The following is a 144,179-nucleotide window of genomic DNA, read 5'->3' on the forward strand; positions in this document are numbered from 1 at the left end:
AATAGTGCAACAATATATGGGTTTTCCAATGGGACATGGGTAACCTGGCCAAATTCCTAAAGAAAAGTAGCACCCCATCTGCTAGCAGCCAGCAACTGTAATAGCTGCTCAGCTAGGGATGGAGCTTTGGGAGCCTCCCCCAACTCCTGTTGGGCTGGCTTCTTAACTGGCTTGATCTTGTGCGGGTCTTGTACAGGTGCCCACAGCCGCTGCGAGTGCCTGGGTGCTGGGCTCCTGCCAGGGGTCAGCTCCACTGCTTTGTTCCATGCTCAGGCCCTCAGGAGAGGAGAGCCGTGCTCTCATTACACATGGGCTAACACCTCAGGTCCCCAGTTTTGAGGAATGTGCTTTCTTCTCACTTCATTGAAGTCCTTTTGGGGAATTGAGCCCAGGGTGTGATCCCCAAGAACAGGAAGTTCTGACGCAGCCTGGCTGAGCATGGCAAAGATCACTGCACAGAACATTCATGCACACAGGATGTACCCAAAGTTTACCGTCAGCCAGCGAGAGCAAGCGTTCCACTTTGCCGCCCCAGCAAGGGTGGCCACTGTCAGAGCCAACAGCACTACAAGGCTCCAACAATTCCCCGTCTAATTGGTTGGGAACCCCTAACAGAGCATTCCCATTCAATTCGCAGTGATGGGCAGTCACTTCCCAAGACTATGTACCATGCCCATTCAAAGCATTCATATGATCAGTGACCTCCAGGATCCCAGGACACTCCTAAGCCTTTCTCAGGAGCAGGTTACTGGAGGCAGGCCTATCTGTGGTCCGTGGCATGCCAGAAGCAGAAGTATTATGGGTCACTACTGTAGTCCCCAAGGAGGTCCTTCCCCTTGCCTCTCCTGCAATTCTCTATGCCTAACTCGTGGTGAGCAATGTGTCACTCAATCCAGCTTCTTCTGTTAGGTGGTACCTCACACTAATTGAATATATACTGCTTTCTATGGGAGACTTTCTGAACATCCAGGCTTCTGTCAATAAATCTTTATTAGAAGTTAATGTTCATCTATTTGTGAATCATCTGTGACTGATCTCAAACCATTGTTGCAGAGGTGAATGGTTGTGAAAGAGACCCTAAAATCTTCAGCATTCATTATCTGATTCTGCACAGAAAGTCTGTGTCTCGTAGGGGGTTTACAAACAATTTTAGTTAATCTGCATAATGTCTTTGCATGCTCAACCCTGATTTTCATTTAAAGGGCTCTACTAAGACCTAACAGAGTCATGCATTGCTCCAGGCTCTCGGGAGAGAAGGTGCAATTCAAGTCCTTGTCTCTCTTTCTGAAGTCGCCTTTGTCATGTCAGCACAAGCTGGGGCTAACGTTGCCAAGGCCACTGGAACTTTACCCTCTCCTAAACCCGAAAGACCCTGACTTTGTCCTCCAAAACCTTAGTTAAAATCAGAAGACAAAAAACAGTCACCTGGTTGTCTCCCCAAAGCCTGGACCCGAGAGGGAGATGCCAGGCACTAGGCATCAATGGACAAGCTGAGTGGCTGAGGAGCATCCTGACGACGCTGTGGTTCTTTCTAGAGAGCCAATGGGCAGTGAAATGACGAGGTTTCCACGTATGTTCCTCACCATGTTCCTCTTCTAACAATTCATCTTTACACACGTGATCACCCACCCATTGACCTGATTATTTAAGGTACTCTAAAATGGGCCATCTGAATCAAGAGCTGCATCCCTGATGGCCTTAGTCAAAGTGAAGACTCATGGCCACAGTTACCCTCCCTGTGACTCACGAAAGTCACCTCGGCTGGACCAGAGACTGTCTCCTGAGCTCAGGGTGCGTGTGTGTCACTTTCAAAACCTCAGACGGGGAGCTACAGGTGGACAGCCCAACTGTGTTGTGGCTTTAAGCACAAAGACACAGATTAGTCTTCGACGCAAATGGCCATGATCCTGCGTCCATTTCCTTATCTATGACACAGAAGACCCCGAGGATCCTGACCTTAGATTTGCGGAACATACAACGCACAAGAAAAATTAGGTCATGTGATTGGCACAGGACCTGTCCGCGGCAGGTGCTCTCAAAATGGCAGGACTCATTAGCATCAAGATCCACAGCTGCCACCTCAGCTCAGGGTCACTGTCACCAGCATCAGCGTCGTCATTCACCTCCCCGCTTCCTCCATTTTACAGCCTCCTGCGCTGTCAGTACCTGCTTGCCAGGGGTTCCTGAAGGCCTGGGACAATGATTAAGAAGAACAGTAATGAATACAAATAGTTCCCTGGGCACCGCAGAGGCTGTCATGGGCAGTGTGGCCTCTCAGCACTAGCCATGCCTGCTCCCTCTGGATGGCTCTGTCATTCCGCTGAGGCTGGCTTGATGAAGACAGATGACGGCCCGCGCCTGGGGTGACGCCGCTCTACAGCCGAGTGGAGCATTTAATCAGAATGTTGCTCTCTGCCAGAGTCGAGTAATTGGAGGCAGGTGCTAAGAGCAATTTAAATAAAATGTTGAGTTAATAAGGACGGCTGACAAGGATGTTACAAGTCCCCATCCAAGTTTTCAACAGGAATTTGTAGGCAGCTTGGAGGTCTGAGAAATGGTGACTTAATTTTCTACATGTCTCCTAAAAAAGACAAGTACAACAAACTGCAATTTTTAAAAAAGCTTATTTATTTTCACTTTGGGGATTTAAAAATGGTCAGAGAAGCAGCTAGCGTAGCTTAGACACTCAGGACAGAGCTTATGGAACCTTCCAGTAGTTTCTGCTACGCTGCCTCCCTGGCCATCTACTCTTCCTTTCCCAATTCATGTCCTGGCCTGGGGGCTCACCAGTCTCTCACCATGTGATGTCTTCTGGAGGCACATGACACCACCCTCCTGCAGAAAGATGTGGAAGAGCTCTTGACCCCTCCCAAGCAGAGCTGTGCCCCTTAGGATACTGTGCTAGGTCTCCCCAGCTCATGCTCGGCCCTGGGGCTTTCTCTCATCAGTCCTTGCTCTCCATAGCTGTTCCAGAATGGTACAAACCCCTAAAACCTTCCTAAACCTGTCCAAAGGGCCCACCATCTCCATGTCTTAACACCCTCAACATCCTCCTTCGTCTGCTGGCGCCCGGCGTCTGGAGCATCTCAGCTCCTGTAGTCACAGCAGGGGACCACCACAGTCTCTAAATGTTCTGCAGATGCGCGGCTGGCTCTCCTCACCAGAGAGCTGAGGTGACAGTGGACTCTGTCAGGCACTGTGAAGCCTGTATAGCAGCGTGCTAACTGTACCTCATGGGCTTCCGTAGACATGGCTGCCTCTCCCTGTGCCACCACTTGTCAACCAGAATAGCCCCTCAGTGCTTTTCGAATGACCCCAACAGTGTCTGCAGACACTCTTCTCAGTCCCAGTTCATGATTACATATCAACGCTGCCTTCTGGAAGCATGCAGGTCATGGGGGAGGAAAGGAGGAGAGAGAGAGAGCATGCGTCTTATCAAAATGACAGACAAGTGAAAGAAAAGGCCCTCCCATGAGCTGTCCAGGGAAGGATGTCTCTGAGTGCCCTCTCAGGCTCTGTCTTTAGTCAAGTAAAGTCTCGTGGAGGCAGGCTGTGAATTGTCCACTCCAGAGGCTACTCCCCAGAGTCCAGAAGAACCCCATCTCAGCCCCGAGGGAACCGCCAAAGATCCACAGGACCCAGATCCTCTAGAGAGGATCCTTCCGTGGTTTGAATGAGCCTTGATCACTTTAAAACTCATGTATTTTTGAAGCTAGGGAGCTACTGTGTGGTTGTCAAGTTGTTAAAGGGGTAGTACTTTCCTGAGGGATGGGGTTAAATCTCACAGCGCGGAGTGAGTCCTTGTCTTTCAAGATTGGATGAGTTACCATGGGAACGCGTGGTTCTAGTATCAGGTCTATTTTGCAGATACCTACCCACCTGCTTGTCGCTGTGGGGATGTCATTAGATGCCAGGCAGATGCTGGCAATGTGTTCCTGGTGTCCTAGTCACCAGAACCATGGACTACAGTGCACATTGGTTCTCTTTTAGGGGAGGCACCCCCAAATCACATAAGATCAAAAATGGGCATTTCTGCATTATCTCTAAAGTTGTAACCTGACTTTAAAAGACCCCTCAAGAGGACTGCTGTAAAAACAGCAGCTCTGAGGTGAGAAAGACCCTGGGGCATCTTCGTAGTCACAGTCCCCGCAGTCTTTCTAGTGGAGCAGCTGGGGCCAACTGAGAGGGAGCTGCCCTTCCCATATACAGTGCGTGTGCTCCATCAATCTCTTGGAGGAACAGTCCCTCACGGTCCCAGCCTGCTCTTTCCTGCTTAGGCATAATTCATTCCTCTCCAGGAGACCTTGTGGAATCCAAGTCACACACAGGAGGTCTCGTACCCCATCTAGACAGCTCTGTTCTCACCGGTGAAAGTGGCCCTGGGAACACACTTTTGGCAGCTATGACCACACTAACTTACCCTGAGCTTGAAGCCTGACTCACTGGTCACGTGAGAAGCTCTGCACATAATGTCCCAATTCCTTTCCATCTATTCAAGCCAGAGTCACTCAGTGGAATGCGTGATGTAAGGGCTGTCTCATGAGAGGCTGGGCCGGAGCTGCACCCAGCTTATCCTTGGGACACTCTCTGGGAGCCTTTCCACTTCCCGCTGTGCCTGCAGCCTGGCCTCCACAGTCCCATCCCTTCAGATCCTTCCAGAAGCTCTACAGAAGTTCACAGTCAACGTGTCCCAAACTGAACTCTACAGATTCCTCCAGACTCTATCTTGTGCTCCGAAGAATGACACGAACACCAGTCAGACCCCACAGCAGAAACCTGGAAATCAGAGCCAGCCAGATGGCTCAGCAGATAAAGGTGCTGGCTGTAAAGTGTGATGACCTGGGTTCAATTCTCAGGAGAAGCATGGTAGAAAGAGAGAACCAAATTCCTGGGATGTACGCCCATACCCACATATACAAACTTAAAAGTAAATACATGTAACTTAGAAATTAGGAGCTTGGAAACCATTTGAGTACCCATCAACATTATCTATGCCCAATGATTAGTTAGCACAGTGGGTTGTTTTTGATTAAATCCTATCTATCCCCCACCCCATCCTCTATAATTTCCCCAAACAAGGTCTTCAGTTTCATTTGTCTGGACTACTTAACTACAACAGCCTCTGAATGTCATTTTGTTGTATTATTGAGGTAAGAGTTTGTGTAGACAGAGAGGATGACTTTGAACTTCTCATCCTCTTGCCTCTGGCTTCTGAGTACCAAGATCACAGAGCGAGTCACCACGCCCAGATTATGTGGTACTGAAGATCCAACCTGGGGTCTTGAGTGTGCTAAGCAAGCAATTACCAACCCAGCTTTATCTCTGGTCTTGACCAGCCTTTCTGCTTCTGGGCTGGACCATTTCCAGTCCACCTCCAACCCCATCTTCAGGATGATCTTCCTGGAGGGTCAACTTTATTGTACCATGAACTTGAAGGAACACTCCACATTGGTGCTGTAGAGTTTGAAAACTTGACCCTCTGGCTCAGGCCTGTGCCCTCAGCCGACTGCCCTTCCCTATTGCCCTCTGGCCACTCTTTTCATTTTTCTACGACCCTCATAATCTAATGCATGCTTCTCCCTTCCCCGGCCTGGGCACACTCTAGAACAATGACTCTCAAGCTGGGACCCTTCGGGTACTGATGTGGCCAGGAGCTTTCATTGACTCATCTTTTTAAATTTGTTTTTGTTTTTTGTTTTGTTTTAAAAGACTTAGTCTTACTACATAGCCCAGTCTGGCCTTGAAATCAAGCTCCCTCTGTCTCGCCCTCTTGAGCACTGGAATTGCAGGCATGCACCTCCCATGCCCAGCTCTAGGATCACTTGCAAAGATGCTGATGCTACTGCTGCTGGCCTTGGCTTCTATCATGAGTCTCCATTACAGATGCACTCAGAAATGACTCTGCAAGTGCCAGGTGAATGACTGAGTGCAGAGATAGCACATACTCTGGCCCGACGGAAGTTTGAAGCTAATCCTTAAGAGTCTGTTGATCAAGTTTCATGCGTGTGAGCAGTCTTGGGTGGAATTTCTGAGGAAGTCAAAAGAGTCAAGTGACATCCAGCTTAGCAATGGTCCTACGGACCTTTCTTAGGCTGTGTCTGTGGTTAGGGCCCAGCTGTATGTCTTGAGGGATCAGCATCTTTCCCAGGCACAGAGGTGGGAACTAGAAGCCTTAGGCCTGGACCCCTGTCTGGATTCTCGTTACATCATTTGGATTTCTTTATAGACTAGAGCATTTACAACATCGTCAAAACACATGTTTTTGTGATTTTTCCAATAGCCTTGATTCCTGCTACCATGTCCTGTTCCCAAGCCACTGCCAAGCACTACCGACACATGCCAACACACATCTGAGCTCTCAAATGCATACAACATGTCCCGTCTCATATGGGTGGGGCTTGGAAAATGAAAACCAGCCAGAGTATGAGGGATCTTGAAAATGCCAGTTCCACAAGGCTACCTAGAAGTGGGCAGAACAGCCAGAGACTTCATGAGTTTACAGGGTCATGGTGGGTATAACAAAGATCCCAGTGCTATCCAGGTATAGGAAGCAAATACTAGAAGATGGTCAAGAGTTCTAGACCAGCCAGAGTGAGATCCTGTTTCCAAAGCAAAACAGAACTGGCCATCTGGGAGGAGGGAGATGTCAGGAGAAACCATCCCTATTGGCATCTTCCTCTTGAATTTCCAACCCACAAAACTTAAGGGCTGCTCATGGAAGCTGCATAGGCCATGGCTGATTACTTAAGGCAGCCTGGGCAAACTTCACAGATGCCCAGAGATGCAGCCAGTGTAACCCTGCCTGAGGGGTAGACGGCCAAACAGAATGAGCCTTAAGAACAGTCGGATGCACCCTCCTGTTTGGGAGTACCCTTCAGCTCCAGCTTCAAAGATTTCAGGCATCGTCAAAGATTTCTCTTGAGTACCTCAGGCACCCACACGTCACCATGAGTGTTTTGTTTTTAATGCAGATACGCGCCTTAGATCCTAGGACTGAGTTTGTCTTCTCAATGACAAAACCCAGCCCCAGATAACAATGCTGTAGTTTGGTCCCTTGGGGGCTGATCTCCAAGGAAGATGTGATGCATATCCCCATGCTGGTTCCCAAGAATGTGAGAGACCTTTCGTCAGTCTCCTCAGTTTTCTCCCGCTTGGAGCTGTGCCACACAGTCCCAAAGGGATTCTTTCCAGGAGGCCACCTCTGACTCTCTTCTTGCTTCTGCCATGGGGGCTCTGGAATTCACCTGCCTCAAGGTGAGCACCAGGACCTTCCGCCAGTGAGCCTGGGGAGTGCCCTGGAAGTAGAATGCAGGAGGAAAGTTTAGATAAAGATGCTGACCACACTTCTGCCTGCCTGCCTACATGTCTCGGTCTCGACACAGACCACCATCTTTGGAGTTCATGATTTGCTAAATTGCCTCAAAATACTCAGCAAATGGATCTTCTCACTACCAGTCTGTTGTAAATCCAGGAAGGAAGGAGGCACAGTACAGGCACTAAGCCAGGGGAAAAAAGCTCTTGCCCTGCGTGTACCACCAGGAATCTGTCAAGCTGCCTGGCTTCCAGAATTTTATTTAGTTTTCATAATATAGCCATGGTTGAGTAGATCACTGGTCACACAGTGGGATGCCCTGTTGATCTCTGCCATCCTCCCTGAAGGTCAGAGATGAGAAAAGGTGAAGTTCAGTCCCCCAAGAAAGAGCCGGGCTTTCCTTAATGGCCACTTGCTTTAGTCCATTCAGACTATGTGACCAAAAGCATCACAGTTGGGTGTTTCTCACAGCTTTGGTGGCTAAAAGGACAACACCACAGTTTCTTTTTTTTTTTAACACCACAGTTTCTATGAGGACTTCTTTTTGGGTTATAGCAGACAGCTTCTCCTTGTATCTTTGGATGGTAAAATGAGGGCAGGAGAGCTCTCTGGGTCCACTTCCTAAAGGCTCCGATGCCATTCATGAGAACTCTACCCCCACCCTGACCTAAATAATCTCTCAAAGACCTCACCTCATGATTTTATCGCCTTAGGTAAGATTCAATACATGCATTGGGGATAACACAAATGTGGCAAACAGTATGTTCCTCTCTGTCAGGACAACTGATAGGCACATATGCTCTGGCCTGCAGACTCTCATCTTGATCCCACTGCCCAGAGAGTCGTGACCCTGGGGCGCCTCCACAGATTGCTCCTGGAATGCCAGGGCAGAGCCTCAGAGGCAAGAGGCCCACTGAAGGGTATGGCGGTGCCCTGCTCTGTCTTCCAAGCTGAACAGTCAATAGCGAGGGAGGAGGTATGGTAGAACTTCTGGGCAGGAAGAACAAGTAGGAAGAGGAATTTAGGCTCAGAAAAGAAAGAGAAAAGATGCCAAGGAGACATGGAGGAAGCAGGAAAGCAGGACATACAGAATGAAAGAAAGGTAAAAAGCCCGTGGCAAAGCATAAATGAATACAAACAGGTTAAATTAAGTTAAAAGAGCTAGTTGAAAAAGCCTAAGCTAAGGTCAAGCATTCATAATTAATATTAAGTCTCTGCATCTTTGTTTGGGAGCCAGTTGGCAGCCCAAAGAAAATTCCAACTACAGAGGTCTAGCCTGGCACCAAGGAACACTTTGTACATGAGTTTCCCCTTCTCTCTGTCTCCCCTTTCCAAGCTGAGGTGACCTCCTCACACAGCAAAGAGGCAGGAGTAAGCCCCTGATTGCAGCACACAGTCCTCAGGAACTGGCCCCTTGGAGTTTTTGTGAGGCCTGATGTCCAGTAGGAGCTAGGCCAGACTCTGACTTCTGCTAGTCTTGCCAAGAATGCTTGGGAAGTAGAGCCTGAGAAGGCTCAGCGGAGGATGAAGAGGGCTCATGCCCTCTTCACATAGCTCAGGGCATAGACAGCAGGACCCTGGTGGGGGGGATGTCTGAGGGGCTAGTTATGGGTGAAAGGAGACCGGAGCCATTGTAGAGGGCACGCTTGGCAGATTCAATCACAGTTATTTTTCAAAGAACAAAAACTTTAAAATCAAAATTTAATTACTGATTTCCCCCTCTCCTGCCCTGTGGAACACTGTGCAAATAGACATGGTGACCAGACCGGCCTTGGTGATTGGCAGAGAGCTGGCAGGGAGCAATCTAGCTCTTATCACAGGGGATTCTCTGTGTTAACCTCTCCCACTGGGCGTTCCAGAATCTCCTCAGGCAGGATTCCAGCCTTGGTCTGTGAAGCCTGGCTCTCTTTACCTCCTGGCTCGGAAACTCCAGTTACTTAGCCTCTCTGAGCCTCAGTTTCCATACTCAACAAGTGGTTGAAAAGACCCAAAGCAGTAACATGTGAAAAATACATTGGCTGGAACAGAGGAAGGCCCTTACGTTGGATAGTTTTATGTCAAGTTGACACAAACTAAAGCCGTTTGAAAGGAGGGCTCTCTTGAGAAAATGCTTTCATAAGATCAGGCTGTGGGAAAGCCTGTAGGAAATTTTCTTAACTGGTGATTGATGGGGGAGGACCAAGCCCACTGTGGGCGGTGCCATCCCTGCCGGTAGTCCAGGGTTCTATAAGCAATCAGGTTGAGCAAGTCATAATGGACAAGCCTCTACATCAGTGCCTTTCTCCGGGTCCCTGCCCCGTTTGAGTTCCTGCCCTGACTTCCTCTGATGAACGATGCCAGTGTGAAAGTGTAGGTCAAATGAACTCTTTCCTCCCCAATTCGCTCTTAGCCGTGGTGTTTCACCGCAGCAAGAGGTGCGCCCTCTTCCTCCATGAAATTAACACCAAGTGCTGCTCTAGGAAATCAAAGCCTGGCGTGATTTAAGTTTGTGTTCAAATATTACTCAGGCTTAATGACAGTTGTTCTCAGCAAGACTTATCTTCTAGACATGAACTCGTGCCCCAGAACACAATGGAGAATTCACCAGGACCCATGGTGTTTAGAAGGAGATTCTGAAAGACCTGCTTTGCCAAGATCAGTCTCTCTGGTTCTGCCGTGGCAGGCTCACATGCAGAGAGTGCCACCTAGTGGATATTCTTGCTACCATGCCTTCCAGGCTAGCCCAAATAAACACAGCCCACCCTGGCTCCCCCCACCCAACCCCTCCCCCTGACACTGGACACACACACTGGTCCCCACACCTGCCTGCACACTGGAGCCTAACAGGGTCCTACCATCCTTTGCACCTGCACCCAACACAGCTGCCTCCCAGCCCCTGTTTTATGACTCATTCAGGCCCTGGCATCAGAAACCCTAAAGCCGTGCTTCCTTCTCCTTCCAACGGCTCATTTCAGTGACTGTGTGAGGACGGCCAGATGATCCGCAACAGAAAAGAGGTGAGCTCACACTGACTAAGGGGGCAGCAGTGTTTGCCAAGCTTCAGCCATGAGGTAGGTGTCACCATCACACAGCAAGGTAAAGGCACTTGCCCAAGCCCACCCAGTAGCAGGAGGCTCTGCCAACCTCAGTCTTCACAGCAGTGTGTCTTGGTCTTTACAAGTTTCATAAATGCCTATCTATGAGGACTATTTGTCTGGATTCTTAAACTCCTTTCTTGAGTTGAAATTCTACTTGGAATGGAATTACACTGGTCTGTAATTCAAGCTGTGGCCCCAAAGAAATTGCGTGACATCTGAACCCCAACTCCCAATAGCTTTTATCAAACCTGCCCTGGCCTCCTCCTACTGGCAATGCTCTGTGTGTGTGTGTGTGTGTGTGTGTGTGTGTGTGTGTACATTTGTATATGTATGTATGTGTGAGTGTCTTATGTTTATTTGTATGTATGTAAATGCATGTTTGTAAGAATATGTGTTACCTGGAATGCATTCTCTATTATGGGGTGTGTTTACACAGTGTGCTGTGTGTAGCTATCTACATTGTGTGGTATGCGTTTGTGGTGTGGACAATGTAGTGTGTTGTGGTTGCTGTATAAGTACCTGTATGGCATATACCTATCTGTCTGCGGTGTTGAGAGTGTGTGGTGTGTACAATGTGTATGGTACGGTGTTGAGAGTGTATGGTGTGCGGAATGATGTGTGGTGTAGTGTGTGTGGTATGTGTTTGCTGCATTCAATGAGAGATGAGATCAAATCCTAGTTCCTCCTCTGGCCTCAGGGTGGGTCACACCCTGGTATCTCACTTTGAATCTGGGCCTCTCGTAATGATGAGTTCTAATGAACAGAATAGAGCGAGGATGCCACTTCCAATGAGATCATGGTAGGGTCTTGGCTTCAATCTGGTGTCCAACCTGCTTTCTCCCTCACAGGCTCCAATGCACCTTGGCTGTTTCCCTATGGTGGGAAAGAACCAAAACATGCATTATGGGGAGCCAGAACAACCAAAGACTTCCTCAGAGATCCTGATGAAAGGACAAAGGGAACTTAAGTTCCGTGTCCTTGTCTAGGAGTAGACTTGGCAAGACCTAACTAACACTGGAACCAGTGTCTCAAAGGAGTCAAGGTCCAAGGTTACTGCAGGTTTGGGGGACCCAACTCTTCCTCGTGGGCTGTGGTTATCAGTCCTTAGTCAGCTGTCTGGGGTATCCTGTATTCTCTTTGCTGACATTGTTGGTATTAGTTCGGCTGACCTTAGCCACTCCAACCCCGCACCCCTGTAAGTAGTCTATATGATGCTCTACTGCTTTATACATTTGCTTGGCATCAGCATCAGCTTATGCAAGCCCTCCTGCTCCTAGCAATGGCTTTTGGCTTCTTTACTTATCATCTCTGGTCATTCCACTCAACATCTTATTCCTGTGGATTTGGGACTGGGTCTTGTTGTCAGAGGCTGCTTGTTTGTTCCTGGCCACCCAGACCTGAAATAATCACATAGAAACTGTATTAATTAAAACATTGCTTGGCCAATCACTTACACATATTGCTAGCTAACTCTTATATCTTAAATTAATCCATCTCTATTAATCTGTGCATCACTACCAACTGACAAGATTCCGGTGGAATCATACAGGTATCTTTTTCCTTCAGCAGCTACACAGTGTCCCCCTGATTCCACCATTTTTCCTCCTTCATCTGCTTGGAATTCCTGCCTTGCTTTATTCTGCGAAGCCACTGACTGAAACAGCTTTATTCATTAACCAATAAAAGCAACACATATACAGAAATTCCCACACAATTTCCCCTTTTCTATTTAAATAAAAAGAAAGGTTTTAACTTTAACACAGTAAAATTACATATAACAAAACAGGCATCAGGCAAGAATTACAGTTACAATATTTATATCTACTTTATCTTTTATCATAACTAAGGAAAACTATAATTATAACTATCTATTCTTCAACTCCATCAAAGACTCCAAAAGGATATAATTTTACCTAAGTAAAGAAGAAGTGCATTGTAAGCAACTTCCAAAACTCTAGAATTGACAGAGACATCTCGCTGCCTGGACAGTCACCCTAAGTTCTCCTGTAATGTTGAGACATCCATCTTCAGCCTACAGGCCCACAGTATCTGACAGACTTCTCCGCGAAGCAGGAAATTTCAAAGACAGTTCCACCTATATTGGCAGGAATTTTTTGGTTTTTTTCCAGATATCCATACATTTATTATGGTCTCATTATCTCAAATTTCAGGTGCATAACGATTTTCACATTCCCAAGACAATCTCTGATGCTTTAAATTCAAACTTCAGGTGGGCTTTTTAAGTCTTGTTTTCTCTATTTGTTATACCACTGGATATAATAATAGAAGCAGCAATAAGATACACATAACAAAGGTATAGCCATGAAGTCAGATTATCTGAACTACATTGTTTTTATAGGCATAAATATAATTACCATGTTATATTAACGTTGAGTATTTACATAAAGTTTAGTTCTTATACGTTAGCTCTTTAGTTCACTAAATGCTACAGAAATAGCAGGTATTTATGACATCCAGTCACTTTTCAAGTAACCCTCTTTTCAGGCCTCTCAGCAATTACTTAGTGTTTTTTTTTCTTAATTCACCTATAACTTTAAAACATGGTTCCTGAGTGAGGTAAGCCAGACCCAAAAAGAGGAACATGGGATGTACTCACTCATATTTGGTTTCTAGCCATAAATAAAGGACATTGAGCTTATAATGCATGTTCCTAGAGAAGCTAAATAAGAAGGTGAACCCAAAGACAAACACATAGGCATCCTCATGAATATTAACCTTCATCAGGTGATGAAAGGAGACAGACAGAGGAGCACGGGACAGAAATCTCAAGGTCCAAATCAGGAGCAGAAGGAGACGGAGCACGAGCAAGGAACTCAGGACTGCGAGGGGTGCACCCACACACTGAGACAATGGGGATGTTCTATCGGGAACTCACCAAGGCCAGCTGGCCTGGGTCTGAAAAAGCATGGGATAAATCCGGAGTAGCTGAACATAGCGGACAATGAGGACTACTGAGAACTCAAGAACAATCGCAGTGGGTTTTTGATCCTACTGCACGTACTGGCTTTGGGGGAGCCTAGGCAGTTTGGATGCTCACCTTAGGAGACCTGGATAGAGGTGGGCGGTCCTTGGGCTTCCCACAGGTCAGGGATCCCTGATTGCTCTTCGAGCAGATGAGGGAGGGGGACTTGATCGGGGGAGGGGGAGGGAAATGGGAGGCGGTTGTGGGGAGGAGGCAGAAATCCTTAATAAATAAATAAATTAAATAAAAAAAATAAAGATCTGGAAAAAAACAAAAAAAACCAACATGGTTTTCTTTTCTTTTTTGTTTGTTTGTTTTTTGTTTATTTTTTTAGTTGTTAAAAAATTTCTGCCTCCTCCCCGTTTCCCATTTCCCTCCCCCTCCTTCCACATATCCCCCCTACCCCCTACTCCCCTCCCCCTCTCCCCACTCCTCTCCCCCTTCCCCCACTCCATTTCCCCTCCCTCTTAAGACTGAAGAGCAGTCCAGATTCCCTGTCCTGTGGGAAGTCCAAGGTCCTCCCACTTCTATCCAGGTCCAGGAAGGTGAGCATCCAAACAAGCTAGGCTCCCACAAAGCCAGTTCATGTATTAGGATCGAAACCTAGTGCCATTGTCCTTGGCTTCTCATCAGCCTTCATTGTCCACCATGTTCAGAGAGTCTGGTTTCATCCAATGCTTATTCAGTCCCAGTCCCGCTGGCCTTGGTGAGCTCCCATTAGATCAGTTCCATTGTCACAGTGGATGGGTGCACCCCTTATGGTCCTGACTTCCTTGCTCATGTTCTCCCTCCTTCTGCTCCTCATTTGGACCTTAAGAGCTCAGTCCGGTGCTCCAATTTGGGTCTCTGTCTCTATCTCTATCCACCGCCAGATGAAGGTTCTAAGGTGATATGCAAGATATTCATCAGTATGGCTATAGGATAGGGTCATTTCAGGTTCCCTCTCCTCAGTTGCCCAAGGTACTAGCTGGGGACATCTCCCTGGATACCTGCGAGCCCTTCTAGAGTCAAGTCTCTTGCCAACCCTAAGATGGCTCCCTTAATTAGGATATATATTTCTCTGCTTCCGTATCCACCCTTCCTTTATCCCAACCATCCCATTCCCCCAAGCTCCCCCCATCCTCCTCTTCTTGTGTTCTCACCCCATTTCCCCTTAGCCCCATGCCACCTCACCCCCAAGTTCCCAGTTTTTGCCTGGCAATCTTGTCTACTTCCCATATCCAGGCGGATGACTATATGTTTTTCTTTGGGTTCACCTTCTTATTTAGCTTCTCTAGGATCACAAATTATATGCTCAATGTCCTTTATTTATGGTTAGAAACCAATTATGAGTGAGTACATCCCATGTTCATCTTTTTGGGTCTGGGATACCTCATTCAGGACTATATTGGCAGTTTGTCAGTCACTTTCTTCTGAGTCCTGCAGAATGTCTGGTAGACTCTTTGATGAAGCAGGAACCTGAAGGACTATCTCTTCTTCTTTAGGCAACTTCAGCAATCATTTCTCTACAGATTCTGCATGTCCAGTTCATACAACATACCATCAAGCAGTCCAGGCAAGAGCAGTATCTTGCTCAAATGGCTAACCAATGTCATAAGGAGCCTCTTCAATGTTCATCATCCTCTTGAAGTAGATTGGTGCTGCCAGGAGCAAATGTGTCTCATGGTCATGAAAAGTACTAAGTTTTTAAAATATTTTAAATGACATATTCTGTATGTCTTTGAAAGGTTTGGAGAATAACTTTCTATCTGAAATATATCTCTGTACATCTAGAAAACCTAACTAACATGACTACAAGCTTGACTCTCTATTAACCAGTATTTCTTAATTATTCTTACATTTTTAAATGATCTGTGCAAACACAATACCTTAACCAAGACAGAAATATACATATACCAAAATTGACCTCAAATTTATATCAATAAACCAAGATCCATACCAATGCAAAATATTCATCTCTATAGCATATTTCCCTTTCAATGTAAACAAACATTTATTAAACAGTCATTTAGGGAATTTGGGTGTAGTTCTCTCCAAACTGCTTTCTACTTTTCTGGGGGGGACAAAGTAATTTTGGACTGCTTGTTCATTCCTGGCTGCCCAGACCCAAAATAATCACACAGAAACAGTATTAAAACACTGCTTGACCAATAACTTAGGCATATTGCTAGCTAACTCTTATACCTTAAATTAACCCATCTCTATTAATCTGTGCATCACTATGAGGTAGTGGCCTACTGGCAAGGTTCTGGTGGGCTCCCGTGGGCATCTTTCTCCTTCAGTGGTTACATGGCATCCCCCTGACTCTGCCTTCTTTCCTCCTCTGCCTGGAACTCCCACCTTGCTCTATTCTGCTAAGCCATTGGCCAAAACAGTTTTTTTTCATTAACCAATAAAAGCAACACATATACAGAAGGACTTCCCACGCTAGAATCTTGAATTTCACCAGAAACCCTAAGGGAGTATGGAGAGGAGCTGCCCCCATGGAGCTTTGAGATAGCATAGTCCTAACCAATACATATGATACAGTCAGCCTCTCAGAGCCAGGCTGGAATCCTGAACTGGAATCAAGTGTTACATGGTAGCAATACCTAATACACTGGGTTATGTGATGCCCCAAACCAAAGCTGGTCCTTGTAGCTCCACATCCCACACCAAGTGGAGCTTGGAAAGACCTTCTCTTTAGGCTAACTCCCACTGTAGTTCCATGAGCTAAAGAAATGATTTTTAAGGCATTAGTTTGGGAGCATATTTTAAAGTGATGACCAGAGTTTATGTGATGAGCTGAGATCAGAGTTCATGGTTGTGTTCAGTCACAGCTTCCATCCTGATTCTCCTTTAATGCACCCGGGGAACTTGTTGAGATTGATAACAATTTTCCAGTTTTGAGAACACTCTGGAGTTGGGCTACTCATCCCACCACACACAATCTCCACTCGGGTGCCCTTTCAGGCGCATCTTTACTACATTTCAGTTTGTGCCAGTGACAAGAGTGCAACTCAAGGTGACCACTAATGACCCTTCAATTAGTCTGTTTTCCATTACTATCACAAAATACCCGAGTCTGGGTATTCCCAAAGGTGACTATTTAGCTTGCAGTTTGAGAGGCTAGAAGTCTAGAGTTGGATGGCCCCATCCCTTTGTTCCCCATTGCTCTTGGCTGTATCTTGACATGGCAGATACCATCATAGCAAAGGGTGTGTTTGGTAGGGACAAGTCACACAGTGAGACACAAAGCCAAAGGGACTCAGCAGCCAGCTCCCCTCTTTAATGATGATCTGTTCTGATATGAACTAACACATTCTTCAAAACCACATTATTCCCACAATGACTTAATCACCTCTCATTAGACTCCACCTTTTAAAGGTAAATACCACCACACTGGGGACAAAGCCTCCAACACATGAACTCTTGGGGAAAACCACATCAAAACTGCTGCACCTTGTGCCCTTGTGCAGCATTCTTCCCTTGAAAGTCGGTAAAACCTGCATTAATTATGAACCATGACTATGTTACTTACTTGGCAACAGCACTTGGCAAAAGCTGTTAATGGTCCTAACCAGTTATTCGGAGATGATATTTTCCAGGCAGAACCAGAGCCCTTTCATGGCAGAACATTTTTCCTAATAATGAGAGATCGAGTAATTGTATTTCAAGTCTGAGGGACTCAGGAAACTTGGAGAGAGTTCTCTCTTCCTAAAATACAAGGAACAATGAGGCCAGGACCTGAAAGACACCTCTAGGAGCCAGGACAGTCAGCCAGTATGAAAGCATGGTCCTCAACCATAGGATCAAGAATTTTCCAAACTCCTGAGTAAAAAAGGCACAGATTTTGTCCAGCATTCCTGGATAGGATCCTGACCCAGCTTACCTTGATTTCAGTCTCATGTGAGCCAAAGTAGGTATGTCAGTCAAGCCTAGCAAGACATCTGACCTCAGAACCCTAGCTTATAAATAGATACTGTCTTAAGTTGCTCAAATGTAATTGGTTGTATAGGAAAAAAATCACTAGAAGAGAATTCTTGTTTGTAGATGTCCTTCCTATGATATCCTTCCTGTTTTTATAAGAAATTTCATGACTAATAACTAAGATAGGAGTCCACAGCCTTGGATAAAGACCCAGAGCCAGGATAAGGACGAAGAGTTGTACCCACTGGCAAGGACTTAATGTCTGCAGTCTGAGCCTCCACAGTCTGGCGGAGTCTTTGTGGGAAGGATGAAATCCACGTCTGAGGGATGGTAGCATGAAGCCCACAGACCCCCAGTTATCAGACTCCAGAGGTCCTGTGTCAGTGACCAAGCCAGAACTTAACATCTTGACTCTTACACTCGGACACCGCTGATCCATCAATTCCAGACAGTAGTAGACTCACTCTCTGTTAAAGGAGTCAGCCCCAAACTTCTGCCCACAGGATATAACCTTCTCCCTGTCTGCTTCCAGTCTGGGTTCATCTCTCAACTCCTCTGAACCTAGCTATACTCAAACAGTAATCCCCTGTAAGACTGTATGCCTTGTTAGATGTAAGGATGGAACCCAATGTACCAAAGACACTTGCCCACTCTGCTCCCAGTCTCCCAGCACATACCTAAGGCAGATAGTGCAGGAGCTCCCATACCTATTTATAGTATGAGTATTCTGAGACTCTTTGGCATAGAACAGAACACTTAGTAATAAAGGTAAGGCATTTTTTAGTCTCCACACATCAGAAACTTCTGTTTAAGTCATCCTCGTTACCTTAGTTATCTTCAGCTGTCAACTTGACACAGCCTAGAGTCTTGTGCAAGAGCCTCAGTTAAAGAATTCCCAGACCATGTCAGTCACATCTGTAAAGGATGGTCTTGACTGAGGATTCACATAGGAGTGTACAGCCCATTGTGGGCAGCAACATCCCTAGGCAGATTTGCTTGGGCTACATAAGAAAGCTTGAGCCATTAAGCCAATAAAAAGGCTTGGTCCAGTCTCTACCTACAAGTGTCTGCCTTGAATTCCTGGCCTGACTTCCTTCAGTGATGGAGCATAAGCCAGATAAACCTTCCCATCTCAAGTTGCTCTTGGCTAAGAGTGTTTTATCACAACAATGCAACAGAAAAGCAAACTAGACACATGTCCACTGGTAATAACTTCCTCAGAGGAAACAAGAGCCAGGCACATCTCGCATTATAAGGAAAATTATTTACTAGGTATGAGGTTATATATTTATCATCAAATCAAGCAGAAAGATATGGTTTGATTCCCTGGTTCTTATTAATTGTCTTATCAGCATGGATTCTCCATTTATTTAACAGTAAATAGAAACCTCCCATGGCAATTGGTATTGCAAGCTTGTTTTAGGACTGGTGATCTGTTCTTTATACAAATTATGTTAATATTTTTTTTACATTCCAGAGCCATATTATTAAATCTATACACTTCATAATTGGAGCTTGCTTCCGCTATGACAAATGTGTTGCTCCTCACTGCCTTTAAACGCTATCTGCCTTCAATTTATTTCATCTGCTAGTAAAATCACTCTGCTATTTGGGACTGTGTATCTGATGCAGTTCTTCTGTCCCTTGAGGCTTTCCGTGCCTTATTTTAATTGTGTCACTTATAAGCAATGAATGATTAGTTTCTGATTTTATAGTTTTTGTTTCTTATGATTCTCTCCTCCCCTTTCTTTTTTCTCCACTCCTCCCCTCTCTTTCCCTCCCCCTCTTTCCTCTCAATTTAAGCAGCCCCTGTTTCTTCTCTGCTTTTGAAATCATCTATTTTTTTTTCCTCTTCTGGTAATTGGTACCTAACTTCCAATCCACAGAGTGAACTTTCTCCTTTCTCTCAGGGAACTTCAATGATTTGTTATTTCCTCTCTTCTTCGAAGTGCAGCATGGACTTTGCCAAACTTTAACCACTTCTTCATCCCTTTGCAGTGTGCTGTTTCTGTGTGGTTAGTCACACACGCACGCACACACACACACAGCTTTTAATTTTTATAATCAAAAACAAATTATACACATGGTCTACATTAAGATCCGATGTCCACTTTAGCTTCCTTCCCCTTTGGGAAGGCAGGCAGCCTGTGTGCGCAGCTCTGACAGGTCTCATTTCTGTTCCTGACCCCATCAACCGTTGCCAGTCTCCCAACAGCACCAGTCTGCCTGCAGGTACCAGGACACAGTTTCGGGAAGTGATTACAGAAAGTACAAGTTGTGACTGGGGACCTATCACCTCTTCGGAAACCCTTCAGGAATTGGCCACTGAGCATGTTATTTGCGTCACACATAGACACACGGCACAGGTGCACAGCTGCACTGTCTCCTTGACTCATGCTGACATTTTACAGGACTGTTTTAAAGAAGAGGTGTAAAGAAGTGGAAAGTGTTCAGTCAGGCAAGCTCAAGCTACTCTTTCCAAGTCTCTTAAATGAGCCTTCTGTTTTCCGCATTTACATTACAGTATAATACATATATTAAGTTTTCCTCTGCTGGTTATTTTCCTCCATACTGGGTAAAACCAACCGCGGAAGACTTTGATGTCTTGAAAACAAGTTTGAGAGGTTTTACTAAATAGATGCAACCTCACAGATTAAGATTGCTTTCTATTCTTATCGTTATCTTTCAGTTTTGTCTGATGCGAGAGTCAAGCAATCACTGCTTTTGAAGAGTATTCTGTTGTTGCCAGTCCATATTCTCCTGGAGTATCTGGGCAAGGGACAGAATCTGCTGTTACACTGACCTAAAGGTTGTATGCATGTAATGTATGTATGTATGCATGGTATGTATGAATGTATTGTGTAAATAATTATTTATTCATTCATTTACTTAGCAAATTTGGTCATATCTAATTTAGGAATTCTGCATACAAAGCTCCTAGGAACATGTATTTTGTGTATGGGCAAGAATTGCTATTCACCTAGAATAGATACCCAGGAATGTTATCTGGGTCACGTGGCTACAGTATGTTCAGTTATATAATAAGCCAGCAAACTATTCTCCAAGTGGCTGAACAATTAAGTTTGTCCCAGCAAGGCTTGAGATGCACAGCACCTCCATCCTTGCCAGTATTTCTCACAAATTTTCTCATAACCACCATTTGCATTCTCCCGAATGAGTATCTTTCCAGTGTTTCTCACGGATTTTTTCATAACCACCATTTGCATTCTTCCCGATGCGTATCTTTCCAGTGTTTATTCGCCAACAATGTGACCTCTTCAGGGAAATGTCTCTTTTAAGGTTGTTATAATTTTCTAATTAGTTTTTTATAAATTAAATCATTTTTGACAACACCATACATGTGTATAATGAATTCTCCAATGTATGTTTTTGTTTTTGACAAAGGATTTGCGAAGTCTTTGTCTATTCCAGGTATGAGTACTGGGTCAGCGCATGACTTTCCCCTTTACATCTGAAATATGTTTTGACCAAATCTAGAATCTGAAGCTGAAACTCATCTTTCAACACCTAAAACATGTTAAGCTAATTCCCTCTAACTCAATAGCTTCGGATGATAAGACCACAGGCATCTGTACAGGCAACATGCCATTCCTCTCTGTCTGCTTTTAAGACATTGTCTTTAGTTTTCAAGGGTTGGCTCTCATGCCTCTTCTTGGGAATTCGTTTGCTCTGTGTTTGTATTTTGGAGATCATCTAACTTAGGAGTCTGTGTGTTTATGTCTTTTTCTGTATTTTGGAAGTTTTCAATCATTGTTCTTTGGAGTACTTTGTAAGCCCTGTCTCCACCCCCACCACCACTGCCCCACCCTGGAGCTCTGTTGACGCTAACATTAGACCTTTCCCAAGACTTCCCATTTTCTATTCCCAGTGCCCATTCCTCTTTTCTCCAAACATATCAGGCACTACTGTTTGCTCCTCTCCCCTGGACATTCCTCTGACACCACCTTTTGGGGTTCCAGCTGCTTTATGAGCATCTCTGTTCAGCTGTGTCCGCTGGGACTTTCTTATATTCTCCCACTGCTAAGTTCTAAATTCTTGATTTTTTTAATTGAGACAGAGTCTCACTGTGTAGCCCTGGCTTGACATGGAACTCACTAACTAGACTCACAGATATATGCCTTAACTCAGAGATCTGCCTGCCTCTGCCTCCCAAATGTTGAGATTAAAGGTGTGTGCCACCATGCCTGGCATTAGTCTTTGCTTTTTAACTGTTTGTAAGCACACTGTCCCTGTAAATTTTTGTTAGTCTTATAGCTTCTCTCTCTCTCTCTCTCTCTCTCTCTCTCTCTCTCTCTCTCTCTCTCTCTCTCTCTCTCTCTTTGGTTTTTTGAAACAGGGTTTCTCTGTAGCTTTGAAGCCTGTCCTGGAACTAGCTCTTGTAGCCCAGGCTGGCCTCAAACTCACAGAGATCCACCTGCCTCTGCCTCTGCCTCCCAAGTGCTGGGATTAAAGGCTTACACCACCACCACCCAGCAGTCTCATAGCTTTGTGACATCTTTGAGATTGGTTAACACTCGGCACTTCTAGCTCTAAACTCGCTCAAAGGTTCACTCTCATAGCTTACTTTTCAACATCTCTTCCAAGGTGACAACTATCTGGTCCTCTGTTTCTTCCTTCACTGGTCCTTTAGTCATGTTCCTAAGTCTCCATTCTCCTTCCCATCTTTGCTCGCCTGGTGACTAACATTCACCTCTGGGGAGATCTCAGTGGTGTCAGCTTGGAGTCTCATCGTACTTTCCCATCATGTTGATGTTAGCATTCTCAAACCATGCCTTCCCATCTCCCCGCACTGGGGATTCCTATTGCTTTGCTAATAATTGACCTGACTTCTCATGTGTACCAGATCCCATCCCATGCCAGTTGATGGCATGGTTCTAACACTGGGAACATTGGTAGGGAAGAGAGTTCACCTCCCTTTCCCTCCATTGCCGCAGCCATCCCATGCTTCACCACACCCCTGAGACTCCCTCATCTCAGAGGATACTATCAGCATCCCTGGCTCTTGGTTTCACTCTGTCACTTGGCTCCCAGGGCAGGGTATGGACAGGACAGCAGCCTCTAGGCTGGCCAGTCATTTAGAACTCTGCTTCCGCTGCCTCTGGACCACGGGTTCCACCCTTTCCAGCCACACAGCGTTGCATTTCCAGCTCATGTTTCTCTGTCCCCCCCAGAGACACTTCAGCTGCAAAGTCATGTCCTCTGCTGTCACGCTGCTAGTCCCCATCTGCCCTTCCATCTTTCTGCAGGTCTCATTCACCCCCCTCTTCAGCCCCATTCAGACCTGCATTTCTTCCTGTAACTTCCTCCAAAACCATTTTTATCCCTGGCCTCACACTCAGCACCAACTCCTGACCCGTCTTTCCTGACATTTTTCTAGTCCACCTTGTCACCCGTCAACCCTGGATCAGCTACCACCTGTCCGTCTTTCTCTCCTGGCTATGCTGCCATGCAACGGCACGGCTTGGCCCCCTGACAAAGCAGTGCTCGCTGGCCTCCAGGGCTCCACCACTGCAGATCCCCCAGCAGCTGTTCCCAATCTTCCTCCTCTTCCGGAGCCCTCAAGCCAGATCCCGCTTCCTGGACTCAGAGCAGATGAATGCGCTTTATAATTTATCGAGAACTTCATTCAATAATGACGTTCTCACTTTCGCTCCCCTTCTCTGAATGTCTCTATCTCCCCCCAGTGTGTCTTTATCGAAGAAATATCCTTCCTCTTTTCAAGACAAACTTTCCCCGCTGGACTCTGGATCCTTCTCCTTCCTGATTCCTTCCTGATCTCCTTCCATTTCTCTGTCTCCTAGCTTCTTCCTGCTAAGTTTAATATTTAGTTTTATTAATAAATTCTTATGAAGTACAACATATTATACACATCTGATGTAGATATCCCCATGAATTTGGATAGATGAGTACACCTGTGATCTGTCACCATAGCCAAGTGAACATATTCATCACCACCATGAATGTTCTTTCGTGGCTCTTTGTTTTTGCAGGAACACAGTGTGAAATCTACCTCATAACATTTCAGAGTGCACACTAGTACATTCACGTGGGTTTCTAGAACTTAACTCATCTTGCATAATAGAAACATTATGCCAGTAAAAAAAAATCTTTTCTATTTTCCCCCATCTTTGAGCCCATGGCAACCCCCATTTCATTCTCTGCTTTCTTGTGGTGGATTGTTGTAGATAACGTCACATAAATGAAATAATGAAGAATTCATGACTTACTTCACTTCCATTATCCATGTCACGGTTACAGCATATTTCCTTTGTCATTGATTGATCGGTGGATAAAGCCATGGAATCGTGTGTGTTGTGGGATCAGGCAAATGTGAGTGATGGAGACAGTTACTAACGAGGGGGTTCCCAAGATACGGAGGTGGAGTGAGGAGGTTTGTGTCAGGGTTTCCTGTCTTACTACTATGACATCCTGAGCATATGGGTGCAGATGCCTCATCAAGATTCTGCCTTCAATTCTTTTGGAGAAATATCTAGAAATAGGATCATACAGCGGCTCTGTTTGCATTTCACACCACCAGAGTGGCTGTTCCACTCTGGGGTCCCGACCACAACAGTTCTGTGTCCTCCATACCCTTAGCAGCTCTTTTTAACCTTTTGTCCTTTCTGTAGTGGTCATCACAAACGGCGTCAAGTTAGGAATCTCTCTGTGGATTTGACCTGCATTTTACTTATGACCATGACAGTGAGCCCTTGCTGGTCATCTGGATATCTTCACTGGAGAAACACCTGTTCAAGTCTCTTGTTCATTTGTAACTAGGCCATTTGGGTTTTGGCTGTTGACTTGTAGATTCAAACATATTTTAGATATTGACTTCTTATCAGATAGATGGTTTTCAAATGTTTTCTCCTATACCACAGACTGCCTCTTCACTCTGTTGGACTTTTTTATTTTCTGTGAAGAAATGGTGCCATTTGGTGTAGTACCACTTAACTAGTAGAGTCTTGTTACCAGTGATTTCTCTTTTTAATCTCAAACCCCAAAAGTCATCCAGAACCAATGTCGCGAGTATTTTTCCTTACGTCTTCTTTGAGGTGCTTCAGATCTAAGCCTTCAGCTTGTTTAGACTTGGGTTTTGCTTATGATGTGCAAGAGGGGCCCAATCTCATTCATCTTTTGTGCATATTCAGGTGTTCCTATATTTGTTAAGAATCCTATATTTTGACAGAACTCTTCCACACAATTCATGGAAACAAAGTTTATTTATGAGATTAAATGATAAATTCAGCACTTATTGCTTCTTGAGTGTCTTCCATTTTCCCTTGGCCCTCGGGTCCGGTGGTTGGGTCCTCAGATCTCCTGAAAGTCATATGTACGGTTCCCTTCCTTGTTCTCATTCACCACAGCCGGTCACACACACAGCTGTCCATCAGTCTCCGAGCAAAAGTGGGTCATGGTTCCAGTTCCACTCTGCCTTCCCTCAGCCCTATCCACCCATCTCCAATCCTGCTGTCCGTGATCCCCTTAACCAGGGTAGCAGGGAAACGGAGATGCTTCCAGACTGCAGGGATCACCCACCCCAGGTAGCCTGTATGTTACTACCCCATCCATCACTCTGCAGCAACATATTTGAGTGTGAAACAGAGAAGGATGCTGTCTTAGCCTGGTGTTGCCATAGGTTACAGGGAGGGCCCTCTCCTTAGGCAGTAGGAAGCAGCATGCAGAATAAGCAAGTTAGACTCTGAGTTAAAGGATATGGTGGTTTGCTGCTCTGCAAACCTTTTTGCTGGTTTACATTTGAAGGACTCTCAGTAAGGATATTCTCCCCAGGGAGGAAAACAAGGTACACAGATTTTGGGGGAGATCATTATTGCTAGTGATTTTGTTTTTGCTTATCTGTTTTTGTAATTTACTTACCTTTTTTTTCAGGCTCATGGGATTAGTGGTTTTGAAACACCTAAGTGCTTTAGGGGGAGCTAAAGCTCTCCTTACGCAGATGGGACTCAACATCCGGCGGGTCCATAACCTATTTCACGGATGTGCAACTACCCCGACCTCAAAATCTGACAGCCATTGCTCTTGGATGCTAATATGTTCCACCTGTTTCTTCTTGTGGGTCACCCCAGAGACATAAGCTAAGTGACCCCTCCTTCCCACCCCCTCCTACCAGTTTCAACTGAGCCAATCAGTTTGAGGTTCTCTGAGTAAAGGCAATTTCTCACACTTCTGTGAATTTGCTTCCCAGTACTGAAACTGCAGACAGGTGGTTTTTGAAACGTGTGTATTTGAATCTTCCCTATAACCTTGAGAATACCACATACATAGAAGACACTATATTGACTTCTGCCTATAAGACTGCTCCAGAAAAGAAGGGAAAACCCAAAGAGAGAATATAGGAGTGGGCAGATGTGTGGATGGATGGATCGATGGATATATGGATGGATAGATGTGGTGCATGGATGGATGAATGGAGGGATGGATGAATAATTTGGAATATCCATATTGGAAACTCTTATCTGATGAGAAGTAAAATATGTGGCATGATGAAGATTCCTTTCTTGACTGACTCCTTAGTCTCTGTGAAACCTGCTCTCCCAGTGAGACCTTGCTGAATTTTCCAGGAGACTAGGAATACTTCCCTCAACCCTTGATATCAACCAAGTTCCTCTGAACAATTCCCTGTCCACTGATCCCTCCTAATGCCCTTTGGCTCTAACTCTCAACTAGCTTTGCTCTATGTGGAGCTGAGCTCCATCTACATTGTTCTCAAGCAGTAGCTTGAATAGAAAGAGCCCCTTTGCCACTTGATTTCTCCTTGATAGGTAAGAAGTGTGCCTTCAAAGGCTCTGGCCTGGGTGTCCTTGGCTACCCCCGGTGAGCCTTAAGTTACATGGTGTTTCTCTTTCCGTGTACTTTCCGATGAAGGGGCCACAGTCTTCAGCAGCAAAGTCTCATTGATCCAAGTTTGTTATCTCAGCTTAGAGATGCCAGAATAAGAATGGGCTTGAGGAGGGCAAGTCACCGGGCACAGGAGTTGAACACTGGTTCAGTTGTCGCAGCACACCCGGATTTGTGCTAAGCCTTCTGACCAGTGAGCTCATCTGGTCTTGACCACCTCCTACTTTAACAACAGACACCCATCCCTGGGGCCTGTTAGCAGGAGCTGATCTAGTCTGAGCTCCATACAGCAGGGCAATGGCTTCCCTGAGAAAGCATAAGTTGCCAGTCCTGAGTGAGGCCTAGCGTCATCGCCTTGTCCACAGCTTGTCCTTAAAGACCCGTCAAAGGTCTAGTCCATATCTCCCAGGCAGGAAAAATTGTACCTCTCAAAATGATACCAGTGTTCATGTATTAAGGAGGAAGTAACTTATGAGGGCCCTCCCCCAAGACCATTTACAGCTCACATCAAATATGGAGTTTCCTCCTCAGCCAATGAGCCTCTGGAAAAGGCTGTACTCACTGAGATGAGAAAGTAGTTGTTGGGCACCTTTGGGGTCACAGACAAGAAGTATGTTGCCCATACACCTGGGCCAGGAATAGGTGCTTACAGATTTAGAAGGGGACAAGAAAGTTCCACATTGAGTTCTGTAACAAACACTTGTCTATGAACGCTCAGACACCACAAACCCAAGCTGATCTGGAGAGGAAACTGTGACTTTCTGTCCCATGCCATGGAGAGTACTATGCTCTAGCAACTGGTCAACCTTCCCGGAGACACCCCAGCAACAAGGGTTATGCCTGGTTCTTGCTGGTGAGGCTGAGTAGGGGTGGATGGCTATAGCAGAGTCAAAACCTCACCTTCCAAGCTTTCCCAAGCAAAGCTCTGGAGGCAAAAACACCTCCTGGTTGTTCTCATTCCCCAAATGGCTATGTTTTATGATGTGTTAAGTTTGGGGGAAAGAGAGAGTTCCTCCAGCTGTGGCGTCCTCCCAGCTGAAGGCATTCCAGGCTTGGAGATTTATGACCTGCTGAGTGCCAACAGCCCACTGGCTCCACCAGAGGACCTGGGAGTACAGTGGATTGCCAGAACTCTGTACCCAGCCCTGCAGGGACTATAACTATGGCTCCCAAGCCAAGGCGTATCCTCTGTGGGCTCCTGATTTATACATGCTTGTAACCTGTTTTGTCCTGTCACTGGTAATCTGTAGGATGTTGTGGTGGTTTGAAAGAAAATGGCCCCCAAAGAGAGTGGTACTATGTGGCCTTATTGGAGTGGGTGTGGTGTTGTTGGAGGAAGGTATGTCACTCTGGGGGCAGGATTTGAGGTCTCTTTTTTAAGGTTTACTCAGTCTGACAGCCGACTTCCTGTTGCCTGCACATTGTGGGACATTTGGCTATGTCTCCAGAACCAAGCTTGCCTCCATGTCACCATGCTCCCCGCCATGATGTTAATGGACCAAACCTCTCAACTGTAAGCAAGTCACCACAATTAAATGTTTCCTTTATAAGACTTACCATGTTCTTTGTGTCTCTTTAGAGTGACAGTAACCCTAACTAAGATAGACACGTCTTAGAAGAAGGCCTGAATTCCTTGATCCCAAGGCACTGATGTTATAAGTTGCCTTTCCCTTCCTCAGGACCATGGGGAGGTGGCAGCCTCTGATGAGCCTTTGATTGTCAGTATCCCACTCCCTAATCTACTCATGAGATTCATACCCCCCCCACTCAAGATTCCTTTCACAGAAGGCAGAATGCCATACTAAGAAATTAGACTTTGCTGTGGCCCAGCCTGAGCTTCCTGAGGTGGGACTCTTGCCAGCTCTTGAGGATGGCTTCTTCCTTAAGAGTGTACCTGAGAAACAGGCCACCCTAGAAGGCATGTACAATGCCTACTGTGTCAGGGTGCATGTATGATGATGCCTGATGCATGTGTGTGAGGCAGGGAGGAAGGAGCGAGGTGGGAGAGTGGTGGCAGGAAGACCCTACAGAGAAGGTTAGAATGGCCCAGCTAAGGTCACATCCAGAGTCCTCCTTCTGGGATGGTGCAGATCCTACCTGCTAAAGTCTCACTTGCATACCCCCTCACCTTGTAGGCTGTCTGTACTTCCTGTAGGTTGGGGAAGGTGAGAACGAAGGCCGTTTCTACCGCCCATAGCAGGGCTGTGGAAGTCATGTGACAATATGGCAGGTAAACAGGAAGTGCACACAGAAAGCGCCTGGCCATGCTTCTGTCAGCAGAAGTCAGTTGTGTCTCCGTTTCTGACTTTACATAGAAAAGGTCTCCTGAGAGGACATTTTGATTGCTATATACACCATATACCAATAGCCATGCCCTGGATTTGCCCGTCTTTAGGGACAGCCTGACCCCATTGAGAGAGGCTGAGCTCTGATCTCCAGGTGGAAAGAAAAAGAGCAGCAGCATCCGGTTCTGGCCAGCTAAGGTAATTGAGCCTGCCAGGCCTCAAGTCCTCCAAAGGCCAGCAAATCTCCCTTGAGGTTTGCCATGTGCTCCCTGGGAGACGCTGGCTAGGAAGGGCTCCTGGGATCCTACAAAACAGTTCTTTGCAGGAAGCACACCCTTAAAGCCCACGAGGACAGCACTGCTCTCCCCAACAGGTCATGCAGGGAACAGGCTAATATTTAGTTAATCTGAGCTCACCCTGCTGCCTGTTTTCATTAACATTTATTCATTCAGTTATATAACAAATGTGTCAGATCCAGAAAATACACTAGGCAGCAAAAATACAGAATCAATGTGCCACAGTTGGAAATTTTCTTGACCCAAGAATTAAGCTTATTATTAATTCAATGATCAACTTGTAAAATTGTGGTCTGTTGTTCTGAGGGCTGGTTGTCAGAGGAATTCCTATCTGAGTAATTCGACAATAAAGGTCCTGGTGGTTGGCTCGCCTGGTCTGAGCCCTAGTGGGTGCTGGTCTCTGCTTGTTCATTAGAAATTATTATAGATGCCCCTTGACTTATGGTGGCGTCATTTCCCTATGTAAGTTATATCATCAGTCTCAAATGCATTGAATAGCTCAACCTCTGACCATCCCAGCTCGGCCTAACCCACCTTAAATATTGTGCATAAGCCTGCTGTTGTTGGACAAGATCATCTCCGGCAAGCTTACTGGATAATGACACATTGAGTGTCTCATGTAATTTATTGAGTGTTGTAACAAACAAGACAAGCAAATGGGCTTTCTGGGTACTTTCACATCATCATACAGCTGGAAATTGTGCCGTACAATCATTGTAATTGTGGGATCATCTGTGCATGACCAAGAGGAAGACAAATGTAAGCGACACAGCAAACCAGCTCCCTTGGCCCTGCACCCTTCCTTCCTAACAGCCAGAAAGAGGCCAAGGCTTTCTCCTAACAAGAGTGGGTTCTAACTTTGGCTAGAACAATATTGGCCAGAGAAAATCATGTCACCGAGCTTGCCATGGCTTGTTACTAATGTCTGTCAGAAAAAAGACAGGCAATTCAACTTGATGAAATCGCAGTCCTACATGGAGGAGCTCCCTTATGAGCCACACCTGCTAAGAAAAGAAGGGATCTGTACAAGGTCAAGGCAAGACCACAATAAGAGCAAGCCAGGCAAGAGTCAAGGTTTCCTCGCCGTAGCAGTGCTGTTAGGCAGACGGCCACATTGTGACCTTTCTGTTAACAGATGGTCCCAGAAAACTCAAGCTGAGCTAGAAAGCTAGTTCTTAGCATTTTTACTGTAGTTTTTCCACACTTAGAAATTGCCATCGGGCTACAGTTGCCTATGGTACTCATACAGTACAATACTGCACAGGTGGGCAACCTAGGAGCCATAGTGGTATCATTCAGCCTGAGTGCACAGCAGGCTGTACCATCTAACTGTGTATGTGACTCTGAGATGCTTGCACAGCCGTGCAGTTCTAAGAGTGAGTCCTGGTTCTTAAGTGACACAGGGCTGTACTGAGGAAGGACCAGACACACTGCATAGCCACTGTCTTGATTAAGGAACCACCTCTTCCCTCGCTCCTCTTTTTGATTTCCTGCTTCTAATGTTCTTGCTGAGTGGGCTGTCCCTGGTACTTTCCAGAGAGAACAGTTCCTTTTCTACAGTTTCATGTGGTACCACCTTTTCCAGATTTCTGAGATGCACCAGGCAGGGAGATGTGATGACTAATTTTCATTGTCAACACATCGAGAAAGAGGAAGTGTCAACTGAAGAATTTCTTCCATCAGATTGGTCCATGGGCATGTGTGGGGGCCTTTTCTTGACTGCTAATTAATGTCGGAGGGCCCAGCCCACTGTGGGTGGTACCATTCCTAAACAAGCAGGTGGGGGCTGTATAAGAAAGGCAGCTGAAGGTGAGCCTGGGAATAAACCAATAAGAAGCATCCCTCCATCCTTCCTGCCTAACTCCCCTTAAAGATGGACTGTGGCCTGGAAGCATAAGACGAAATAAAACCTTTGCTCCCCAAGTTGCTTGTAGTCATGGCACTGAGCAGAGTAACAGAAAGTCAACCAGGAGTGGGGCTTTGTGATATTAAAGCCATCACACACAAAGGGCACCATCCAATGGAAGACGATTTATTTTAACCAGCAAATCTTTTGTCTCTCATCTATCAGCAGAAGGGGCTAAGCAAAACAAGCATTCTAAACTTTAAAGGATTAAATGAACATATTTCTGCAGGGCCTGTATGAATGCCAAGGTGGGTAAAATCTGACCCTGTTACAGTGTATTATGGAGAGCTTTCCTCTAGTAAGAGATGTCTCTGGAAGGCCTGGGTCCCAGACGCTGGCTCATCTGTCAACTGTCTCTTTAACCATCCTGGCTGGCACTGCATAGTGAAAATTCAAATGCGTCTCTTGCCATTCCACATAAAAGGAAAGTCCCTATGGCCTCTTGTGACAACATTGCTCTATTTATTCTTTACTCTGGAGAGGTGCTTGGCTTTTTTAGAGGCAAAGGAGAAACGATGGTGTCTGTAAGAAATTACATGATGAAAATAAGGTCTCTCTGTATTTGTTCTGTGAACTGAAGCTCGGGGGGCGGGAGGGGTAGGTATTCATAAAATTGAAGGACTCATTAGAATTTTTTGACTGTGCTGAGCTGAATGTCACAGGTCCGGAGTCAAATTATCTCATACAATCTTTAGTCTCCTAACAAACACTCATTGCCCTCCTGTGTGCTCAACCTGACATCCTTTCAACTATCAGATTATCTCTTTGGGGTATATTAACAGACCATTAGAGTCTACCAGCCCCAATGCTAATAACATCGTCAGAAAGCAGTACATCCTACAGCTCCCCTTTGCTGTGACCCATTTCACTAATGCCCCCATTTACATATTGGGAATGCCTCGACTTCAGACTTTGGGTTGTGTAACCACTTCTACATTGGAACACATTATTTGGGGCACCCCGAATCCATGCTTCTGGGCCACAATATGTGGCTCCAGAACAATCTTTCTCCTGTTCCCTTTAAAGTGAGAGCTATGTTTTGCACCGACAGTTCTACTCATTTACAATATGAACTACTTGGAACAGGACAGGGACATACAGAGGCCCTTGTTGCTGCGGATATTTAGAGATAACAGCAAAATCCAAGCTGCCCCTTATGACTGGGGATGTGACTCATGCAGGGAGAGCATGTGTCTAGAAAAGTAAAAGAGAAACAAAACAACCCCAAATCGGAGCTGCAGGTGAACGAACTATCCCTGTGCCCAGCCAGAACTAACTGGTAGAGAGAAGGGCTGCTGTTCCCTGGAATAACAGGAAAGCTGCTCAGGAATCCAAACAGAAAGGAAATCAACAGCCCACGGCTGAGCATCTCCACCAGATAGGAACAACACTGAGGCTTCCACAAGACTGAGCAGAGACCGGCCTGCAATGACAGTAATGAGGTAACAAAAGGAGATGCAGCAAGATGGCAGTGCATGGGGCAGGGCTAGGGATATTCTTGTTTATTATCCAACCTTCCTGCTGGCTCACTAAGGAGGAATCAGTGAACTGTGCTCTGTGCATGAAATGTGTATTCAATACTTAACATTCAACGTTAAGAGAAAAGGAAATGACATTTCAAGACCTCCAAGAGAGGAAAGATTTGGCACATGAATTTGACATGGATCTAAAGCAGCACCCACACAAAGACAGCCCACATATGCAACCAAAGAAGACAGAGATTAGCATCCCACTTTGAGAAAGGGACTGAAGGATGAACTCCAGACAAACAAGCCCTGCATCATGCCGACCTCAGCAACAAAGTCAAATATGGGGTGTTTGTCAGCTGCTTGACCTGCTCATCCCTGTTCCTACCGCCGTAATTCCATACTGTTGACCAGGAGACCTGGCACTCTTGATAAGCCCTGTCCTTACAAGTGTTCCAGGTGGGAAGATACTAACACTGGAACACCAAGAGAAATGATGCAGTGTTTCCAAACCCTTGCAATCATGAGGCCATTCTCTTGTGAACAGTTCTGGAGGAATGGGTCTGTTATGCAGGATTAGCTGAAGATGTGTTACATTTGTTTGTGCTGTGGGACATTTGTTTAATGATGCGAAGATGTGTTGTGTTCTTTTATATTGCATTTGTTTAATTCTGTGAAGCTCCATTACTTTACCCATCTAAAACACATGATTGGGCTGATAAAGAGTTGAACAGCCAATAGCAAGGCAGGAGAAAGGATAGGCAGGGCTGGCAGGCAGAGAAAATAAATAGGAGGAGAAATCTTGAGGAGCTAGAAAAGGAAAGGAGAACTCCAGGGACCAGTCACCCCACTACACAGCAAGCCATGGAGTAGAAGGAAAGAAAGGAATACAGAATAGAGAAAGAAGCAAAAGATAGACAGGCTAATTTAAGGAAAGGTGGCTAGAAACAGCCCAAGCTAAGGGCAGTTGTCTATAAGAATCCGCCTTCGTCGATGAAAGGAGACAGAGACAGAGTCCCACATTGGGGCACCAGACTGAAATCCCAAGGTCCAAATTAGGAGCAGAAGGAGAGAGAACACGAGCAAGGAACTCAGGACCACAAGGGGTGCACCCACACACTGAGACAATGGGGATGTTCTATCGGGAACTCACCAAGGCCAGCTGGACTGGGTCTGAAAAAGCATGGGATAAAACCGGACTCGCTGAACATAGCGGACAATGAGGATTCATGAAAAGTCAAGAACAACGGCACTGGGTTTTGAATCTACTGCACATACTGGCTTTGTGAGAGCCTAGGCTGTTTGGATGCTCAAGTTACTAGACCTGGAAAGTAACTAGACCAAGGACTTCCCATAGGGCAGGGAACCCTGACTGCTCTTCGGGCTGATGAGGGAGGAGGAGTTTATTGGGGAAGGGGGAGGGAAATGGGAGGCGGTGGCAATGCAGAAATCTTTAATAAATAAATTAATTAATTAATAAAAAAAAGAATCCGCCTTTGTGTATTTATCTGGGAACTGGGTGGCGGGTCCCCCAAAGAGCAAAGAGTAAAAAAATCCCTTACATGGGTCTGTACAATATGCCTCAGTGTTGGCGTTTGGGGGTCATACACTCACCTCAGAAACAAACTCCAAACTTGGCATAAGACTCCAGGGCCATTCATGTGACACTTCCTGAAGACCCACTATGAGACCATTATGCTGGGCACGTGACTCGAAGCCAAGCGAAGTATGGGTAAATCTTTGCAAAGATCACGGGAAAGACGTAAGTGACAAACTATGTAAGGTGCTTACTGAAGCGAGTGCACGAACAAATCAGTCACAAGACTGTAAGGGGGAAGAGACACAAATCATGATGCTTCGCAAATTCGTCATATTTCCCGATGTCCCTCACCTCTGACAGGACGGGGCTGGTGGCAGGAATGGTGCATGGTACTGCTTACCCTGTGTAGAAGGCAGGTGTTGGGTAAAGTGCATGGAACATGGCCAGAACACCTACTCTGGCATGAAGGCCTGTGCGTGCAGGTGTCAAGGGCTGAGAGTCACCACCCACATGATCCTCAGTGCAGCATGGAGTCACACCCTGGTAAGCCCATCACAGGCTGAAAATGCATTGGATCAACCTAACTTACTGAGCATCCAAGCTTAGTGGCACAGCGCTGTAGGGTACAAAACATTCCTCCCTACTGATCACAGGGCTGACCATGGGTGCTGGCTTCCTCAGCTGCCCAGCATCTTGAGTGACACATAGTGCATCCTATCTAAACTCAAAGTGCAGAGTAAGATTTCTATAGACTGTGCACTGCCTTTGCGGTTAATGTGTAAAATAAAAAAACAATAATAATTATAATAAAATAAAAATAATAATAACAATAATAATAATGCTCAATAGTTATGGCTGGGTGGTGGGTCAACAGAGCATCTGTCCAGCCAAGGTAGAACAAAACCACGAGCTTTTCATCCACATACAAGCCTTTCCTCACGGACACTCCCAGGATTACGGCCATTCTGAAGATCCCTGTCTCCACTCAGAGCACCTTCTCTCTTGTCCAGTGGGTCCTGGTCCTGAGTACCTCTTGGGACACTTTCCAGTCACCTCTGGCCTCTCGTCAATAAGCGACAATCGCCTGTGTCCTCACCCTCAGTGATGAGCCATGCACTCTTTTCTCATTGAGACCCAGAAGCAGCCAAGGAGTTGGAACCCCAGGCGTTCGTGTAGCCGCCCTACTTTGCTTTTACGTTTACCACTGCACCCGCCCTTCCCCGACTTGACATTGTTAGCAGGACCACTGTAAAGCTCCCTGATTTGGGGTCAACTATGACAGTTCTTGAAAATGAAGTAATTTGTTCTCTGGACTTTTGCCCTCCTGGCCCTACTAGTCAGGAGACATGCTTGTCCGTCCCCTCACATGAACTTCCCATTTCTAGCCTACCCCTCAGAACAGCTAACTTCTAGCCCAAACACAACTTCGGTGTCCTTCCCACTCCCATCACTGAAACCTCTAAGAGACCCCTGAACTCTGCCGTGTGGACCCGAACTTTCCTCAGAGCCCCTGCCCTGCTGCTGTCTGCTTGTTTCTGCCATGGATACCTCTTCTAATACGTGTCCTTGCTCAAAGAACGATCTGCCTCCATGTTCCCCTTAAACCCCACATTTGAAACCCTTCAAACCCAGCAGCCAAAGGTTTAGATTCAGATAAACAGAAGCAACCCAGCTTCAGGGTGAACCTGCCTTTAAAAGTCCTTATGTCGAGGCCTTGGTTCTGCCAGGAGCCTTGGCGGTCTCTACCTGCTGGACAAATCTCTCCCACAGGACTTCACTGTGAGGTTAGGGTTCACCACTGTGCTTCTGATACTACAGGAAGTCGATTTCTGTGTAGCTCTGAGAGCAGCCATAAGTGGCAAAGGGCCCAGGTATTGTTCTCCAGAGGCATTGGAAATTGACATGTATGCCAATATTGACAAGTATGCCAGCTTGTCAGAGGCCATGGGAGTTCCAGCAGATGACAGCTAGTGTTCAGATGTCAACCCACCAGAGGAGTGACTTTCTGATAGAGGAGAACCCCATTCAGAAAAGGCCTGTAGGACCACTGACCCTGGAAACTTGCTCCTGTCTGTAATTTCACGTGTGCAAAAGCAGCTATGGGGTCTTCCAGGTACTTGTAAATGAATCCCAAGTTAAAAACTTTACAGATATGCACAAGGTCAGAATTGCAGATGTCTAATCAAGATTAACACAAAGCAACTTAAAAACTCACGCCAATTCTTCACTTGCCAAGTCCGGCTGATAAAAATACCTATGTCTCCCAACTTGTCTCACGGAGTACTGTGCCCCCAGCCTCTGGTCACAGTCTTACACCAGGAACCTTGAAACCTTCCATTGCTATGGTAAATGGCTCTGCTCTTATTGTTTACCTAAGGAATGAGGTATGACCAATGAGATGTAACTCTTGTAGCTTTTTTTCTTATTGCCTCAAGCCTCCTTTAAAATGTGTATTTATGCTAGGTGAACAAGGAAGCAAGGAAGAATTGAAACAGAGAAATAGAGTTGATTAGAGCAAGGGAATTAGAACTGCAGAATAATAAAGTGACCCTCAAATCTTATGTGAAGTTATTGCAGAATTCTTGCTCCTGAAAACTCTTCTCTGAGTTGCTCTGGGTTGTGGCTTGGGAGCTAGACATTCAGTCCACTAATCCAGCCCAGTATTCCTGCAGGCCCCAGCATGGCAATCCTTGGTGGCAGTCACAACAAACTAAAGGGTGCATGTTTGTTGTGTGGACCAGTACTGCTTAGCCTCTCTCATTTGGCCTTGGTCGACTTTCTGCTTCATACCGGCAGAATCCCTGGGAAATGAGTGCTTTGGAAGTACTTACTGGAAGAGTACTTCATTGGAAGAGCATGTGCTTTGCTAAAGATGGATATTTTGCAGAACGAAACACTGCCACTATCTACATTTGAGTTTGGCCTCTGAAGAGCTTTTTGTACATTGAGTTGATAAAGGAAATGCTTCTTCCCTAGCAGAGAGATACAGCAGAGTGTGTCATGGGTACTCTAAGGGGTAGGTTAATCAAATCCACTCATTTATCTATGAAAGAGTCTCAGGCTCATCACCAGCCTGACTGTGCGGCAGAGTTTTCCTACCCTCACCCCATCCATTCTTTAGAAGGCATGAGAGACGGCACCCAAGAGACAAGGCTTCAGTTTTAATAAACACCTGTGGTATATTTGCTTCTGCTTGAAGGTGGCATCTGGCAGATCAATGCAATTTCCTGCTATTCTTAGTTTTCTAAGACTCCTTTTCAACATTAAAGATGGGTAACATGTTGGAGTCAAATATTTCTCTGTGATCTACTGAGTTGTACAGAGGGAGGACTCTCAGGAATGATACTCTCCCAGCACTCTCTGATAGACCACTTGTGCATAAATATCAGTCTTCTAAGATGAAATCCCGGACTCTTGATCTCTCACTGGAAATTATTTTTATATTTCTTTTAGTTGTAAACCTTTACTAGCAAAAAGACTGACAGTAAGCTAAGTTTCCCATCACATTATTTTTGAATAGATAACCAGAGGATTTTTAATTTGTTTCAAACTTCAGTAACTTCACTAGAGAAGCCTTTGTTATTTATTCTTCCTCATGTGATAACCTCAGGGATACATTATAAACCTTCAATACAAAGATTTAAATATTTTATTTCGGGAATATTTGAATGACTATTCAAAACTGTCCTAGCTGGGAGGTGGTGGTGCATGCCTTTAATCCCAGCACTCGGGAGGCAGAGGCAGGTGGATCTCTGTGAGTTTGAGGCCAGCCTGGACTATAAGAGCTAGTTCCAGGACAGCCAGGACTGTTACACAGATAAACCCTATCTCAAAAAACAAAAACAAAGACAAAAAACCAAAAACCTGTTCTTTGGTGGTGCATTTGTCCTGACCCTTGCTTTATGCCTTTAGAACCAATTATCTGTATGCTGGTTGTCTTAGAGAACTTTTGGTCACTGTGACAAAACACTTTGACTACAAGCAAGTTATAAAAGAGTTTTTTTGGGAGGCTTGCAGTTCCAGAAGAATCCACAATGGTGGGGAAAGCTGCAGGATCAGGAAGCTGGCTAAATATATTTTATATGCACACAGAAAGCAGAGAGAGGTCATGAGGTAAGTCTATAAATTCTCAAAGACCTGCCCACAACACCACCCTGTGAATACTTCCTCCAGCAAGACTCCATGTACCAAAAACTGGGGGCCAAGTGTATGGACTGATGCATCTATAGGGGACACTTCTCATTCAAACCACCACACTCAGACTGAGATTTTTTTCAGGAATATTCTTTGAATCACTCTGCAGAGTTGTTCTTGAGTATTAAACCCTCACTTTGGTTATGTCTCTAAGACCTATTTTCTATGGCCTTGTCCTTCTCACCTGTCCTCGGTGATTATTATGATTCATAAATTCTGCTTTCCCGTCCAGTGTTAATGTTTCTTCATTAGGTGACAGTTGCTGAGGTTTTTTCCGTTTTTGTTTGCTTGAACTAAATTTTTCTGTTTAGGCTGCTCTTCAGGTCCTACATGACTTTTCTAATGCGTCTGTGTAAATGTTTTTGGAAATGGGCTACGGTTCGTCTGATTTTTAAAAACTATTTTTATTTTTACCCAACATAATATTTTTGTTAATTACTTGAAAATTTTATAAAACAAACCCACATCACACTTGCACATCCCCCCCCCAGGTTCACCTTTCCACCCTGTTCCCTCCCTAAACAAACAAACTACCCAAAACCAAACCTACCAAGTCCATTTTGTGTTGCCCATCTATCACTGGAGTGTAGTCAAACTCCCAGTGGCCAGCTCCAAAACCGAGTCCTTTGCGGTCCCCACCCCTGCTAGGAGTCATTAACAATGAAGAGCTACATTTCAGCATCTTTATCACAGGTTTAAGGACTCCCTTCAACATCTTCCAGTCTAGACTGGTTCTTTCTTGTTGGGGAGGGGAGAAGAGGTTCTCACAGAAGCCTTCACTATCTCAATTAGGAGTCTACAGTCGTTGATTCCACTGCAAACGAAGCTTTCCTGCTCACAGAAGCCAGTAGGCAGCATGGACTTGTGCATGGCTTCTGGTACAGCACAGATCATGGACAACAACAGTTTCTGGGAGTAGCGTGGATCATGGGCAGCAGCAAGGCTCCTGGGGACAGAAAGGACTACTGAAGTCTTTTGAGGAGATTTAATCCAGAAAATGAGACATTCTTCATCTTGATATCTTGTTGCTTAGTGTTGGGGTCAGGGTGATCAGCCTCTGGGTAGTGTGCCCTCAGCACTGGCAGTGCCATGAGCATCCTGGGCATGGCAGTAGTGTGTGTTCTCCTCCCCCAAGCCAGCAAGCAGCAACGCCAGCAGCAGCAGGTGCTCCGTGCCCTGGGCTGGGTCTTCAAATGCAGCTGCCACATTGACCTAGTGGGCGGTGACTGGACAAGGTGGGCCTGAGCCTCCTGGCAGCCTGAGAACGAGGTCTACTCAGCATGCAACATGCTCCTTTGTCAATTGCCAAGTCTCTGGTTCCCCTTTTCTCCACAGTGGGCACTGACATCTTTTTTCCCAGTCCCATGAAACCACTTTTTAGAAGCATCTTCCCATGAGCTCTGTCATTTTTTGGTTGTTCTACAGATATTGTATGCTTTGCCAGCTCATCCTCCACCATCTCAGTCTGAGAAGCCTCCCTGAGTCTCTCTGGCTCATCAAAGCTGCCCTGTAGCCCCTTGGTTGCTGGCAGCCACCAATACATTCTTTATAATAGAAAAACCCCAAGTTGTGTTCCTTGCCACTGGACAGTGCTCTGGCTCAGGCTCGGGCTCCAGTGCAGCTCCTCCATAGTGGCTGCAAGGCTGAGAGCAAATGCGGGCGAGGCTTTTTATTGTTGTTTTTATTGAATCATACATTTTTATCCACTTCTCTCTCTTCCTCCCCCTCCGCTTCTACCCACTCCCATGACCCCCATGCTCCCAATTTACTCGGAAGTTTTTTTTCTCCTTCCTATGTATATCCTTTTGTGTGTGGGCATGTACATTTAACTTTGGGTAAATCATCAGATCCCGTGGAACTGGAATTACAGACAGGTGTGAGCCACAATGTGGGTCCCGGGGATCAAACCCAGATCTTCTGGAGGAACAACCTGTACTCTTAATCACTGAACCATTTCTCTAGCCAGGCTCCCTCCCAATCTGATTTTGAGCATGATTTTCTGTGCCTTTATTGTCCAAACAGGAGTGATAGAATTTCCTGAATCTTTTGATTTCTTCAACTTCACTTATAGGGTATTTGATGACAACACTTTTGTTCTCTGTAAATTTAGTCTGGGCCTTTGCTGGCTTTCACGTACCTCCTGTAATTGTCAATGAACCTGCTGTCTGAGCTCTGCTCACTCTACTCTCTTCTATTTGGACTTTTCCTTCACCTCTTTTCTCAATGTTCTGTTAAAATTTTGTTTTAAGATTTATCCTCATTGTGGGACTCTGTTAAAGTCCTTAACTGTTAATCTTAAGTACTTTATATACTTGATAAAATGTTTTAAAACATTTTGTTTCACATTTTAGAGACATTAGCCCTTTCCACTGTAGATTATACATTCAGTTTTAGTCACCACCTTCAAATGAGACTACCCCATTTTCTAGTGAGTATCTGTAAGCTGTCAGTGTCCTTTGGCATAGAGCTTAGGAAGCTCAGACAAAGAATAAGATGGGGACAGACACCATTGTGTAGCAATTTCCTCTAAACTGAGGCATTCTACAGGAGGGATGTTCATTACCACCCAGGAAGTGAACAACACACAAGTCTCAGGAAGTCCCTGAAACTTATCAGGTTCACAAGATCCCCCTGTACATAAGATTATAAAAGAAGTAAGGACTACTGAGGAATGAGGACTCTCTGACCTGTCAAGGTGCCTGCTAATTCTGCAGAGTACCAGCTTTTAATGTGTTTCACCCATGCTAGGGTGGGCTTTGGATAATACAGTTGCCTTTGAGTAGACAGTGCTCCTAAAAAGAATCCCATACCCATACTTCTGAAAGAAACCCCCAATAAACCCATTCGTTAGCCAGGTTAGATTTCAGCAGTATCATTATTTTGATTGTCATTGTGGTGGTTTGAATGTAAATTGGCCCCCAAAAGATCACTATTAGGAGATGTGGCTTCATTGGAGTATGTTTGGCCTTGTTGGTGGAGGTGTGTCACTGTGGAGGTCTCAACTATGCTCAAGCCAAGACCAATGTCTCAAATCACTGCCTGTTGCCTGCGGGTCTAGATGAAAAACTCTCAGCTTTTTCTCCAGCACCATGTCTGCCTATATGTTGCCTTGCTTCCCACCATAATGATAATGGACTGAACCTCTGTACTGTTAAGTGAGTCACCCCAATTAAGTGTTTTCCTTTACAGGAGATGCTGTGGCCATCATCACAACAAAATCCCTAGTGAAGAGAGTCATCAATTGCCAAAAAAAGTAAATGTCGGTACACGTTACCAAGGAATGGTGTCACATAGTACATTTTGAGTGAAGAGGTGACTCAGCAGTCAGGCGACCAAAGGTAGTTAAGAACACTAGAGCTTCCCAGGGCTCAATTCTTGGTCTCCATCTTATATTATTTGGGCAGTTCATCCCATGCCTCGGCATAGTGTTCAAGGCAAATGTCCCCTCAGATCTGAGTTTTTAGCTTGGGAATAGTTTTAAAGCAGCTAACATGGAGGTCTCACAGGTATAAAATACAGCAGTGCTCAAACAGTATACACCACTCTCCCTCCTAAGGACATGACCACATCTCACAAGTTTCATTTGCATTTAGTCCAAAATACTCTTTAGTTTCTCTAATAATACGTTTCCTTTTAGACTCCTGGGTTATTTAAAAAGATACAAATATATATTGGGCAGGTCAGATGGCTCTAGAGGCCTCTGCTGCCAAGCCTGACAACCTAAGGTTGATCTCCGAGACACACGTGGTGGGAGGACAGAACCCACTTCCTTTACAAGTTGTCCTCTGACCTCCATCCACATTCAGACTGTGAAACATGTGCCACCCCCCACAAATAAAAAATATTCTGAATATTTTGAAACTTTGAAACTGACTTTAGTTAATCTAAAAACATATTTAATATATCATTATGATTCATTTCAATTTTACTGAGACTTTATTTTACTGAGAATTTATTCTTAGAGAATATCCAGTATGCTTCAAAAGAATGTGTATTCCGCTACAATCTGGTGCAGAGTTCTTTTTTTTACCATGTGGATCTGGTTGACAAGTCAGATCTCAGCAGAATTTCTCACCTTTTCCCACTTGTCCTGATAATTACTAAGACAAATGTTGAACTCTCCAAACATTATTGTATATTTGCCTATCTTTTTAGTATCATCAGATCTGTCAAAATTTGCTTTAATTGTTAAACTCTGGACTTTAAATACTATATATATATATACTTATATATATTTATTTATAACAAATTAAAAAAATAAGTGGACATGGGTTGGTGAGGTGGCTCAGAAGTTAACAGGCACTGGCTACCAAGGCTGATGACCTCAGTTCAGTGCCTGGGCCCCATAGTGGATTCCTGAGAGCTGTCCTCTGACCTCTCCATGCACTGTGGCATGCATCCACCCAAGCACATGTGCACACTTTCACATGCACTGTGGCATGCATCCACCCAAGCACATATGCACACTTTCACATGCACTGTGGCATGCATCCACCCAAACACATGTGCACACTTTCACATGCACTGTGGCATGCATCCACCCAAGCACATGCACACACTGATACAAAATAAATAATAGCTTAAAGATTTTAATGTATGACTCTGTAATTGACAACTCTATTGTGTTCCACTGATTCATATCTCTGCACACTAATTGCTCGCTTTCTTTTTTTATGTGTGCTGTGGATCAAATTCACGGCCTCACACATGCTAGGAAATGCTCTACCACTGAGCTACACTCCTGCCCAGAATCGTAAGTGTTCAAATCCCTTTGACTTTTCCACCATATGTGCTTACTCTCCTTCCATCCCAATTAATTTTCTTTTTCAAAATAACCTTCTCTTTAATGAAATTATTGTCATCTAGAGCATGGTCATTAACTGCTCGATTCTTATCAAGTTTAATCTTACGTTGTTTTGGTTTTTGAAAGAGGGTCTCACTATGTAGCCCTGGCTAGCCTAGAAACTCACTATGTGCACCAGGATAGTCTTGAACTCACAGACATCTACCTGCCTCTGCCTCTTGAGTTTATGAGATTAAAGCATATGCCACCATGCCTACCTACATCTGATTAAAACATTTTGTACAACTTTTTAAAAAATATTTTTATCTCTTTATTGATGACATAGAAGAAGCAGGCAAAACTCCTCTTTAAATGGGCTGGGCAGTAAATACCTTAGAACCACACCATCCCTGATAATATGAATTAACCCAGTAGTTTTTATTACAGTACAAAGCAGCTATAGAATGTAATTTACAAGTGAAAGAGGCTACAATATTACAAATAAAAGCAGGCTATGAGGTAGCTGAAAAATCATAGAGAATTAAATTTTACGAAGGTACCTTGAAGTCTGACTTTGTAATATCTTTTCTAGTATTATTTCCAGTAAACTATTATAATTCTATGGAGGCAAACAAGTAATTTTGTCTTAACTGTCCAATACTATTAGCAATGATCGTACTTTGTATTCTTACACTATCACCAGCTAACTCCTCAGCGATAGTGTTGATGGCTGTTAATGGGCTCTCCTTTTCCACCCTCAAATATAATGTAATTTTTCTAAAAACTGTTCCTTATCATGTTCAGCCTTCAGCGATGACAGCTGCACGGATAGCATTTACAATACCATCAAATGCAGGCTGTTTTGTAATGACACCATTACTCCTACTTTTGGATCACAGCTAGAGACCGAGTGGTCTGAGCCATCCATCTTCCCTCCCCAGTCCACTGACCCATTTTTGCCTAGTGGACACATTCCAACTCTTCTCCTTCAGTTTTCCAAATCTCAAGACAACACAGAGGAAAATTAAGTCTTTCCAGAGTTTAGAAAAAACTAATAGGAAATGGAAATTTCATTTTAGATTTTTCAAGGTGTTTTCCTTTGAGATTTTTCAATAAAACAAATCATTGACATGGCTTGAGTCATAAATGTGAACTTCATTGGAGGTTGAATGATACAGAGAGAATAAAAGTGAAAAGACTAAAGGAAAAATAAATTAGCAGGAGCAGTGTGAGGATAAAATATGTAGTACTTATTTCTGAAAAGCCTTGGTCTAACAGTTAAGTGTCATTAAAATATTTATTTAAAGTTGAAAGTTAACAAATATCTATGCTTATTTATAAATATTTTTAAACTTTCTTTAAATCAGCTTTCACATGCTCACAAAAGTTGCCAATGAGAGTTGCATATTCCCACCCTGGGTGGAAAGTGACTCACTACTAGCAGTGTTCCAGTCAACCCCAAGTTTCTACCTTGAAGTAAACCTTCAAGAACGAAATCAAAACAAATCCAATTACTACTCCCATGTTTATTACTTATATCCAGGAGAACTCAAAATAGTCCAGCTGTAAAGATAATGAAACACATTTTAAAAAAGGTATGCTCATCAAGACATGAAATCACAATATCCTGATAAATAAAAATACTTCAGGTAATATATAGAAAATATTTTTAATAACATACAGTCCATCTTGGGAAGATTGTTCTGTATTATATTATCTTATAGTAACAGAATGAAAATACAGTTACAGATGCAAATATTAAAAACCAATAATCAAAATGATATTTTTTTCTACATAGATTACTATGCATATAAACAGTATAAATAGCTATAATCATCAACTTGAGTAAATGTCAAATATATGGCATATAATTATTTTTAAAATGAGACTTATAAATTCTAATTTAACCAATTCAAGTATTCATTTAACCAAAGCAATAAACCTCTTAAAAGTTCAGGATTTATAATTTTAGGAATTTTCAGTATGATTCACAGCTCTTATCCTACTGAACTGACTGTACAATACCCTTATCAATTGCTTTATGGGTTATAATTAGGAATGACTGACTGATCGCCAAAACCCCTTAACCAAAGAATCACTATAACTGTCTGAGGCACAATCCTGATATAATGAATATAATAATGGCCAGAAGTTTTTAGCAAGAATATAGAAGCTTCACTTTCACAACTACGAATTTAGTTTTCCAAAATCTAGTTCGAATGTCCAGAATCTAAATCTTTCTACAGAGGAAACAAACAACTTAATGGACCTCTGGAGAAAAAGAAAGAGGAGGGGGGAGAAAGGAGGGGGGAGAGAGAAAGAAAATGAAGCTTTTTTTAGATCTTAGTTTGAAAAAAAATTGGTTTAACAAGTAATAAAAAACATAGCAATATCATTACATTAAAGTTTATTTGCTAGCTAAAGATTAAGAGGCAAGTACCATATAATACTTGCTTCTGATAAAGCAGACAGAATGGTGTGTTAACTGTTAGGGCAGGGTAGAAAAGAAGTTTGGGCCTGACAAACATTTCCACTGAATTTACAGATCGACAAGCATTTTTGTTTGGGACTGTTCACTGGTGTGCTCACGTGAGGGCGAAGAGGGACTCTGTTCACCAGTAAGGTGTTTCTCAGGGCAGCAGGACAAGGGCCTGGCTGCTCCAGGAAGGTAGCTGTTTCGTGGAAATCCCTAGGGCACTCTGGGACTATGCAAGTATAGGACACTAAAACCATTTATATTGAAAGTCAATCCATCCTAGTTAGAGTCCTTTTGAGTTATTCAGTTGCCAGTTGAGAGTATGGAACCTAGCTTCTCTAAAGACCATAGACAATACCTGCAAAATGCCCGTGAGAAGTCAACATATGAACCTACCATTTATTAGTCCCATGTTCTCCCAGAGTAAGGCTTGTAAGGCTTGGAAATCTTCTGAGGTTGTTGGCCACCTTTCCAAATAAAAGCTTAATCAATATATTTCAGTCTTTTATTGAACTCTAAAGTCCCTTAACCCAAACAGCTAAGCTGAGGTTATTTTATGTAACCTTTGCTCCACTGAAAAACATGGGTGGGTATTTTGCTATTGTCCAGAAAGATCAAGTGAAAACAGTTCGCTCTGTGCCCAAAGATGCTGCCTTCAGTGAGATTTCAGAGAGAAAATCAGAGGGCAAAGTGCACGGCCAGCAGCGCCTTCAGCATAAGCTTCTTGGTAATCTCAAGTGAGAGGCACAGTCTTTCTTAACTCAAAGCCAGAAGATTCTGAAGAACTTCAAGCACAATTTGATAACAAAAGTGATACTGCTCCTGCGCACACACAAACGACACAGTTAAGCAACCAGAAGCCAAGGTCTCCTTTGGGAGTACACAGCTGTAACATGAGAAAATTCCCCTCAAAGATCAAATGTTGTCTACAAACCCTTGACAGCTTCTTTAAGCAAGTATGTATTTAAATATGAAGAACATAAATAATCAAAATAAATGTCTTGGTGTAGGATTCTTTAGCAGACAAATATCTGAACAGAATGAAATGAAACATCCTTTTCCTTATGTCTTCTCTAGCTAATCTAAGGCTCTCATGTAAGTCTAACATCTCAAATATATACAACGGTTATATAATATATAACCAATTATATCCCTAATTATATATACATTTTATATATAGTATACATATCAGTTCAGAGGCAACTGTTTTTATTATAAATATTCTCTTTATTTCTCCTGGTGGTTACAAACTAATCTGTGATATTAAAAAATATCTTTTTACAATGTGCCAATAACAAAAAGACAGACAGGTGATAGATAGATAGAGGCAAGTACACATTTCAAATTACTGTCTAGAAACCTAGAAATAACATTTGATATACTGCTTATACAGAATGTGGTCAAGGCCTGTGATTTCAGTCTCAGTGCCAAATCCTCCCCTTGTTCTCTAAGTAACCCCATGGAACAGACTCCATTGCTGGAAATCTAATGTACTTCATCAAGGTTATCAGAGCAAAACAACTCCACCAAAGTTAAGAATTAATGCTATCACAAAGGTAAAAAGAGCACTATGAACTATAAAGCGCTGCAGTACACTAATCTGTGTCTTGGCTGTCCTTATTAAGGTTTACGAGAGGAGCACCTACCTTTGTTTGGATCATGCCACAACGCTGTTTTCTCATCTGGGTCACTATGTTCATAATGTTGAACTGAAATGAGATGGTGGTAATTGAGTTATCCAGACAGAGGAAAAACGCCAACTCATATGTAGAGTACAAAAGTGAGCACTCTATACGTCCTTCTAGTGAAAAGGGACGTCAAGATGTAACCAGAAAGGTCTTCTTCCCAGTCACAATGTGTTTGAAAGCACAGTCCGATGACTAGGAAGGATTTGTTTCAGTCGACTTCTCACGGGGAAGAAGGAAGCTATCATTTACAAGAAAGAGTGTTCCCAAAAGGCGACCCCCTTTGTGCTACCAGGGAGAACTGAAAGCAGCACGGGCTCACATATGCTGTGCAGGTGAATGTACATTTAGAACTCAGAGGTCATCTTTAGGTCTTATCCCTTGAAAGTTATCCACCTTATTTTTTGACCTTTTGGGACCAAGATTTTTTTATATACCTAAGTCTACACTCTATGTTGAGCATTTAAGTATAAGGTTTTAATTAAGTATAATATAATTTAAATTATAATATAAATTATAATATAATTTAATAAGTATAAAGTATAAAGTGTTAATTAAGATTTATTTTACCAATTTTTTATTTATTGGGTATGAATAGCCATTTGTTCCAAAACCATTATTGAAAAGGTTATTCTTCCTACACAGAATTGCTGGGACACCTTTATTTAAAATAATTTGGAGAATTCTGGCTCTGCAGTTTGTTCCATTGATCTGTGTGTCTTATTTTGTTGCTAGTATCAACCTTTGTATCTCTTTAACCACATAAAATATTCAATATTAGATAGAGTTATTCTTTACACTTTATTCTTACATTTCAAAATTGTCTTAGCCAGTTCAGAATCTGTGTTTTCCAACATATACTTTTTATTATTAGTTTGTGTCTTAGTTAGGATTTCTATTGCTGTGATAAAAAGCAAGTATCTTGAGGAGAAAGGGTTTATTTCAGCTTACAGTGCCATGTCATACACAGTAAATCACTGGCAGAAATCAGAGCAGGAACTCAAGGCTGGAACTAGGGTTTCCTAGTTTCGTTCCCATCACCAACCTACCCAGAGATGGCACAACTGACAATGAGCTAGGCCTTCCTATGTCCATCACAACTCAAGAAAGATTATTTTCAAGAAAGGCCAATATTATGGAGGCGTTTGCTCAGTTAAGATTTCTTCTTCCAAGATATGTCTCTAACATCTGTCAAGGTGACATAAAACTAGTTAGCACAGCTTGCTTCTGGAATTGTGGTAAAAATTATATTAAAAAATATATATAACATACTATATATTTCTTCATTTATTAATTTTTTTACATTCTTTTCTAGGTATTCTACAATTTTCTGAATTATGTTGTTTTGTTAAATATATTATTTCATTTTCTTTGAGTAAATTGTAAATTTACTTTTTTACTTTCATTTTTCACATACTTATTGCAATAAAAATGAAATATAGAAATGCAAGTGACTTTTTCATATTGATATTGTATCCTGTGATCTTGTCAAGCTTAACAAATTACTTAACAAGTTAGCAAATTAACAAGGTTAGCAGCTAATACAAGATCAAAACAGAAGAAAAGAACAAAGTTTGCTGAGAATATTTGACAAACTCTTAATGCTTCTTCAAGACAAGAACTAGTTTGCTTTCAATGTTTTAAGGGTTTTTATCCTAACTCTAAATAACAATAAAAGACATAAATGGTTACATAGTTTTTGTTTTGTTTTGTTTTTCAGGACAGGGTTTCTCTGTGTAGCTTTGGCTGTTCTGGAACTCTGTAGACCAGGCTGGCCTTGAGCCCAGAGATCCACCTGCCTCTGCCTCCTGAGTGCTAGTATTAAAGGTATGAGCCACCACTGCCCAGCTCAAACTGTCTCTTGCACCCAGTTTAGGAGAAAAGTAAGGGATTGCTAATGTTTGGCTCACACCTGTGTATAATTCTCTCCTCATTTTATGCTAAGAAAACTGACTTTTAGAGCTAAAGAAACAGCTTCATGCTCAAGAGAGCAAACTGCTCTTGCAGAGGACTTGAGTTCAAATCCCAGTACCCATGTTGAACAACTCACAACTACCTGTGAACTCCAGCTTCAGAAAAATCTTAACCCTTTATTCTCTCCTGGCATGTGCACATACACACATATACACATAGTTAGAAATGTTAAATCACAAAACATAAAATAATACAGCTGATATTTGAGAGAGGATGAGTGACCTATATAAAGTCACCCAAATCTAAAGCATATAGTAAAATTGTCAGTTAAGCCTAGGGACCTCTCATTAATCCGAGCTCAACATGTTTTCAGTATACATGCATGTCAGATTTGTTCATGGAAAGCAATCACACTTCATTGAAATTACCTAGAAAAATGGTAATGCCGTAAGTGGCACACAGAGGAAGGAAATGAATGCACACTTACAGAGTGTCCATTCCTTTCCACACTATCCTAGCCATTTACTTGTATAATATGCTTTAATCCTCCCCACTATTCCCAGGAGCCTGCAGCAAGCGCAGTGAGAATGAGGTCTCCTAAGCTACTGCGCATCTGATGTGCTCCACTGGTCCAAGTCAGTCTTGCAGTAACACCAGGCTGTTAAGAACTGTGTTTCGAGACAGCATCAGTCCATCTGCGTCATCACACACTTACTGACAAGTTCTTCTCGATGGCACAGAACACAACATCCACACATATGAACACCCCCGTACGGCCTACACCAGCACTGCAGTGAACAACCAGGGGTCCTGAGATGTGGCTCTTCCTCACATAACGGACGTATTTGATGAAAAAGTCTGCTGAGGCAGGAGTGCCATGGTCTGGCCATTTTGTGAACTGCAAGTGTTTTACACGGTGACTCATTCCTGTCTGTTAAAGAGACACAGAGAGGTTTATTGATTTCTTATATTAGAGGTCTCATTTCAACTTCTAATATACCAACAACAGCAACAACAATGATGATGGAGATAATGCAAACTGGTATACAGAGCATTCAGAGTACTGGAACCTAATTTTGATGTTTACAGAAACTCTGGAAGTTGTCAGAGTTAGCTTTTCTCCATCTAAAAAAGGAGAACAATAATAATAATAATAATAATAATAAATAATAAATAATGAAAACAATAAAAATAAAAATGCTCTCAGGAGGCAGGACGTCAACACTTGATCCACACCAGGTAATGTGGCAGGACTTTCACATCAGTTATCTAATTTAATCCTTATATCATCATTTTTAGAGGCCAGGGTTGGGAGGTAAATGCTAGGTCACAAGGCTTCCACAGTTAGAGCCTGGTTTGTATGTATGCCTTCCAAATCCTAAGCTACCTTTTTTTCTTCTCTATCATGAGGTTTCAGAAAAACCAAGATTTCAAAATATTTAAAAGTAAAAAATAGGCTGACACATTCAGAAGAATCTGTACATTCTGGTACAGTAACCAAACTTAGGCATGGTTGACATGGTTTCAAAACCCTCTTCGTGTGATAAGTCGCAAATCCTAAGCACCTTATTAAGTGTGGCAATTTTATTTAAAACAAAACAAACAACAATCCCACCTGTGAGTGTTTCATCCCAGTTACCACTTATTAAATTTATGTTCTTTTGAAGAAACAGGGTATGTTCCAGCTGGTCCCTGCTTTATGTTTATAGTCACACTTTATTTCTCATTGTTCCTTGATAATGAATGAATTTACGTCCCAGAGCATTTTACTTTTATGTATATGGGACTGTGTGTGTGTGTGTGTGTGTGTGTGATGTGCATGCCTAAGGCAATTTCTTTTTAAACTGTCTGCTTCCTTTCCTTCTCATCTAAGTCCTGCACGTTCCCGGTGTGATGCTGCCTCCAGTCGTCCTTTTCTCCACCTTCAGGTAAAACACTAAGTTTCCCCATCTTAGCCCCAAAGTGCCCCATGTGAATCCAGTCACTGTGGCTGAGCACAGCAGCTCAAGAACGGGAAAATACAGATATCTCCTGGCTCACTGAGTATGGTGGAATCCAGCAGTAGTAAGCACGCTTGTCTGGGCAGAGGCCACCAAAGCACATCACAGGGCCATCTAGTGCCCACTCCCTGACCTATTTTCCCTCTCCATTTTCTTTTCTCTCCAGTTTTACTAAGCAGAAGTGAAAATTTATAGCTTCATTTTTAGAGAAAAAGAGGCTAAAAGTTACTTTTATTTTTCTGTTAGAGACAGGGTCTCTCTAAATAGCACTAGCTGTCCTGGGATGCTCTCTGTAAACCAGGCTGGCCTCGAACTTAAAGAGACTGTCCTACCTCTGCCTCTGGAATGCTGGGATTCAAAGCATGTGCCACCACCACTGATCACAGTTACGTTTTTCCCTTTTATTTACTTTATTTATTTTCTTTATTCCGACCGCAGCCTCATCTCCCTCCACTCCTCCCAACCCTTACCCTATCTCAGATCCATGGCTCCTCCATTTCCCTTCAGAAAAGAACAGACCTCCCAGGGTTATCAAGCAACACAGCATACCCTTAGTGCCTATTCCACTTCTATCATAAAGCATGCATCTACTAGCAGCAGTTTAAGACTTACGGACTTCTTCACAATTTGAAATATTTGAATGATGAAATATTGAGTTATCTGGCAGTTCTCCAGAAGGATGCTCAAGTGTTTCAATTCCAAAGGTTCCTTCAGAGAAATGGGCCAGTACCTCTGACACTTGATAACTCCACCTTCTATCTCTCTGGTTATCATAGCAATAACATTACAATTATTTTCCATAACCATTTGCCAGAAGTCTTCTATAGTCTCTGGCAGTGGTCCTTGAGTAGCAATATAAAAATACTCTTCTTCATCATTTTCTATTCTAATATAACTAGCATTGATGTAGTTTTTGTTTTTTCCAAGAGGAACACGTGTTGAATCATCTATTATAGAAACAGAAACATGTGGTGAAAATATGGAAGAGTGGGTAGACAATCCATCCAGACTTCATAAAGCATCCCACATAGGTAAATCCATGACCCTCCCCTCAAAAACTGGCACACAAGATTCTTTTCAAAGGGGCTAAGTTTAAATTCACTCCTCCATAAAACCTATTTGCAAGACATGAGAAATACACAGCCAGGAGGATACTGAGAGCAAGAGCCATCACCAGTGCCAGCACCTGTGACATACAGCAGTACTAGACCCACGGGTGTCTGGTGACAACTACTCTGCAACTGAGTACAGCAGCTGTCAGGGACAGCAGTGAGTGGCATTCTCCCGAGAATCAGGGAAATCTGTACGTATGTGGCGGCAGAGACCATAGTTTTTACAGAATGGCATGATAATGGTTTAGCAACAAATTCTAGTATTAATGGAATTCCACCAATGCCCTTATTGCAGCCAGGCAGCCATATTTTCCAATCCTTCCTCAGCTTTCACTGGGTGAGGTAATGTGCCAATCAAAACAAGGTGTGGTGGTTTGAATGTAACTGGCCCATATAAGCTCACAAAGAGTGGTTCGGTTAGGAAGTGTGGCTTTGTTGGAAAAGGAATGGCCTTGTTGGAGGAAGTGTGTCACTGCGGGGTGGACTTTGAGGTCTCATATATGCTCAAGCCATGCCTAGTGTCTCAGATCACTGCCTGTTGCCTGCGGGTCAAGATGTAAGACTCTTAGCTCCTCTCCAACACCATGTCTGCCTGCATGCCACCATGTCACACCATGATGATAATGGACTAAGCCTCTGAAAATGTAAGCCATCCCAGTTAATGCTTTTCCTTTATCAGACTTGCTGTGGTCATGCTGTCTCTTCACAGCAATAGAAACCCTGAGACAGACACAAGGTAAGTGGCAAAAAGGTGGTACTGGTACTGAAAGTACTGGCTCCAAATAGCATGGGACTTGTCTCACACTGTTAGAAAATACGAGAGGGAAACTGGCATTTGGCCCATAATAAACTTCACCGTCCAGGAGCTCTTGATTTACTGCACACAGACATCTGGAGCTCTGTTCCATCACTGCTCCCACGTAAAAAGCATCAGTGTGTTCTGCTCAGGGCCTTCCCTGCCACAGTGTTCTTCTCACCAGCTACTTCTCTTACTACTCAGGATGTCATGAGCAGTCATTTAGCAACTACGCTATGCTTAATGGTCACCAAACAAGGTCTGTGGAGTCTGACAGAGTCTGTCTTGAATTCCAACGTAGTATAAGAACTCTCTTATAAAGATGAACAGGAAAATCTGTTGCTAAATATAGAAAAACAAATATTTTCAAATGGAAGTAAAGTCAGTACATGCTGTTAACTGACAGGAATGTACTTTATATAAGCATTTTTAGTATTGAAAAGGGAGATTAGAAGTGTTAAATAATTCAACCAAGTCTGGCTTAGAGATACAAACCAGAAATACTCAATTCAAACTCCTGCCCTACTTGTCCCATTCTATGCAGCCTCTTGTAGGCTTGACAAATCCAAGCAATTATTACATGCTTTGTGATTCTCAAGAAAAGAGTCAGCTTTGCAGAAAGCCACCACTTGACTTGGAATAACATTAAAGAAGAGAGTTGTTAACAGCTTAAGGTCAATGTCTGGAAGTTAACAACTACTTTCTGATTGGATTAAAGATACACTCCATAAGATGAAACCCATACTGGAAACCATTAGTGGCCCAGAACCAATGACTAGACAGTTACTACAGACCCTAGGGTAAAACCTACTACGATGGCTGCTAAAAGGCCAGAGTATTAAATCAACTCCTAATGACCTATCATTATACCCATATATTAAAGTATATCTCAATCCTCATCAGAGGCACTTACATTTATAGTAGATAGTGATCAATGCACAGACCCACAATTGGGCAAAATTCCTAATTGAGAATAACAAACTGCAGAATGAATGTTCAGCCCTAAATGAAACATACACACCCTACTCTTCCCTCCAAAGGCTCGGGCTCCACTGTAGAAGAGGGTACATAGGAATGTAAGAGCCAGAGAGGTGGAGGGCAACAGGAACGTGCTTTGTGGATACAGCAGGCAGTTGCATTTATGAACTCACAGCGGTTGTTGCAGCAGACATAAGACCTCTGAGAGCCCAAGTCAGACCAAATGCCAGCATGGAGAGGAAAGTTGGGTGCAAAGTTCCACCCCTAGCTAAGGTGCTACTGGCAACTGATAGCTGCTGGAAGAAGTTTTCTCTAAGAGTGTGCTGAGACATAGACCATGCTCCAACAAAGGCCCACACATCCCAGAACGTTTGGACAGACCAGGTTGGTCTTTATGGGGAAGGGGAAGACATAAGTCTGGGTGGGAAGGGAAGGGGTGGATTTGGGAAGAGCTGGGAAGAGTGAATGTGATCAAAGCATAAACAAAATCCTCAATGACCTAATGAAAATATCTCACCACCACCACAACAGAGACAATGAGAAGTCACACAGCCAGGAGGCAAACATTGTGCTGATGGCTTATTAGAGTGGTGTTGCTCCTGTGTGTACCCCTTAGTTTCTGAACCCTAGCCAGGTACTGTGTATACACACAGTCTCCTAGAGAATACTGTCCCAAGAAGAGAATGTCACCTATTTAGCACTGTATCCAACCACTGTATCAAGTAAGTCTCCCCAGAATGGTGAGTTCCTTTGTGTGGCACACCCATGATGGTGTAGAAGGCATTCTGTAGGTCTACAGAAGGTATATTTGGAAAAAGCACGGTGTCTAGGTAAGAAAAATCCATATACAGAGCAAATTTATCTTTTGTTTAAAAAAAATCACTATCTCTTCCAGATAGAAGTGGCTCAATTATAACCTGCCATCTCAAGGAAGGGTTTCATGACAGGGACTAGTGCCGGTCCAATGCTTCTGGAAGCCCAGATACTCATCAATGGTTGCTCTTGGTAAGTGGCAGGAAGTCTACAAAACTGAATCCATACATAACCTCCAACAATGCTGAATAGGCTGTTTTTTCATGAGCTACTGAAAACTGGCAGGGTAATCAGGGAAAATGACTGTTGTCCATAGAACAATATTCTATCTTCATGGCTACTGCCCCTGTTGAAGCCACTCTTCATGAGTGCTCACATGAGACATCAGGATCTATGTGCTGTGCTCATTTAGAAAGCTCTAGCTACATACATTTTCCTAGACCTTCTCTTACCAATTTTTCAGTCATATTTTTTCCAAAGCCTTGATCATCCACCCAGTTAAGGCACTGACTTTCACTTAAGCTTACCCTCCAACCATTTCTCTCCAAGAAAAAAATGAACAACCAAGTACACCAACCAAAGTTATTCCCCCACCATTACACTTCAGAAATGTCTCAAAATGGTGGTGCAATTGTTAGGTGACACAGAAGATCTATGGAAACAATACAGGCCATGTGGAACCCTCCCTTTGCTTCCCTTTGGGAACTCTTCATAAGAACATAAGTACAAGCGAGGGAGAGAAAGCAGTATACCAGGAATGAGGATCATAGATACTTAGACAGTTTTTTCATGGAACTTATTTGTGCCTTCAAGGTTGTGAGGGGTTGAGTGAGGATGACCCCCATGAGCTCTTAAGTTTGCATGTCTGTTCTCCAGGTGTGGGACTGTTTTCAGGAGGTTAAAAGGTCCTGTCTTACTGGAGGTGGTGTGTTTCTGGGTAGGCTTTGAGAATTCAAAAGCTCATGCCACTTCCCAGGTCTCTTTCTTTGCCTTGCACTTGTGGATTAGGTGTGAACTCTCAGCTACTGTTCAAGTTTCATGCTGGTCTGACTGTTAACATGATGTTCATGGACTCTAACCCTCTGAAATCATGAACTCCCAAATTAAATGCTCTCTTTTATAAGTTGTCTTGGTCATAATGCTTTGTCACAGCAATAGAAAAGTAACTAAGAGGGTCTACTCGAGAAGAATCTCATGTCTACCATATTTCTCTGCTAATCAAGTGCTGTTGTGTATACCCAGCTTAATATCTTGCTTATTCACATAGAAGCAATCTCTACTTAGTTCTCTTCTATGCAGTCTCTGCTAAGGTGTAATAGTAGGCTAAAGCCTGCCTCTCCAAAGGAAAGCAGTTCACAGAGGGATTGTAGGGCATTCCTTCAAAATCCTAAGACGCTTTGGAGCAATGCAACAGGTTCTAAACATCACAACTGCCACCAACCATTACATCTTCTGAATTTAAGTGGCAGAGCCTTCCACAGTGGTCTACATTTGTGGTAGAGCCCTACACAGTGTCTACTTTTGTGGCAGAGCCTTCCACCGTGGTCTACATTTGTGACAGAGCCTTCCACCATGGTCTATATTTGTGGCAGAGCCTTCCATCGTGGTCTTCATTTGTGGCAGAGCCTACACAGTGTCTACTTTTGTGGCAGAGCCTTCCACCATGGTCTACATTTGTGACAGAGCCTTCCACCGTGGTCTACATTTGTGACAGAGCCTTCCACCGTGGTCTACATTTGTGGCAGAGCCTTCCACCGTGGTCTACATTTGTGGCAGAGCCTTCCACCGTGGTCTACATTTGTGGCAGAGCCTTCCACCGTGGTCTACATTTGTGGCAGAGTCTTCCACCGTGGTCTACATTTGTGGCAGAGTCTTCCACCGTGGTCTACATTTGTGGCAGAGTCTTCCACCGTGGTCTTCATTTGTGGCAGAGCCTTCCACTGTGGTCTACATTTGTGGCAGAGCCCTACACAGTGTCTACTTTTGTGGCAGAGCCTTTTTTAGAATTCCCATCTAAAAGAGGAATATGTTGCTACCCAGAGGCTAGAGAGGCTCAAGAGACATTGTGACATCATTTTTGGCTTGAGAAGCCTTATATAGTAATTTATCTTTCTTCATAGAAGAGAGTATTACAAATTGTCCCACAAATTTGGATCCCTTGAAATTTCAACCACAGAAGTTCCTTTTAAGTGTATTTTCCATTCTCTGATATGAAAATGTTATGAAAAAGTCTAGACTATTTGCTACTGTTTTCTCACCATAATGACCTATAGAAGGAAAAGACATTGAAAGCCCTTTGAACTAAATTATGACAGAACTGAAAAGTTAATCTATCCTGAGTTCAGACAGTGAAGTGAAAGCGAGCTACTTCTAGTCCATTCACCTCCTCAAAAAGTCTCAAATCTTTTGTTCACTTGTTGTTAAATTGTTGTTCGTTGAGTCATAGAAGTTCTTACTATATTATAAATGCATATCCTTTATTAAGTAGATTTTTGTACTTAATTTTTTTCTAGCCTATTTGCCATTTTGTTTTTAACATGGCATAATTAAAAGCACATTTTTTTAAAAAAATGTTTGATGAAGTCTAATTATTTTTCCTTTAGCAGTTTCAGAGTTTTGTGTCCTGCTGAGAAATTTTTTACTTAATCTAATGATGCTAAAAAATTTTCTTTGGTTTTACTCCAAGAAGTTGTATGCGTTTATGTTTTTAATTTAAAATATTTTATATGTATTTGTGTATGTATCTGTGTGTCTATGCCATATGTAATGTGTGTATGCACATGTGTGTATGCATACACATGTGTAGAGAACAAAAGAAGACATCAGACTGCCTGAAACTGGAGTTACAGGCAGTTGTGAGCCATCTGACATGGGTGCTGGGAACTGAACTTGTGTCCTATGGAAGAACAACAAGAATTCTTAACTACTGAGCCATCTCTCCAGACCCAAATATGACTTTTATTATATTTAGTTTTGTGACCTATTTTGAGTCCATTTTTATATAAAAGTATGAAGATTAGAGAATTTTTATATAAATATGCAGCTAACCATATTATTATCTTCCCTGCCCTCCTTGCATTTTTATAAAGAATATCCAGAAATCTGAGACACTATCTTGACCTAGAGACAAGTAACTGAAAAGATATTCCACTTGGAGTTGGATACTTGACATACAATGTGTTTTCACTTCCTTTATAGCCATTAAAATGGTTTGCCAGTTATAAAGTGTTAAATAAATACACTATATTGTGTTTCCACCTGGAAACCCTTGTAATAAAGGCCTTCCTTGCTTTGCATGATGGTACAAGGTCAAAATATGACTATGCAAAATGAAGTTTCAAAAATCTTAATAATCAATAGAAAAATATCATTGTTTCATGGCCCTTACAATTTTTGTCAAAGCTTTAAAATTTTTCCTGTTGACTATAAATACACAGAAAAAAATTAAAGCAAGATTTGTATTTGTTTTGAATACTAATCTAAAACATTAGAAACACTGATAATAAAAGCCCTTCATTTTTAGTTTGAACAGGGTTTTCACTTCCTTTCAATGTATAACTCAGGGCGAGCCTCTTATTCTATCTTGATTGTCATGACCCCGCCTACATTTGCATTTGTTCCTATCATTTTGCCTCTGTGTTTCCATTGTCAAGGAACTAGAGTTCCTGCAATGTAAAACCAGCACACTTTTAGGTGCTCTTCATCCTGGTCATCCCAAACTTCCTGCTTTTATTTTGGTAAGCCACCCTTCAGCAAGTCCCTGGGTGCAGCAAAAGAGACTCCTTTTTTCAATATCAAATGCTCCCAGCCAACTATTTATTCTATAAGGTCAGGTGTTTTAAATTCTAATTGTATCCCCAGAATTATAATTTTTCTTTTCTTAGCTGCCAATGACTGATATCTTTGTAGAATGCCACGTGGGTTCTCACTGGGAGATGAAGGGCACAGCATACAACTGCATGCTTTGCTGTTTGTTCACACAACACAAACAGATTTTGAAGGAAGTCAGGTTAGTCCTTGGTATGCTGCCCATCTTTTACTGACAGTAATTTGCACACTTAGGAGTGAACAGCCATATTTGCTATGTTTGCAACTATTCACAGTTAATACAATGACAACTGAAATCTGATTCATGTTTTAATATTTTAAACAATATATTACATAAATAATATATGTGCATGTTAGACTTTAGAAGGTGAAGACTAACTGAAGTGGAAGAAAATAAATGAATTTTGGCCTTCTTGACATGTCGTTAGAACTTCCTCTGTATATGTGATGAAGAAACCAAAGATGTTTTCCCACCTCCACAGGCTGACACTCAGATAGATTAGATTGTGTAATGGTTGCCACCTACACAGGCTGACACTCAGATCATACTAGATTGTACAATGGTTCTCACCTATACAGGCTGACATTCAGATCACACTAGACCATGTCATGGTACTCACCTACACAGGCTTACATTCAGATCACACTAGACCATGTCACGGTACTCACCTACACAGGATGACATTCAGATCACGCTAGACTAGACCATGTCACGGTACTCACCTACACAGACTGACATTCAGATCACACTAGATTGTGTCATGGCTCTTACCTACACAGGCCGACATTCAAATTACACTAGACTGTCATGTTTCCACCTATTCAGGCTGATAATCAGATCACAGTAGACTGTGTCATGGTTCTCACCTACACAGGATGACATTCAGATCACGCTAGACTAGACCGTGTCATGGTTCTCACCTACACAGGATGACATTCAGAGCACGCTAGACTAGACCGTGTCATGGTTCTCACCTACACAGGATGACATTCAGTTCCTAGACTAGACCGTGTCATCGTTCTCACCTACACAGGATGACATTCAGATCACGCTAGACTAGACCATGTCATGGTTCTCACCTACACAGGATGACATTCAGAGCACGCTAGACTAGACCGTGTCATGGTTCTCACCTACACAGGATGACATTCAGATCACGCTAGACTAGACTGTGCCATGGTTATCACATACACAGGCTGACAATCATCTTAGACTAGACTGTTTTATGAAGTAAGCAAATCTTAAATCAGAACTTAGTTGAATTATAGTTTAAATAAAGCAAAAACTTTAGGATGATTTTCCTATTTTTAACCATTTAAGTGAACTTTTTTTGTGTCTCTGTACCTCCTTGTCAACCTTTGTGCCCAGGATAGAACTCAACCAGGATCAAGTACACATAAACTTTACTCTTAAAATGCACTTATTCCCTCTTAAAATCCTGAGAGGATCATTTTTTAAAATCTTTTTGACTTTCAGTTTCCTTGATGAATAATTGCACATATCGGGATAAAAGTCAATATATGAGACCTTTGACCTTTCAGTGTAGCACCAAATGGTTTGCAACACTAAAATGTTGCATAGTGGATAGTTATGGATCTGATTTTCAGAAGTACTAGTGAATTTCATATTGTCTCACAGAAGATAACAAAGAACATCATTTTAACCATCTTGAGAAGGTACTCATTGATTTATAATCAATGTTATTTAAGCTGGTATGAGCTGACAAAACACAAAGGTGTCTATTTTATCTTGGCAGACAGTGTCCTGCTTTGATTCTCTCTAGAGAAACAGCAAAAATCATTAAAGAATAATTTGGAAAGTGGGAAAAGTACTCACTAACAAGACACTAGGACACGTGGGAAATCAGCACATCTAGCTTTGTGGAAAACAACAGAGGCTGAACTGACAAGCTCTAGATGACAGGGATAACTACAGCAGAGAAAGGAGGCCATTCTTGCATGGGTTGAAGATTTAATCATTTGGAGGGAAGAAAAAGAATAACTTTTAGAAACATAAAGCAGGTACAGAGACAAGCAGACAAACACCACAGAGAAAATCAGCATGACTGTAACAGAGGGTCACAGAAGAGGATGGCTGGGTGTCCTCACTATGAAAATCCCTCAGCAGCTCTTGTGAATGGGTAGGAAAGGGGCAGAATGAAGACGAAAACAGCTGAGAGGTGAGAGACATTCAGTCCAGATTGGCAACACTGTCAACAGAGAAGGGTGGGGGATTCCAGAGGCATTAGAGACGTCAGAGGGAAAGAACTTCCAAGCACATTTTGTGTATAACAAATGACCCAGCCTTCTGGCTTGAACAGTGGATGGTTACAGTAAGACAGTAGTTAATAATGGAAGCTGGTCAAGTTATTTAAAAAAATGGTAAATTTGACTTAGAAAATTCTGATTTTGAAAGAGATGATCATAAAATAAAATTTCCATTAAGTCTGCAGTATCTTATTTTTCTTTCTGTTCTCTGGATGGTTGAGATTGACAAATATGGTGACAAATATACAGAAAAGAGAACACCGTTCTACCTTCTGCCCAATGCATGGAAGCTACAGGTAGAACCCTGTTGATATAATAAAGCTGCTGCCTGTTGGGCAGTAGATTGATGAGTTAGCATGAATGTCTAGGGCAGAAGACATAAATAGCCCCACTGTATTTTAATGTTTAAACAAACTCTAGGGAAGGTAGCCGGGCTTTGGCTACCAGGTGACAGATGGCAGCTTAATAAACAGACTTTGTTTTAGATGGCAATCAGACTAACGGGCTGTATAAAGAACTCATTGACAGTATTCAGAAGAGATGCCACAGGTCCTTGCTACTAGAGTTCTTCATGATAAAGTTCAAAATGTGTCACGCAGAAAGTCAGTTTTTACCTTTTCCCAACTGTTAACAGGAAAATAATTTAAAATGCTCTCAGCTTACATGGAAGAATATCTCGGTATCTGTTTTTGTCTTTGTTGAGTAGTTCATTCCCAGAGTTGAAGTCATCAGGCACAGTCATTTGTTCTAACTCCTGCAGAAAGTAAAACAAACCACATATTTACCATTTAAAAAGAAGAAAACCCTCCATTTGATTAGCACTGATTATCCTTAAATTCTGTGTGATTGTGATATGACCTGCTATTCAATGTTACACAACAAAAAAGAAAAACTTGAATCTCGTCTAATAAGGATAGCTACATAGAATATACTAAGTTAAGAGAATGAATCAATGAGTTGCTTGATTTTTTTAAAAAAATGTAATTCTCAAGATAGTTTTTTCCCTGAACACTATTGTTTACTTTTTCATAAAAAAAATGAAAGAGTATTTAATTATTAGGATCTAATTATAACGCTATCATTTTATAGAAAAAAACCTATAACAGAAACATTTTAAAACCCTATAAGAAGCCTTAAAATTTACTGCTTGAAGAAATTATAGCTGGGATAATGACTAAAGAAAGCTCTTCCTCTCAAAAGATTTTTTTCTTTTTATAAGATTTATTTATTTTGCATATAAGAATGTTGGATCTGATGTGTGACTTTATGCCAGCAGAGGGCATCAGACCCCACTATAAATAGTTGTGGGCCACCATGTGATTGCTGGGAATTAACTCAGGACCTCTGGAAGAGTGGCCAGGGCTTTTAATGGCTGGGCTATCTCTACAGCTCCTCAAAAGAAATTCTTAAACAAGTATGAATTCACCAAAATTTATTAAGCATTTAGTTCTAGATATTGGAATAAAAAGACAAACTAGAAAATTTTCCCATCCTAAAGCAGTGAATAAAGAATACTTATCAAATATGTGACTTATAGAAATAATAGTGTTAATGATAGTGTCTAAAGATACATAAGAAAACACCAAGAGAGTAAGCAGAATTTAGCCTTGGTCTTAGGGAACTATCAAAACAACTATGAGAAAAGTAAAGTGAGTGGAAGGATGCAGGAAGGGTGGATGTAACATAGTAACGAGAGCCTAGAGCATCTCATCTAGCTCAGAGATAGGATAAAACTAGGCATCATTCCCTACGAGATCCATAGAAACCAATACCTGGTGGACATAAGAGGTGAGACAACAGTGGCCCTGGGACTCCGGACCCCCCACTCCCTAAAACCTCCACGTGGGAGAAAGGCCAGGGCTCCCCCCTCCCCAGGTGCCTTCTGCATTCCTAGCACCAGCAGGGAGCTGGTCTGCTAGACAGCCATATACCCCACCCACAAAGCGTCCTTCCCTGCGAGCTCCGTGGAGACCAATACTTGGTGGACATAAGAGCAGCCAGCAGGTAGCTTGTCTGCTAGACAGTCATCTAATCTGCCCCCAACACATTGTTCCCTGCAAGCTCCATGGAGACCAATTCTTCATGGACATAAGAGACATAAGAGCTGAAGGAAGAGATGGGAAGGCACCAATGCAAGAACTCCTCCAACATCCTAAAAAGCAACATATTACCATCAGAACCCAGAGGACACACAACAGGAAGACTTGATCATCCTAACCCGAAGATATAGAATAAAATGACTTTAAACATTACTTAATGAAAATGATGGAGACCTTTAAAGCGAAAGTGGAAAACCTCCCTTAAAGAAATGGAGGAGATAAAAAAAACTGGAAGAAATTAATCCCTCAAAGAAAATCAAGAAAAAGCAATCAAACAGGTGAAGGAAACAGTTCAAGATTTGAAGACTGAAATAGAGTAAATAAAGAAAACATAAACCGAGGGAACTCTGGAAATGGAAAATCTGGGTAAATGAACAGGAACTACAGAGACAAATATAACCAACAGAATACAAGAGATAGAAGAAAGAATCTCATGCACTGAAGATTCTATTGAGGAAATAGACTCGTTGGTCAAAGAAAACACTAAATCCAACAAATTCTTAACACAAAACATTCAGGAAATCTGGAACACCATGAAAAGACCAAACCTGAGAATAAAAGGGGTAGAAGATGGAGAAGAATTCCAGCTCAAAGGCACAGAAAATATATTCAACAAAATTATAGAAACTTTCCCAACTTAAAGGATATACCTATGAAGGTACAAGAAGCTTACAGAACATCAAATAGACTGGATCAAAAAAAGAAAACATTCCCTCGCCATATAATAATCAAAACACAAAGCATACAGAATAAAGAAAAAATATTAAGAGCTGCAAAAGAAAAAGGTAAAGTAACATATAAAGGAAAACCTATCAGAATTACACCTGACTTCTCAGTGGAAACCATGCAAGCCAGAAGGTCCTGGATAGATGTGCTGCAGACACTAAGAGACCATGGATACAAGCCCAGACTACTATACCCAGCAAAGCTTTCATTCACCATTGATGGAGAAAACAAGATATTCAATGACAGAAACAGATTTAAACAATACACATGAATAAACCCAGCCTTACAGAAAGTATTAGAAGGAAAGCCATAACCCAAGGAAGCTAACTATACTCACAACAACACAGGCATCTGATAACCCACCACCAGCATAGCCCATAGAAGGGAAACACACAAACATGACTACCAAAAGATAACCAGAGCCAACAACCACTGGTCATTAATATCACTTAATATCAATGGTCTCAATTAACCTATAAAAAGACACAGGCTAAGAGAATGGATATGTAAACAGGATCCAGCATTCTTCTGTTTACAAGAAACACACCTCAACCTCAAAGACAGACACTACCTTGGAGTAAAGCATTGGGAAAAATTTTTCCAATGAAACTGACCTAAAAAACAAGCAGGTGTGGCTATTCTAATATCTAATAAAATTAATTTCAAACTAAAATCAATTAGAAGAGATGGAAAAGGACATTTTTATACTCATAACAGGAACAATTCATCAAGATGAAGTCTCAATCCTGAATATCTATGCCCCTAATTCAAGAGTACCCACATATGTAAAAGAAACATTACCGAAACTTGAATCGCACATCAAACCCCACACACCAATAATATGAGATTTCAAAACTCCTCTCTCAACAATGGACAGATTAAACAGACAGAAACTTAACAGAGAAATAAGAGAACTAACAGATGTAATGAATCAAATGGACTTAAGAGACATTTATAGAACATTCCACCCCAACAAAAAAGAATATACCTTCTTCTCAGCACCTCATGGGACCTTCTCTAAAATTGATTACATTCTCAGTAACAAAGCAAACACCCACAGATACAAAAAATTAAAGTAATCCACTGTGTCTTATCAGATTGCCATGGAATAAAGTTAGAATTCAACAATACTGCTCCCAGAAAGCCTATAAACTCACGGAAACTGAACAGTCAACTACTGAACCACTCCTGGGTCAAGGAGAAATAAAGAAAGAAATTAAAATCTTCCTTGAATTCAATGAAAATAAAGACACAACATATCCAAGCCTATGGGACACCATGAAAGCAGTGCTAAGAGGATATTTCATAGCATTAAGTGCCCACATAAGGAAAATGGAGAAAGCTCACATCAATGACCTGACAGCATGCCTGAAAGCTCTAGAAAAAAAAAGAAGCAGACTCACCCAAAAGGAGAAGAAAACAGGAAATAATCAAGTTGAGGACTGAAATCAACAAAATAGAAATACAGAAAACAATCCAAAGAATCAATGAAACAAAGAGCAAGTTCTTTGAAAAAATCAACAAGACTGACAAACCCTTATCAAAACTAATCAAAAGGCAGAGAGAGAATATTCAAATTAACAAAATCAGAAATGAAAAGGGGGGGCATAACAACGGACATTGAGGAAATTCAGAGAATCATTAAGTCCTACTACGAAAATCTATACTCCACAAAACTGGAAAATGTAAAAGAAATGGACAATTTTTTTAGATAAATACCCCTACCAAAATTAAATCAAGACCAGGTGAACAATTTAAATAGACCTATAAACTGTGAGGAGATTGAAGCTGCCATCAAAAACCTCCCAACCTTGATCAAGTAGGCTTCATCCCAGAGATGCAGGGCTGGTTCAACATACGAAAATCTATCAATGTAATCCACCATATAAATAAACTGAAAGAAAAAAATCATATGATCATTTCATTAGATGCTGAAAAAGCATTCGACAAAATTCAACACCCCTTTATGATAAAGGTCTTGGAGAGAATAGGGATACAAGGATCCTACCTAAATATAATAAAAGCTATTTACAGCAAGCCAACAGCTAACATTAAATTGAATGGAGAAAAACTCAAAGCCATCCCACTAAAATCAGGAACACGACAAGGATGTCCACTCTCTCCATACCTCTTCAATATAGTGCTTGAAGTTCTAGCAATAGCAATAAGACAACATAAGGAGATCAAGGGGATTTGTATTGGAAAGGAAGAAGTTAAGCTTTCGTTATTTGCAGATGATATGATAGTTTACATAAGTGACCCCAAAAATTCTACCAAAGAACTCCTACAGCTGATAAACACCTTTAGTAATGTGGCAGGATACAAGATCAACTCCAAAAAATCAGTTGCCTTCCTTTACACTAAGGATAAGGAAGCAGAGAGGGAAATCAGAGAAGCATCACCTTTCACGATAGCCACAAATAGCATAAAATATCTAGGGGTAACCCTGACCAAGGAAGTGAAAGACCTATTCGACAAGAACTATAAGTCTTTGAAGAAAGAAATTGAAGAAGACACCAGAAAATGGAAGGACCTCCCTTGCTCTTGGATTGGGAGGATCAACATAGTAAAAATGGCAATTCTACCAAAAGCAATCTATAGATTCAATGCAATCCCCATCAAAATCCCATCAAAATTCTTCACAGATCTGGAGAAGACAATAATCAACTTTATATGGAGGAACAAAAAACCCAGGATAGCCAGAACAATCTTATACAATAAAGGATTGTCTGGAGGCATTACCATCCCTGACTTCAAACTCTATTATAGAGCTACAGTATTGAAAACAGCCTGGTATTGGCATAAAAACAGAGAAGTCGACCAATGGAATCGAATAGAAGACCCTGACTTTAACCCACAAACCTTTGAGCACCTGATTTTCGATAAAGGAGCTAAAAGTATACAATGGAAAAAAGACAGCATTTTCAACAAATTGTGCTGGCAAAACTGGATGTCAATCTGTAAAAGAATGAAAATAGATCCATATCTATCACCATGCACAAAACTCAAGTCCAAATGGATTAAAGACCTCAATATCAGTCCGAACACACTGAGCCTGATAGAAGAGGAAGTGGGAAGTACTCTACAGCACATGGGCACAGGAGACCACTTCCTACATATAACCCCAGCAGCACAGACATTAAGGGCCTCATTGAATAAATGGGACCTCCTGAGGCTGAGAAGCTTCTGTAAAGCAAAGGACACTGTCACTAAGACAAAAAGGCAACCCACTTACTGGGAGAAGATTTTCACCAACCCCGCAACTGACAAAGGTCTGATCTCCAAAATATATAAAGAAATCAAGAAACTAGACCGTAAAAGGCTAATCAATCCAATTATAAAATGGGGCACTGAGCTGAACAGAGAATTCTCAACAGAAGAACTTCAAATGGCCAAAAGACACTTAAGGTCATGCTCAACTTCCCTAGCGATCAGGGAAATGCAAATCAAGACAACTTTAAGATACCATCTTACACCTGTCAGAATGGCTAAAATAAAAAACACCAATGATAGCCTTTGCTGGAGAGGTTGTGGAGAAAGGGGGACACTCACCCATTGCTGGTGGGAATGCAAACTTGTGCAACCACTCTGGAAAGCAGTGTTTCGGTTTCTCAGGAAATTCGGGATCAACCTACCCCTGGATCCAGCAATACCACTCTTGGGAATATACCCAAGAGAGGCCCTATCATACAACAAAAGTATATGCTCAACTATGTTCATGGCAGCATTGTTTGTAATAGCCAGAACCTGGAAACAACCTAGATGCCCTTCAACGGAAGAATGGATGAAGAAAGTATGGAATATATACATATTAGAGTATTACTCAGCAGTAAAAAACAAGGACTTCTTGAATTTTGCATACAAATGGATGGAAATAGAAAACACTATCCTGAGTGAGGTAAGCCAGACCCAAAAAGAGGAACATGGGATGTACTCACTCATATTTGGTTTCTAGCCATAAATAAAGGACATTGGGCTTGTAATGCATGTTCCTAGAGAAGCTAAGTAAGAAGGTGAACCCAAAGACAAACACATAGGCATCCTCATGAATATTAACCTTCATCAGGCGATGAAAGGAGACAGAGGAGCATGGGACAGAAATCTCAAGGTCCAAATCAGGAGCAGAAGGAGACGGAGCACGAGCAAGGAACTCAGGACCACGAGGGGCGCACCCACACACTGAGACAATGGGGATGTTCTATCGGGAACTCACCAAGGCCAGCTGGCCTGGGTCTGAAAAAGCATGGGATAAATCCGGACTAGCTGAACATAGAGGACAATGAGGAATACTGAGAACTCAAGAACAATCGCAGTGGGTTTTTTATCCTACTGCACGTACTGGCTTTGGGGGAGCCTAGGCAGTTTGGATGCTCACCTTAGGAGACCTGGATAGAGGTGGGCGGTCCTTGGGCTTCCCACAGGTCAGGGAACCCTGATTGCTCTTCGAGCAGATGAGGGAGGGTGACTTGATCGGGGGAGGGGGAGGGAAATGGGAGGCGGTTGCGGGGAGGAGGTAGAAATCCTAAATAAATAAATAAATAAATAAATAAATAAATAAATAAATACAAAAAAACCTCCCAACCAAAAAAAGCCCAAGGCTGGATAGTTTTAGTGCTGAATTCTACCAGAACTTTCAAGAAGAGCTAATACCTATACTCCTCAAAGTGTTCCACATAATAAAAACAGAAGGTTCATTTCCAAACTCTTTTTATGAAGCTACAGTTACCCTGATACCAAAACCACACAAATACTCAACAAAGAAAGAGAATTACAGACCAATCTCACTCATGAACATGGGTGCAAAAATTCTCAATAAAATTCTGGCAAATTGAATCCAAGAACACATAAAAAATATCATCCATCATGACCAAGTAGGCTTCATCCCAGAGATGCAGGGCTGGTTCAACATACGAAAATCAATCAATGTAATATACCATATAAATAAACTGAAAAAAAACATATGATCATTTCATTGGATGCAGAAAAAGCATTTGACAAAATTCAACATCCCTTCATGATAAAGATCTTGGAGAGATTAGGGATACAAGGATCATATTTAAATATAATAAAAGCAATATACAGCAAGCCGACAGCTAACATCAAATTAAATGGAGAGAAACTCAGAGATTCCACTAAAAGCAAGAACAAGACAAGGCTGTCCGCTCTCTCCATATCTCTTCAACATAGTTCTTGAAGTTTTAGTAATAACAATAAGACAACATAAGGAGATCAAGGGGATTCAAATTGGAAAGGAAGAAGTTAAACTTTCGCTATTTGCAGATGATATGATAGTGTATATAAGTGGCCCCCCAAACTACCAGAGAACTCCTACAGCTGATAAACACCTTCAGTGAAGTGGCAGGATACAAGATCAACTCAAAAAATTCAGTAGCCCTCCTACACACAAAGGATAAAGAAGATGAGAGGGAAATCAGAGAAACATCACCTTTCACTATAGCCATAAATCACATAAAATATCTTGGGGTAACACTAACAAAGGACATGAAAAACCTATTTGACAAGAAGTTATGTCTTTGAAGAAAAATTGAAGAAGATACAAGAAAATAGAAAGATCTCCCATGCTCTTGGATAGGAAGGATCAACATAGTAAAAACGGCAATCTTACCAAAGGCAATCTATAGATTTAATGAAATCCCCATCAAAATCCTAACACAATTCTTCACAGACCTTGAAAGAACGATACTCAACTTCATATGGAAAAACAAGAAACCCAAAATAGCCAAAACAATCCTATATAATAAAGAAACTGCTGGAGGCATTCCCATCCCTGACTTTAAGCTCTACTAAAGAGCTACAGTAATGAAAACAGTTTGGTATTGGCATAAAAACAGAGACATTGACGAATGGAATCTAATTGAAGACCCAGATATTAATTCGCATACCTATGAACACCTGATTTTTGAAAAAGAAGCAAAAAAGATACAATGAAAAAAAAGCATCTTCAACAAATGGTGCTGGCATAATTGGATGTCAACCTGTAGAAGAATGAAAATAGATCCATATCTGTTGTCATGCACAAAACTCAAGTCCAAATGGATTAAAGACCTCAACATAAATCTGACCACACTGAACCTGATAGAGAAGAGGAAGTAACCTTCAATGCACGGGCACAGGAGACCACTTCCTAAATATAACCCCAGTAGCACAGACAGTAAGAGCATCAATAAATAAATGGGAACTCCTGAAACTGAGAAGCTTCTGTAAAGCAAAGGACACAGTCAATAAGACAAAAAGGCAGCCTACTGAATGGGAAAAAACTCCTCACCAACCCTCCATCAGACAAAGGACTGATCTCCAAAATATATAAAGAACTCAAGAAATTAGAAATTAAAATTCTAAATAACCCAACTAAAAAGTAGTGTACTGAACTAAACAGAATTCTCATCAGAATAATTTCAAATGGCCAAAAGATACTTAAGGACATGTTCTTCGTCCTTAGCTATCAGGGAAATGCAAATCAAAACAACTTTGAGATACCATCTTACACCTGTCAGAATGGCTAAGACCAAAAACATTAATGATAGCTTATGCTGGAGAGGTTGTAGGGCAAGGGGAATACTCATCCATTGCTGGTGGAAATACAAACTTGTGCAACCACTTTGGAAATCAGTGTGGTGGTTTCTCAGAAAACTGGGAATCAACCTACCTCAGGATCCAGCAATTTCACTCTTGGGAATAAACCCAAAAGATGCTCAATCATACTACAAGAGCATTTGTTCAACTATGTTCATAGCAGCATTATATGTAGTAGCCGGAACCTGGAAACAACCTAGATGCCCCTCAACTGAAGAATGGATAAAGAAAGTGTGGTACATCTACACATTAGAGTACTACTCAGTAGTAAAAAATAATGACATCTTGAATTTTGTATGCAAGTGGACAGAATTAGAAAACATTATCCTGAGTGAGGTAACCTAGACCCCCAAAAATGAATATGGTATGTACTCACTCATAAGTGGATACTAGTTATAAACAAAGGGCAATGAGCCTATAGTTCAGGATCCTAGAGAAACTAAGTAATAAGGTAAACCCAAAGAAAAATATATACAGACCAACCTGGAAATTGGAATCAGACAAAAATTTGGGAGCAGGGGGAGCAGGAGGTAGAAGGAAGGGGAGAAGGGGGTTTGAAGAGAATTTGAGGGAATGGGATAGTCGAGATGGAGGAAGGACAGATAGATATGAGAGCAAGGAAAGAGATATCTTGATTGAGGGAGCCATTATGGAGTTAGCAAGAAACCTGGCTCTAGAAAAATGCCCAAGAACCCACAGGGATGAACCCAGCTGAGACCCTAAGCAATAGAGGAGAGGGTGTCTGAACTGACCTTACCCTGTAGTCAGACTGATGATTTTCTTAAATATCAACAGAGAACCTTTGTCCAACAACAGATGGGAACAGAGGCAATGACCCACATCAGAGCACTGAACTGAGCTCCCAAGATCCATTTGAAGAGTGGAAGGAGTGAGAGTATGAGCAAGGAATTCAAGAACATGAGGGGGTCATCCACTGAGACAGTTTGCTTGAGCTAATGGGAGCTCACCAACTCCAACTGGACTGGTGGTGAATGAGCATGGCAACAACCAAGCCCCTCTGAAGGCTGTGTTTTTTAAGTAATAATAAAAAAAGAAAGACCCTATTTCATCATTCCTTGGTATCTGATGTAGGTGGGTCTTCTTTCTATGTGTTGATTTCATTGGTTAATTAATAAAGAAAACTGCTTGACCTGATAGGTCAGAACATAGGTAGGTGGGGAAGACAGAACAGAATGCTGAGAAGAAGGGAAGTGGGTCAGACGCCATAGCTCTCCTCTCCAAGATGGATGCAGGTTAGAATCTTCCTGGTAAGCCACCATCTTGTGGTGCTATACAGATTACTAAATATGGGTTAAAGCAAGATGTGAGGATTAGCCAATAAGAGGCTGGAACTAATGGGCCAGGCAGTGTTTAAATGAATACAATTTGTGTGTTGTTATTTCGGGTAGAAAGCTAATCATGCGGGAGCTGGGCAGAATGAAAAGCAGGCCTGCTCACCTCATCACTACAGGTATCCTCAAGGAACTGGCCCTAGGACTCCCACGGAAATAAAGATCTAGAGCTGTAAGAGTCTTGCATATATAAAATGGGGAACAGTGTTTTCATATGCCCTGTGCATATTCTTTCATGATTACATGATCTTCAGGTCACTTACACTCAATACAATATAAATATATATATACAGTTGTTACACTTTATTGCTTAAGGTATAAAAACAGGTAAGCAGTTCAACACAGATACAATGTGTTGCCATATTTTTTTGATCTACAGTTTATTGAGACCAGTAGTGCAGAAACCACAGACACAGAGGACCAATGGTACAAAAGAAACTGGAAAGTATCAGGTCCTTTTTATTCTAATATATATGAATAAAGCCTGAGACTCTGTATATTTTAAATTTTCTTTGCTAATTTTGTGTATCCACTATTTAGCCACCAGTGCTTAAATGAGTGCCAACAACTGCTGCCGTCATAAGATGGGGCTTACCTAGGTGTCAAGCACTATGATACTATGGCCAGATTGACAATTTTATTCCTTCTGAAAACCAATTCCAAAACTAACCCAGAAAGAAATCCTTAAGAAGAATCAGCAAAAAAGTCATACAACAGTAATTAAGGATAGTCCTAATATATGGTAAAATCCTAGAAATCTTGAATCACTACATGAACAATAAAGTCAATTTTAAAAAAATCTAAGATAAATGACATCAGCAGAACTTTCAATAGAGTCTTAAGACAAATGGACAGATATACAATAGTGGTTCCTTCCAAACACCTTAAGTCAAGTTAAAAATCTAACCGGACACTAGATGAAAGATTCAAATACTAAAAACAATTTTAATAGCACCAAGAAAATATAAAATAATTATTATGTTCTTAGAATAAAATGGATAATACTAAAAATATAAAAACTCAGAAGTTCTTTGGTCAGCAGATTTCACTACAAAAATTAGCTATTCCTTCATGGTAAACAAGTATATATGCATGTGCTCATATCTATGTGTATATACTACACATTTAAACAGAAAAGGAATAGTTTCTTCATTATATGAAGTGCAATTAATATGAGAAATAATAAGAAAAAATTTGGGTAAGAACCACATGTAAATAGGCAATGTTTTAAAATATGGAAAGATAATTCTGTATCTAAAAATACAGAAATGACAAATCATCAACCAAAGTCATGATGGATAAATTTGAAAACGTGATAGCCCAAAATACTGTTTTTTGGGAATTTGTTCTTTAAAAAGACAAATGTATAATATACGTACGAAGGATGTTTGATATTTAAAAAGCAGAAAATAGAACAGACTAAATGTCCTGGAACTATTACAAGAAATGAAGATGCTTGGTATGTGATTAACTCAAAGGTTCAGCTGTAAATACTGGTGATATGAATGAAAACTGTCTGTCATAGGAAAGACTCTTTAAAGAGGTAGACACATGAATACAGCGCACCCCAATACTTCACTCTTACAGGACAAGCCTATAGTAAAAGGGGACTTAGGGGAAAGTTAGGTGAGGAGAAAGGAGCATATCTACATATTTTATACCTTTTTATGCTAAGTTGATTATTTTTACCATGTGCATCTATTATTTTTAAAATATGATATTTAAAAATACAAGCAATGCACCTCGCAAAAAGGAAGAAAAAAGCAAAAGGAACTTTTGGTTGTGGTATAGAAAAGAAAATTATAAACTTTTCTTTAGACCAACATATTTACCAAAAACTCACGGATGATATCATATTCATCTTTTTTCTGGAGCATTTTCAGACAATCCCTCATTGCAGACTGTGAAGAGTTGTTGAATATTAATGGTCGGATCTGTGCCAACTGAGTCAGCTCCTTTTCAAAGACAGTTGTTTTAACGTCTGAGGAACAAAAAGGACCACATTTCTAAGTTCCACGTAGTTACTGAAGAGTTATTCTTTATTTCTCAGATTTTTTTCCTCTATAAATACAAAGCTTTAAACTTCAACAGAAGTTTACCTTTCCAGAAACACCTCTTACTTTTAAATAGAGTACTATTGTTTTCGAGAAAATATGCTACCTACCTTGAGATGATGGAAAACTCATTCAGTGGTATGACACAGTAGACTGAAGCATATTCTGTCTTGTAATATGAATGTGGTATGTAGATTGACAACTACATGAAGGGATATGCATATGACTTCAGACTAAGACAAAAACAAAGCTCCTTACCCTCCGTGGATTTAGTATTTGGAGTATTTAGAAGTATCTGTATGTCCCTAGAGTCTAAAGAAGAGGATGCAGAGAGTCTAACACATGTCTCAATCTACTAAAATAGATCAAACAACACAAAACACATCAAAAGACAGAGTGGGTCTAAGTATTACAAGCCACAAGACAGAATAGCAGACATACATCACATATAACAACAATAGAAGAGTATGTTCTTTATCAAATAACACATATGGAATCCATGATTTTATAATGACCTTTAGGTCACACTGTCAAGTATAAGTGCCAAGTATCTGAAATGGTACAAGCATCATTTGAGGGTCAAAATGCAGTAAGTCTAGAAGTTCATAGTAAAATATAATTTTTAAGTTTCACAATTTTAAGGTAAAATATTGAAGTTCTTAAAAATCTCTTTCCAAAGAAAACAAAAATTGCAAAGAGAATAAAAATTAAGTTACTTCTAATAATACATAAAAATCAATTAAACAAAAGAAGGAGATGACCATTTCCAAGAACCTCAACAGCCTTGGGTAGGTCATCTTGTCTTGTAAGCACACACAATATAACCAGAATCCCTTTAGAGGGGCAGGAGAAAGAGGTTATTATTTAGTTAACAGCAAGAGAAACCCTACAGTTCTTTATAAATGCCTGTAGCAACAGTGAGAGAGGCAGTATAAGCAATCCATAAGGGGAAATGTAATTACCACAACAACAGAGGCTATTTTGATTACCTTTTAACCACAAGAAAGATAAGCAAAAATATTGAAGTCTTGGAGATTCCAGTTGAATGACATATCATATCTTATTAAATCCAAAGACGTATGGTCATCTTGACAGATGAAGATAAAGCATTTAGTAAAATGCAACATCCTATCATGGTAAAACAAAACATTTAAACCCTAGATAAAAATTTAAGAAATGTACCATAGTACAATATAAAGTTACACATTATAATCTGCAGCAAACATCCTGAAATGAAGAGCTAAAAGCTTTTACTGAGAAGTCATGAATGAGATAATGTCCATTTTCATACTATTATTCAACACAGGATCCAGTGAAAAGATAAAATGGCTTTGTAAAACAAGTAATGAGAAAGTCAGAGGTTACTCATTAATAAATGGCATGATTTTATATGTGAAAAACCATGAACTTTTCTCCTAAAACAAAATTTGTTAGAACTGATATATTTACTAAATTTACAGGATACAAAATCAAAAGACAAAAAATGTAATTTTATAAATAAAAAATTTGTTGATCAAGAAATTAATAAACAAGCCTATTCATGGCAGCCAAAATAAAATAATCTAGTGGCATATTTAACCAAGGAAGTTGAGTTGATCTCTACAACAAAAAAACTATAAAATATTAATGAAGAAAATGATCAGGATATTGAAAAGTGAAAAGACCTCCTGTATCCTTGGACTGGATAAGCCAATATTGCTAACCAAAGCAATTTACAGACATAATGTGATATCTAGAAAAATGCTAATGGCATTCTTCATATAGGAATAGAAAAAAATCTAAAATTCACATGGAAGCAAAAAATATGCCTATTGGCTAATCAATCTTGAATAAAACAAGGCCGTAAAAATTTGAATATTTGACCTTTACATATTACAAGACTATATAGTAAACAAAACATGATACTGTCACAAGAAAGGGCACACAGCAATGAAACAGATCACAGAAATTAATCCATAACATCTAAAGACAAATCATCCTCAATAAAGTTTTTGAAGTACACACTGGAAAGTAATAGTTTCTCTAATGCATAATGCTGAGAAAACTAAATGCATACACAGAAGAACGAAGTCATCTTCCACCGTCTGCAAAAATCAACTCCAAATGGACTAAATGCTTAAATGTATGACCTTAAATTACAAAACTATTTACTTCAAGAAAGCTTAGAGAAGTCTTTCAAGAAATTCATATAGACAACAACTTTTTGGATAAAGACCCCTAAATGCTGTGCAAAACTGCTAAATTAGGTCTGTTATTTCTCATGCAGAGAAGTAAGGTGAAACTAGATTAAAAACCTTAATTTAAAACCTGAAAAGCTGAGGCCACTAGATGAAAACATGGGACAGAGAGATAGACAGAACATTGAGAACATAACACCAATAGTACAGAAAATAGACTCAAGAATTCACAAATGGGTTTAAATAAAATAAAAAGGGTCCAAAGTGAGGAGACAACCTAGAGAACAGGCAAAAACTCTTTGCCAGCCACACTTCAGACAAGGTATTAATATCTAGAATATGTAAAGAATGACAAAAAATGAACTCCCTTGAACAAAACTGCCAGGTCAGTGAACTGGCCAGATATTTCTCAAAAGAAAACACAGAAATGTCATAACATAAGTATTTTTGAAGTGTTCAACATCCTTAGACATCAAGGAAACACAAATCCACTTTGAGAATCCACCTTTCCCCAATAAGAATGGCTATTATCAAAACGAAAACAAAACAACAAACAAAAAACACTAGCAAGAATATAGGGAAAGAGGAACCTTATTTATCATTGGCGGGAGTGTAAGCTGGTGCAGCTAGTCAGAAATCTGCAGTTTGTCAAAAAACTAAAAATATTACTATCATATGACCTAGCTAGACCACTTATAAGTGTATACACAAAGGACTCTACACAAGAGATACTTATCCATGTTTATGAATGCTGTCTTCTTAATATTAAGGAAGCAGAGTAAGCATAGATGTCCATCAACAGATGAACAATGTAAATGTGATATAAATACACAAAGGGAAATTATTCATGTATAAATTAAAATAAAATTATTCAATTTAAGGAAACATATACGGAACTGGAAAATGTTATATTACACAAGGTAGCCCAGGTTTAGAAAGACAAATGCCACATTCTCTCAAATATGGATCTCAACTTTTAATTTCTTTTTGGGGGAGCAGGATCTTGCTATGTAGCTCTGGCTGGCCCAGAACTTTCTATATGGACCAGGCTGGTCTCATACTCACAGAGATCCGTCTGCCTCTGCCTCCCATTTGCTGGAATTAAAGGCATAGGCTACCACACCCAGCTTTAATTTATATATAATGCATTGTAGTGAGGGACCATAGATGCCAAGGAACAGAACGGGGACCTGACAGGAAAAAAGAAGCTTTAAGGGGAAGCAATAGGAAAAGTAATAGAACACATGTGATATGATACTAAAAGGAGGACTACTTAGGATGAAGGGATTTGTTTAGATGTAGCAGGGTGAGAAGATGCTGAAGAGGGTAGGGGGAAGAACAATAAAACCTAGGAGGTATATAAGTGTCATAAGGAAATCTGCTACTTTATATGTAAAGAGAGATGATAAATGGACAGATGATAGACAGATATATGACAGGTAACAGATATAAATGATAGATAGACAGACAGACAGACAGATAGAAAATAAAAGCATAAAAGCAAAGGGGTGGGGAAGGGAACAAACAAAAAGCCAAGTGTCAGGAATGTGTCACCTCTTTAGGATGTGTTGGTCAGTGAGGTTACATAGTCCTCAAACATTACCTTCTATTACAGTCTACTGCCAATATTCTTGGTGATGTTTTAGAATACGACAGTTAAGACCTTATTGCTTTAGTTACCGCACAGTTTGGATATGGGTCATGGAGAAATCATGTTGGTCCTCACCTGGAAGCCTCACCTCTACTAGATAGCATTCATAGTGTTGAAAGGTGTGGTGTAGGCTACCAGAAGAGGTCACTTTGGAATACTTAGCTCCAAACAGGACAGATATATTACATTCCTGTTTTGCAAGGCTTGTTTAAGAGGGTATAGAAAGATCATAAAAACAAGAAGCTGTAGATGACTACAAGGAAACTCTGTTTTCCAGACATAGCAGGGTGACTGCATGTATGAACTCACAGTGGTTGTAACACCACACACAAAGTCTGTGCAAGCTCAAGCCAGATAAAGTCCCATCATGGAGCAGGTAGGTAGGCATGAAGTTCTACCCCTAGCTGAGTATCCAGCTGCAAAAGCTGGGCGAGGACAGTAAGTTTTAATACTGTGGCCCCTGGTAGGTCTAAAATCACACATCCAAGAGTATATGGATAGCAGAAAATTGACTTAATTAGTTTGAAAAATGAAGAGGACATGATTTTAAGTGTGTAGGGAAGAAAGGCAGATCTGAGAGAAGCTAGCAGAGGGAGGTGAATATGATCAGAATACATACATAAAATTCTCAGAGAAAAATTGCAAAAACGTTACAAAAAGTGTCCCATTTCAAAATGGAGAAACAGGAGCATAGCAAGGAAAAATGGGACCAAAGCAAAACTCAAGCCCAGCAGGCAAACATCAAACCCATGTCCAGAAATGGGGTCCCTCATGAACTGTCAGATCTAATGACCTGGGGTAGCCTTGCCCTTCTAGTTCTTTTCTTGCTCTCTCTCTCTCTCTCTCTCTCTCTCTCTCTCTCTCTCTCTCTCTCTCTCTCTCTCTCTCTCTGTTTATTCCCGTGGCATTCTTCAAACTTTGCCTGAGTGGACATCCTGATGTTTTCAACCACCTGAGGACTCCAATACAACTTGGGCTTCACCCTGACAGCTTCTTCCGGCAACTGTTTGTCAGAGTCTCCAGTAGAGAATTGAATTCTTTAACACATTTGCTTGCTGTACCAGGCATTTTCTTTTGAGCCAACAACCAGATCCCAAATCATGACATGGAGAGTTAATTTTAGTTATAAATTCTCAGTCTAATTTAGGCTAGTTTCTGACTAGCTCTTTCAACTTAACCTGTTTTTCTTTATCTACCTTTTGCCTCAGGGATTTTTATCTTTCTTTCTACATATATTACTCTGTGTGTGCTGGCTGGCAGCTGCCTGGCTGGCCCCAGGCATCTCCCTCCCTTTCTCCACTGTTCTCTCCTCTTCTTTTCCTCTCATCCTACTTGAGCCTAGATTTCTCCTTATTTTTATTCTCTCTGTCCACTAGCTCCACTTATCCCTCTCCTTCCTAGATAATTCAGCTTTTTATTAGAGTAATATTGGCCATTTAGCTTTTTATTAGACCAATCAGGTGCCTTAGGCAGGCAAGGTGAAATAGCAACACATCTTTACACAATTAAACAAATGTAGCATAAACAAATGTAACACATATTTACATCATTAACAAAGGCAACAGAAACAAATGTAATACACTTTCACAGAGCTAATTAAAGTTTAAATTCTGAAGCATAAACAAATCTTTGCCTAGTTAAAATAACATCCCACATCATCTTGGCCTCGTTGGCTTTCTGAAATGTTGACACAAACACCCATAACTCTATAAGTATTGCATTTTGGATCCTTGTAAAACCAGCACCATGTGATGACACTGCCAAGTTCTGCTACCAACTCAAGGTGTAGTCTGTTCCCTTCCTATCACAGTCATGGGCCTCTGTACACCTTGGTGACTGAACCTGGGAAAGCACTTTATAACCAAGAGACATTTTCAGCCTTTCAGTTAGCCTTGTTTCTTTCAAATTAACTTTCATTTTCATAATTATAAGCCCCTAATGGGTAGAGTTGTATCCTCAGGGCATGCATTTTTCCAGAAGTAATTATGAGTTTTCTTTTTAATGACATCAATCTTTTTCTAAAGATATTATTTACTTATTATGTATAGTGTTCTGCTTGCTCGCCAGGAGAGGGCACCAGTTCTCATCATAAATGGCTGTGAGCCACCATGTGGTTGTTGGGAACTGAACTCAGAACCTCTGGAAGAGTAGCCAGTGCTCTTAACATCTGAGCGGTCTCTCCAGCCCCCCAACAGCAATCTTTTTCAAAAGACTATAGCTGCTCTTTCTATAATCCCTTATCTGAATTCAACTTTAAACTCACTCATGGTCTTTTTTTTTTTTATCAAATTGCACATTTTTCATATCTTTCTGTTCTCTCTCACTGGAGAATTGCCTAAAAGCAGCGAGTAGCAAACCACACCATAGCCTGAATGCAATGTAGTCTTAAAATTTCTTCAACCAAATGACTTAGTCCATTACTTTTGAATTTATTCTCATTCAAATTTGTAGGACATGGGAACAATACAAATAAAGACTTTTTTAGAATGTAATATTAATAGCTTCTAGGTGAGTTTCCAAACAGTCCTTACTGAGGTGAGATGTCCTTCTATATGCTGCGAATATATGTTCTTTTAATTGCCTAATTAAAACTGCTTTAGCCTATGATAAGACAAAATATAGCTAGGCAGGCAGTTCAAACAATATAGGAGAAGAAGAAGAACAAGTTTGAGAACAATGCAAACCAGCTGCCCAAGAAAAGAGATGCCAGCAGTAGCCTAAGGAGAAAGATGCCAGTCTATGTGGTGTTCTGTAAGCATCTTGCCATATAATAATCAAAATGGAAAACAAACAGAATAAAGAAATAATATTAAGAGCTGCAAAGGAAAAAGGTCAAGTAACATATAAAGGCAGACCTATCAGAATTAAACTCGACTTCTCAACAGAAACCATGAAAGTCAGAAGGTCCTGAACAGATGTGCTGAAGACACTAAGAGACCACAGATGCAAGCCCTGACTACTATACCCAGCAAAGCTTTCAATCACCATCGACGGAGAAAACATGATATTCCATGACAAAACCAGATTTAAACAATACTTATCCACAAATCCAGACCTACAGAAAGTACTAGAAGGAAAACTCAACCCAAAGAAGCTAAGTGCACCCACAAAAACACAGGCAACAGATAACCTCACACAAGAAAGTCCCAAGAGGGAAACACACAAACAGTACCACTGAAAAATAACAGGTATTAGCAATAACTGGTAATTATTATCTCTTAATATTAATGGATTCGATTAACCTATAAAAAGACAAAGAGTAACAGAATGGATATGAAAGCAGATCCTTCTTCTGTACACAATAAACACACCTCAACCTCAAAGATCATCATTACCTCAGAGTAAAAGGTTGGGAAAAGACTTTCCAATTAAATGGATCTAAGAAGCAAGCAGGTGTAACTATTTTAATATCTAACAAAATAGACTTCAAACTAAAATCTATCAGAAGAGATGGAGGACACTTTATACTTGTCACAGGAAAAAAAATCCATAAAGATGAAGTCTTAATCCTGAACATCTATTCCCCAAATACAAGAGCAACCACACATGTAAAAAAAAAATTACTACAGCTTAAATCACACACCAAACCCCACAAAGTAATAGTAGGAGATTTAAACATCCCACTCTCACTAATAAACAGGTCAGCCAGACAGAAACTTAACAGAAAAATAAGAGAACTAACAGATGTCATGAGTCAAATGGACTTAACATACATTTCTAGAACATTTCACACAAACACAAAAGAATATACATTCTTCTCTGCACCTCATGGAGCCTTCTCCAAAGTTGACGACATATTCAACTGAAACAAAAAAAAAACTGGAATAACCTCCTGTCTCTTACAGATCACCATGGTTTAAAGTTAGAATTCAACAACACTATTTTCCAAAAGTCTACAAACTCATGGAAATTAACAATGCACAACTGAATCACCCTTGCATCAAGAAAGAAATTAATACTTCTTAGAATTCAACAAAAATGAAAGTACAACATACCCAAACCTATGGGACACTATGAAATCAGTGCTAAGAGGAAAGTTCATAGCACTAAGTGCCTACATAAAGAAAGCAGAAAAATCTCATGCTACCAACTTAACAGCATACTGGAAAACTCTAGAACAAAAAGAAACAGGAGGAGTAGATGACAGAAAATATCAAATTGAGAGCTGAAATCAATAAAATAGGAAAAAGAAAACAATACAAAGAATTAATGAAACAAAGAGCTTGTACTTTGAGAAAAAAACAACAAGATAGACAAACCCTTATCCAAACTAATCAAAAAAAAAAAACAGAGAGAGAACATCCAACTTAACAAAATCAGAAATGAAAAGGGGGACATAACAATAGATACCAAGGAAATCCAGATAATCATTAGGTCATACTACAAAATCCTGTACTCCATAAAATTGGAAAATGTAAGAAATGGACAATTTTCTGGAAAGATACCACATACCAAAATTAAGTCAAGACCAGGTGAACAATTTAAATAGACTTATAACCTGCAAAGAAATAGAAGCAGTTATCAAAAGCCTCCCAACCAAAAAAAGCCCAGGGTTGAATGGTTTCAGTGAAAAATCCTACCAGAACTTCAAATTGTTCCACATTAACAGAAACAAAAGGAACATTGTGAAACTCTTTTTATGAAGCTACAGATACCCTAATAACAAAACCACACAAAAACTCAACCAAGAAAAAAAATTACACAACAATCTCCCTCATGAATATTGATGCAAAAATACTCAATAAAATACTGGCAAAATGAATCCAAGAATACATCAGAAAAATCATCAACCAGAGATGCAGGGATGATTCAACATATGAAAATCTGTCAATGTAATCTACCACATAAGCTGAAAGAAAAAAAATATGATCATCTCATTAGAAAAACCATCTCAGTAGAAAAACCATTCAGCAAAATCTAACACTCCTTCATGATAAAGTTCTTGAAGAGATCAGAAATAAAAGAAACATATCTAAACATAATAAAAGCAATATAAAGTAAGCCGACAGCCAACATCAAATTAAATGGGAAGAAGATCAAAGCGATTCCACTATAAGCAGGAACAAGACAAGGCTGCTCAATCCATATTATTCAACATAGTTCTTAAAGTTCTAGGTAGAGCAATAAGACAACAAAAGGAGATTGGGGGATACAAATAGGAAAGAAGAAGTCAAACCTCCACTATTTGCAGATCATATGATAATAAACATAAGTGACGCCAAATATTCTACCAGGGAACTCCTACAGCTGATAAATACTTTCACTGATGTTGCAGGATACAAGATCAACTAAAAATATCAGTAGCCCTCCTATATGCAAATGATTAAGAAGCTGAGAAAGAAATCAGAAAACATCACCACTCACAATAGCCATAAATAATACAAAAATAATATATAAAGTACCTGTAACAGGAGGAGCGGGCTGCCTGTCATCCTGGCCACCCAGCTATCTTACACCCGAAAAATCACACAGAAACTGTATTCATTTAAACACTGTCTGGCCCATTAGCTCTAACTTCTTACTGGCTAATTTTTACATCTTAAATTAACCCATTTCTATTAATCTGTGTATTGCCACATGACTGTGGCTTACCGGCAAGATTCTAACCAGTGTCTGTCTCAGGCAGGAGATCCATGGCATCTCTCACTCTGCTCTTCTTCCCAGCATTCAGTTCTGTCTTCTCCGCCTATCTAAGTTCTGCGACAATCCTAGGTCAAATATAGGTACTGCAGGCTTGCCCCACCCAGTCCAGCATGGAGGAGCCGCTTGCGCCTCTGAGAGCCAAGCACACTGCCCCACTTCTAGGCACAAAGCTGGTCCACATTTCCATCAAGCAAGCTGTAGCACTTTACTCACAAACTTTACTCACTTTACTCAAAATGCTCTGTCTCCAGCAAGAGACAGAGGTCAAACAGGCAACATAGCCCAGAAAGCTGGCATTTTTAAACTGTGCAGCTTTTATTCCCCGCTATAGCTGAATCAGGAAAATCTCTCTTAAAGCAGCTGTGGCAAGCCACCAGCAAGCAGTAAGAAGTTGTGTTAAACTCTGTTTTCTATTTGAAGCTCTCTCAGATTTTATGTGGATTTAGTTGATAACATGGACACTACTCTGTAACAGGAAGAGCAGGCTGTTTATTGTCCTCGCTGCCTGGTTATCTTACACCCGAAATAATCAAACGAAAACTGTATTCATTCAAACACTGTCTGGCCAATTAGCTCTAACTTCTTATTGGCTAATTCTTATATCTTGATTTAACCCATTTCTATTCATCTGTGTATTGCCACGTGACTGTCGCTTTCCAGCAAAATTCTAACTGGCATATATCCCAGGCAGGATATCCATAACTTCTCTCATTCTGCCCTTCTTCCCAGCATTCAGTTCTGTCTTCTCTGCCTACCTAAGTTCTACCCTATCAGGCCCAAAGCAGTTTCTTTATTCATTAACCAATGAAAGCAAGACATGAACAAAAAAACCTTCTACACCAGGTACTGCTCACCAAAGAAGTGAAAGACCTGTTCAACCTTTAAGTCTTTGTTTTAAAAAAATTTAAGAAAGAAACTGAAGAAGGTATAAGAAAATAGAAAGATCTCTCATGCTCTTGGATAGGTAGGATCAATATAAAAAAAATGGCAAGTCTACCAAAAGCAATTTACAGACTCAGTGCAATCCCCATCAAAATCCCAACACACAATTCTTCACAGACCTCAAAAGAACAATACTCAACTTCATATGGAAAAGCATAAAAAATACAGGATAGCCAAAACAATCATGTACAATATAGGAACTACCAGAGGCATTACCATCCCAGATATCAAGCTCTATTACAGAGCTACAGTAATGAAAACAGCCTGATATTGGCATAAAAACAGAGAGGTTAACCAATGGAATTGAATCAAGGACTTAGATATTAATCTACACACCTATGAACACCTAATTTTTGATAAAGAAGCTAAAATTATACAATGGGAAAAAGAAAACATCTTCAACAAATGGTTTTGACATAACTAAATGTTAACATGTAGAAGAATGAAAATAGATCTATATCTATCCCTATGCACAAAACTCAAGTCCAAATAGATTGAAGACCTCAATATAAATCTAACCACACTGAACCTTACAGAAAAGAAAGTGGGAAGTAGCCTTGAACGCATGGGCACAGGAGACCATTTCCTAAGTATAACACCAGTCGCATAGACACTGAGAGCAACAGTAAATAAATGGCACCTCCTGAAACCGAGAAGCTTCTGTAAAGCAAAGAACACAGTCAATAAGACAAAAAGGCAGCCCACTGAATGGGAAAATATCTTCACTAATCCCACGTCTGACAGATGACTGATAATCAAAATATATATATGTGTGTGTGTATATATATTCAGCCTAGCTATATTCTGTTAAGCTATTGGCCAAAAGCAGTTTCTTTATTAACCAATGAAAGAAGCACATATACAGAAGGACTTCCCATACCATTTCCCCTTTTCTGTTTAAATAAATGAAAGGTTTTAACTTTAACAAAGTAAAATGACATATACAAAACAGGTATCAAGCAATAATTACAGTTACAATATTTATATATACTTTATCTTTAATCATAACTAAGGAAAACAATAACTATCTATTCCTCAACTCCATCAAAGACTCCAGAAGGATAAGTTACCTAAGTAAACTAGAAGTGCATTGTAAGCAACTTCCAAAGCTCTAGAATTGACAGAGACATCTCTTGCTTGGACAGTCACCCCAAATCCTTCTACATCATTGCAGGCATCATCTTCAGCCTACTGGCCCATAGTATCTGGCAAACTTTTCCATAAAGCAGGAAACCTCAAAGACAGTTCTGCCTATATTGGCAGTTTGTCAGTCACTTTCTTCTATGTCCTGCAGAATGTCTAGAAGATTCTTTCATGAAGCAGGAATCCTGAAGAACTGTCTCATCTTTAGGCAAGTTCAGCAGTCATTTTGTTGTGGGTCCTGAATGTCCCTTGCATGTCCAGTTCATCAAGGAGTCCAGGCAAGAGCAGTTTCTTGCTCAAACGGCTAGTAAACTCCATAAAGAGCCTGTTCAATGCCCATCTTCCTCTTGAAGTAATTGCTGCTGCCAGGAGCAGATGTGTCTCATTGTCATGAAAAGTCCTAAGTTTTTAAAACATTTTAAATCCATATTCTGAAGGTCTCAGAAAGATTTGAAGAATACCTATCTAACAGAAATATATCTCTATATATCTACAAAACCTAAATAATATGACTACAAGCTTGACTATTAGAGATGACTATCTATTAACCTGTATTTATTAATTATACATTTTTAAATGAACTGCACAAACACAATACCTTAATCAAGAGCAGAAATATATATACATATATAACAAAATTGACCTAAAATTTTTATCAATAAACCAAGGTCCCTATCATTGCAAATCTCTATAGCAGATGACCCCATATAAGACCCTAAACAATACTGGAGAGTGTACCTGGACAAGACTTGCCCTGTAGTCATACTTATAACTACCTTAATTGTCACCATAGAACCTTCATCCAGCAACTGATGGAAGCAGAGACAGAGATCCACAGCAGAGCACTGGATTAAGTTCACAAAGTCCAGTCAAAGAGCGAAAGGAGTGAAAATACAAAGAGGTCAAGATCATGATGGGGATACCCACTGAAACACCTTACCTGAGCTAATGGGAACCCATTAACTCCAGCCTGACAGCTAGGGAGCCAACGTAGGACCAAACTAGGCCTTCTAAATGTGGGTGACAGTTGTATGGCTGGGACAGACTGTGGGACCACTGGCAGTGGGACCAGGATTTATCCCTATTGCTTGTACTAGTTTTTTGGAACCCATTCTCTTTGGAGGGATACCTTGTTCAAGCAAGATAGAGTGTGGAGGGCCTTGGCCCTACCTCAAAGCAACATGGTAGACTTTGCTGACTCCCCATGGGAAACCTTTCCCCTTCTAAGGAGTGGATGAGGGGTGGGATGGGGAGAAAGTGAAGGGAATGGTAGGAGGGGAAGGAGTGGAACTGAGAATGGTATGTAAAAAGAGAAGATTTTCATAACAACCATCTAGCTTTACAACTTAAGGCATCCATAAAAAAAAAGAAAGAACTAGATGTATGGATTGATATCTGGGTTTTGGTTTGGTTCCATTGGTCCTCCTGTCTGTTCTTATGCCAATACCAGGCTGTTTTCAGTACTGTATCTCTGTAGTAGAGTTTGAAGTCAGGGATTGTGATGCCTCCAAAAGTTCCTTATCCTGGGTTTTTTGCTTTTCCATATGAAGTTGAGTACCATTCTTTCAAGGTCTGTGAAGAATTTTTCTGGGATTTTGATGGGCATTGCATTGAATCTGTAGACTGCTTTTGGTAAGATTGCCATTTTGACTATGTTAATTCTACCTACCCAAGAGTATGGGAGATCTTACCATTTTCTGGTGTCTTCTTCACTTTCTTTCTTCAAAGATTTAAAGTTCAAAAAACAAATAATCCAATAAAAAATGGAGTACAGACCTAAACAGAGAACTCTCAACAGAGGAATCTAAAATGGATGAAAGACACTTAAAGAAATGCTCAACATCCTTAGCCATCAGAGAAATGCAAATCAAAACAACTCTGAGATTCCATTTTACACCTGTAAGAATGGCCAAGATCAAAAACACTGATAACAACTTATGCTGGAGAGGATGTGGATAAATGGAACACTTCTGCATTTCTTGTGGGAGGGAAAACTGATACAGCCCCTTTAGATATCAGTATGGCGATTTCTCAGAAAATTAGGAAACAACCTACCTCAAGACCCAGCAAAAACACTTTTGGGTATATACCCAAAGGATGCACAATTGTACCACAAGGACATGTGCTCAACTACGTTCACAGCAGCACTGTTTGTTATAGCCAGAACCTGGAAACAACCTAAATGCCCCTTGACTGAAAAATAGATAAGAAAAATGTGGTATATTTACACAATTGAGTACTACACAACAGAAAAAAAATGACATCTTGAAATTTGCAGGCAAATGGATACATCTAGAAAACATCACATTGAGTGAGATAACCCAAACCCAGAAAGACAAATATCCTATGCACTCACTCATAAGTGGCTTTTAGACATAAAACAAAGGAACAAACCTACAATTCACAATCCGAGAGAACCTAGACAACAATGATGACCCTAAGAGAGACATACATGGATCTAATCTACATGGGAAGTAGAAAAAGACAAGGTCTCCTGAGTAAATTGGGAGCATGGGACCATGGGAGAGGGTAGATGGGGAGGGGGAAAAAGGAAGGTGAGTGGAGAAAAATATATAGCCCAATAAAAACTATTTAAAAAGATGGAAAAAAAGAAAAAAATTAAGAATTAAATAAAAAGGGCAGGTATAATAAAAACTCATAGATAATAGAAATACAAAGTTTCAGATATAAAACTAATAAAAACAAGGTAAGCATGTTAAAATACAACACCAAGTTTGGGTAGCTTTTCTTTAGATGATGTTATAACATGGCTCTTAAGTGTAGCCAAAGAGCCACGTAGGAAAGTTTGGTCTCCCAGCATGACTCTATTGGCAGTGGTGGAAACTACCATAGCAGGGTCTAGTTGGGTGATCTTCAAATCATTGGGAACATATTCTCTTTCCCTTGTCTCTCATGTCCAATGAGTAACAACTTTGCTCTACCACATACATACAAATTCCACAATATGCTGCTTAAAACTAACAGTCAACCAGTCTAAGAACCTCAAAGCTGTGAGCTGGTATAAATCTTTTCTCTTTATGATCGAATTACCTTTTTGTTAAAGTAATGAAAATCTGACTAACACAAAGAAAAATATTCAGGTGACTGAAATCAAGAGGAAAGGTTAGAATATTAATACCAATTACTAGGAAATTAAAAATCTTATATTCAAACATATACACAAAAAAGTTAGGTAACCTAAAGGAAATGGGCAAATGGTGTAGGAGGTCCTTCTATATTTGTGTTGTTTTCATTGGTTGAATAAAGAAACTGCCTTGGCCTTTTGATAGGGCAGCTCTTAGGTGGGCAGAGTAGACAGAGCAGAATGCTGGGAAGAAGGGAAGTGTGGCAGATGCCATGCTTCTCCTGTCCAAGATGGACGCTGGTTAGACTCATGCTGGTAAACCAGTCAAGTGGAGATACACATTAATGGAGATGGGTTAATCAAGATGTAAGAGTTAGCCAATAAGAGGCTAGAGCTAATAGGCCAGGCAATAATTTAATTAATACAATTTCTGTGTGGTTATTTTGGGGGTTATTTAAGCTAGCCGGGTAGAAGGACACAGCCCGCTCCTCCTACTACAGACAAATGCCTAGAAACACAATGCCTACCAAGGAAAAATCACAAAGATGAAGAATATCTGAAAAGATGCATAGCTAATAATAGGACTGAATTAGTATTCAAATATTTCAAAGTAAAGCCTTAGACATGTTGACTTTACAAATAAATTTTAACATACAGTTAAAAGAAATAACAACACATTTCCTCAAGATATTCCAAAATCCCCAGCAGGGTCGAATATTCAACAACTATTTTTATAAGATCAGTTATTCTGACAATCCAGAATCAGATAAAGATGCCATATGCTGACACATTTCACTGTGAACACTTATCCTGACAATCTAATGTCAGATAAAGATGCCATCACTGGCTTTGTGGGTGGTCCTTGGACTTCCCACAGGTCAGGGAACCCTGATTGCTCTTTGGGCTGACGAGGGAGGGGGAATTGATTGGGGGAGGGGGAGGGAAATGGGAAGCGGTGGTGGGGAAGAGACAGAAATCTTTAACAAATAAATAAATTTTAAAAAAAGATGCCATCAGGAAACCCTGACACACATCACTGTGAACACTTCTCCTGACGGTCCAGTCAGATAAAGATGCCAACATTAAATACTGACACATAGCACTGTGGACATTTATGTGAAGTTCCTCAACAAAATGTAATAGAGTGGTTACACAACAGGATATTTAAAAGGTCATAATTAAGTTGGATTTATTATTGGAATTTAAGTATTGTTTGCATTAGAAATGCTTCAAGTAATATAACACAATAATAGGATGAAGGATAGAAAAATGCATGATCAAACTACAAATTATGCAGAACAAGCATTAAAAAATTAAACATCTTTCAACATCAAATAATTCAACAATCTAGGAATATCTCTAAAATATAATGTTATAAAAGTTCTATATGAAACACCCATAGAAGAACCACGAGAAATAGTGAAAAACCACAAGCTTTTCCTCTGAAATGATAAAAATAGCAAAGGTGATACCTTTGCCACTTCTGTTCACCATAGTACTAGGCGTCCTGGCAATAACAATAGAAATTCTATGACGAAAATAGAAATAGATAAACTGGGAACCCAAAAGCAAATTTATCATTGTTAATGTACAGAATGACCATATGTCATGAAAAATTAAAGATAACACAAACACACATGCACATCCCCAAAAACCTAACAGAACGAATAAATCCAGTGAAGTAGCAACACAGAAATTAAGACACACAAAATCAGTTGCAGTTTTATATATTAATAACAATTCAAAAAGAAAATTCTATTAAGATATGTTATATGATGAAAACTTAGCATGTTGAGGACACTGCGCAATTTATAGATTGGATGTAATTTTTCACTTGCTTATTTGTTTTGAGGTGCAGTGTCCTGCAGCTCAAGCTGGCCTTAACCCAGCATGGAACTAAGGATCACCTTGAGTTCCTGCTCCTCCTGCCTTTACCTCCTCTCAGGATTGGACTTGCACATGTATACCACCTTGGCTTCATGGAACTTAAAGAAATTCTTATTCTATATAAATTGTATACTTCTTTCACAGAATTAGAAAAACTTCCCTAAAAATGACATGTTGATGCCTTAACTTTCAAAACTACAAAACTACTTTGTCTCTAAGTAGGCAAATAAATTAAAGTAAGGATATTAGGGTGCTCTGCAGTCCAACATGACTAGTACCATTGGAAGAAGAGATGAGGATGTAGACAGCTAAAGAGAAGGCATTTGAAGAGTCAATCTACAAGCACCAGGAGAAGTCTCAGGGTCAGTCAATCATGCTGACACCTTGATTGGGAGACTTCAGTTCCCTGAACTGTGAAAAAATAAATTTCTATTGGATAAGCCAGCTACTATGAGAATACTTGTCACTGAAACTATAGAAAAATAATAATATACATATGCATTTTAAACCTCAGCTGAATTCTTGGCCCAAGCAACTTCACTGACAAATTCTACCAAACATTTAAGGAAGCAATGATGGCAATTTTATATAGACTCTTCAAGAAAACAGAAGTGAAAGGAGCATGCAGCTCATCCACAGACAAGAGTTCTCAGAGGACACTGTAAGACAAACTTGCTTGAGTCTGAAATGTAAATTGGGGGCAACCTAACTTCCAGAGCCAGCTTCTCAGGAAGCTCAAATGGCACACAAGAATCCATCAGTATAATGGCCACTACGCCATCTACCATGATAGTAAAAGATAAATTCTTAACAAAGAAAGTCACAGACAAAATCCAGCATGACCATGTTGGTCTCATCCAGGAATGCAATCAAGTTCAACATTTTAAAAATCACTCTAAGCCAGGCGGTGGTGGTGGCGCACACCTTTAATGCCAGCACTCGGGAGGCAAAGACAGGTGGATCTCTGTGAGTTCAGGGACAGCCTGGCCTACAAGAGCTAGTTCCAGGACAGGCTACACAGAGAAATCCTATCTCAAAAAAAAAATCATCCTAAGTGTTCAACCTTGATAACAGAAAAAGAAAAATGTTACAGAAATTATTTTAAAAATTCAAAAGACATTCCCAAAAGGCTGATTTTTTAGATGGATTTACAAATAGGTTTCCCTTGGGTAGCTTCACACACAGTTTAGTTTATTCTCCCTTCACGCTTCCTTCCATGCTTTGCCATCCACTATCATGCCCTTTAAAGCCTTACCTCCCCTGACACAGTCCTCCTTCTAGTTTCCTGGCCTTTACCCAGATTTATTCCTACCTGGATACTTACTATTTTGTACTTTGAGGTTATAAACAAATGGTGTTTGTCTTTCTGAACTTAGACTATCTCACCTAAAATACCTCAAATTCCACCCATCTTCTTAGCAAGTTTCCTAATTTTATCTTTCTTTTCACTGCACATATATGCCATATTTTCATTATCCATCTGTTCATTTGATGACAGATTCCATTTCCTTACTCCTGTAGGAATGAAGAGGATGTATAAGTACCTTTGTAGTACAATGTAGACTTCTTTGAGTGAAAACGGGATCATACAAGAGCACATTTTAAGAAACCTCCACACTCATCTCTTTAGTGGCTACTCTTCCTTACACTCCCACTAAAAGTGGGTAAGCGTTCTCTATTCTCACACCATTAGCATTTGCTAGAATTTGTTTACTTGATGGTGGCCATTCTCCCTGAGATGAGACAGAAATGCAAAGTTGCTTTACTCTGCATTACTACAAATGCTTAACAGTTTTAAAGGTGTTTCGAGACCTTCACATCTAAGTTCTGGATCTATATCATTGCCACCACTCCTCCCATGCCCCGCTTCCCTCCCCAATTCATGACCTCTTATTTATTTTTTCTACACACATATAACCTAATGAGTCCATTCAATGTTGCTTTCATGTACATGTGTCCAAGACTGACCACTTGTGATTGTTGAGCAGCCTGCACGGAAGCTTGTTTCTGGAGGAAACTGAATCTCTGTCTCGCTGCAGCGGCTGCCCACCTGAACCTCTCATCTAGAAATGGGACCTGGTGGAATTCCCCCATGGATGTTGGTCTATCCCCTGGTATTATCAGTATGTCTTGTTCAAGCAACCACATGGCTGAGTGCTCAGGGGTGCATTTTCCCTGCTGTGTCTGGGGAACTCCCTAGCAGCAGGCATCCTGGTCCCTAGCTCTTACATTCTTTCTGCCTGCACGTCTATACTGTTTCCCGAGCCTTCAGTGTAGCAGTGGCATTTCATATATAAGCCGGGGCTGGACAGCCCTTAAACAGTTTTTAAAATATTTATTGGACATTTCTATTTCTTCTTTTGAAAACTGTTCAGACATTTGTACATTTATGAGCTAGCAGCTTTGTTTCTCTAGTGTTTAATATTTTGCAGTTCTTTATATATTCCAGATATTAACACCATGTCTGAAGTACAGCCAGCAAAGATTTGCTGTCTGTTTATTCTGTTATCAGAAGTCTTTTTTTTTTAACTTCATGTAATCTCATTCCTCAACTTTTGGAAATGTTCTTGTGATGTTTGGGTTCTATTCAGAATTTTTTGCATATACCTATGTCCTTAAGTATTTTCCTTTGTTTTATTTGATAAAAGAAGGCCTAGGCACTATAAGCAGTATCACCCCTGGGCGATGTAATGGAGGCAGCTAAGGAAGCAGCTTTCTTCCCTGGTGCAGCTTCAGTTCTTGCCTCAGAGTTCCTTCCCTGAGCTCATTCCCAGTTTCCCTCTATTGTGGACTATAACCTAAACCCTTTGCTCCTATATTGCTTTTGGTCCTAAGTTTATCACAACAATGGAAAGCAAACTAGGACATCCACTGATCATCTCATGAGCTCTAACTTGTGGGTGTGTGGGTGTGTGTGTGAAGGGTGCATGCACAATTACAATTACAAACTTTTCTTTTAAGAATGTCTTAGAGGCTGGAGATATGAGTCAAGATGGCTAAGAGCACAGACAGCTCTTCTAGAGGTCCTGAGTTCAATTCCCAGCACCCGCATGGTGGCTCACAACCATCTCTAATGGGATCTGATACCCTCCTTCTGGCATAAAGTTGCACATGCACATAGAAAATTCATACATGAAATAAATAAATAAATCTTTTTTGAAAAAGAATGACTTAGCCAGCCTTAAAGCCCGCCCAATAACCCCAGACTGTACCCCTGCCCCTGGGCTCCATGTTCAGGACCAAACTTTGGCAGAAGACTTCTGTTTTACCTGAGGCTAGGACAATTCTAGGAACCCAAAGTAAAACATTGTCCATAGCCTGGTAACACTCCCTCAAGACCTCAAGACCCAGCTATAACACTCCTGGGCATATCCCCAAAGAATGTTCTACCATACTACAAGAACATTTACTCAGCTATGTTCACAGCAGTTTTATTATAATAATCAGAAACTGAAAACAACCTACATGCTCATCAGCCAAAAGTGGATAAAGAAAGTATGGTACATTTACACAATGGAGTATTATTCAGCTGTTAAAAGCAATGATGTCGAACCTGGAAACAACCTAGATGCCCTTCAATGGAAGAATGGATGAAGAAAGTATGGAATTTATACATATTAGAGTACTACTCAGCAATAAAAAACAAGGACTTCATGAATTTTGCATACAAATGGATGGAAATAGAAAACACTATCCTGAGTGAGGTAAGCCAGACCCAAAAAGAGGAACATGGCATGTACTCACTCATATTTGGTTTCTAGCCATAAACCAAGGACATTGAGCTTATAATTAGTGATCCTAGAGAAGCTAAATAAGGAGAACCCAAAGAAAAACATATAGGCATCCTCCTGAATATTAACCTTCAGCAAGCGATGAAAGGAGACAGAGACAGAGACCCAAATTGGAGCACAGGACTGAAATCTCAAGGTCCAAATCAGGAGCAGAAGGAGAGAGAGCACAAGCATGGAACTCAGGACCGCGAGGGGTACACCCACACATTGAGACAATGGGGATGTTCTATTGGGAACTCACCAAGGCCAGCTGGCCTGGGTCTGGAAAAGCCTGGGATAAAACTGGACTCTCTGAACATAGCGGACAATGAGGACTACTGAGAACTCAAGAACAATGGCAATGGGTTTCTGATCCTACTGCACGCACTGGCTTTGTGGGAGCCTAGACAGTTTGGATGCTCAACTTACTAGACCTGGATGGAGGTGGGGGTTCCTTGGACTTCCCACAGGACAGGGAACCCTGATTGCTTTTCGGGCTGGGGGGAGACTTAATTGGGGGAGGGGGAGGGAAATGGGAAGCGGTGGCGGGGAAGAGACAGAAATCTTTAATAAATAAATAAATTAAAAAAATGGACAAAAAAAATAAAAAATAAAAAACGAAGAAAGAAAGAGAGTAAAAAAAAAAAGCAATGATGTCATTAAATTTCCTGGCAAATGGATGGAACTAGAAATGAAAACACTAAAACAACAGTCCCAGATACAGAGAATGTAAGTAAGTGGTTTTTCTAAGGCTCACAATTCCCATTCCTCCCCTTCTTTTAAAGCCTCTTCTTTCAATTCCTCCCCTTCTTTTAAAGCTTTGGGCACTTAACCAAGATTGTGGACTTGTACTATTGGTGCAGTAGTGCAGATCTACAGGGGTTTGTTTGTTTGCTAAAAAATTCAGTCTAATAATATTACTAAAGACTCAGTCCCAGGAAAATTTATCATAATATCTACTTATCCAACAAGAAATCAATAATATAGATTGTGATAGTCAAACAATGGAGTATTATTAATTATCCTGAAAAGAAACTGTGATGTGCATAGCTATTTACTTTGAAAAAGATGTTTATAAAGGATTTTACTCATATCTTATAGGCATAATTATATTACTACTTCTGTGTTTGCCTAAGTAATAGAAAACTATTATGAACATCATTCATGCCCTAAAAATATATTTCCAAGTTACTAAACACACGAAATTATCCTTTCATTGAACTTCTCAGCTAGCTGAGACAAGGACAACTGAAAAGTCAGGGGTCTGAAATAAGTCTGGGTTCTCTAAAGAGTGATAGGATGTGGAACACTGTCTCCTCGTGGCTAGTGGGAAAGAAGAGATGGAGAACTGCACACCTGGGAAACAAGAAGTGCATTGCCAAATGTGATAAGGGCAGTGTGACAAAACAGAGTTCTAATAAGTCAGGGGCACAAAGAGTCTGCACACACTCGTGGACTCAACTTCACACATTACCCAACAAGTAATCCTTTAAAGGCCTGGGAGCACAGCAGGAATGGAAAGGATTATTTTCCAAGTAATATAGGCTTGGAAGAGAGAGCTACTACGATGGTGAAAAACGCATAATCCCTGAGTAGGATCTAGCTCCCCCAGAACAAATGTTTTAACTATAGACAGAATTGCTGCCAATATTATTGTAGCAAAGTGAAGACCTACTGCAAGCAGGAAAAGAGAACCCAACCAAGACTGTACTCCAAGCAGATGTAAAAGAAGCAGTGCTGAACCCACTGTTAAAATAGGCTGATACAGTTACAAATTTCCTATCACTGACTGGGGACAAGAAACCTTCTCCCACAGTGGAACTGCTAAATGCACTAGGCAAAGTTTGATGCTATGAGAAGATGCAGGATCACTGACATACACACACTATGCAGACACCACACACACACACACACACACACACACATGCGTGAAATTACAAATGGATTGAAAATTCCACAGAGCAGGACTAAGCCAGCAACCGGGGCCAAAGCAGGCCTGCGGCAGTGAACTCCATAGGAACAAGACTGAACCAGCTATCTAGGCCAAAGCAGGTCTAAGACAGCAAACTTGAAAAGAGCAGAACTCAGCCAGCAACGTGGGCAGGAGCAGGCCTGAGACAATGAACTCCACGGGAACAGGAGCAAATCCAGACCAGGGTCATTTGTGGAGCAGGACTGGGCCAGTGACCCAGGCCGGAGCAGTCCCAAGGCAGTGATCTCCAGGGGAGCGGGACTGAGCCAGCTACCTAGGCCAGAGTGGACCTGAGATGGAGAGCTCCACCGGAGTGGGAACAGATCCAGAGCAGGGACATTGATGGAGGCAGAACTGAGCCAGAGACCTGGGCCAGAGCAGACCTGAGACAGCGAACTACACAGGAGCAGGTACAGGGGGAAAGCCACTCAGCAAGTGGGCCAGAGCCAGAGACCTCTGTAGGTCCGGGTGTGAGGGAATAGACCTGAGCCAGGACCTCTGTGGGTCTGGGCGTGAGTCTAGGACCTCAGAGGAACTAGGCCTGAGCCAGGACCTCTGTAAGTATGGGACCTAGGAGGGAGTAGGCAGGAACCAGAAACTTCTGTGGATCAAGGTGTGAGTCTGGGACCTCGGAGGGAGTAGGTCTGGAAATTGGTCTGGAACATCAAAGGGAGTAGGCAGGAACCAGAAACTTCTGTGGATCCAGGTATGAGTCTGGGACCTCCAAGGGAGTAGATCAGAACCAGAGACCTTTGCAGGACCAAATCCAAGTCAGGGACCTCTGCAGAAGTGGGTCCAGACCAGGGATGCTTACAGAAACAGGCCTGAGACAGCAAACTCCACGGGAGCAGAGCAAAGCCCAGGAGCGCTGAGAGACCAGGAATATGGAGTGACCAATGGAGTAACTAGAACCGTTACACTGAGTGTACCATGAGGAACAACCATCTGAGCCTTGGATCCACTGGCACCTAGAAGATTAATCAACAGAATCACAGGCAGCCTCAACCACACCAATTAGAGGAAAAGATGAGTAGACAAGGTTAGAACACATACAACGCCACAAAGAGCAACACGACACCAGTGAAATCTAGAAGCCCTACAACAACAAGACTTGAACAACCGAATATGAATGAAGCAGAAGAAAATGAGCTAATAAATAACTTCAGGAGAATTTTTGAGACTATTAAAGAGGAAATGAGAAATTCCCTCAAAGAAATGAAGGGAAAGACAAACAAAAAATTGGAAGATATTAGCAAATCCCTTAAAGAAAACCAAGAAAAAAACCATCTAACATATGAAAGAAACTATTCAAGACTTGAAAACTAAAATAGAGACAATAAAGAAAGCACAAACTGAGGAGATTACAGAAACAGAAATTATGAGAAATGATCAGGAACTGCAAACACAGCATCAACAGCAGAATATAAGAGATGGAAGACAGAATCTCAAGCGCTGCAGATAAAATAGAGGAAATAGACTCATAAGTCAAAGAAAACATTAAATCTAACAAGCGCTTAACCCAAAATATCCAGGAAATATGGGACATCATGAAAAGACCAAACCTAAGAATAATAGGTATAGAAGAAGGAGAAGAAGTTCAACTCAAAAGCACAGAAAATATATTTAAAAAAATCATAGAAGAAAACTTTACCAACCTAAAGAAAGATATGTCTATGAAGATACTAGAAGCATACAGAACACCAAACAGATTGGATTAATAAAAAAGTCCCCTTGCCACATAATGATCAAAACATTAAACATACAGAATAAAGAAAGAATATTAAGAGCTGCAAAGGAAAAAGGCCAAGTAGCATATAAGGTAGACCTATCAGAATTACACCTGACTTCTCCTTGAAGACAATGAAAGGCAGAAGGTCTTAGTCAAACATTATGCACACATTGAGAGACCACGGATGCCAGTCCAGACTATTATAACCAGCAAAAATTTCAATCACCATAGAAGGACAAAACAAGATGCCCCATACAAAACCAGATTTAACCAATACCTAGCCACAAACCCAGCCCTACACAAAATATTAAAAGGAAAACTAAAACCCAAGGAAGTTGGTTACAAACACACACACACAAAAAAAATACAGACAATTGATGGTCTTATAGCAGTAAATCCCAAAGGGAAAAACATACGAATTAACATCACCAACAACAAAAACTAAATTAAGAGGAGATAGCAATCATTGGTCACTAATATCCCTTATTATTAATGGATTCAACTCACCTATAAAAAGACACAGGATGACAGACTGGATACAAAAACAGAATCTATCCTTCTTCTGCATACAAGAAACACACATAATCTTCAAAGACAGACATCACCTCAGTAAAAAGTTGGGAAAAAATTTTCCAATCAAATGGACCTAAGAAACAAGTGGGTGTAGCCATCCTAATATCTAACAAAATAGACTTCAAACTAAAATCAATCAAAAGAGACAAAGAAGGACATTTCATATTAGTCACAGGAAAAATCCATCAAGAGAAAATCTCAATAGTGAACATCTGTGCCCCAAATACAAGGGCACCCTCATTTTAAAAGAAACACTTCTAAAGCTTAAATCATACATTAAACCCCACACACTTATGCTCGAGAAGTTGTGGGGTAAAGGGAATAGTCTTGCATTGCTGGTGGGAGTGCAAGCTGGTACAATGCCTTTGGATGTCAGTGTGGCAATTTTCCAGGAAATTAGGAAACAACCTTCCTCAGACCCAGTAATACCACTTTTGGGTATATATCCAAAGAATACTCAATCGTGCCACAAGGACATGTGCTCAACTATGTTCATAGTAGCATTGTTTATCATAGCTAGAACATGGAAACAACCCAAATGCCCCTCAACTGAAGAATGCATAAGAAAAAAGATACATTTACACAATGGAGTACTACACAGCAAAAAAATGATATCTTGAATTTTTCAAGTAAATGGATGGAGCTAGAAAACATTATTTTGATTGAGTTAACCCAGACACAGAAAGACAATTATCACATGTACTCACTCATATGTGGTTTTTAAACAGGAAGCAAAAAAAAAAACAGCCTAAAAATCACAATCCCAGAGAACCTAGACAACAATGAGGACCCTAAGAGAGACAAACATAGATCTAATCTACACAGGAAGTAGCAAAAGACAAGATCTCTTGAGTAAATTGGGAGCATGGGGACCTTGAAAGAGGGCTGAAAGGGAGGGGAGGAAAGGAGGGGAACAGAGAAAAATGTAGAGCTCAATAAAAATCAATAAATTTTAAAAAGACCATCCTTCCTGACCTTAAAGAAAAGAAAATATAAATAGATTGAAGGGAAGAAATTTGTCTCATAAATAGGAAGTGCTAATGTTTTTGAGGTATGTATGTAGGGGGCATGAAACTGGAGGCAGAAGAAGAGATCTTGAAGGGCAGAAGATGTAACACAAATGGAGGCCTGCTTGTTGTTTTCTGTCCTGCCAGGTTCCCACAGCTGTTTAGCCCCAAAGAAAATGACACATAGGTCTCCATAAATTATAACCTGATTGGCCCATTAGCTCTAGCCTCTCACTGGCTAACTCTCACATCTTGATTAACCCATTTTTCTGATCTATGTTAGCCATGTGGCTCAGTAGCTTTTTCAGTGGGGCAGATCACATCCTACTGCTTCGGTGGTCTGGGCAGGAATGGGAGGAATCAACTTCCTCCTTCCCAGAATTCTCCTGTTTTCATTACATTATTTCTACTTCCTGTCTGGTTTTCCCGCCTGTATTTCCTACCTGGCCAATCAGTGTTTATTTAAAATATGATTGACAGAATACAGACAATTCTCCTGCACCAAGAAGAGGCAACAGAATAGATACAGCATGAAAGCAGAAACAGGAGCACTGGTGAAGGAGGTAGTGATCTGCAAGAGGGTTCAATGGAAGTGGGGAGGGCAATAGGGAAAGTAATACAAAAACAATATGAGAATGACTTAATTAAATCCATTTCTTAAATTCCAACTTTAAAAATGAATTGAAAATAACACATTATATAAGAAAACAAAAATAGGAAGTCCCCCACCAGCCTGCAGATGAGAGACCTGCCTCAAGGCTGTACCCCCAGCCACACCACATACTTGATTCTGTCCCTACAAGATCCACTCCGCTGTCCAGCCCCACACACCTGAACATCCTCCTTGTGGCCAGCCCTCCCCCACAACCTCAGCAGACTATATTGGCACAGGAGCAAACCACATCAGCTGAAAAACCAGCAGACTACACAGGCCCAGGTGTAAACCACAACAGGTGGAAGAACAGGCACAGGCATAAGCCACACCAGTTGGAAGAAAAGATGAGTAAATGCAGGTGTAAGAATACATTCAACAACTGAAAGAACAATACAACACCACCAGAACCCAGACATCCTACAAAAGCAAGACACGAACATTCCAATGCAGCTGAAACACAAGAAAATGGATTTAAAAATTACTTTATAAAGATGCGAGAGACTTGTAAAGTCATCGAGGAAAAGACAAACAAAAAATTGGAAGAACAATAAATCTTTTAAAGAAAGCCAAGAATAAACAATCAAACAGGTAAAAGAAATGGTTCAAGACTGAAAACTGAAATAGAAACAATACAGAAAACACAAATCAAGGGAATTCTGGAAACAGAAAATCTGGGAAAGTGAACAGAAACTACAGATGCAACCATCACCAACAGAAAATCTGAGGCATTGAAGATATGAAGGAGGAAACAGATTCATCACTTAAAGAAAATATTAAATCCAATAACTTCCTAACACAAAACATCCACGACATCTGGGACACCATGAAGAAACAAGAATTATAGAGAAGAATTTCAGTTCAAAGGCATAGAAAATATATTCAACAAAATTATAAAAGAACACTTTCCCAACCTAAAGAAATACATGCCTATAAAGGTACAAGAAGCTTACAGAACATCAAATAAGCTGGACCACAAACAAAAATCCTCTCACCACATAATAATCAATTTTAAGAGCTGCAAAGGCAAAAGGCCAAGTAACATATAAAGGCAGACCTATCAGAATTATACCTAATCTCTCCATGAACACTCTAAAAGCCAGAAGATCCTGAAGAAACATTTTACAGACACTAATGGACAATGGATGCCAGCCTAAACTACTATACCCAGCAAAACTTTCAAACAACATAGATGGAGAAAACAAGTTATTTCATGAAAAAAAAAGATTTAATCAATACCCATTCACAAATCCAGCACGACAGAAAGTACTAGAAGAAAAACTCCAACCCAAGGAACTCAGTTACATCAATGAAAACACAGGCAATAAATAATCTCACAACAGCAAAATCCAAAGAAGGGGAAAACTCACACTACCACTACCACCAAATCCAAAAAAATAACAGGAATTAACAATAACTGGTCAATAACATCTCCTAATATCAATGAACTCAATTCACCAATAAAAAGACATAGGCAAACAGAATGAATATGAAGACAGAATCCATCCTTCTGCTGCATGCATAAAACACACCTCAACTTCAAAGACAGACACTACTTCAGAGTAAAGAGTTGAGGAAAGATTCTCCAAACAAACGGACCTAAGAAGCAAGCCATTGTAGCTATCCTAATATCTAACAAAATAGACTTCAAACTAAAAGAGATGGAGAAGGACATTTCATATTCATCACTGGAAAAAAATCCATCAAGATGAAGTCTCAATTCCGAACATCTATGCCCCAAATACAAGGACATCCACATTTGTAAAATAATATTACTAAAGCTTAAATCACACATCAAACCTTGCAAATTAATAGTGGGAGACTTCAACACCCCACTATCATCAATAAACAGGTTTGCCAGACAGAAACTTAACAGAAAATCAAGGGAACTAACAGATGTTATAACTCAAATGTACTTAATAGACATCTACAGAACATTTCACCTAAACACAAAAGAATATACCTTCTTCTCAGAACCTCATGGAAACTTCTCTAAAACTGATCACATACTCAGTCATAAAGAGAATCTCAAAAGACAAAAAAAAAATGGAATAACCGCTGTATCTTATCAGACTACCAGGAGTTAAAGTTAGAGTTCAACAACAACACAAACTACAGAAAGCACACAAACTCATGGAAACTGAACAGCTCTCCACTGAATCACCACTGGGTCAATGAAGAAATAAATAAAGACTTCCTAGAATTCATTGAAAGTGAATCCACAACAAACTTATGGGACACAATGAAAGCAGTGCTAAGAGGAAAGTGACTACATAAAGATTTGGTGAAATATCACATGAGTGACTTAACAGCACACCTGAAAGCTCTAGAACAAAAAGAAGGAAACTCAACCAGGAGGAGTAGATGGCAGAAAGTAATCAAACTCAGGGCAGAAATCAATAAAAGGGAAACAGAATAATACAAAGAATCAATGAAACAACAAGTTGGTTTTTTGAGAAAATAAGATAGACAAACTCTTATGCAAACTAACCAAAAGGCAGAGAGTGCATATCCATGTTAGCAAAATCAGAAGTTAAAAGGGAAACTTAACAGTAGACTCTGAGGAAATCCAGAAAATCTTTAGGTCATTCATACTTCAAAAACCTGTACTCTACAAAATTGGAAAATCTAAAAGAAATAGACAATCTTCTTGGTAAGTAACACACACCAAAATTAAACCAAGACCAGACAAACAACTTAAATAGACTTATAACTCCTAAGGAAACAAAAAGTCACTAAAAATCTCCCAACCACTTTGGAAATCAGTGTGGCAGTTTCTCAGAAAATTGGGAGTCAACCTACCTCAGGATCCAGCAATACCACTCTTGGGAATATACCCAAAAGATGCCCAATCATACTAAAAAAGCATTTGTTCAACTATGTTCATAGCAGCATTATTTGTAATATCCAGAACCTGGAAACAACCTAGATGCCCCTCAATGGAAGAATGGAAAAAGAAAGTGTGTCACATCTACACATTAGAGTACTACTCAGTGGTAAAAAACAATGACATCTTGAATTTTGCATGCAAATGGATGGGAATAGAAAACACTATCTTGAGTGAGATAACCCAGACCCAAAAAGATAAATATGGTATGTACTCAGTCATTAGTGGATTATAGCCATAAACAAAGGACATTGAGTCTATAGTTCACGATCCTAGAAAAGCTAAATAATAAGGTGAACCCTGTAGGGCCCTGGTCTGTCCCTGTTTCTGGGGTGCATTTGCGGGGACAGTTTATGGTCAGCTGACTAAGCATCCTGTTTCTGTGCTCTCTCTGCCCTGCCTGGTGATTAGCTGCAGGGCATTGTCTCCATTGTTAATATGGTAATTTTTCACCTGCCTGGGCAGAGATCCTTATACAACAGTTAGGTAGATAAGGACTCCCCCAAATCTAAATAAACTGACATTCAGCTGGTCTCCTTTCGAATGACCCTGGTCTCTGTGTGTGTTCTTTCAATCTCCAGGCCCTTGCTCGACTGGCTTATGGTGCAGTGGCTCGTGAACTGTACTGAGGGTGTAACACAAAATCGGGTGTTACAATTGGAGGCCCCAGAGAGATGATCATCGACAACTAGGCCCATCTGCGAGATCGAAAAGTAGGGATCCCTGAGAGGTCGCCCTCGAAAAGGCTGGCCAACAGGTAAAAAATTAAATGGCGAGGGTAAATTGGTTATGGGAACAAGTTATTCTGTTCCAATGTTAAGGGGCTGATTAACAGGCCAATTGTTAGCTCTTTTGGAGAATAAAGGCACCGATATTAAAGTTGAGACAGCACAAGAGATCATTAAGACGGTTTTAGAGTTTAGTCCCTGGTTCCTACATGCAGGAAGTTTTAACATTACTGATTGGGAGCAGGTAAAGGCTGATCTTCAAAATACACTAAAAGAGCAAGGGCCACAAAAATTCCCCATAATGATATTTTCACTATGGTGCTTGGTCAGAGATGCTCTTCTCAATGATGATGTAAAAGTAAAAGAGCAATCAGAGAGTTTGAACAAAACCCTTGAGGAGATTCAAAAAATAAAATCGGTAAATAAAGGTTGCTACAAGATCTTAAAACAGTATATGATTGTATGAAAATTATGGGGACAACTCAACCTGGGTTGCCTCAGCCTATGGGTATTCCTGCAGGATACCATCTTTCAGTTATTGACCTGAAGGATTGTTTTTTTCACCATTCCCTTACATCCAAAAGACTCTGATAAATTTGCTTTCAGTGTACCGTCTATAAATTTCAAAAAAACCATGCAAGCACTACCAATGGATAACATTGCCCCAGGGTATGGCCAATAGTTCTATAATTTGCCAAATGTTTATGGCCCGGTTATTGTCCCAATAAGGTATAAATATTCTCAACTGTATATAAGTCATTATTTGGATGACATCCTATTAGCTGGACAGGACCCAAAAATAGTCCTTAAGGCTTTTGCTGACTTAACAAGAATGCCTAGCACATGCTGGGTTAATAATTGCTTCTAAAAAGGTACAACAACAGTTTCCATATCAATACTTGGGACATCAGCTGTTACAAACAAAAATAAAACCACAAAAAGTTACTCTTCACCTAGATAAACTGTAAACTTTAAATAATTTTCAAAAATTACTGAAAGACCTAAATTGGGTCCGGCCCAGTCTAAAAATTCCTACTGGAGACTTAAAACCACTTTTTGACATTCTGCAGGGGAATCCAGACCCAACCTCCTTTCGTGAGTTAACACCTTAAGCAAGACAATTTATTACTTTAATTAAAAAAAAAAGCTTGCCTCTACTCATATTCATTATATTGACTATAGTCAGCCACTGCTATTGATAATTTTCCCCTCCAAGCATAGTCCTACTGGAGTTTTTCGACAGCAAGGACCCATTCTATGGGTACATAAACATGTGTCACCTGAAAAACTTGTTATCTCATATCCATCAGCTGTGCTACATGTTATTCAAAAAGGGTATAAGCTTAGTTTCCAAACTTTTAAAATGTTACCTGATAAGGTTATTACACCATATACCCAGACAAAAATAACTTGGTTACAAAATTTTGCTAAAGATTAGACCTTATTTTTATACACTAATCCCTACAAGTTTGACAATCATTATCCTTCTGATAAGTTAGTCACCTTCTTTAAAAATCATCCGGTATGTTTCCCTAAAGTTATTTCTTAACAACCTCTGGCAGGGGCACAAAATGTGTTTACTGATGGATCTTCCACGGGGAGAGCTGTGGTAACCTCCCCTCCTGATTTTGTTATTCAGCCTGTTAATACTAACTCTGCTCAGATGGCTAAATATGCTGATATTCCATTTAACCTTTTTACTGACAGTCAGTATATAAGCAAACTTCTTACACCATTACAAACTACAGCTTATATTGCCTCTGTATCTCGAGTCCAGATGCAGTTATTGGCTATTCAAACTTTGCTTTGGGCCCGATCTGTTCCCATTTATGTAGGGCATTTGCGAGCTCATACTGACCTCCCTGGTCCTTTAAATGAAGGAAATGCTTTGGCTGATCAGCTTACTCGTCAAATTTATATAATGAGTCAAAAATCTTATAAAGCTACAATAAAACCTCATAATCGTTTTCATCACAATGCTGGATCTTTAAGATTTCATTTTAAGATATCTTGAGAGCAAGGCACTAATATTGTCAAAAAATGCTCTCTGTGTACAAAACTTTTAACTGTTCCCCATTTGGGAGTTAATCCTCATGGGCTTGTTCCTAATCATTTATGGCAAATGGATATCACCCATGTTCCTTCTTTTGGGCACATACAATATGTTCACATAACCGTGGATACATATTCTCATCTCATTTTTGCCTCAACTCACATAGGAAAAAGATTACAAGATGTTAAAAGTCATTGTCTCCAGGCTTTGCCTACATGAAAGTTCCTAAAACTGTAAAAACTGATAATGGACCAGCCTATACTAGCACTGGTTTTACTAAATTTTGCTCTGAGTTTTCAATTTCTCACAAAACGGGTATACCTTATAATCCTCAAAGACAAGCTATAATGGAGCGAGCACATCGTACACTCAAAGCCTATTTACATAAAACAAAAAAGGGGGAATATGGTTCCACCCCCAGAGATCATTTGTCTTTTATTTTATACATTTTAAATTTTTTGACTGTTGATGCTCAATCTCATACTGCTGCTGACTGGCATTGGCGGCCAGATTCTTCCAAGATGCCTCATGTCAAATGAAAGAATCTATCAGACGGCACCTGGTATGGTCCAGATCCTGTACTGGTGTGGGGAAGAGGGGCTGTTTGTGTTTTCCCACAGGATGCTGACAATCCAATATGGGTACCTGAGCGGCTGGTGTGTGCTGTGGATTTTCCTGTCCAGAAGCCTGAAGACAGGACTAAGCCAAGAGATCAAGGAGATTCTGGCTTGTCAACTGAAGAGTTGCGGGATTCCTGAGGAGCTGGCAATGGTGGTCTGAGTGCCAAGGATTGTTCCTCTACCCATCTACCCATCCCATGATATTGGCAGCCATAGCTGTTGCTGCCACAGCAGCTAGAGCTGCTGGATTTTTCATTAGTCAGTCAGTTGCTTCCTGCTAGCACAAAGGATACCTTCACAGGACAGGTTACAAATGCCTTGGCCATTCAATTTGAGCTAAATTTACAAATAAATATTGCAGTTAATTTTGCTCTTGGTTGTGGTTAAAAACCACTGCTAGATGTTACAGTAATAGGCTTATTGCTGTTATTCACGGACCCTAAGGTGTACAATTTACTAATTGGCTCTTGAAATTATTCTAGTTAGCTATACCAGGGTTCCTTTCACCAGCACTGAGACCTTACTTAAAGGGCTCCAATTTGGGCAGAATTATTAAGGATTGAGTAGACACAGTCTCCTTAAGAAATGCTTATATGTGCTGGAGCATCATGCCAGAGCCAAAGGCAAGCTCAGGTCAATGTTGCCACATGGCAAGTGCTCTTAGCTATTGCCCCCAAAAAATCTTTCAGCACAAATCTGGCTAAACTCGGTGATGGATGACTAGTGAGCCAATGACGGGAAAGGCTTTTGGGGGGCTGCCCCAACCTAAGACAGCAAATGTGTTTTGACCTGGATGCTTTCCCATGATGGGTAAGGGGTATTGCCTAACATCCAATACCACCCAAGATAGGCCTAGTCATAATTTATATAAAAGGGGGACCTGTAGGGCCCTGGTCTGCCCCTGTTCCTGGGGTGCATTTGTGGGGACAGTTTATGGTCAGCTGACTAAGCATCCTGTCTGTTTCTGTGCTCTCCCTGCCCTGCCTGGTGATTAGCTGAAGGGCATTGTCTCCATTGTTAATATGGTAAACTGACATTCAGTAGGATCAAAAACCCACTGCGATTGAATGTCAGTTTATTTAGATTTGTATAAGAATCTACTTAACTGTTGTATAAGGATCTCTGCCCAGGCAGGTGGGAAATAACCATATTAACAATGGAGACAATGCCCTGCAGCTAATCACCAGGCTTTGGGGGAGCCTAGGCAGTTTGGATGCTCACCTTAGGAGACCTGGATAGAGGTGAGTGGTCCTTGGGCTTCCCACAGGTCAGGGAACCCTGATTGCTCTTCAAGCAGATGAGGGAGGGTGACTTGATGGGGGAGAGGGAGGGAAATGGGAGGCGGTGGCGGGGAGGAGGCAGAAATCCTTAAGAAATAAATAAATTTAAAAAAAAAGAAAAAAATAAACTGACATTCAGCTGGTCTCCTTTCGAATGATCCTGGTCTCTGTGTGTGTTCTTTCAATCTCCAGGCCCTTGCTCGACTCACATACGGTGCAGTTGCGCGAACTGTACCGAGGGTGTAACACAAAATCGGATGTTACAGAACCCAAAGAGAAACATATATAGATCCTCCTGGAAATTGGAAGCAGACAAGATCGCCAGGCAAAAGTTGGGAGAATGGGGGTGGAAGTGGGGTAGGGGGAAGGAGAGAGGGGGCGAGAGAAGGGAGAGGGAAGGGTTGGAGAGAGCTTGGGGGAGTGGTATGGTTGAGTATGGAGGAAGGACACAGGATATGGATAGCAAGGATATGAGAGCAGAGCAGAAGATATCTACATTAAGGGAGCCATTTTGGGGTTGGCAAGAGGCTTGGCTCTAGAGGGGTTCCCAGGAGTCCACGGGGATGTCCCCATCTAGGACCTTGGACAGTGGAGGAAAGGGTGCCTGAACTGGCCTTGTCCAGTAGTCAGACTGATGACTGTCTTGAATATCACCACAGAACTTTCGTCTAGTGATGGATGGAGATAGAGACAGATACCCACATCGAAGCACAGGACTGAGCTCCCAAGGTCCAGTTGAAGAGTGGAAGGAGGGAGAATATGAGCAAGGAAGTCAGGACTACAAAGGGTTGGTCCACCCACTGAGACAGTGTGCCTGAGCTAATGGGAGCTCACCAAATCCAGCTGGACTGGGACTGAATGAGCATGGGATCAAACTGGACCCTCTGAATGTGGCTGACAGTTGGGACAGGCTGAAAAGCCAATGATAATGGCACTGGGATTTGTCTTTACTGCATGTACTGGCTTTTTGGGATTCCTATTCTATTTGGATGCATACCTTCCTAAGCCTGGATGGAGGGCAGGAGCTTGGACTTCCTACAGGGCAGGGTACCCTGTCCTCTCTTAGGACTGGAGGGGGAGAGGGAAGGGTGAGTAGGGGAGTGGGAGAGAAGTGGGATGAGGGGAGGAAGTGGAAATTTTGATTGGTATTATTTATAAAGTAATAAAAAATCTGCTGGAAAAAAAAAGAAAATAAAAATAAATAAAAGCATCTCAACCAAAAAAAGCCCAAGGCCAGATGGTTTCAGTACAGAATCCTATCAGAATTTCAAAGAAGAGCTAATACCAATACTCCTCAAATTGTCACACAATAGAAACAGATGCAATATTGCCAAATTCTTTTTATTAGGTCAGTTACCCTGATACCCAAACCACACAAAGAAGCAACAAAGAAAGAGAATTACAGACCAATCTCCTCCATGAACATTGATGCAAAAATACTCGATAAAATACTGGCAAACAGAATCCAAGAACACATAAAAAAAATCAACCACCATGATCAAGTAGGCTTCATCTCAGGGATGCAGGGATGGTTCAGCATACAAAAATCTGTCAGCGTAATTCACCATATAAATATACTGAAGGAACATAATCATTAGATGCTGAAAAAGCCTCTGACAAAATCTAACACCCCTTCATGATAAAGGTTCTAGGGAGAACAGGTAGGGATACAAGGAACATACCTAAATATAACAAAGGCAATATACAACAAGCTAACAGCAAACATCAAACTAAACACAAAGAAACTTGTTCTAAGAGCCCGCTTGTTGTTCCCAGCTGCTCAGCCCCAAAATAATCACACAGAAACCATATTATCTGCAATACTGTTTGGTAAATAGCTTAAGCGTATTTCTGGATAACTCTTATCTTAAATTAACCCATCTCTATTAATCTGTGTATAGCCACAAGACTGTGGCTTACCGGTAAAGTTCTGGCATCTGTCTCTGGTGGGGGCTACATGGCTTCTTTTTGACTCCGCCTTCTTTCTCCCAACATTCACTACCTTGCACTACTCTACCCTATCAGGTCAAGCCAGTTTCTTTAGCAATTAACCAATAAAAGCAACACATATATAGAAGGATCTCCCACACCAGAAACTCAAAGCGATTCCATAAAATCAGAGACTAGACAAGGCTGCCCACTCTCGCCATATCTATTTAGTATAGTATTTGAAGTTCTAACTAGAGCAGTAAGACAACAAAAGGAGATCAAGGGGATACAAATTGGAAAGGAAAAAGTCAAATCTTTGCCATTTGCAGATCAACCGATAGTATACATATGTGACTCAAAAAATTCTACCAGGGAACTCCTACAACTGATAAATACCTTCAGCAATGTGGCTGAATAAAAAGTTAACTAAAAAAAAAAAGAAAACATTAGCCCTCCTATATACAAATGATAAATGGGCTGAGAAAGAAAACAGAGGAACAACACCATTTATAATAGCCACAAATAATATAAAATATCTTGGGACAATTCTAACTAAACAAGTGAAAGACCTATATAGCAAGAATTTTAAGTCTTTGAAAAAAGAAACTGGGGAAGAGACCAGAAAATAGAAAGATCTCCCATGTTCATGGATTGAGAGGATTAATATAGGAAAAACTGCAATCTTAGCAAAAGCAATCTACAGATTCAATGCAATCCCCATCAAAATCCCAACACACAATTCTTCACAGACCTCAAAAGAACAATACTCAACTTCATATGGAGAAAAACAAAAAACCCAGGATAGCTAACACAATATTGTACAATAAAGGAACTTCTGGAGGTATCACCATCCCTGACTTCAAGCTCTACTATAGAGCTATAGTAATAAAAACAGTTTGGTATGCGCATAAAAACAGACATGTGGATCAATGGAATTCATTTGAAGACCTTGACATAAATCTACACACCTATGAACACCTGATTTTTGAAAATGAATTAAAAAATATACAATGGAAAAAAGAAAGCATCATCAATAAATGTTGCTAACATAACTGGATGGCAGAATGTAGAAGAATGCAAATAAATTTATATCTATCACCCTACAAAAAAACTCAAGTCCAAATGGATCAAAGACCTCAACATAAAACAAACCACACTGAACCTCATAAGAAGGGGAGAAGGGGAGAGAGAAGGGAGAAAGGAAAGACTGGAGAGAGTTTGGGGGAGTTGGAAGGGTGGAGATGGAGGAAGGGCGGATATAGAAGCAGGGAAGAAGATATCTACATTAAAGAAACCATTTTAGGGTTGGCAAGAGACTTGGTTCTAGAGGGGATCCCAGGTATCCACGGGGATGTCCCCAGCTAGGTCCTTGGGCAGCAGAGCAGAGGGTGTCTGAACTGGCCTTGCCCCACTATCACACTGATGATTATCTCGAATATCACCATAGAATCTTTGTCCAGTGATGGATGGAGATAGAGACAGAGACACTCATCAGAGCCACAGACTGAGCTCCCAAGGTCCAGTTGAAGAGCAGAAGGAGGGAGAAGATGAGCAAAGAAGTCTGGACCACGAGGGTATGGTCCACCCACTGAGACAGTGTGCCTGTTCTAATGGGAGCTCATCAAATCCAGCTGGACTGGGACTGAATAAGCATGCCATCAAACTGGATTCTCTGAATGTGGCTAACAATGGGGGCTGATGGAGAAGCCATTGATAAAGGCACTGGGACTTGTTTCTACTGCATGTACTGGCTTTTTGGGACCCTAGTCTATTTGGATGCAAAGCTTCCTAGGCCTGGATGTAGGGGAGAGGGTCTTGGACTTCCCACAGGGCAGGGTTCCCTGCCCTCTCTTAAGGAGGGAGGGGGAGGGGGCAGGGGGAGTAGGAGAGTGGGAGGGGAATGGGAAGAGGGGAAGTGTAAATTTTTGAATGGAAAAAATAAATAAATAAAAAAAAGAAAAAGTGAGAAGTCGCCTTGAATGCATTGACACAGGAGACTACTTCCTAAATATAACACTACCAAAACAGACACTGAGACTGACAATAAATGAGACCTCCTGAAAGTGAAAAGCTTCTATAAGGCAAAAGACATGGTCAATAAGACAAAAATGGCAGCCTACAGAATGGCCAAGATCAAAAACACTAATGACAGCCTATGCTGGAGAGGACGTAGAGTAAGGGGAACACTCCTCCACTGCTGTTGTAAGTGCAAACTTGTACAGTCACAATGGAAATCAGTAAGGTGGTTTCTTAGAAAACTGGGAATCAATCTACTTCAAGACCCAGTGACACCACTCTTGGACATAGACCCAGTAATACCATTCTTGAGTATATACCTAAAGGATGCTCAGTCATACCACAAGGACACTTGTTCAACTATGTTCACAGCAGCATTATTTGTAATAGCCAGAATCTGGAAACAACCTGATGTCCCTCAACTAAAGAATGAATAAAGAAAAAGAGGTACATTGTAAACATTGGACTTCCCATTCGTTCCCACCACCCAGACCTGAGTAATCACACAGAAACTATATTAATTACAATAATGCTTAGCCTATTAGCTCAAGCTTCTTATTAACTAACTTTTACATCTTAAATTAACCCATTTCTCTTAGTCTGTGCATTGCCAGGAGGTTGTGGCCTACCAAGGTTTTTCCAGCGTGTTTCTACTTTGGCAGTTACATGACATCTCCTTGACTCTGCCTACTCTCTCTATATATCTCTTCCAGTCTGGCAATATTCTGCCCTGCCATATGCTGAAGCAGCTTCTTTATTAACCAATGGTAATAAAACACATTCACGGCATACAGAGGGCAATCCCACATCAATACACCTTCACAATGGAGTATTACTCAGTGGAAAAAAACAATGACAATGACACCATGAAATCTGTAGGCAAAAGGATGGAAATAAAAAAACATCATCCTGAGTGAGGCAACCCAGACCCAGAAAGACAAACATGGAATTTACTCACTCATAAGTGGATATCAGATGTAAAGCAAAGGATAACCAGGGTATAGTTCAGAACCCCAGAAGCTAGGTAACAAAGAGGACCCTGAGAGAGATGCGTGGATCTCCCTGGGAAAAGGAAATAGATGAGTTCTCTCCTGGGTAAAATGGGGATTGGCGGTAGAGGGAAAGGGATGGGGAGATAGGAACGTGAATGATCAGGATGGTTGAGTTGGGAGTGGATGGAGGAGGGGAGTAATGAAAAGGATAATCTTGATAGAGGGGGCCCTTATGGGGCTAGAGAGAAACCTGGTACCAGGGAAACTCTCAGGAATCTACAAGGATGACTCCAGCTAAGTAGCAATAGTAGAGAGGGTGTCTGAATTGGCCTTTCCCTGTAATCAGATTGGTGACAACCCTAATTGTCATCACAGAGTCTTCATTCAGTAACTGATGAAAGCAGATGCAGAGATCAATAACCAAGCACTGGACTGAGCTCTGTGAGTCCAGCTGAAGAGAGGGAGGGTCAAGATCATAATGGGGAAAGATCATATAAGCAAAGGGGGGGTTAAAGATCATAATGGGGAAACCCAGAGACAGCTGACCTAAGCATGTGGGAGCTCACAGAATCTGGACCAACAGCTAGAGAGTTGGCATAGGACTGACGACCTAGGCTTTCTGCATGTGGGTAACAGTTGTGTAGCTTGGCCTAGAAGTGTGACCAGGATCTGTCCCTGATGCATGAGCTGGTTCTTCAAAACCTATTTCCTATGGCAGGATGCCAGGCCAGTCTTGATGCAAGGGGGAGGAGCTTGATCCTGCCTCAACTTGGTATGCCACGCTTTGTTGACTCCCATGGGAGGCCTTACCCTTTCTGAATGGAGAGGAGAGGAGGAGTAGGTGGGGAGTATATGTGTGTGTGGGGGGGGGGACAGGAGGAGAGAAGGGAGGGGCAATTGTGGCTGGTAAGTAAAACAATTTGTCTTCACATTAAAAAATTTACCGTAGTTCTTCCTTTCATGTCTTATTAAGCATATCTTTGTGCATACCCTTTGAGAACTTACTTGCACCAATGGTGCATGTCTTATTAAGCATATCTTTGTGCATACCCTTTGAGAACTTACTTGCACCAATGGTGCAATATCATACCAGGAAGCCGTGGGGAGACAGTGTTTGATGGCCCTGCAGGCTCTGTGTCCACACTGTCGCTCTGCGAGAAGTCACTGACATTCCACGTAGTCAAATCACTCTCACTAGAAAGAAACATACACGAGATAGAAAAATAGATAACATGTACACTTAGAAAGGACTCCATCACAATCTCATTGTTCAACAGACATCCACCTTCATTCCACTGCAGCCATGTATTTCTAGTACTCCCAGCCTCATCACCTCTCAGTGACTCCCTTCTAGGGTAAGTCTAAACTTCGAACGCCTGACCTTATCTCCCTTGCACTGGGCTTGCAAACCCTTTAGCCAACCCACCTAGTGTCCTCTCATCTCCCTTAGTTAAGCAACAAGTATAAAACAGATGGGACTCTGAAGCCCAATTTGGAAGCCACTGCTAGGTTCTTAGACAATTTTTACCATCCATTCACTACAGATCACTGAACCATGTCCCTCATGCAGTCCTTATCCAATTCTCTTCCTTCCTGTAAAGCACTAACCACTCCTACAAAATATAAATCAGAACTTGAAAATAAATGCTGAGATTGACAACCTTCCTCATCATTCCTTACGTGTTCCCTGTTCAGAATTAACTATGACTTGTCTGCTTTTTGACAACTCATAATCTATATATTCTTTCATATCCTTAAATGTGTAATTTTCCTTGTCTGGCTAATAAATACTATTACTGGAAATTCTCTGAGTGATTATTTTATAAGCGGCATGGGGACCAATGGGTGGGAAAGAAGAAGCGGGACCAGGCAAGACAGACAAAATTTCCAACTACAAACCACTACAAGTTTCACTGAACCCACTGCACTGACCTGAAGAAAGGGAACTTCCTGGAGTCAGTCCTCAGCTCACTACTCTGTGTGCCCCGCTCCTGCACTTCCCTTTGCAGCCTCACTTAGCCAACCCTCCTCACTGATGTCTGAACCTAATAGTCAATGTCTAGAGAAGTCTTCCTACAAGATGATTACAGGGCCACTCCAGAGTAAAGACTCTTTGTTGCACACATAAAGAATACTGCAGTTGCTTATTTTTTTCACCATGATTTCTTTATTTTTTACATGTACTTTTTGCTTTAACTATGTCTTTTTCTTTGGTTCTGTAGGAAATTTTTGTGTTTTACTATTTTCTCTTCATTTTGGAGCCACTGTAAACATGTTAGTTATTACTGTTTATTTCCTACCACTCTAAGCTATCAGCACATTTCCTGAAGTAACTTTCAAGCTGGGGGAGGAAGTAGAAAATATAGGGTGGATGGATGGGCACACAGTCAGAGGAATGAAACTAGAAATCTAATTCTGCTTCATTTTAATTTTATAAGCCAAATAAAATATATGCATAACTTCACAGACACTGAGTTCCTTAACTCCAGCACAGACTGTATTTTTAGTTTTAATTCTCCTCTCTCCAGCTCTGTCATCCCAACCCACACACACCATTTCATCTTGATGCATCCTGCTCACCATTAGTAAGATGCTGCTACACGCCCTTACTTAAAGTCTAAATCCAGTAATAGTTATCTCTTTTTCAAAAAGTGCTTGTGAGGTGCTGGAGAGATGACTCATCAGTTAAAAGTGCACACTGCTCCCATAGAGGACCGAAGCTTACTTCCTAGCATCTCTAACTCCCCTTCAGAGGACACGACACCTATGGTGTTCATGGGCACCTGCACACACATGCACAGATATACACACATACAGATAATTAAGAACTAAATACATCTTTTTTCTAAAGTTTGTGAAATCTCCTCCCTGTAAATAGCTGTAGTTTTCTATAGCATAGTCTTTGGATTTTGACCATACAATACTCAGTGTGCAACCACTTGTCTTTCTACGTCTATTTGCCTACTTAAGTTATGATCCAAATGGCAAGGGTAGTATTTTGTATTGGAGTATAGAACTCATCAGACAATAGGGTCTCAAAATACTTAGAATTACCTTTATTTTTTGTTTCTTTAAAGCACTTCTGAGTATTATACAATATGTTTTATACAGAAACACATATAAAAATATTTACATTATTATATAATACTATTTTGGTGAATACAGCTAACATTCTTGATAAATTTATCTGAAAACACAGTTCAATCAAATAGGTTTTGATTTAGTATGTAATACATAAAATTGGACATTTTATAAAAATAAAAATTCTCATTTTTATTGCCAAGCATGGTGGCGCACTCCTTTAAAACTAGCACTCTAGATGCAGAGCAGGTGGATCTCTGTGAGTTTGAGGACAGCATGGTCTACAAGAACTAGTTCCAGGACAGCCAGAGCTGTTAACACAGAGAAACCTTATCTCAAAAAAAGCCAAACCAGAGCAGCCCTCGGAGAACCCGTGGATCTGTGCCTTGCTTCAACAGTGTTCGGACGGAACAGACCCGGGGCCTCCCTTTGTTAGCTTCCACCATCGCTCCTCATCTGCAGCCGCAGCCTCTGGGACCATCTCCTCGCTGCCTTCAGCTCCCAGGACCAGCCAGCACCGTCATCTCTTTGCAAGTAGCTCCAGACTGTGTCTCAGCCATGACCTCCCAGGTTCTTCAGAATTATTTCACCGAAGTGGAGGCTGCCTTGAACTGCCTGGTCAACCTGCACCTGCGGGCCTCCTACGCCTACCTCTTGCTAGGCTACTATTTTGATCGGGATGACGTGGCTCTGGAGGGTGTAGGCCACTTCTTCCGCGAATTGGCAGAGAAGCGTGAGGGCACCGAGCGTCTCCTCAAGTTTCAGAACGATGGCAGAGGCCATGCACTCTTTCAGGATGTGTAGAAGCCATCTCAAGATGAGTGGGGTAAAACCCAGGAGGCCATGGAAGCTGCCCTGGCCTTGGAGAAGAACTTGAACCAGGCCCTCTTGGATCTTCAGTCCCTGGGCTCTGCTCGCACTGATCCACATCTCTGTGACTTCCTTGAAAACCACTTCCTGGATGAGGTGGTGAAGGTCATCAAGAAGATGGGCAACCACCTGAGCAACCTCCGCAGGTTGGCTGCTGGGCCCCAGGCATCTCTGGGCGAGTACCTCTTTGAGCAGCTCACTCTCAAGCTCCTTCCGAGGAGCTCCCAACTCTGCTCTGCACCAGCCAGCTTCAGGCCCTTCACCCTAACCTCTCAAGAAGCCACTGGGCAGCTTTGTAATGCCCTGGAGCCCCTCTCAAGTCTTGGACCAAATAAAAAATAAAGCCTTTTGAAACAGAAAAAAAATAAAAAAACAAAAAACCTCTCTTTTTTTTTAAATAGAAATTTACTTTCTTCTGGTTCTTCAATTTATTTTTAGACACAATATTAAGAATTAACCATTCTAGTTATACTATTGGTTAAAAACTGTAATTTTTCTTTCTGGAAACAGATCAACTGTTTAACAATCTGAGTATGCGCTGAGCTCTATGCTACTCCAAGGACAATGTCCCCTCCAGGAGCGCTACACACTTTCGACACATCATAATACAGATACTGAATCTCCTGAGAACTTCTTTTTAGTGTTAATATCCCATTTTTGATATAATTAAAAAACTTATTTCTAGGAAAGGAAATTGGGTTTAAAAAGAATTGCATCATGAAATATAAAGGGTCGTTGATCAGCATCCCCAGTTAGAGGGCCAGCTATGAGCACAAAGAGAATAAATAGAAAACTCACTCAATGAACACATTGTCCTTACCTTTCTGAAGGCTCTTGGAAAAGAAACTCATAATTCTTACTTGAGAATGTTATATGAGAGGAGTTTACCTTCTCAGGATTAACTTTTTTCTCAAAAACCTAGAGGAATAAGAAAGGAAAAAAATTATAAGCACAATTTTAGGATAATATAGTTAAAAGAAATATGGTTGCTATTGTCTTAAAAGTAGTAAGATCTTTAATGATTGAATTAAAATAGTAATCACACAGTATTACTTAACTCTAAAAACATCACTTCAAATGTACATTGACTTAGTAAATACTTCTAATTTTCCAAAACAGAGTACAGATTTTTAAGACCATTAAATAATTAGTATCCACCAATCATATATATTTATTTGTATATAAATATTTTATTTTAAATAATTAATATTTATTACGTTAAATACAAATAATACACATAGACTACTCAGGCTACTTAAAGTTAATAAAATTAGCTTCATTTGAAAAAATCATTACTATAGGCTTTTATGTAAGTGCTTATGACATTTTATATACTGTGAATTTAAAATTCTTAACACTATATTTATCTTTACTTTAGTATTTTCAGTAATTCTACATGTGTCCTCACCATGAAATCTTGAACTGCCTAAGGGAAAAATTGTTATTCTTCTTTCATATATTTGTAGCACTCTGTATTGTACCTGGCTCACTAGTTGACAAAACTGAATTTAATTAGAGGAATAAGAATCACTAAAGATACTTTTCAAATCACACTTTAAAATAGATAAAATAATTTTTAAAGACCCAAACTAAACTAGAGGCTGGTGGGAAAGCTCATGGTTTAAGAACATCTGTTGTTCTTTCAAAGACCCAAGGTTCAGTTCCCAGTACTCATGCTGCAGTTTACAACCATCTATAACTCCAGCCCCATCCTATGTGATTCAACACCTCTTCTAATGTCTATGGATACAAAGCATGCGCTTTGGTCAGTCACATACATGTAAGAAGGCAAAACACTCATGCATAAAACAAAATAAATAAATCTTTTAAAACTATTTTAAAGCAAACTATTCTAAATGGCTGAAATTCAATCTGAAGGCTCTATCATGTCTTTGATTGAACGAAATGAGATTAGCTAATAATGCCAAGGCAAAAAGAAACACAATACCTTATTAAGACACTATGTCAATGAAATCAAACTAATAGCCAAGTAAAGAAAGAGCTGGGTAATTTTTTCTGAGGGTCCTAAGTTTTTTTTACACTGTACACAAGGATATCCTTGCTGGGCAAAGTAAAAATAGCAATATAAGGAGACCAGGTCTCTGAGCCTCTAGAGCCACATAGCCACGGGCCAACTACTCCATCTTCATAGGTGGCAGTTTCTTCAGAACTGAAATGAGTAACAAACAAAAATTTACCCATCTTTCAGTATAAAATTTATTATACAATTTCTAAGAGGCAAAATCATATTAAAAAAGAAAGCAAGTAGTTACAGTATCAAATTGTCTTATGAAATGTAAGTTAGATGAAGTCTGGTAAAAATTAGTTAATTTCCCCTTACATATTCCAGAAGCCATCCAGAAATGTTATGAGATACTACTTAGAAGCAGGAAACATATGAAAAACCCTTCCTAGATAATGCTATAAAATTTAACAAAAACAAAAGCTAAGTCATGAAATATATTCCATTTCAGAAGGACCCAAGCTGAACATGATGGTACAAGCCTGTAAGTACAAGTAACAGGAGATGGAGGCAGGGAGAATCAAGAGTTCAAAGCCAGCCTATGCTACATAAGGAGACCCTCTTTCAAAATAAAAATGTACACAGGAATCAAATAAAGTTGTATAAAGATAACTTCTAAAACAGATTTTTTTTTTTAAAAAAAGAGTTTGAACAGAAGTTTTCTGTATGGATGGGGATTTGAATGCCAGGGCTGGGCTACTCCCCTAGAAGTTGTTCAAGGAAGTTCCTAAGACCACTAAAATAATACAGGCAATTGCCACTGTGGTTGGTTGTCACTACAACTAGATGGTAAAAGACACTAGTGTCTCTTGCTAAAGACATTCAGTCCTCTGGTTGTGAGACATAAAGAAATCAACCTATAACTTAGATGGTTAGCCCTATAGTGCTAGAGAAGTCTAATGGGAAGGTGCTAGGGAGGGGTGTCCTCAATACCATGCTGGTCCACAGACACTGTGTGCTATTCTTCTGACTGGTCAGTCAAGATGTGTTCACTGGTACAATGGTGGCAGAGCTCTTCTAAAACCACTTTCTGATCAGAACTAAGGACTGCTCCATAGGAGCAACTTCTATTTTCATAAACCTGGTCAAAAGCTGGTGGCTGAGGAAGTCATAGACCCTAGTGGGGAATCTACAGCTATGGTTTTGTTAAGAGTATACAATGTGCTCATCAATTATCTTCTCATGATTATTTTTATTCCCATATGTTAATTAATTAATTATGTGTTAATTAGTGTTGTTGTGATTGGTCACAGAAGCTTCATTTTTGCAATGGGGAGTAAAAACAGCAGAGTCTCATAACTGGCCAAAGTGCTAAGAGTAAGTGACTGTTGAATGTTTAGCCATAAATGGGACGTTTATATCACAATCTTTTCCAAGACTTGAGGAGTGGAACACTGTAGTAGACAGAGCAGAAAGGACAGGACATGGAGCCAGAGGACAGAGCTATGGATGTAGAACACTGTCTCCTGGGCATGGCACAGACATGGAACTCTTGAGCTCACAGGAGCTATGATAACCTGCATAAGACTGGACACTCAGCATTCTGCCATGGGAGAAGGAAGTTATAACAAGGCTCACTCTTCCTCGTGGATTTTAAGGGGTTTTGAATTTTTAAATTTATTTATTTTTACTGAATGTGCATTGGTGTTTTGCCATGGGTGCCGAGTAACAGACAGTTGTAAGCTGCCATGTGGGTTCTGGGACTTGAACCCAAACCCTCCGGAAAAAGCAGTGCTCTTAACCTCTTAGTCATCTCTCCAGCCCCTCCATGAGGATCTATTGGTAGTTAAATGGTTGCTGGTATGGAGGTTTGAATGAGAAATGTCACTCATAGGCTCATCTACACACTTGGTCCCCAGGTGGTGGTGCTATTTGAGCATCTATGGAACCATGAGGACACTGAGACTTGCTGGAGAAAATATGTCACTCTTGGCACACTTTGAAAGTTTATGACTTCACCCCACTTCCTGTTGACTCTCTCTGTTTCCTGTGATGCAGTTGAGAATGATCTCTCGGCTTCCTGCTCCTGCTGCCTTTACCACTATTATGGACATATATCCCCTTAGAACTCTATACCCAAAATAAACTCCCTAAGTTGCCTTTAGTCGTGATATTTTATCCCAGCAACAAAAAGATTACTGATACAGAAGTTGGTACCAGAGTGGGAGGTTTCTGTGAAGAACCTGACCATGTCCACTTTGGAAGGATGTGAAGGACTTTGAAACTATGGACTAGAAAGCAGAACACTGTAAGCAGAGACGAACAGGCTGTTCTTATTGGAGCCTAAGACGGCAGCACTGAGAGTAATACAGAGGGTGAAGGCCCAGCCCAAAAGGCTCCACAGAGGAACAACTACTCTATTAGCACCTGAGATAGAGGGTATTCCTATGCTATTTGGGCAAAAAGTCTAGCTGTCATCTGCCCATGTCCCTGAGAACTTACCTAAGACTAAATTTTAAAGTAAAGGATTGATCTATTGGGCCAGGGAAATTTTAAGTCTGTAGAACACTGAGTCTACAGAATGATTAGTGATTACTCTCATATGGGTCTACAATGAAAAGGAGCAAGTAAGGCAGAGAAAAACACAAAATGTACAGTTTAGAGAGGGAAAAGGAGCACTAGAAAGCTTAATGTTGCCCTGAGGCTTGTTATACAAAAGAGGATGCTGCTGCTAAGGAGATTAGAGTTATTAAAAAGAGCAACCTAATCTACACTGAAACAATGAGAAGAGTGCCTTGGAAAGACCCCACCTAGCTAAGCTTCCCACTCGTGAAAAAAAAGCACCGTAGGAGACCTGGATAGAGGTGGGCGGTCCTTGGGCTTCCCACAGGTCAGGGAACCCTGATTGCTCTTTGAGCAGATGAGGGAGAGGGACTTGATCGGGGGAGGGGGAGGGAAATGGGAGGCAGTTGTGGGGAGGAGGCAGAAATCCTTAATAAATAAATAAATTTTTAAAAAAAGCATAGAGATGATAGAACATAATCAAAATACATTATGTACATGCATGAAAATGTCATAATGGAACCATTACTCTGTTTAATTAATATATGCTAATAAAAAGGGTCTCCTTGGGACATTCTATGAAGTTGCTCACTTTAAAATCATCTTCACTAAAGAAAAAAATCATTCTCTGTACTAGCAAACATTGCACTAAGCTAGAGATTCCAAGTCAGATGTGACGATGACCGTGACGTGCTCACCTCACATACAATGCAAGGGCAGACAAGACTACAGACTACAACCAAGCTACGGGATTCTTTAAGCAGCACTCTTGCCAGCCGTAGGTGGCAGCAGAAGTCTGAAGGAAGTGCAAGAGCACAGAACAGGACTTGCTCATTGTACAGATTGTTCTCTTCATTTCTACTGGAACTTCTAGGAGATGAAAGAGAGGGCAGCACCACCATCAAAGTCCCCAAGCTCCAGCTGATTGGATAAGAAAAAAGAAAATGCAGCTGAGCACGGTGACATATATGTAATCCCAGCTGAGGGAGAAGGAGTATATAGACGCAAGCCTTAGCTCTCTAGCAAGATTCCCTCTCAAAGAAAAATAAGAAGTGAAAGCACCTATTAGCTTAAGATATACTTCCCTTCTTGTGCTGTAACCTGGCAGCAGCTCCCCAAGAAACGCAGTACGCTGAGAACACTGGTCTTGCTAGACTCTTTGCAACCTTGTCTTTCTATAATTTGAAGACATTATACCACATTATTCCTATTGAAAAAAATTCATCATCAGTGTATAAAAGTGTCCTTTATAATTCATGAAATTTTTATTTTGTACCTGGTAGTAACACAAAGTAGCATGAATGTCAAAACAAGTAGAATTTCTAGAGCGACAATGAAAGCAGTTTCCTTTAGATTGGCAAAAACAAAACCCTCCAATCTTCTCATTCCCTATTTTGGTCACTTTTAATATCAGAAGTATTCTTTTAAAATAAGACATAATTGTGGTATGAAAAAGTAAATAAACACCTATTCCTATAAGACTGAAGTGATCTAAGTACTACTTCCATCAATTAGCAGAGAATCCTGCCTTTTACTTTTACCTTTTTTGTAGGTGTCTTTTTCTGACTTGATGAAGGCAAAGTCTTTCGGAAATTCTTGTCTTTTGAATCATCCTCATCTTTATCATCTCTTCCTGAACAAAGAAGCAAGAACTTGATCAAATGAGAAGCACTAGAAGAAGTTGAAATCCTACTGATAAAAGTCTAGCTATGTGAGAGTACCTCACTGACTTTTCAAATCATCTTATCTTTATCTTTTATTATTTCTTCCCCCTGCTTTGAAAAACCAACACTGAAGAGTATTTTGCTTTTTAATATTATATTTTAAGAAACTGGTTTCTAAGTATTTGCTTTTTTCTTAATTGCCATACTATTCAATAAAATTTCTTCAAGTAAAATTTAAATATATATAACATATAGAACCTATGCATTGAGAGCTATAAAATAAAATTACTCTGTATTTCAGAGCCTATGAAACAAGAGGATATCTGTGAAATACAGCCAATATGGTCAACATAGTGAGTTCCAAGACAATCAGGGCTACATAATAGAGAGACCATGTCTCAAAAAGTTGAACTAAAACAAATGGAACAAAATAATCATAGACATTTGATAAAAAAGCCAAAGAAAACTCAAGGTTGTGATTTTACAACAAATTAGTAACATTTATTTTTGTCATGACTCCACAAATGCAGGTGGGTTTCACTGGGTAAGTAGCACCCTGCTGGTAAGTGCTTATAACCTGCTCTGGTAAATGACATAGCAGTTGGAAACAATGTCCAGACTTACTATGCCTAGTTTTCAAATCCTGCATATTTATTCTACAGCTGTAATTTAATCACAAATGAAAGCTTTAGTTATCAATATGTGGTTCATAGAACATCTGTAGTAAAAGCTAAGAAAATACATGTGCTAAGTATCCCATAGTAAAAAGGAAAGTTAAGAATAATATATGTGCTAAGAAGGAGAAAGAGGCCCCCTGGTCTGTCCAAGTATAGAGGACCAGAAGGATTTCTAGAGTGAAGCTGCAAAGTCAGGAAATGACTGGCCTAAACAAAGCTGAGCTTATTCCTCTAAGGCGGTAACTACAAAATATCCTGAAAAGCCCAAGCACCCACAACAAGAAGAAAAAGTTAAAGTCATTACACTTCCTAATTTTAAAATTATTTCCAGAACTATAACTATAATGATCAAAATAGTATGGTGTCAGCATAAAAACATACACATAGACTAATAGAACAAAATGTTCAACACAGAAATAAATCCATATTTTTATTGTCAACTGATCTTTTTCCTGGGGGGCCAAGAATATACAATGAAGGAGTGGTAATATACATCTAGACAACCACCCATGTGGAGAAGCCAAAGACTCTAGAGGAGAAGCTAATGCTGCCATTTTCCTAAATAATAAAATATCTCACTATTCTGAATACTTAGCCACAGATAAGGTACCCCTTGACCCTCACCAAATAAGCTCTTTTTGCAGCAGATAAAAATTACTAGAGATCAACAATAGGTCATATTGCAGAGAATAAGTTAGCTATTGGTCCCCAGCTCCAATTGGTACAATAAAACCTATACACCTCAGGCTCAGAGAACATTACTGAAGAGGGAGCTGAAAGATTGTAAGAGTCAGATAACCAGGATGTGCTAGATAGTGTCTTCTAGACATGCAGTCAGGAAAGCTGCATCCATGAAATCTCAACAACAACATGGTTACCTAAATAAAACGACCACAATGAAGGTTCCACCCTTAAATCATGGGCTATTGGCATCAATGGCTGTTAACAGAAGGAGAGTCAGTCTTCTCCAGGATGAGCTCCCTGATAGATTACCTAATTTCAAATTATCATCTCTAAACACGTATGAGAAAATTACTAAATGAGCTCAGGTGTCTGTGTGTGTGTGCGTGTGTGTGTGTATGTGTGTGCCTGCGTGTATCTGTGTCCTGAATGGTTTCTCGTAAACATGACACAAGCTAGAATTATATGGGAAGAAGAACTTCAATTGAGAAAATACCTCTACCAGATTGGCCTGTAGGCAAGTCTATAAGAATTTTTTTGATTAATGACTGATGTAGGAGGGTCCAGCCCATTGTGTGTGGTGCCACCCCTGGGCTGGTGGTTCCAGGTTCTATAAGAAAGCAGGTTGAACAAGCCATGAGGGAAAAGTCAGTAAGCAGCACTCCTCTGTGCTCTCTGTATCAGCTGCTGCCTCCAGGTTCTTTCCCCGTTTATGAGTTCCTGTCCTGACTTCCTTTGACAATGAGCAGTGATATGGAAGTGTTGATGGTGTTTTATCACAGTAATAATAATACCAATGAAAACAAAGGTGGTGGTAGTAGTGGTGGTTTTATCACAGCAACAAAACCCTTAAAACTCTTTCTCTTTTTCTCTCCTTACCACCCCCTCTCGTGTGTGTGTGTGTGTGTGTGTGTGTGTGTGTGTGTGTGTGTGTGTTGTGTGTGTATGTGTGTGTGTAAGGTCATGAACTTGAGAAGGGGGTAAAAACAGGAAGAGATGGAACTGGGAAGGGTAGGAGTAGAAATAATATACAGTACTCATGTATAACATTTTAAAAACATAATAATTCTATTTAAAGAAAAGGCTAATCTCTTTAATAAGTGGTATTAGGAAAAATGGGGATCCACATATAGAAAAATAACACTCTACGCCAACACAAACTAAAAATAAGTCAAGTCAAAATGTATAAATACAAATTTATATTAAATCTTAAATAATAAGACCAAGACTATAAAACCACTAGAGAAATAAAATTCTTGAAACTGGTTTGAACAATGGGTTTTTGATATAACACCAAAAGTAAAAGTAACGAAGGCAAAAATAAACAAGCATCAAACTAAAGTACTCAGAAAGCAAAACAAACAACAGAATGAAAAGGAAGCCTAGGAAATGAGGAGCTATTTGAAGTCATCTCTGATAAGGGGCTAAGATCCAAAGTATATAAGGAATTAAGACAACTCAAAAAGAAGGAAGACAAATAACCTGATTCTAAAAGAAGAAATAAAAGTGGTGACAAGATGTATGAAAAGGTGTTAAGAATCAGAGTCAGTAGGAAAATGAAAGTCAAAAGCACCAAAAGAGTGACCACACAACTGCCAAGAGCGCCAACTACTGAAAGACGGAGGATAAGGAGTGTGCAGAAGGATGCTGAGGAAGCTTTAGTTATGCTGCTAACTGTTAATGAGGAGACACATTGGAAAGCCCCTTATAGAAAACAGTATGGCATTTCATACAAAACATAGAACTATCATAGAGTCCAGAAATTCCAACTGCTAGATATATTACACACAAACTAAATTAAGTAAATATCTCAAAAGAACACATGCATTCCTGTGATCCCTACCACACAATTCTCAATAGCCGGGATATGGAGCCTGCCAAAGAAGAAACAGATAAACAGAATACGGTTAACATAAATAGTCATCTTTAAAAAATGAAATTCTGCCATTTATAACATAGATAAACCTATCCATGGACAGAGGACATTGTGCTAAGTGAAACAAGTCAGACACAGAAAGACAAAATTGCATTTATCTCAAATACAAATGAAATCCAAAATCACATGCATTGAAGCAGACAAGAGAATGGTGATTACCAGAGACAAGTAGAGTGCTGTTGGTAAAAGGACATAAAGTATTATTATTATTATATAAAATTAATAAATCCTCAAGGTACAGCGCCACTCCTATATTTTATGCCATCATAACTTAAAATTTGCAGACCTTAAGTGTTCTTACAATACACCAAAAAAAAAAAAAGTGCACTATGCACTGGCTAGTTTTATGTGTCTCCATGGGATCCAGATGTAAGGCATTTTCTCAACTAGGAGGGCCCAGCCCATGATGGGTGGTGTCATCCCTGGGTTGGTGGTACTGGGTTCTATGAAAAAGTAGGCTCAACAAGCCAGGCTGAGCAAGCGAAGCAAACAGGCCAGTAAACAGCACTACTCCTTGGCTTTCCACATCAGCTCCTGCCTCCAGGTTCCTGCCCTGCTTGAGTTCCTGCCCTGACTTCCTCTGGTGAAAGTATAAGCCAAATAAACCCTTTCCTCCTCAACTTACTTTTTAGTCACAGTGTTTCGTCACAGTGACAGAAACCCTAGATTAAAACACTAGTTATAGAAAGTGCTGGATATGCTCGCTGGCTTGCTTGTAGTGGTTATCTCATAATGTGCACGAATTCCAAAAGGATGAGAGGACAGTGTGGACAAAGGCAATAGGAAAGGAAATAGGGGCTAGGTTGGTACAGAAAGAATAAAGAGAGGAATACTAAAAGCGGTGGCCAAGGCTGGGTAGAGTGACACATGTCCATAACACCCACACCGGGGAGGCTGAGGCTGAGAACTGCCAATTCCAGGTCACTGAATTAGTGATTTTGAGGCCAGCCTGGGCTAAATAGAAGACCCTACCATACAAAAGCTAAATGAGGAAGAGGAGGAAAAAGGAAGGGGAAGGGAGGTAGGAAGGAAGACAGAAACAGGACAGCAAGCTACTGACTGAGTCCAGAGAATGACCATGTGGGCCAGCTGAGACAGGTGACCTCCATACCGTATTAGGAGCCAAGGCTTTAGAAATGCATATACCTTGAGCTTGTATCTAAGAAAAACTTTAGAAATAAACACAGCTTTGTGAGAAAGTTGCAGGTTTCATTATCTTCTTTGCATTCTTATGGGGTGATGTTTTGGTTTTCACAAATTCTGTCTAAAAAACTTGGTTTATGATAAAGCATATTTGAAAGAAGTCAAGTCAGAATAGAATGCACTCCTTAGTACTTTGCATATGACGGCTTCTTAGATGGGTGCTCTAGAGTCAGCGAATTAGCCTCTGAGGTTAACGAAGCCACAGTTGGTCCCTGTCCCCGGCTACAGCATGAGGCACACAGCTCCAGTTGCTTCTATCCCCAAGTTCTTCCAGGTGCACAATGCATGAGAACCTACAAGACTCTCTTCTAATCTCCCTGAGTGAAGACATGTCCCGATAGCCGGGATGAGATGGGCAGAAGGCTTCTGCAGAGAGATGCTGAGCCTTAGCTCCTGGAGTCAGGGCCAGCATACAAGTGGAGCACTCCTAATCAAAAATGAAGCAAAGGGTGTTCTGTTAGACAACTGGGATTTGATTTCACATTTGAACTACTAAAAGTCATTGTCATCCAAAGGGCATTCAAATTCTTTAAATGCCATATCTATGCTAGATTAGGCCATGGGAATTCAATACAGAATAAAAAGAATTAGGTGCAAAGCCTGTCATCAAGGTGTTCAAGGTCATTCAACATATAAAAGTCCTCACATGAGTATTTTTAAATTTTCTAATCTTTGCCTTAAGATTGCCACATAATATCATGTTTCACTGTATATATTGGCTAAAACATTTTATAGTGTGGGGTTGTTGGTCTTGATATAAAGTCTCGTTCTATAACTAAGGCTTCCATGAAACTAGGTAACCCAGGCTGGTCTTGAACTTAATGTAAAACTCCTGCATCAGCCTCTCAAATTCTGGAAATTTAAGCAAGAGGGTATCTTTTCATTAGCTACCTGAAAATGAATTAATCTGAATTTAACAAGAATTCCTTGATACAGAAATGTTTTAAATCAAGAGATATTAAAAAAATTACTTAAAATTTGAAATAAGGCAAAAAGGCAGATGGAATGTTTTTCCAATGTTCTGTGATAACAAACTATTCTAATGATGATTTGTGCAGGGAAATTCAAATCTGTTCGGTTATTTACTACTTAAACTGTCTAGACTTCTTGAACTTGGATAGTAACCTTTGTACTTTGTCTAGTTGTGATTCAAATACTTGCTTTCTGATAGAAAAGATAACACCCAAGACAGAATTTGCTGTTCTGTTAATCCTTAACCAGTGTTTTAAATGTAACAAGTATTTATTCCAACCTTAGTTCAAACTCCAGTGAGAATCTAGCTCTTCCAGTTGTCTCAGAAGGGCCTCTGCCATCTTCCTGCTTCCTTCAGTAATAAACAAGATTGTAAGATTCTAGGTGTGATTTCTAATTAATATGGATTGCATTTTTGACTTCTTGGAAATTCTACTTTAATGCAGAGAAAAAGAAACTATCTTTTCTACAGAAAGAAGCTAAAAGAAGCCTTGCAGTTGGTAGTAAGGCAAAGGACATACCTGAGGACAATGGCAGAGGGAGCCCAGAGACACTAGGACTATGCACTAGGAACCTCTAACAACGACATCAACCCTTCACCCTTCCAAATACATAGTTGAAAATAGGCTCAAAAGCTTGTCTTTAAACTAAAGCCCAGATTAATTTCCTTTGTAATTTTGTCAGTTAAGTTCTAATTATTCCTTGGTAAGTAGAGACCTAATTTCTTATTTAAATATCAGGGCTCAAATATGCCATACCATCAAATCAGTGTGCGAAAAACTCAAATCCAGAGATTTGCTCTCTTTATATAAATATACATAAATTGGGTCTCTCTACAACAGATACATAGAATGAAATCTTTATTAATCTATACCAAATAATCACTAGTTCTACATCTATAAAAGTCAACAATGCATCCAGACAATGTTTTATGTTTTTTAAAAGTTATTTCTACAGATGCAGAAACCCACAGCCAAACATCAGGTCAAGCTCAGGGAATGCTGTTGAAGAGAGGGAGAAAGGATTGCAGGAGCCAGAGGGGTGACAGACATCACAAGGAAACCCACAGAATCAACTAACTTGGCTCATAGCACTCAGAGAGACTGAATCAACAACCAGACTGCCGCATGGGACTGACCTAGGACCTCTGCACACACGTGACAGTTGTGGAGCTTGGTATTCTTGTGGGACTTCTTACAGCAGAAGCAGGGGCTGGTTTTGACTCTTCCTGGCTTTTGGGACCCTATTCTTCATAAACAAAGTGAGGTGCTTAGTCTTAATGCAACTTGATAAGCTATGTTTTGTTGATATCTGTGAGAGACCTGCCCTTTGCTGAACAGAAATGGAGGAGGAGAGGATTGGAGGAGGGACTGGAAGAAGAGGAGGGAGGGAGGGAAAATTGTGGTCAGGATATAAAATAAATAAATATTTTTTTGAATTTTTAAAAATTGTTTCTAGTATAGTTGGGAGAATTTTTTAAAAATAAATTTTGTTTCTTTTTTAATTAGAAAGATAACTAATATTCATACTAAAAACAAAGTTACTAAGAGTACATTTCATTCAAAAAAGCATACCCATTTCTAAGATTTTTCCAAATTCCAGTGAAGTAAGTCAGAGACAATCCTATAGAAAAACAAGAATCAAACTGGAGGAATAGGCAAAAAAAATAGTATTTAGCTGATGAACATTTAATTCAATTTTTGAGTGGCAGCTTCAGTAATGCAGGAATAGAGCAAGATCGAGCTTCACTGCTGAGACAGAGCTACACCCTACTCCTAAATTACTCTATGCTCTGTAAAACAGTGCTTTCTCAGGTCGGGAAGTCCCCTGAGAGATTTCATTTTACAAGCAGCTCTTGACTTCATGCCCATAAGTGCATTGAAAGTATTGTGCCCTTGAGAAGAACAAGAAGGTAAGTTGTTTCCAACAAAGAATTACTCCCATTTGTCTTTGCGGTATAAAAATGCCTTCAGTGGGAACAGGAAGCCAGGGCATCCATGGAGATGTTCTGCCCACAAAGCTCTCGGGAGTTCCAGTCCGTCTAGTTCTCCTGTCATTTCTGCTGCCCACTGCGCATGCCTGGTTTGGTGAAGTGCCGTTGTATCTTCCCTTTCAACTGGGCTATTCCACATGCCTCTGCTGATGTTGGGCCTGACTTGATGCTGTTTTGCTACTATCTGATGCTTCTATTTGCTACTTGCTTTTCTTGTACTTTTGCCTTCCACATGCTTCATGAACTTACTCATTTGAAACCCCAACTATGGCTATCACAGACCATTCTCCAGACCAAATATGAGGTCTATCTTCAACACTTAGGAGAAATGTGGTAATGCAGAAAATTGAAGAATTATCCCTGAGAAGGAAGAATCTTAAAAAAAAAGAAAGGAAGAAAGAAAGAAAGAAAGAGAAAGAAAGAAAGAAAGAAAATTATTTAAAAAAAAAAAAAAAAGATCCTCGGGTGAGGTGCTGTTTCATTCCAGCTCATTCTTTCAGATAAGACCCTTCACGACAGATTTTAGTCTGGGTCAAAGATGCCAATTACCACTTAGAGTGACATAAATATCACACTGCCCTGGCAGTCATTTCCAGGGCTGATGTTGCTTGAAGCACACCTACTAAAATGTCCCAGTCTCAGAAACCTGTACTGGACAAAAAAGTAGAGTATGAAAGAAACCCCAATAACTCAAAACTTATGGATTCTGGATGTCCTACGGTCACTTGAAGATATGTTCTTTCTTTAGAAAATACTTTATTTCCTATAAAGAAATTCCCAATACAAGTTTCTTGAGCTATATTACTTGATATGAATTATGTTTAACAAACTGTTTTTATTTTAGTTGGGGTTATTTTAAAAGTAAATAGAATTGCCTTATCTAATTACAAAAATAACCAGGACTAGAGATGTAGTTCAGTTGCCAGGGTACCTGCCGAGCCTGCACAAAGCCCCAAATTCAGTCTCTAGTACCACATAAGCCAGGTGTGACGGTACACACTCACATCACTTCAGAATTAGAGACAATGGGATTAGAACTTCACGGTCATCCTAGGGTTACATAGTTACATAGTTCAAGGCCTGTCTGGGCTTTATAAGACCCTATGTCAAAAAAGAAAGGTAGTTAACCAATATTGACAACAGTGAAAGTAAATGTCCCACTACTCGTATACTGCATCCAGCAGGAACTGATTACTCTGTAGCACAGGTGTGTGAGTAGTGAGGGTTACCAGGGATGCATGAGGAGAGCAGCAAAACTTCTGTCTTATGCTAACTGGGAAAAAAAATAGAAGAAGGAGAGAGGAGCAATTTAAATTAGAAAGGAAGTAAGAATATCACATTTATTAACAGGATCAAAATTTTTGTGTATGATTATACTGCAAATGGTAGATTTTAACGTATATACTTCAATAAAATTGAGGTCAAACAAATAGAAACAAGGGCACAAAACAATTGTCAAGTTACTAGTGAAAAACATTTTTAAAAGTTATGACCCAATTACAGATATGAAAGCAAACTGCTTTTTCTGTGTGTCAGTTCTGAGTTTGTTGAGAAGTGCTGCGACCAAACTTTTCAACAGAGAACAATTTAAGGTTCTAAAGCATTAGAACCCGATGTAAACAATACTCAGTCAAGCTGTAATCAGGGGACTAATAGTTATAAGCCAGACTCTGAACTTTTCCAGTTGGTTACAATAGCATAACTAAAAACGGCCACTCAAAACATCTTCCTGTTGTTCTCTTGTTTTGTCTTTGAGAAAGGGATTCATTATGTAGCCATGACCAAGGTGGTCTCAAACTCAGAGATCTCCCTGACACTGTCTCTCAAGTGCTGAGGTTAAAAAAGCATGAGCCACCACACCCAGTCATTTTTGAAATTTGTTGTTGCTCTAAACATCTTTTAAAAGTAACTCCACAATATGCAATATTTCTGCTATTCTGTACTAAAGTGTTTGATCTACTGACTCATTCATGACACGGTTCCTTTGGCAGAGTCCTTCCAACCTTCCAAACCTCAGAGCCATCTGCTTGCCCTTTCTGTCTTTCAGAAATGCCTATAATTGTGTAAGTGTTTCATTTTAAAATACAGAGTTCTTACCTCCAACTCCAAAGAACACTGGTTCACAGGGTAGAGTTGAACCACTCTATCCTGTAGCTGATATCATGTCAGTCAGAAACCTGCACACTGCAGACAAAGGCTGACACCACAAACCTGAAACTATTCTCTTAGTAATGTATGCTTAATAGTCTGGCCCTTAGTTTATGTCTGGTTTAAAAAAAATATTGCCTACTCTAATACAAAACTTTCTCAAATTAAGTAGTTCACTGTGCCCAGATATTATACACAATGTGGTTTACGATGAGGGCACACCTTCATTTCACATGTCTGGAACATTGGCAAAAGCCCTGTCAAGCCACACTTTGTGTCTCTCTGACTGACCCCAGATAAAGACTCGAGACTCCAAGCCTTTAATAAACATCTCTGTAGTAAGGAGCCGCTTGTTCGTCCCGGCTGCCCAGAACCGAAATAATCACACAGAAACTGTATTACACATCTCTTGCAGAAAATACACAAGCTTCCCCAGCTTGTTGTTGGGAGGACTCTGCTAAGATTCTAGAACGCTTGTATCCAGTTTCCTTTTGCTGACTTTGTCTTAGACTCTTAGCCAAAAACTTAACTATTTGCCAAGTTCTATGAGTCTAAACAGTCACTGAAACTAAGAGGGTTTGGCAAACCATGATGGATTATGTTTGTGTACAGCACCAGGAAACACATTGCCATCCTCATAAACAGATTATATGTAGCTCCCCTACCTTCAAAGTTCCTGTCTGACAACAGGAGAGAAAAATCTATGCTATGTTACCTGTATACTGCCTGCCCCTGGGCAACCACAAAAACAGACATTTCTGCAAAAGGAACAATTAATTTTATTTATTTTTATTGTACATAATTTTGCATACAAGGCCAGCCTCTGCCTGTTCTCATATGAATGAATGTTTTAGGAATTAATGAGTCACTATTTCTTTAGTATAAAAATGTATCTATCTGACAAATTTCAACTTATTCTACTACGAAGAGAGAGAATCCAGACAAATGCCTCATAATGTATGGTCTATGAGTATATGTAATTAATTTCTAAAATATAAAACTCAACAAAAGGTTAAACCAGGACAGATCCTATAGAAACTGTAAAGCAGGACTGTGTCTCCCAGCTGGTGCTCAGATTCTCCTGCTCGGTCTGTCCTGCCTGTTCTCCCATTCTTTTTCACAACAGTCTCCTAAAAATAAATAAATATGAGCAAGCCACCTAAAGTACAAGAAAACATTTGCATAAGTAAGATAAAGTGAGAGTGAAAACATCCTGGCTATAGTCACTAAGTCCACACATCCTAAAGACTAGCCTTATCTTTCAGCGTCTTAAAGTGCATTGTTACCCAATATGGGATTGCTTAACTGAATGCATGAGCTGTGAAAAACTAATAATACCAAAAAGTTTCTGAGCAAGCAATGACTAAAAAGTAATTTAAACCTCTGATAATGAATCAGAATTGGAGGAATTCACTGCACCTTTGGTTCTGAGAATGGAACACCAGCCCTCCATACTGCACAAGCTAGCATACTGTGCAATGCGAATGAATGCTGCCTGAAACGCCTTGTCTCAGACTGCAGATACTGCACGTTACAACCTGCAGAACTTGTGCTCTGCTCCAAAGAAAGGCAACAAAGACTTCCAACAGTTTCCTACCACCATTCCTCAGCAGACATTAGAATATTAATGTGTCTTTGTGTCATATAGTGTTAGGATGCTTCATTTTTAAAACTGCTTTGTTCAGTTGCTAACTTCATTTTCATAAATATTAATAAAGTTTGTCTTGAGACTAGGCCAAAATTTCCAGCTATTTCTCTAAAGGCCCTAAATATAATTCTGCCATTTTGTGTTACATATTTATGTGTAGTGGTGTTCTAAGCATTGACAATAATAAAACCACAGTATCAACCAACACTGAAAAATGCTAAAGATTCTCTGCACCCTGAAATACTGAATATCAGCTAAGATTTAGTTCCTTATACAAAAATACACAAGCCCAGATATCTTGTTAGTATGTATGTTTGATCTCATCTTTAATAGTCAAATTTTATGTATACCAAAGAACTGTTTGAAATGCTTTTTATAATTATCAGTACAGTTTATTTATCTACCTAATTTGCATATACTCATACCTAACATCACATAAAAATTCCTCAGATGAAGATGGGCTACAAGAACAAAAGGCATAAGAATCCCTGATCTAATATGTAACACAAATGATTCAGCCAGGGCATCAGTAATGAGGGCCTTTCCATATGCAATTTTAAAGTTCATAAAGCCTAGCTTTAAAATACTGAAAATCTTAGTTATGCCCATAATATTCTTTCCTGGCTGAGAAACTCTGACACAAACAGAAAAATAAAGCAAAGGCGAGCTGTACCCTCAGTGTTCATTAGACATCCAGTCTGTAAGAAATTAATAGAGAGAAAAGAAAAGTCAACCTCTGTTTAAGCTATGTCAATTAAGGGTGTGGGCCCAAATCTTCCATAGATCATTAAATAAAAGGGCAAGTTGTCTCTAGCTCACTTCTCAGAGAACCTTTCTTTCTTCTCTATGGTCTTTTAACAGGTATTGGGTGGAAAATGTAAAGTCACTGCCCCAAGAGGAGAGAGTGAGGGACGGACTCCATTTCTAGAAACAAACCTGTCCGTAAGGATATCATATAGATGAGCACGGTAGTACATGACTTTAAGTCCAGCAATCAGGAAGCAGAAGCTGGAAGATCTCTATGAGTTTGAAGGCCAGTCTAGACTACATAGTAAGTTCTAGGCTAGCCAGAGCTGGATAGTAAGACCATGTCTCAAATATATATATATATATATATATATATATATATATATGTCAAATGGACTCAGGCTTTTAAGGGTTTTGGATATTAGGAAGTAACTAAACTTGCCCGTGAATTAATTCAGGAACAAAGAAAATGAAAGATGAAGCCGCAATCAAATAGTTTTATTTAGAGAGAAAACTCAGTCAGTAAAGCGCTTGCTACACAAGCACAGGACCTGCATTCAGATCTCTGGAACCCACATAAAATCCAGGCATGACTGCATATACTGGAGATGCATGGACTATGCTAGGGAAAAGATAGTCTAGTTAAAACAGTAAGTTCCAGTTCAGTGAGAGACCCTGTCTCACAAATAAAAAGTACAAAGCAAGAGAAGAAGATGACTGACATTGACCTCTGGTCTACACACACACTCCCCTCCCCCATCTCTCAGAAGGGAGATCTCTCAAAGCTCCATATCTCAATTTCATCATTTTAGCTATCCACCAGAAAATCCAAGCTGACCATGGTTGCTAGAAGGTCAATTTTCACTTCTTACTAATTTCTTACAGGGAGGATGTCTAATGCCTAACAGCAAAGTAACTCTCTGATTCTTGACAAGTCACATGATATCAACAGATCCAAGAAAAGGCATTTGACAAAAGCAAAATTTACTCTTGATAATGATCAGAAAACTAGGAACAGAGGAGAACCTCCTTCAAATTGTAAAAGAATATTTACAAAAATATACAAAGACTTCATAAGGTTAAATTCGTGTGTGTATGTGAATAATAATTAAAGAGGTCATAAATGTAAGGGGAGTTGGAGAGCCCAATGAGGGGGAGATGATGTAAATAGAGTACACATATATAAAATTTTAAATGTTTTAATTATATACAAATACGTGTAACCTATTCCTCAAAGAAAGGTTAACAAGGAAAAGGCAAGGATGTCTATCTTCTCTGACACTTCTATTAAGTACCATGAAATCCTAGATACTACAAGACAACAAGACAAGAAAAAGTACAGAGATGAATAGCTGTGGAAAAGTAAAGGTCTGCCTTCTTAGATGGCAGATTATCTGTATAAAACATATCAAAGAATAAACAAAAGTAAAAAGCCTTCCTTTTTAGAAGTCCCCTAGAAAGTCAATATCACCAGTGAACAAGAGAGCAAGTGTATGAGGACACTACAGGAAATGACGGATGAATTAGTATTAGAGGACGCAGTGCGCAGGAGACCCTGGGCTCAAGCCCCAGCACCACAAATAACCAGACAAAGAATACAAAGCTAACGTACAAAAGCCAACTCCTTTGCAACATAGCATCACAAACCCTTCAAAACTTTGGTAAGAACAAAGATCTAAGTAACTGAAGAGATGTTTTCATGTTCATGCAGATTCGCTACTATTAAGATCTCAATTCTTCCCAGTTTTATTTACAGAATGTGTAATCCCAATGAGAATCCTAGCAAGTTGCTTTGTGGATAATAACACACTCCTTCTAAGGATATGGAGAGAATAGCCAGAATTGCCAAAAATCCTAAAGAATAAAGTTGGAAGACCAATATGGGATTTCAAGACATTCCATCAGGTTGAAATAATCAATATTACATAGAACTACTGAAAGCACAAACAGATCAATGGAATAAAGATGCCAATAAACTGACCCTCACAAATGAGGTCAAGTAATCATTGATAAAGTAGCAAAGCAACACAATGAAAGAAATATTATTTTTCAATAAATCATGCTAGAATAATTGGATAGTCACATGCAAGAAATCTAGCCAATAAGCATTGTGCCTCTCACATTCCACAGGAGATCACAGTCCTGAGTGTAAATCACAAAGTTATAAACTTCTGCAAGATACTCACAGGCTGCCACTGTGCTTAAACTGTGAGCCATAAAAGACCTGTGTTCTCACTGTTCTGGACACCAGACATCCAGAGGGCATGCTCTCTGCAAGTTCAACACAAAGACGCGTCCCTGTTTCTTATTACTCTTTGCTGGATCCCAGCAATCTTTGGGTAGCATACTTCAACTTGTTGACACAATTAAAACCACAAAATCCTGCCTTCCTACCTTCCAAAGTCACAAATACTTACCTCGAGCTTTTAAAACACATGCCCCATGTCAACATTTCCAGGAGTCCTGACTGATCCTAATCATCCAATCTGTATCCAACTTGCAGAATACTGAAGTCTGACAACCTTTATTCTTCTCCCCAGGATACAGCAGGGCCTAAAAAGGTCACTGTAGTGGTAACAGCGAAGCTTAAGAAGTGGTGGGACTAGAGAGCAGCTAGGGCAGCCAACAGCTGCAGAAAACACAAAGGAACACAAGGGCTATGGATCCATGAGTCACTCGCCTCCTAATCTCTTCAGGAACAGTCAGGTGGCTGGACTACTTTTGCTATGCCCAGCTAGAAATCACAGTAGGAAAGGCAAAGGTCTTCCAGTGCTTGCTCCTCATGAGTCCCTTGGCATTAGACAACTATACTCAACAACAGACAGCCTGAAGCTGCAGCAGTCTAGTGTCAGAAGGAAAACTTTGGGCAGGTGCTGGGACTCTTGGCCTTATGGTGACAAGCACAGCTTTTTGTGTGGGTCTAGGAAGTCAAAATTTTCTGGTTCTTGATAGTGGCTAGTGTTATAGTGCCAAGGCCTAGGGTGTCTTAAGACCCTTGGGCCATGTATTAGTCAAAGTTCTCTAAAGGAACAGAACTGAAAAAGTGTTAGCATGTATTTATTAGGGTTGCTTATGGGCTATGGTTTGAGCGGTCTAACTACAGGTGTCTTCCAAGGATCTCGTATTCATTCATTCCATGAAACTGGATGTCTCCAGAGTCCCAGTCTGGTGCTGGAGTCCTTTAATGCTGCTAGGATTCAGTCTACATTAGAATGCTGAGAAGTAGTTCTAACACCACTGCCACTGCTTTGCTACTTCTGTTTTTTGGGTCACTCTTGCAACTCCACTGTTGCTGCTGCCAAGGCTTCCAGCAGTTCCCACAGCTATCTCCTGCAGTTGTTAGATCCTCAGTCTCTCACTTCTGTGGCTCAGTCTGTCCAGCATTCTCCACTGCACAGCTGCTTCTTCAGTGATTGCACCACTTTGAAGTTTAGGCTGCCAACTGCTTCAAGCAGAAGCCACTCAGCTGTTTTCACCGCCTTTTCTGTGTTCTTTTTGTTGTTGTTGTTGCTGTGGGTTGCTTTAAGATTTATTTTTATGTTATGTATATGAATGTTTCTCTTGAATGTAAATATGTGCACTTTGTATGTGGTTAGTGCCTACAAAGGCCTGTAAAGGGTGTTGGATCCCCTGGAACTAGAATTACAGGTGGTTTTAAGCTGTCATGTGGGTACTGAGAGCTGAACCTGAAGTCCTCTCCAAGGGCAAATGAGCTTTTAACTGCTAAGTCATCCCTTCAACCCCCTAATGGTCTGTTCTTCAAATAATCTCACATTGTTCAGGGTAGCCTCAAACTCAACTAAGTTAACCCAGGCTGACCTTGAATATCTGAACCATCTGCCAACTGTTAGAATTATAGGCATGCATAACTGTATTTGCCTGGCCTTTTCTTTACATTAGCAGCACAGTACACTCTACCAATGGATTTCAAACAAAGACAAAAAAGGTTCACTTGAGCAAAGCCTCTTATTGAGCCCAATGTTGCCAACTCCAAGAAAATAACAAAGAAGGCATCAACAAGTCACCTCATAGAACTGACCTGTTTGGTTACACAGCCATAAAACAGCTGTGCGCATCAATTTCAGCCAACACACATGTGATCATAACATTGTAGATTTTATTAGATTGGTGTCTTGCTTTTGTTCCAATCAAGAAATGTACCCCAATCTGACCTACATGGTTTTATAAGAAGGTCAGTGAAAGCCATTTGAAATAAACATGGTTGAGGCTGCACCTTTGGGACTTGGAGCAAACAGTTGTGATCATTATGTAAGCTCCTCAATATGGTGCTGGAATAGGATAATTCACCTACTTCTGCCTAAATTTCACTGTACAAGGCAGGCAGCGCACCAGATAAGAGTCAGACAGCTATCCACTAAGCAGCAGACTGTCCTATCCCCACCCCACACACACAGATGGAATGCCATTGTTGAGTAGTAAGATAGCTCACTAGGTAAAGGCAGATGCCATGTAAGCCCAGCTACCTGAGTTCAATCCCCAGAAACCATGTAAAAGATAAGAAGAAAACCAACTATAGCCATTCGCTGAGTGCCATGACATGCATTCAAGCCCATACACATAAGAATATAAAGCTTTAAAATGTATTAACATTAGCCAATACTGACTTCTAACAGTACTTTAACAATCATCAACTCTTACTCAGTCACAAAAAGGTGAGTCTTCCTAATCTACCTCAAAGCCACACTTTGATCCTGTTTCTAAATCATATTTTCCTGGATAGGTTGAAAATTTTTCAAGCCATTTTGATTTTTGCTTAGGAAGTCTCTCTTCAACTTAGTTCCTACCACTCTGCACTTTAATTATAAGCAACAAAGGTAAATTATGGTCCCACAATACCTGCTTTAAAATGTCCTCAGTCAAATGTGCAAACTCATTTTTTACACAATCTTTCACCCAGCTGCAGAGCGCAATCCAGGTCAGTTTCTGACACTCTTAAAAAGGACAACCTTCCTCAGTGCCAGTAACTGTAGTTATCACTCCTTTAAGATCTCATAAGAAAAACCTTTGATATCAGCATTGTTTGTCATAGTCAGAACCTGGAAACAACCTAAATGTCCCTTGACCAATGAATGGATAAGGAAAATGTGGTATATTTGCACAATAGAGTACTACACAGCAGAAAAAAAAATGACATCTTGAAATTTGCAGGCAAATGGATGGAGCTAGACAACATCATACTGAGTGAGGTAACCCAGACCCAGAAAGAAATTATCATATGTACTCACTCATAAGTGGCTTTTAGACATAAAGCAAAGAGAAGCAGCCTACAAATCACAATCCCAGAGAACCTAGACAACAATGAGGACTCTAAGAGAGACATATGTGGATCTAATCTACATGGGAAGTAGAAAAAAACAAGATCTCCTGAGTAAATTGGGAGCATGGGGACCATGGGAGAGTGTTGAAGGGGAGGGGAGAGGAAAGCAGAGGAGCAGAGAAAAATGCATAGCTCAAGAATAAAATCAATTTAAAAAGTGTGGGGAGGGGGGAACCTTTAAAGTCCATGTCTCAAAGATAATTCTGTTCAAGGTGATACACACATTCTCTAAAACAAGCATATGATTGCACAATCCCTTCTCATGGGAGCCTTTCTCCAGAATCACACCCAAGTCTTGCTAAACTTTAGAGAACTTTTGTCGTGTGTCTCAACACTCTTCCTGGGTCTATCAACCAGTTGTTAACCAATTTCAAAATCTGTACTAGGAAGATTGGATTCCAGGGCTTCCAAAACAAAATACTATACCACAAACTGGATAGCCTTTCTAAAAATTAAAAATGTATTATCTCACAGATGTGGAAACAGAAGAATGAAGTTCAAGTGTCAGCAAAGCTATCGTTCCTTCAGAGAGCTTGAAGGAAGGGCCTTCCTTTCTTCTGGTGCCTTCTGTCCACCAGCAGTCCTTGGCGTCCTTGGTTTGTAGGCACAGCACTCTCATTTCTGTCTCTACCGTCCTATCACACTCTCCCTGTGTGCCTATGTTCAAAGTTCTTTTGTCCTACAAGAACATGAGTTATTGGCTGGGGTTTGAGTTTCATTTACTCACTTCTGCAAAGGTCTTATTTCCAAATAAGACCACAGTATCAAGTGCCAGGGTTAGAACTTTAAAGTATCCTTTGGGAAGTCAAAACTTCAAAATAAGACAATTACAAAGATAAAATCTAGGGAATCTAAGTTTTGGGAACTAATATTTTAAAAATTCATTTTACATTATAACCAAGGTTCTCCGTCCTACCCCTCCTTGTGCCATCCCACCTCACTCCATGCCCAAACCCACCTACTCCTCCCAAGAGATAAGGGCTCCCATGGGGAGTCAACACAGTTTGGCACATCTAATTTGGGGCAGGACCAAGCCTCTCCCCTCTGCATTAAGTCTGAGAATGGCATTCCCTCATAGGGAATGGGCTCTAACAAGCTAGCTCCTGCACCAGGGATAAACCTGGTCCTACTTCCTGGAGCCCCTCAGATAGTCCAAGCTTCACAACTGACTCCCGCATATGGAGGCCTAGTTTGGACCCACAGGGGCTCCATAGATGTCCACCCAGAGTTCACGAGTTTGCATGAACAGCTGTCTCTGTAGATTTCTCTATCATGATCTTGATATCACTTGTTCATGTATCTGCTCCTCCTTCTCTTTGACTAGATTCCTGGAGTTCGGCCTGGTGCTTGGTTGTAGATCTTTACATCTTGTTCCATCAATTACTGGAAAAATGTTCTAGCTTCTCTGGAGCTGTGGACTGTAGTCTGGTTATCCTTTAATTTGTTTTATATCATCTGTCCACTTAAGAGTACATACTGTGTTTGTCTCTCTGAGTCTGGGTTACCTCACTCAGAATTTTTTTTCTAGTTCCATACATTTGCCTACAACTTTCATGATAACGTTTTTTTATAGCCGAGTAATAATAATTCATTGTGTAAATATACCCCATTTTCTTTATTCATTCTTCATTTGAGGGGAATCTCACCATTTTTAGGTTCTGGTTATTAGGAATAATGCTGTTATGAATATTGTTGAGCAAGTATCCTTGTGGTGTGATTGAGTATCCCTTGGGTATATGCTCAACAGTGATATTGCTGGGTTTTGAGGTAGACTGATTCCAATTTTCTGAGACTACTGATTTCCTGAATGACTGTATAAGACTGCACTCCCACCAGCAGTGGAGGAGTGTTCCCTTACCTTCATGTCCTCTCTAACACAAGCTGTCCTCAATATTTTTGATCATAGCCATCCTAACAGGTATAAGACAGTATTTCAGAGTCATTTTGATTTGCATTTCACTTATATTGAGCAATTCCCTAAATGTCTTTCAGCCATTTGAGTTTCTTTTGTTGAGAATTCTCTGTTTAGCTCGCCACCCCCATTTTTAATTGAATTATTTGGTATTTTGGTCTCTAAGTTTCTTGAGTTCCTTATATATTTTTATATACTTTAAATATACTTTTATATTATTTTTTAGAGGCTGGAGAGATGGCTCAGAGATTAAGAACCCTGGTAATTAATTATTTTGTTGCTGTTTTTCTTATAGTTGCTACATTCATTTGCTTGCTTGCTTGCTTGCTTGCTTAGTTTTTGAGACAAAGCCTCACTACATACACTTTGATGCCCTGGGAGTCCACATACAGAACAGATTGGCATTAAACTGTGGTGACCTCCTTTAGAACTGTCCAAAAGTGTGAGATTGTAGACATTGCCACCAAACTCAGCTGGCAATAAGTTTTTCTACTTTATTAAAAAATAAAAAAACTGTGTTTTGCAAAAGACATTATTGAGAATAAAAAGATAAAAAGACCTGAATAAAATATTTACAAATCAGATACCTGATCATTTATAATCCAAAATAGAGAACTTTAAACATTCAGCAAGAAAACAAACCAATCTAAAATAAATAAATGAACTGATAACTCACCAAAGAAATAAACAGATAAGTAATCAATAGGTTTCACATTCAACATTATTAGAAAATTACTAATCAAAACCAGATACTCTTTTTATCTGTTATTTGTTATAGTGGCTAATTAACAATACCAAATACTAGTGAGAATGGGGACCATCAGAACAAGAGATTGCTGGTGGGCAGGGAATATGGTGTAGCCACTGTGATGGACAGCTTTACCATATCCTTACAGAGCTAAACACAGTATTAGCTAGTTACCATGAGATTCAACAATTGTTCAATGGAGCACTCAATATTTGTAGTTATTTTATCAAATTCTATCAAAAACTAGAAGTAAATAAGATATACTTCAGTATTTGAATGGATACACTGTGATATGCCCATCAACAGAATATTACTGAATAACAAACAAACGAGCTTTCAGGCCATATAAGATATGGAGCACTCAAAATAAATGTTAGTAGGGAAAGAAACAAATTGGCATAAGCTACATACTAGATGATTCCAACTAGGGAACACCTTAGAAACAGGGCAGCTGTAAAAAGGAGGACCAGATGCTGACAGGAGTTTGGAAGAGTAAATACAAGAATGAATCAATAGAGTGGCAGGGGGTTAAAGAAATAATACTGTAAGTGGAGAAAGACGATATATTTTTCAAATTCTAGAGAAATGTGTCATACAAAGAGTAAACCACAGTGCCAAGTAGAGCCTTTTGCTGGTGATAATGCACAATGATTCAATTAGCAACAAATGTGCCAAAGCAGTAAGACAGCAACGGGAGCACGCGAGGGACGAAGAAGCATGCGAGGGATGAAGAAGCACGCGAGGGATGAAGAAGCACGCGAGGGATGAAGAAGCACGCGAGGGACGAAGAAGCATGCGAGGGATGAAGAAGCACGCGAGCATTCTGTGCTGTTGCTCAGCTTTCCTGTACATCTAAAACTCCTTTTAAAAGCCTAAAAATGTTTAAACAAAAGAGACTAAAAATTTTATGATAACTAAAGCAAGAATAATAATTACACTGTGGAATTTATAACATCTACACAATAAAATGTATAATAATTTTAGCCCGATGTATGTGTGAGATGCCACATATTATTTAGAACATTTTATATTAGAATACTAATATAAAATCATTACATTCTATGTGAAATGGGACATTATTAAATATAGACTGTGATCCAGGCAGTGGTGGCACACACCTTTAATCCCAGCACTCAGGAGGCAGAGGCAAGAGGATCTCTCTGTGAGTTCAAGACTAACCAGGTCTACAAAAGATAGTTCCAGGACAGGAACCAAAGCTATAGAAAAATCCTCCAAAGCTACAGAAAAATCCTGTCTTGAAAAACTAAAAAAAAAAAAATTAAAAAAAGATTGTGATACACTGTAAGTCTATAACAACTACTGACAAAAAGAAGCAAGAAGAGGAGAAAAGCAGAAAAGGAAATGGAGCAGCTAATGTCAAGGAAAGATGCAAAGGACTCATTAAAATGTCCCTACTTAAATAAGGAGAGAATGAGAAAGAAAATAATAGGGTAAAGAACAAATCAGACAAGCAAAATTGGCAAGACTGCAGATAAGTATCCACCCATATCAACCATTGCCTTAAATGTTCATGATTGTATCATGCAAATCAAGAAGAAAGATTAATAAGATTGAGAAAGTCAAATCTAATTATATACAATCTGCAAGAAGTCTGCTTTAAATATAAAGTTGTTGATAAAAGAATGGGAAAATATAATCCATGCTAACACTGGTAAAAAGAAAGGCAAATATAAGCAAGACACAAACTCCAATTTTTTAAAGTTCCATAAAGACATGCACTACCTAATAAAAACATACAGCCACTCCACTGAGAGTTTATCAAAAAACCAATGCTTCAGAAGTCATAAAGGGTCTAGAGAGATGGCTCAACTGTTAAGAGTACTTGGTGCTCCTGCAGAGAACCTGGGTTCAGTTTCCAGCAACCACATGGCAGCTCACAACTTTCTACAACCCTACTTCTAGGGGATCCACACCTTCTTCTGGCCTCCATGGGTACCAGGCATATGTGTGACACGC

The 144,179-nt window shown here is 40.6% G+C and overlaps 1 protein-coding gene and 1 pseudogene across 1 annotated transcript; one reads left to right on the top strand and one right to left on the bottom strand.

Moving 5' to 3' along the window:
- Positions 1-45,860: 45,860 nt before the first annotated feature.
- Ptpn20 (protein tyrosine phosphatase non-receptor type 20) lies at positions 45,861-115,586 on the bottom strand. Its single transcript, XM_075987349.1, has 8 exons — positions 115,492-115,586; positions 113,150-113,253; positions 73,102-73,250; positions 61,162-61,252; positions 51,316-51,650; positions 49,419-49,634; positions 46,751-46,813; positions 45,861-45,926 (listed from the first exon to the last, which is right to left on the bottom strand). Exons 1-8 carry the CDS (start codon positions 115,584-115,586, stop codon positions 45,861-45,863), a joined length of 1,119 nt encoding a protein of 372 aa, XP_075843464.1.
- Positions 115,587-115,698: 112 nt separating this feature from the next.
- LOC142858150 (ferritin light chain-like) lies at positions 115,699-116,352 on the top strand (annotated as a pseudogene).
- Positions 116,353-144,179: the final 27,827 nt, after the last annotated feature.

Source organism: Microtus pennsylvanicus, chromosome 10 (genome assembly GCF_037038515.1).
Source record: "Microtus pennsylvanicus isolate mMicPen1 chromosome 10, mMicPen1.hap1, whole genome shotgun sequence".
Lineage (NCBI taxonomy): Eukaryota > Metazoa > Chordata > Mammalia > Rodentia > Cricetidae > Microtus > Microtus pennsylvanicus.

Bases quoted from the DNA above. Each gene is read 5' to 3' on its own strand.
- Ptpn20 (XM_075987349.1), bottom strand. From the start codon at position 115,586: ATGGTGGAAGCTAACAAAGGGAGGCCCCGGGTCTGTTCCGTCCGAACA. The intron at 113,254-115,491 runs GTTTGGCTTTTT...GTTTCTTTCTAG, and splicing joins GTTCTCCGAGGGCTGCTCTG to TGAGAGTGATTTGACTACGT. The intron at 46,814-49,418 runs GTAAGTGTGTGA...ATCTCATTTCAG, and splicing joins CCATCGAGAAGAACTTGTCA to TTCAACATTATGAACATAGT.